The sequence below is a fragment of the Desmodus rotundus genome, chromosome 5, assembly GCF_022682495.2.
Source record: "Desmodus rotundus isolate HL8 chromosome 5, HLdesRot8A.1, whole genome shotgun sequence".
NCBI lineage: Eukaryota > Metazoa > Chordata > Mammalia > Chiroptera > Phyllostomidae > Desmodus > Desmodus rotundus.
This window is the reverse complement of record NC_071391.1, coordinates 15,074,789-15,216,137: the sequence shown is the minus strand read 5'-3', so window position 1 is coordinate 15,216,137 and position 141,349 is coordinate 15,074,789. Positions and strand designations below refer to the sequence as shown.

Here is a 141,349-nt window from a genome sequence, read left to right as displayed (position 1 = left end):
GGGGAGTGTGGGCTGGGACCTCCACTTGTACTTGTGCCAGGCCCCACAAATACCAGGGGTGTTCCTGGCTTTTCATCACATTAGTCTGGTTTATTTATTCCTAGTGTTTTGTGCTATCTGAAATTTGTCACCCTTTTTTTCTGACCCCACCCCCACCTGGAATACATATTCAGAAGGAGCAGGGCCGTGAGCTGCATGGGTGTTTCTCCACTGGGCTCCCTCTGCCTCCTTGGCAAGGGGTGCGGGTCATCCCTCTCCCAGCAGGAATGAGCCTTAAAAAGTCTTGATTTCAAACCACCCACTTTACAGATGTGTCCACTGAGGCCCAAAGGGGAGGAGGGATTTGTCCAAGGTCCCCCAGGTGGCAGGTGACAGGACAGGGCGTGTTTCAAATTCTGATGCCCACTCCTAAAACCGTGATGTTTATTTTTTGGCGAGTTGGCCGAGCAGCTGTGCCCCAGCTCCAGCAAGTGACAGGGACGCCTCTAGGCAGGCAGAGTGCAGAAGCCAGGCCCCATTTGTCCTGCCACAGGATGGCCGCAGTGGTCATTGCTCAAGGCGTGGGTCAGAGCAGGCCTGACCCCCCCCAGGAGGGAAGGGAGGGACATGGTGAGGCGGGAATGCCTCTCCCACGCCACCTGCTCACTGCTCACCGGGAAAGCCCTCACCCCTCCCAGCTGCGGCTCCTTCAGCGCAAGAGCACAGTGCAGGACAGGGCACGGCGCGGCACCGCGCCTTCATCTGTCCCTGGTCCGAGATCCTATGGCTGTCATTGCACGTGGGCCAGCAAGGGTGCAGCCTGGGGTCCGGAGACCTGGGTTCCAGGCCTCCCTTTGCTATAAGCAAGTCACCGAAGTGTCTGTGACCTTAGGAAGAGCAGCATCTTTCCTGACAAGGAGGAAGTGGAAGACAGATGAGGTCGTGAAGGCCAGGTGCCTTGAGAATGACCAAGTAGTGCCCATCCCGGGGGCACCTTGGCAGCGACCCCGCTGACGGAACAGCACCTGACTCAGCTTCCTGCTCTAAATGGGCACTTCTTATGCATGGAAAAAAAAAGTCAATAGTGTATTTTTAGCTCAGACTCGGAGGAACAGTAGGGACAGGAAGAGGTGAAAGAGTGCAGAAGAGGATGCAACAAGATCAAAACCGAAAACAGCTCAGATTTAGGGGGGACTTCCTGTGTGCCAGCATGGTGGGAAGTGCTCTGCAATCTCACGAAGCGGGTACTGTTCAATACCCGCCTCACAGCTAAGGAAGCTTAGGCACCAAGAGGCCACAGAACTAGTAGGTGGCAGAGCCAGGACTGGCATCCAGGACAAGCCCTGGTGGGCAGGAGCAGCTTCGCAGAAGAGGACAGGCCAGGGGGGCCCCTCTCTCCCTGAGCGGGGCACAAAGAGGCCTCTGGGGACTTTTGCTAAATGAATGGGAAAGGGCAGGCCTTGTTCTGGCCCCTAAGCCAAGTGAAGATTTAATCAGACAGACAAGATCTTCCAGGACTAAATGCTACTGCAAAGCAGGAATGAGCAAGCGGCTGGGTCCAACTTTTCATGCTCAGGTGCTTTACTCTGGGCCCAGTGTTCGCGTGGGTTTCTGAGATTCTCCGGCTCACTAAGCCTTGACGGGGTTGGAGGCTGTGGTTGGCCTTCTGTGTCTGGCCTCCACCCCCCTCCCCACACTGTTCTGCCTGACTTGACGCATAGTCAGTGCTCACAGAATCCTCACTGCCCTTGGTGGGATTGGCACCTGCCCTCAGAACAGGTTCTCCAGGGCAAGAAGTGCCTGGATGCCCAGCACAGGGGCTCACTGGAATCTCAGGTCCTCCCGCCCTGGCCTCCTGCTTGCTGCCGGCCCCGGCCTTCCAGCGTGGCCCTCCCATTCCCCCAAACAGGATGGCCACAAACACACTCCCTCCTTCCAGCACAGTGGGGGTCGGGGGTAGGCAGGGTGGGAATGGGGAGTCCATCTGAGGGAGTGTGTCTTGGGCAGTTAAGATGTTTCTCGTCCCGGCCTCTGAGCTTCCCCACCAGAGGTGGCCTTAGCAAAACCTCGTCCCAACACCAGCTCCGCTCAGACCGACCGACCCTCCCAGCAGAAGCCACCACCTTCTCTGTTCAACACCCACATCACCCAGCACACCCTTTATTGGGGCTCTGAGGACTTGGATTTTTTAAAGTTATGGTAAAATAAGCATAATGCAAAATTGACATTTTTTACCATTTTTAAATGTGTAGTGCAAAGTATATTCATGCTGCTGAGAAATAGGTCTCCAGGACGTTTTCATCTTGCAAATCTGAAACTCTATACTCATTAAATAGCAACTCTCCATTTCTCCCACCCCCAGCCCCTGGCAGCCACCGTTCTATGAACTTGGCTGCTCTGGGCACCTCATCTAAGTGGAACTGTACAGTATTCGTCCTTTTGGGACTGACATTTCACTGAGCATGTTTTCAAAGTTTACCCATCTAGCATGTGTCAGAATGTTCTTCCTTTTTAAAGCTGAATAATATTCCACTGTATGGACATGCTACATTGTGTTCACCCGCTCATCCATTGATGGACTTCCACCTGGCAACTAGCGTGAACAACGCTGCAAGGACTTTGCTTTCCAGATAAACAAGACTGTGCCACACGTTCATTCAGCATCGGGGGCTTTGTGTACTTTTCTGAAACACTGCTGTTGTCTCCATTCTGCCCTGGAGGAAACAGGGGCTCAAAAGGTTATGTCACCTGCTCTAAATGCCACAGCCAGTAAGCAACAGAGCCCGACTTTGGATTCATGCCCGCACCAAATCCTGCTTTCTGGTACCACCTGCCCTGCAGGGTATTTGTTCTCATCTCTCACTCTGCTGGGGAGCTTTACAGGCTCCAGGGGCCCGGCCTAGGGGCGAGAGCTCGTATGGGTTGGGATAACATAGTCATGAAGATAAAGAACTGAGTCCAGACTGCCCAAGTTTAAAAGTTGGCTCCTCTCATTTCTCAGGTGTGTGACCTTTACCAAATTACTTAACCTCTCTGTGCCACGATGGGTGAGGTCTGCCGTGGGCTCAGGATAGGGTACAAATGCCTCCTATCTGCTTCGCTGGACAAAAGGACTTCTCCCAGATTCTTGGTCTTGGAAGCAGTGATGTGCCCTGCGGCACTGTAGGAGCAGAGAGGCCCTGAGGAGGGGGCATGACTGGCCCCACGGGCATTCGGTTTCCACGCCAGTGGGAGTGCCTTCCCTGGCTCACAGTCTATTTGCTCAGCAGTGGGGTTTGCTGACTGTGGGTTGGACGTGGCACAGGGCAAGTGTGGGAGGGGTCAGGCCGGCCCTAGCACTGCCCAGGGTAACAGGGAAGAGCAGTTAAAACGGCATCTGTGAGTGCGGTCACCGTGGGGGACTGGGTGGTTGTGGGTGGTGAGGTGACCTTAGTGCAGCCCTTGAGTGGGTGGTGGTTCGAGGGGATGGAATTACGTGGTTTCGAGGCAGGAGGGGTGACAGCGTAGGTGACCCTATAAGTATCACGGTGAGGGACTGACAGGCTGGACTGGTGAGAATTTAAGTGGATGACCTTGTGAGTGGGGGTGATAATGTCAGTGACACCTTGATGGGTGACAAGGGAGAAGCTGAGACTTGAGGCTGGCGGCGGTGGGGAGAGTCAGAGAGTGTGTGAGAGCGAGATGGGGTGGCAGGCGCCGAGACTCCGGGCTGGTCGGAGCCACCGGTCGGGCCCCTGGGCTTGTCTCTTGGGGACATTGTACATGCCGGAAAGAAAAGAACGAATGTGTTTTCTCTGCCTGTTGAAAATGATTCTGAGCGAAGGGCCTTGCCTCCTGGCCGACGCAGGCCTGACTCCGCTGTGTCAGAAGATGATCTTTCACAGATGCTGAAAAGTTAGGAAGTGTAATTACGGGGAAATTGCACTCCGGCAAACGAGTACAAGCCAAGGGCTGCCAGGCCCCATTCCTCACCTGAGCCCCCTGATTGTGGCAGACAGCCCCACATCTGCATGTGCTTTGCAGCCAACAGAGGAAAGAAAGGGGGAAGCAGAAATGGTTCAGGGAGTTGAGGGGGAGGTGAGGGGACCTTTAGCTACCCTGCCAACTGCTCCCCCAGCTTCCTCGGGGAGGAGCTGAGGGTAGGCCGAGGCCTGGGGCACATTCCTGGGCTCTGAGGACCTTCTGGGGTTCCCTCACTGTCAGGGTGTTGGGGAGGAGCTGGGGCCAGCTCTGGGGGAAGATAAGGAGGCTGGGGCTGCTTCCATCCCAACTTCCTCGTTTCACTGGCCAGAGAACTGAGGCTGGCGATGCCGCCCAGGTCACACGGTGAGTTAATGGTTTGGGTAGGATGCCTCCCGCTACCTTCTAACCAGCTAGGGCTCTTCTCATCCCAATGGGAGGTGGGGGGGGGGGCAGACAGGGGCTGACTGGGTGAGCGGCAGGGCGCCCCAGCCCTCTGCCCAGCCTCTCCTACAGCAGCCTGTGCATTCCTCAGATTCCTCTCTCTCCTCTTCACACTTTAGTTTCTATCCCTTGGCACCAACCCGTGGGGGACAGGGGCCTCTTGCCCCTCCTTTGCTGTGAAGACCACTGCACTGTCTCTCCACATCAGGCCCCTTCTCATGTCCCCCCCTCCAGCTCCCAGGTCCCCAGGGAGTGGGGCAGCCTTTCCTTGTTTGAACCCTCCTGGGCTAACTCAGGGGTACCCCGATGCCTGGTACTCCCTACTCCTTACTTCCTCCCCTGGTATATGGACACTCTTCTCTCTGCTGGGCACAGAGTTTGCTGCCCATCTCCGTTCTTCTGGTAACAGGAGCCCTGCCCCCAGCCTCGGAGGTGAGCATGGGCTGGACCGATTGTCCCACTATCCACTTGGACTCAGCAACTGGGTGAACGTGTCACCCTCACAGGGCCTCTCAGCACTCTTCCTTGGCGAGGGCACTGGGAGCAGGAAGCTGGATTCCCTCGGGACTGGGTAGACTGGGATGCGGCAGGCTCAAGAATCCTGGGAGGCCTTTTCTTTATCGTGTGGAGAAGTCCATGCACCAGGGCAAGAATGACGCACATGGAGAGAGTGGGGGGAGGGGCAGGGAGAAACAAGCATTGTTACCATTTTTGAACTCTGAATTCAGTCCTGTTGCCCTCCCCACAGTTCCCCATTTTATTGGGCAATTATTCTATCCCATCCCCACTCCACTCCACTCCATTCCATTCCATCCCATCCAACTCCACTCCACTCCATCCCATCCCATCCCCACTCCACTCCACTCCACTCCATCCCATCCCACTCCAATCCACTCCATCCCATCCCATCCCCACTCCATTCCATCCCATCCAACTCCACTCCACTCCATCCCATCCCATCCCCACTCCACTCCACTCCACTCCATCCCATCCCACTCCAATCCATTCCATTCCATCCCATCCCACTCCACTCCATTCCATCCCATCCCACTCCACTCCATCCCATCCCCACTCCACTCCACTCCATTCCATCCCATCCCCACTCCACTCCATTCCATCCCATCCCCACTCCACTCTATTCCACTCCATTCCATCCCATCCCACTCCACTCCATTCCATCCCATCCCCACTCCACTCCACTCCACTCCACTCCATCCCATCCCACTCCAATCCATTCCATTCCATCCCATCCCACTCCACTCCATTCCATCCCATCCCACTCCACTCCATCCCATCCCCACTCCACTCCACTCCATTCCATCCCATCCCCACTCCACTCCATTCCATCCCATCCCCACTCCACTCCACTCCATTCCATCCCATCCCACTCCACTCCACCCCATCCCCACTCCACTCCACTCCATTCCATCCCATCCCCACTCCACTCCATTCCATCCCATCCCCACTCCACTCCACTCCATTCCATCCCATCCCACTCCACTCCATTCCATCCCATCCCACTCCATTCCATCCCATCCCCACTCCACTCCATTCCATCCCATCCCCACTCCATTCCATCCCATCCCACTCCACTCCATTCCATCCCATCCCCACTCCACTCCACTCCATCCCATCCCACTCCAATCCATTCCATTCCATCCCATCCCACTCCACTCCATTCCATCCCATCCCCACTCCACTCCATTCCATCCCATCCCCACTCCACTCCACTCCATTCCATCCCATCCCACTCCACTCCATTCCATCCCATCCCACTCCACTCCATCCCATCCCCACTCCACTCCATTCCATCCCATCCCCACTCCACTCCACTCCATTCCATCCCATCCCCACTCCACTCCACTCCATTCCATCCCATCCCACTCCATTCCATCCCATCCCACTCCATTCCATCCCATCCCACTCCACTCCATTCCATTCCATCCCACTCCACTCCACTCCATTCCATCCCATCCCACTCCACTCCATTCCATCCCATCCCACTCCACTCCATCCCATCCCACCCCATTCCACTCCACTCCATCCCATCCCACCCCACTCCATTTTGCTTTCAGTGCATTCAACTGGGTTCCTGTCACTTGCAATAAAAGAGCCCCGATTAATGTTGCTGCCAAGCATCTGGAGCTTGGGTGCTGTGGGAGGTGGTGTTGATGGGTGAGTTGGCAGGACGGAGGTGGGACCAGTGCTGGAGAGAATGGTGGTCACTTCCTGGCTGGAAGGGGCTTGGCGGGGGTGGTATGGTGGGGGAGGAATTTTCCAAAGAGTAAGTAGGCAGAAAGGAATTAAACAGTAAAACCCCAACACAGAAGGAAATGGACAGCTTTTATGTCCAGCTGCAGCCGCTAAGGGAAGGCTTGCCTGAGGAGGAGAGAAACCCCCTGGAGGAAAGGGCATCTGTAGCATGGGGCCTTCTGGGTAGTACTCAGCCTCGAAGGGGCACTTTGACTGCTCATCTGGGAGGGGTCCTTGGGATGATCCTCTGCAGCTGCAGAGCATGCTTCTGATACCACTAATGGAGGAAGTGTCTTGGGGCAGATCCCTCGAGGGCCTGAATTCTAAGAAACTGCCTCAGTGACCTCCTGGCAGGTGGGGCTCTAGCTCTCAAGGACGACGAGCAATGTGACGTAGAAGAAACGGGCCAGCAGGATCTGACCAGGACCACATTGGTTTCTGGATGCCACGGCTAACAATTCTCAAACTCCTAGTGAGGACGGATTGGCACTAACCTCACCTGTGCAGTTCCTTATGAGGAAGCTGGGGACGCTCCTTCATGTCACTTTGTAGGGCAGGTTTGCTTTGACTGAGGAAGCGTGATAATATGGGGGGAGGGGTCAGAGTTTAGAGACACACAGATTTGAATTGGGGACCTAGATCTGCCGCTTTCTAGTGCAGAGACCTTGAGCAAGTCACTTGATCCCTGTGGGCCTTGGTTTTCTCATCTATGAAATGGAAATAACATCTCCCCCATGAAGCTGCTGTGGGATTCAATGAGATCGCACATGTAATGTGAATTAAGTGAAGCAAAGCCATGTACATTTGCTGGGGGGAATTCTAGGCACTCCCCACATGCTCTCCTTTCCCCTCACTGGCTGTGGTCTGAGACAACCCCTTGAGTAATGAGAGCCACTGCGGGTGTCATTAGGGCAAGTTACCATCACTTCTCAGCTTTCACCTGGAACTAGCCAAGCAGGTAGCTCCCCACACCCCACCACCAGCACTCCAGGCAGAACTCTTCTTGAGAAAGCCAGACTTGCTGAAAGGGCATAAGTCTTGGCACCTCGAATAAAGTAAAATGGGCTTGCTGAGGCTGGGCTATTACACGTCCATCGTTTCTCACGTCAGCTGATGCACACTGGTGAATCTTGCTGGTGGTGAGAGCCTGCACTCCTTGGCCACCTGGCCCTGTTGCTCCCTGCTCCAATTCCTCCACACACCTGAGCCCAGGCATGCCACACCCCGCTCAGACCTTCAACGGCTCCCTCTTCACCTGGAACTGGGGACAGTTTCTTTGACATGGCATTTCATGCTCCCCACCATCTGATCGCAGCCCCCTTTCTAGCCTCATCTCCTACTACTACTCTGCTTCTTGCTCCTAATTCTTCAGTCAAGTCGAACTACTCTTTTCCAAGCACACCCTGTGCTTTCCCATCTTTATGCCTTTGCTCAGGCTCTGACCACTGCCAGGTTTGCCCTTCTACCCTCTGCTGTCTGTGGAAATCCTATTCCTCCTTCACAGCACCAGGCAAATCCCATCTCCTTCTTAAAGTCCTGCTTTCTTCTTTAACCACATGTGATTCTTTGCCCTGAATCTCATCTTGGGAACTTCTTGGAGCTGGGCCTCAATACCAGCTCCTGTGAAAACTTCCATCCCCCAAGAAGAGTTCTTCTCTCCCACTCCAGGCCTGCAAATGCCATTCTCACTATGTGCCCAGGACCAGTCGTTTAACGGTGCATGTTCTCTACCGGAGCCCAAGGACTGGGACCGCTGGCCCTTACCCATACATCTCTGTGTGTAGGATGCTCTGACACCGGCTAGTCCTCTTCTCTACACTTATCTAATGTGCCTGGGGTTAGAGTCATGGGGTCAAGTCCACCCCTCTGCCCCAGGCAGCCAGGGCACTTCTTGTGTCTCTCCCCTCTTTGCTGTCACAACTCCTCTGCCACCAAGTAGTTAACCTTGGGCAAGTTACCCCCCACCCCCAATGTCTGAGACTTGATTTCCTCAGCAGTCAGATGGGGAAGTTGGCCAAAGTCATCTCTAAAACCTCCGCCACCCTAAAAATTCCTCCAGCAGGCTCCTGTGGACATGCGCCAATAAAAATGGTGGCTACGTAGTTGACGACATTGTATTATGTACTTGAAAGTTGCTAAAAGAGTAGCTCTTAAAAGTTTTCACCACAAAAAAAACCATAATTACATGACACGATAGTGTTAGTGTTAGCTAGCCCTATGGAGGTCCTCATTTTGCAATATATAAGTGTATCCACAGGTGTACGCCTTGAACTTACACAGTGCTATGTGTCGATTTTCTCTTGAGACAGCTAGAAAAAAAATAACGGTGGAGAAACACTTGGTGTATTCTAAGCACCTCAACAGGCAGCTGAAGCAGATGAGTATAACCAGGTTGACGAGGGTGTTGACGATGTTGTTAAGATTTATCGTGTTCACTGATTAGGTCTCGTCGCGCGCTAGGTGCTTTGTACGCACCAGGTTGAGTTCTTCCAATATACCTTTGAGGGACTATTAAAACCCATTTTATAGATGAAGAAACTGAGGTTCAGAGAGGTGACATGACTTTCTCATTATCCTACCAGCAAGTGGCCCAGGAAGAAGTTGGAGCCAGGCCCACTGGGCTTCCTCCCATGCGCCTCTGGCACATTCCAGGCAGGCCCAAGTGGCCAGGGCAGGCCCCGCCTGGCTCCCCTCCTGCCGCCCCTCCTGCCCTCTGCGGCTGTTTCGCATCCTGCTGGATTCCTGAGGTGTCAGGCCTCATTAGAGCCCGCGCCCCAGCGAGCGCCGAGAGGCAGTTGACAGGTATACAATCTGACCGCGGCTCCCTTCACATCATCAAGCTGTCTTCGGGCAGAAACGTGCCGGGAAGCTGGGCAGAGGCCCCTGGCTTGGCTGCATAATCTGATGCACATTAAAAACATCTTTCAGACGCTTTTGCCTGGCTGAACGTTCATGCTCACTCTCCTTGTTTCTCTTTTTCTCCATCCAACAAAAGCTGACTAAGTTAGCCAGATACGCGGGCTCTCCAGCCCAAGCAGGGTCCCGCTGACTGGTGGGCCACCCAGGAATGGCTGACATTCTCATTTGGCTGGTATCTGGGCAAGAGCGCCTGTGACATTGAGCCATGTCCAGGCATGTTTCAGCAGGGACCGGGAGCTCTACCGCCCCCTCCAGCTCTGGGGAATGGGTACAATTTTACCACGTCCATCAGTAGGAAGCCTGGACCACTAATAATCATGACTGGTATTGAGAGAGTGCTCAATTTGCGTGTTGAATCCCTTTCTGTGTTTGGAGAGTTCCCCACGCCATGAGTCAGGAGGGGAAGGAGAGCCAGCCTTCCACCAAGAAGCTGAGAAAGCCAGATCCCAGCTTTCCCAAAGGCCCTTGCAACCAGGAAGGGGTCATGTGACCAGATCCGGCCAATCCAATGCTCCCACCCAGCTTAATTCAGCCCAGGATCAAGGGAGGGTCTGGCCCCATGGCTGCCAGATCCTGGGGTGGTGGAGCCTCAAGTGGCAGCAGCAGGCATTGGGTGCACAGGGCTCAGGTACTTGGAAAGCATCACTGAGCAGGTTATGGAGCGTGGCTTGGGCAGTGGGTCTGGCTGCCAGTTCTCCCTTGTTCTGACGTTTTCTGACCTTACATTTCCAGCCCCCCGATGACTTTATGAGCTGCTACTTTTCTGCTTAAAGCAACACAAAGACAACTTCTGTTGTTTACAGCTAAGGCTCTCTGGCTAGAACTCAGAGGAAAGCTTGTTTAATTTTCATAAGAACCCCTGAGATAGCTTTATGCGGATGAGGAGACCGAGGCACAGAGCAACCACTAATACGAGGTCACACAGTGAGAAATGGCAGGGCGCGGATTCAAACCCAGGCCTGTGGGCACCAGAGCCCGGGTCCTCAGCCGCTTTCAGAAAGAGCTTGTAGTAGACTGAGTAATGACCCCTGCCCCCATGATGTCCATGGCCTAATCCCCAGAACCTGTGCATATGTGACCTTACATGGCAAAAGGGAATGTGCAGATATAACTAAGTTAAGGATTTTGAGAAGGGGAGCTTATTCGGGATCATCCGGATGGGCCTTATTGTAATTGCAAGTCTTTCTAAGAGAGAGAGATGTACTCACAGAAGCAGAGGTCAGAGAGGAGAAAAGACGCTGGCCTTGAGGATGGCAGAAGGAAGCAGCCTCTGGACGCAGGGAAGGCAAGGAAGCAGAGTCTCCCCAAACGGAAGCAGCCTCCCCGACACCTTGATGTTAGCCCAGTGAACCTGACTTTGGATTTCCGATCTCCAGAACTGTAGGAAAATACACAGGTTTATGTTGTTTTAAGACACTAAGTGTGTGGTGATTTGTTATGGTAGCAGAAGGAAACTCTATGGAATCATGAAAAGGATTACCACAGCCCCTCCTTAATCAAGGGGGGCACTTTCCAGTGGATGCCTGAAACCTTGGATAATACTGAACCCTGTATATACTGTTTTTTCCTATACACACATACCTATCATAAAGTTTAATTTACCAGTTAGGCACCAGAGGAGATTAACAGCAACAACTAATAATCAAACAGAACAATTACAACAATATCCTGTAACAAAAGTTACGTGTCGTCTCTTTCTCTCAAGATATCCTACTGTACTGTACTCACCTTTTCACTTAAAGGAAGCACTTTATGGCTTCTCTCCGGCACATCTGAACCATTACCATGACTACGCGGGCACGTCAGGGCCGTTACTGAGGGAAATAAGGGCTACTTGAACACGAGCACGGAGAGATTGGACAGTCGACTCGATACCTGAGATGCCTACTACGGGACTAATGGGCAGGTAGGGATTATAGAGCGAAATGCTGAATAAACAGATGATTCACGTCCTGGGGGTGGGGGTGGGGTGGCGATGGGACAGGACAGTTCGACATTTCATCGTGCTCCTCAGAACAATGGGCAATTTAAAACTCACGAGCTTTTTAATTTCTGGACTCTTCCATTTAGTATCTTTGGACCATAAATGACTGACTTTTCAGCGGGTGACTGAAACCACAGAAAGAAAAACTGTGGGTAAGGGGTGACTACTGTGTATCCCCTCTCATCATGGCTGAAGGAAGCCTATCGAGAGAATGGAGCTCCAGCCGAGCCCACCACTGCACCCAGGGCCTAGCTCAGGGCTGCTGTTTGATACACCCAGTCTGCCAGCCAGGCGGGATGAGGCCAGCAATACACTGTTGCAGCTGTGGCTTGGGCCCCAAACCCGTGGCCTCTGTGGCTTACCACCCCGTGGTGAGGAATGGCCAAGATAGAATAAGTGGATCACATACATGGAGATTGGGGGGTGGCTGGAGGAAGTGTGCCTGGGAACAGCTAAGGTGATGGACATCTCTTGTGATCCCATTTCCTTTGTCTTATATCTGGGAAAACAGTGCTAATAACACATTTAGGAATGTGTTAAAGCATCCAGGTGGCATCCCATCTACTTGGCCATGCCCAGGAGCACCAATGTCTGGCGAACTCCTATTCATCCTTCAAAACTGAGCTGGCTAAATGCAACAATGCTATCCAGAATTGCATGCTGGATTGAGAAAACTGGGGAAATCCAGACAAAGACTGTAGTTTAGTTAACAGGATCCTATCAACGTTAATGTCTTGGTTTCGACAAATGCAGCACCGTATGTAAGAGATTAACAGGGGACGCTGGAGGAAGAGGATACAGGAACTCTCTGTACCACCTTTGCAATTTTTCTATGAATGTAAAATTGATCCAAGATAAAATGTTTGTCTAAGATAAGACAATTAAGCTGGCCGAGGCACTGCTGTGAGTGGAAGCCCTGGGGCAGGCAGGTGTCCCCGTCATGTACCCCCATGTGCTGTGTTCCTCTCCCTGCATTGGTTCAGGTCATCCCACCATATGATGACCTTTCCTTTTAGACCAGAAGCTCATGAGGGAAGGGGCTGTGTCTGTGCCTGTCACAGAGCATTTACGTCGCGCCATCTACTTTATATACTAAACACTTGACACGCGGCTTCCCACATAGCAGCTCCTTTAGTCTTCACAGCAGCCCTGGGAGGTAGGTACTATGTTTACCCCCATGTCACAGAGGTGTGAACTGAAGCACGGAGAAGTCAGAAGTCGCAAAGGTAGAAAAGGGCAAGCCAAGACCAGGACGCAGGGAGCTCTGGCAGCTGGCTCCAGGATTGATGTCTGAAACCCTTTGTTGTGGGAAGCTGCATGGCCTGGGAGCTCGGCATACCTTTGGCATCAGGTTAACATCCCACATGCCAGCTGTGTGACCCTGCTCGGGTTACTCAGCCTCTCTGAGCTCACATCCTCATCTGTGAAATAAGGAGAAGAATTGAGACTACTTCACAAGAAGTAAACAAGACACTAAAGTGCCGTACACATAGCATCCACGGTGATGATGGTCAGTGGTGACCATGGGGATAAAGATAAAGATAAAGGCGGTAAACGGTAACTATAGGACGATACAATGAGTGTGATGCTGCTGATGATGGCGATGATGATGGTGTTCTTGCCGACTGAGCAAACAATGCGGAGGAAAAGAGGACTATTACCAGTTTCTGGAAGAATCCAGACATGACAGCCTGGGTGTTGGAGGAAGAGTAAGTGGCAGCATCAGGTAAGGGGCCATCAGTCCAGAGGCTGGAGAGGGAAGAGGGAGGGAGGAGCTCAGATGCAAGGTGACACGGCCAGTGGAGAGTAGGGGTAGAGACAATGACCCCACCCGCAGGCCAGAACCCGACTCTTCCACTTCTTCAAGAAGATGGACATTTCCACACAGTCTCTTGCACTGCTCCCAGCCTGGGAAAAAACGAGCAAATCAGGCAGAGGCCCTGAGCAGCCCTGCCTCTCCCCCTGCTACAAAGGGCTTGGTCTGCTGTTTGTTCCACAATTAGAAATGGGCTCTTGTCCCTGCCTGAGCAGGAAGCTTTTGTTTGGCAGGAGGAGGAAGAGCCAAGCGACTCCAGAGAGGAGCCCCCCACCCCAATGCCACATGCTCTGCATTTCTCCTACAGTGCCTGCCAGAGCCCAGGTGGGCGTGGGGGGACTTGGAAGCCCTTGCCACCCAGCGAGCAAGGCTCCAGAGGCCTGGCACCACCGGCAGAGGTGGCGGCTGTCAGCGCCGAGGAGGAGAGCATTCCGAGGCACAAGAATAGCCCGACCACAAGACAGGGAGGCGCTGTCTCTGAAGCATGGCCCTCCTCCCCAGAGCAGAAAAGACCACATGTTGGGAGGCCCCAAGGTTCCTGGGAACCGCTAAGAGCAGAGGCCGTTCCCCAGGTAGACCGATTTCCCTTGAAGAGTCCCAAAGCCCTATACATGGGTGGGCACCTTCCTGAAGGGGGCCCGTGTCTATGCTGGCTCATGTTTAGTTAGAGACCCTCTCCTCTGCAGCTGATGTAGGTGACAAGAAAGTGCCATTCGTGTGACTGCCCATCAGAAGATAGTCCACATTTGTATTGTTTATGTGAGACCCTGGGCCACAGAAAGAATGGCAGAGCCTGTATCCCACTGTGAACCGTAGAAAACATGGGGACTTCAGCCCTGTCCCTGGCCACACATCCTTGTGCATTTATTTAATTTTTCTTTGTTTAACAACAAGTGAGTGCCTCTGTGTCAGGAGCGAACGGAATGACGAACAGGACAGGCCCTTGCTCTCACAGAGTTTACAACTAGGAGGGTGAAAAGAGACAATGAACCAGGACATAAGGAAAGACAGTGGATGCTGTCAGGTAGTGGGAAGTGGTACAAAGGCTGTACGGGATGGAGATGTCCGGGCCTGAGAGCAGACGGCAGCTGCTTCTGTCTGGTGGTCTCGGAGGCTTCTCAGAGGAGGTGACATCAGAGCAGATGCCTCGGAGGTGAGAAGCAGCCAGCCCTGCAATGTCTGGGTGAAAAGCGTTTCGGGCGCAAACCCATCAAACTGTGAAGGCCTAAGGAAGGAGCGAGCAGGGAAGGGCAGTGTGACCAGACCAGAGTGTGCACAGGGGAAAGGCCCCAGACGGCCTGGAGGGATAGCAGTGGCTGGGTTGTGTAGATACGGAGCACCGTGAGTCAGGGAGGGCACCTGGACTGGACTGTAAATGGACTGGGAAGCCGCTAGAAAGCCGTAAAGAGGCATGGTGTGACCTGGCTTTTGTTCTCAAAAGCCCACTGTAGCAGTGGGAGGGAAGTGGATTGTGGAGGGGCAGTGGGAGGAAGCAGGGAGACCTAGCAGGTCTATTTCAGCTCCAGCCAGAGAAGATGATGGCTAGGCCGAGGGAGGGAGAGCAGGGAGCAGAGTCAGGCTGTATTCTGGAAGACTGAGCTGCAGCGAGCTGCAGATAGACCAGATATAAGATGTGATGGGAAGCAGAGGATTAAGATTTGAGGCTTTGAGCAGCTGGAAGAATGATAATGTCCTTTTGCTGCAGTGGGGCTGGGGGTCAGAGAGGGCCACCTTCAACAGGAAGCTGGATGGCACGGGGGGCGGGGGGGGGGGGTTGGGCCAGACTCACGTTCTCACAGAATGTTCGGGAAGGTGTTTCAGGTTTACGGAGCTGCTGCAGGGTGTGGGTAAAGATTGTGGGAAGAATCAAATCTCAATTCAAACACAATGACCCCTCCTTTACCTATTTTGTAGATAAAATGTTTTTCACTGAATCAGAAGAAAACACAACAATAGTTTTTAGCCCAGTGGTTAAGACTGCAGCTGCTGATGCCCGTGTTCAAAGCAACGTGATTCACAGCGGCCAAAGGTGGAAACAACCCAAATGTCCACCAGCAGATGAACGGATAAATGGAAGGTAGTATCTCCACTCAACGAACTGTTACTCACCCACGAAGCAGAATGAAATCCTGCTATATGCTACAACAGGGATGGGCCATGGAAACATCATGCTAAATGAATTAAGCCAAATATTTGCCCCCAGAAGGAGAAATATTCTATGATTCCACTTATATGTGGCACCTAAAATAGGCAAAGTTACAAGACATAAAGGAGAATAGGTGTTATTGGGGGGTGGGAGAAGTGAGAAGGGAATTATTTAATGGATCTAGAGTTTTTGTTTGGGATGATTAATAAAAAGTTTGAATATAGGTAGTGGTGAGGGTTACCTCTGATCCTCTGGGTACCTGGCCCCAGGCAGAGCTGCATCCCTAAAAGTGTCCCCAGGTGGCGTTTCCCCCAAATTCACTTCCACCTGGAGTGTCTCGTCTGAGTCAGCTCAAGCTGTCATAACAGACTAGCATAGACCGTGTGACTTAAACAATAGACATTTATTTCTCTTACAGTTCTGGAGACTGAAAGTACAAGATCAAGGTGTCAATCGACTCAGTTCCCACGGAGAGCTGTCTCCCTGGCTTGCAGACCTCGCTGTGTCCTAACGTAGCAGAGAGGGCTTGTGGCCTCTCCGGTGTCTCCCCTTACAGAAACACTAATCCTATCAAATCAGGGCTCCCACCCTTAGGACCTCATTTAACCTTAATTACTCCCTTACTTCAACACTGCGGGTGGGGCTTTAACATAGGAATTTGGGGGCTGGGAGACACACCGCAGTCCACGGCAGGCCTCAGCCACATGTCCTCCTGACCCCACATCAGCATCTCCTTCCTTCTCTCCTCCACTGGCAGCAGCTCTGGGCTCCCAGTCGTTCAGTGGTACATCCTCCCTGTCCCTCATCCCTATGCTCCACCTTGTAACCTGCAATCAGAGAGGCCTTCTGGAAACATCGATCAGACCATTCCTTTTCTGCCGCCATCCACCATGCCCGTCGGCTCCCATTGCCAACCAAATGATGTGTAAGCCTTTCACTTGGTATTCAAGGCCATCCCATGGGATAGCCCGAACCTGTTTTTCTGTCATTCTCCTGTCCTCTAGTCACCGTTAAACTACTTTTCCCACCCCCGGTCTTTGCTCAAGCCATCCCTTCTGCAGGTGATGCTCTAGCACCTTCTATCTAGAGGATTGACATGCTCCCAAGTCAAGTTCAATAGCCTCTGAGATACCTTCTCTGACTCTTCTGGCTGGAAGAGAGCTCCCCTCCCTTGACCTTTTCTGTTTCTTGCATTAGTTAATGACACCTCTGATAACACGTGGCGCAAGTCCAGCTGATGTTAGTGTAAGCGCCAAAGGGGGATTGATTAACTTGTGCATCTGCACAGTCCAGGCTTGGGGCAGGTCCCCACAATGGAGACACCAGGACTCTCTTGTCCTGCATCACTTGCCCTTCCACTTCCCAGGGGCCTGCTTCACTCATTGCTACTGCAGATGGAGCACCTCCGTGCTGTGGGGCACAAAAGAGCACGTGGTTGTGGTCAGCGGCAGGCTTCCGCCGTCCCAATCTAATGGCTTCACGTGAAAGAGAACATCTGCCTACAACCTTAGGGAATCATTCTGACTGCCCAGGTGTGGATCGTGTGCCATCCCAGATCAGTCACTGTGCCCAGGAGAACAGGGCACTGTGATGTCCAGGCAAGAGTCATACAACCACCTGGTGGGCCAGAAAAATGGGATATTGTGATTGACACCTTGCTGGTAATGCTGTCCGGAGAGGCAGCTTCCCAAAGAAAGGGGTGCGTGGCAAATGAGAAACGAGTGCCCATTATACCACTTGTCCTCATAAGTGCTGTATTTATAACTCCCATTCCACGTGTCTATATGCATCTCACATGACAGACTTGAACCCCTTGGGGACGAAGGAAACTTGAGGAAACTTTGTTCACTATAGCCCATTCTTGGAGGCAAATTATGTACGTTAACACAGCATGTGCTCTGAGAAGTCCTACATCTTGGATTTGTTTTCCTCGCTGACTCCCAAGATAATTTCCTCATAAAATCCTTTTGTTGAGTAGCACCAACCAACACCCTGGAGAGCTGGTGTCCCGTGGAGCCCAAGTCAGGAACTCCTGGGCTGGGCCCCTTACAGCTGCTTCTGGCCCTGTTATTCTTGGATCCATATGAGGAGTCGCTGAAGGACCTGGGGACATGGATCCTGCAAAAGGGGACCCACGGTCACGGTCTCCAAATCCTTGAAAAGCTGTCGTTGGCGGAGACGGCTGTTTGAACTTATTGGTGAAAGTGTGAGTTGGGTAAGCTTTCTTCTTTCCATCATTTTAGCAAAAGGGCCTAAATCTTTAAAAAGGTGTGCATCCTTTGCTTCAGCAATTCCATTTCTGAAAGTTTAGCTGAAGGAAATAATGGCACAAGCGCACACAGAGGGAGTGAACGAAGACGCTCGTCAGCTGTCGCTCATGACCTTGAAAACAGAAAACTGTCACCAGGGTGCAAGACTGGCCAACAAATTTGCAGCAATCCGTGTTGTGGAAGGGAGCAGCCACTGACAGCCGCTAAACATGTGACATGGCAAAGGAGACACGTAGGAAGACCGGATGGGGAGCAGGCTACAACACAGGGCACGAACCCACTTTTATGTTGGTGCTTCCCCAGCTAGCTAGGCTGAAGGGCCACTTGTGATTTCCAATCTGGTACAAGCTGATACTTCTGTAAAATACAATAAATAAAAATGTAGGGCCATGCCAAATCACTGTAGACGTTTCTAAGTGCTTACTCTCGTTTTCCATACGTATTTCTTCGTGCCCCAGGAACACATAGTTCCCAGACCACACTTTGAGTTGCCCTATTTTGTGTCTTATATAAAAGCCTGGGGAGAAATGCAATACAGTTCAAGAGTGTTTTTCTCTAAAACTGAGTGAGGGGTGATAACTCATTTTTTTTTCTTACTCGTATCTCAGCATTGCTACAAGGACTGCGTTCTTGAGTAATAAGATGAGCTGGAACTGGCAGAGGTGGGATGAATGAGCGTTCTGGCAGAGACAAAAGGCTTTGGTTGACTCCTGAGTCTAGAGCGTCGTCCCCGGCCCCTATCCCTGCTGTCCCCATCACTCCATCTCCATCCTTGGGCACTGAACTCTCTGGCCATCCATTCCCCGGCAAGGCCAGCCTCGTCCATGGAACACGGAACAGCACGTGTGAGTGCCACCTGCGCAGTGCAGCCCAGCCAGGCCGGGCCAGTCCACCAGACATCCTAACCAGAGGCTGAGCCGCGGAGGAGGCATCCTGAATCCAGGTCCCTGCCAAGGCCCCGGGGCACCGTCTGCCGGCTCCTCAGCTCCGGCTCCGACAAGTTTTCCCAGGGACCTCCACCCTGCTGGCCGCCAGCCGAAGGAGGAGGAGGAGGGAGGAACGGCAGGGGCTGCACAGTTGTGGTTAGTCTGTGGGGAGGGGCGAGGAAAGCTTTCTCTCCACCATCCTTGCAGGGTGGAGGCAGCACTGTCCCCTAGGACAGGAGTCTGGCTTTGCTGTTGTTGTTGTTTCCTAAAGAGAAGAAAGGGCAGAGATTTGTTTCCAGACGCCAAAAATTGAGAAGAATGTACACCCCTGCTGGGATGCCCAGGCCTTCCCCTCAGCGGTACCCAAGGCCCAAGGATGCCTGAGGGCCGAGGGCTTTGGCAAACAGAGCCGGCTGCCCAGAGCGCCACTCATTCTGGCCCCAAAAGAGGGCAGGGTGACCTTGGGTGACTGTTGGTCTCTCTGTGCCTCCCCAACGCCGGGCACACCCTGACAGGGCACAGATCTGAGGACTCAGATGTTTTCAGTGTTTTGCACCAACCCAGTAGGAACGGAGTCAGTGTTGTCTCTGTTTTACAAATGAGGAAACTGAGGCTGGACCCACTGCTTCAGCACACGGTGTCCCAGTCTGCTCCAACCTTCCCCATGCCACGACTCTGACCCCGGGGGCGTGTGCCATCCTGGGCTCTGCAGGGCTTGCCTCAGGCCTGGGTCACTCTCTGCTCACATTAACTCTGCCAAGCCAGCCCAGTCCCCCTTCAGAGGGGCTTCAGGGTGCTGGCAGGGACAAGGGTCCGGTGTGGGACTAGGAGCCAGGCAAGGGGGAGAGCCTGAGGCTGGGCCACCCCATTTGCTCCCAGCTTGGGAAAACAAGTAGAATCCTGGAGTTCTGGCTGGGTTACTGGAGGAACCTGGAATGGAGGTCAGCTTCTTGAAAAGACATCAACAAATCAAGTGAAGACAAGCATGTTGTAAAGTAGGATTTACAGAGTGAGCCCACGTTTTTAAATAAGTGCATTTCGATGTCTACGTGTGAATCTGTATCACCATATGGACCTGGAGTTGGGTCAAACTTTGCACTTAAGGGCATGACCCCCCCCCCACAAAGACAGCTTTAACTTTGGACACCAACCGTAAGTTTTGGGGTCTTCAGGGCTCCCCGCCCTTCAGACCAGCTGGCTTCAAACTCAGGGGTACCCATGGATTCCCTCAGGTTTGATTATTCACTAGAAAGACTCACAGAACTTAGGAAAGCTCTGTAATTACAACTACTGTTTTATTATGGCAAAAGGGTACAAATTAGAAGAGACACATGGGACTAAGTCTGGGGGAGTCCAGACACAAAGCCACCATCATCCCCAGGACCATGTCACCCTCCTGGCATCGACATATGACAAAGGGTGCTGCCAACCAGGAGCTTCACCAGAGCTTTGGTGTCCAAAGTTTTTAAATGAGGCTTCATTACGCAGATATGAGTAAGTGAACTACATGCCCCTCCCCTTCGCAGAGGTTGGGCTGATGGCAGGTGGCTCAAAGCCCCAACCTTCTAATCACATGGCTGGTCTTTCAGGTGTGGCCAGCCGCCACCCTGAGCCATCCTGTTAGCATAACTTGCCAGGTGTCATCCTAGGGGACACTAGGAATGTTAAGGACACTCCTATTACCCGGAAAATTCCAAGGGCTTAGAGGTTGTCTCCTAGGAACTGGTGACTCAGGCCAGCCAAATGCTTTATTACACAAAATGTATATGACGTAGAAAAAGGAACTGAAAGAGATCCCGCAGAGTGTGAATAGTGGTTCTCTCAGGATGCTGAAGTTCAGGTGTGGCAGACACCATATGATAGGTTCACCAGAACCCATCCCTCTCTTCCTGACACAGAGTTAGACTACATTTCCCAGCTTCCCTTATAGTCAGATGTGGCCATGTGACAGAATTCTGGCCAATGAAATGTGAGCAGAAATAATGCTTGCCATTTCCAAGCCTAACCCACAAAACCTGCTTCACAATCTTTACTCCTTTTTTTCCCCACCCTCTGGTTAGAGACAAAGTACCCAGAGCCCCAGGACGATGGAGACACAAGACACAAAGATCCTGAGTCCCTGAATCATCAACAGAAAGGCTACATAGCAAACATTGACACTGAACTTTTGCATGAGCAGAAATAATCTATTATGTTAAGCAGCTGAAATTTGGAGGCTGTTTATTAACAGCAGGTGGTCCATCCTAATGAGTGCATTGGAGATTTTCTTCTTTCCCCCTTGTGCTAATTTTCTTAACATTCTATAATAAATACTTATTACTTTTGTAAGAAGAAAAAGCAAACATCAAAGTTATATTTTTAATAACAACATACACAAAATTAAATTAGATGGTTAGAGAGGAGGGCGCCTGAATAATTTAAAAGTGTTTTTGAAGAAAATTTTAATAGGAACATGTGATAGCACAGGAAAAACAAACTTTGTTCTTCTGGATCCCTGGACCACGAGCGGCTCCTCCCCTCTCTCGCAAGCCTCGAAGTAGCTTTTCCCATGGAGGACCACCAGAGTCAAGGACACACTCCCCCAGTGGACTTATTCCCAGCCTGCTGTTTGGGTTGCAGCCCCTATAGCTGTGTCTGCTCCTACCGAGTCTCCTCCGCCTGGGTCACTGTCCCGCCCAGCACCCCTGAGCATTCATGCTGGCAGGTACCTTAGAGATCATAAAGCCTTGCCTTCATTATACCTACTGTATGGGTGGACCGAGGCCCAGGGACACAGGAGGGAACTCAGGCTGGGACCCCAGGCTTTGCTCCTTCCATGGTGTTTCTCCCAAGGAAGGTCCTTGGGTGTAGAGATCTGTGTGGGCTCCATCCGGATTCCTCGCCAACCTCATTACCCTGATGTTTTCACCAAGAAGGTTCTTTCTTGCTTTCTGCTGAATCTGCTGTGGTTTCAGAGTAGCCAGACCCAGGTTTGGGGCCAGTCTCCACCCTCCACCCCTAAGATGCTGCAGGACTTCCCCAGGGTCTGGGGCCCTCAGGGTCTATTTCCTGAGGATACACTTTCCGTTCAGTTCTAAAGACACCTTACTAAGGACTCCCCCTCTCCCATTTCTCATCCACAAGGTGGCTCATCCTGGACATACTTTTTGTTATCAGTAAACATAGGATCTATATTAGTTTGGGTTCTCCAGAGAAACAGAACCAATAGGGTGTTGGGAAGAGAGAGAGATTTTAAGCAATTGACTCATAGGATTATGGGGGCTGACACGTTCAAAATCCGCAAGGTAGGTCATTATGCTCCAGCCCTGGGGACTGGCCATGGTTTCCATTCAGGTGTGAAAGCCGTCTACTAGTTTCCTCTTGTTTGGGGAAAGTCAGTCTTTTGTTCATTCAAGCCTCCAACTGATTGGATAGGCCCACCCACATTACGGAGGGCAATCTGCTTTACTCAAAGTCCCCTGATTTAAGTGTTAGTCTCATTCAAAAAACCCTGTACAGAAACATCAGGAACAATATTTGACCAAATATCTGGGCACCGTGGCCAGTCAAGTTGACACATACAATTAACTCTCACAGGATCCTTGAAAGCCCAGCCTTTAGGTCCGTTTTTCTTGACAGGTAAGACCTCGCACCCCAGGAGCACTCAGGCCACGCTAGTTACCTATGACAACCACCTGCTGAGTGCTACAATTGACCCATCACAGTCTCAGCAGCATCAGTCCCGATTTACTGAGCTGGTGGCAGAAGGCTAGCAAAGCTTAACACCTCATCCAACATTATGTAGCTGGATGGAGAAGAACCTGGACCTGAACTCAGATGTGGGGCCCAAACCCACGCACTTTCCATCATGCACCCTGTCTCTCCAAGCGAACACAAGAGACACTTCCAATAAGGCACAGCACCGCTCTGGGAGCTGGCAGGTATTAACTCATTAAATCCCCACAACAGCCCTGTGACGGCACTCCCTCTAACACCCCCACTTCACAAAGGAGAAAGGTAAAGCGCAGTGGGAGGGGGTGCTAGCTGGCACCACAGCAGGACTGAGACTTGATCCGGGCACTCAGACCACGGAGCCCACAGCTAGCCTCCGCCTTGTCCCTCCTCTCTGTGCTGCCCCTCTGCCTCTCCATCCCACACAGACTTTTATTTCTTAAAAGAATTTTATAGAAAAAAAGAATGTAAAAAATATTGAGTTCCAGCTCTTGGCATCCCTCTAAGCTCTGAGCTTGAGCCTCTGAAACGCATACTCCTTTGGTAACCTCGGCCACCAGCTGCCAGCGTCTGCCTCTTGTACTTGAACCTGCAGGTGTGCTGTGTCCACAGAGTCTGCGTGCTGTCTGCCACCTCCACAGAGCTGTGTCTCCCATTCTGCCAGTTTGTCCCAGCTCTTGGCCGGCCCCCCAGATTATTAGGGGTTACTAAGAGTGAGCATTTTTGAGAGCCAGGGCTGGGCCAGGCGTGGGGTTAGGTTTAGGCACGCGGACTTCTTGAGCCCCCAGCAGCACAGCAAGGCAAGCACGCTATCATCCCCATTACACAGATGAGGCAACTGAGACACAGAGCTATTAGGTGACGTGGCCAAGGCTGTGCATCTACCCAGCGTGATTCGGGTCTGACTGACCCTACAGCGGGAGCCCGTCCAAGAACCAGCCAGTTGCAGCGTCCTGGTAGCTTACCGTGATTGTATAGTGGTTAGTACTCTGCGTTGTGGCCGCAGCAAGAACCAGCCAGTCAGCGCCTTAGGAGCCGTTGACTGAGGTCCCTCTCTGAACCTGGCCTCAGCATGTGCTGGGAACCCAGCCATGAGTGGGACATGGTCCCCGCCCTCCTCTGGCTCACTGTCTGGACAGGCAGCATAAAAGTATCTTATCTAACAAGCTACCAGCCTTCCAGGACCCCATGGTGCCATCCCTGGCCAGCCGTCACCTCACCACTCTGCATCTGGCCTCCCAGCCTCGAGGCTGCTGCCCAGTGCCAAGGCTGGGCCTCACCCAGAGGGTGGTGGCATCTGGTTCTGCTTTGCTTGGGAAAACAGCTCTGTCTACAAATATTTGGACTGTGGAGCTTCCCTCCCCACTCTGCCTCACTTGGGCCTCAAAATGAAGCCTTCCTCTAAGGGACCCGAGCTGGGGCTACAGGCCAGGAAAGGAGGCGGCCTCTAAGTCATCATTTCCTCGAATGGAAACTGCATGCCCAGCCCCCCAGCTGCACAGGGCCACGGGGGCTCTGGAGCCCTGAGGCAGGCAGTGTTTCCAGGTAACAGGGCTAACCTGGTAGGGGACTCAGTGACTGCCCTCCACGCTGAGACCCTCGGACCCCTCCCATGCCACCTCAACAAAAGCCTTCGACTTCTCTTTCCCATAACTCCCCTCCCGGGTTCCCCGTCCCCTCATCTGGCAGCCATCTTGGCCCTTCCCGGAGCACTGTGGAAAACAAGTAACTTGGGAACAAGGCTGTGTCTGTCCAGAGACCAGGATGGTTCTTCCAGAGGGAAGTGCCAGGTACTGCAAGGGCAGGAGGCTCAGCCAGGAGTCTCCTCTGAGGACCCACAGGCAAGAGGCAGAGCATTTCAAAGTTGCCAAGAAACATGATTCATTCACTTGCCAATTACTGAGTTTCTGCTCAGTGCCAGCTCTGAGCTAAGACCTGGGGTACCTCAGTTCCTCCCTCCTAGCCCCTCCCTTCCTATTGGGAAGGTAGAGAGAAATCACGACGGTGGGTGGGAATTAAAAATTAAGAAAGGGCTTTGGAGAAGACGAGCTTGATTCTATGAGGCCTGAAACAAAAACTTAATGGGAGTTCTGGGAAGACTTCCTGGAGGAGGTGATTCTTGACTGTGTTCTGTCATGTGAGTAGGAGTTTACCAAGGGAAGGGGGCAGAAGAGTGAGGGTTGCTGGTTTGGATGAGCAAGGAGTTTGGGAGCAAAGGAAAAAATCCCAGTCAGTGAGAGGACAGAGATGAAGGGGAAGGTCATAGGGGATGGGCTGGAGGAGGGACTGGGGAGGCAGGCAAGGCAGGGCCTGAAAGGTGTGTTACGGATCTGGGTCCCAGCCACCGAGGGGCAATGCATGTCTTCACCTGAGTCTGTGCCTATTGGGCCACTTGCTGACTGACCGGAGTGTCTCACGTCCACCCCTCACTGGAGGATTTTGGCATCCATATAGATTTTTATTTACTTTATCTCTTTGTCCACTTTTTTTTGTATTTTAAAGAAATGTTAAGTAACTTACCAAGTGACGAAAAGTTACTGAAATACAGTAAAATGTTTCCATAACAGTTTTTCAATCCTATTATTTATAAATGTTTAATTATAAAGTTACTATTGGGTCTAACACTTACGAGCAGGCAGAACAGAGTTCGAATCCCAGGTTTGTCCTTCATAAACTGAGTGTCACTTGCCCTCTCCAAACCTCTTTTCTCATCTGCAAAATGGGAAAGTATCTACTGCTCAGTCTCACTGAGACATTAATGGAGCTAGGAGTATAAGCAGACGGTGAGCACACTGTGTTCCATTACCTGTAGTTACCGTTGCTGTCATTGGTACTGGAGAGCGTTTCACCCCTACCACCAAAGGTCTGTTCTAGCCTCTGTATTCCTCATGCTGGACAAGAGCCTCACCATTCATCTCGTCTTGTTCGAGGCCAAAATCCAGGCGTCACTTTCGATACCTGATTTTTTGTACCCTCCGAGGGCTAACTCATTTAGGTACCGCTTCCTAAATCTGTCCCTTAAATCTGGTACCACTTCCTAAATCAGTCCCTTAAGGGCGACGTCTCTGCATTTTCCCCACCTCCTCTCCTTCCCTTCCTCCATCACCACCCTGGGCTCATGGCATTGCTTCCTCAGTGCTACCCCACCTGTCCCAGCCCCCACCGTTCATTCTCCACACGGTGGCCCGAGTGACCCTCACAGCCTCACAGTCTGTCTGGCTCTTTCTTAACCTTCGGGTATAGCGGCACTTCAGCTCCTCAGGGAAGACTCCTGACTGCCTGTCTTAAGTCCCTGCTCCCCACTCCTCACTTTTTGTCCCCTTATCTTATATAGCACTTCTAACTATATGAAGTTATTTTATTCATTTACTTGTTTACATGTTAGTGTCTAGAATGTGAGTGTTTTGAGGGCAAAGACCCGTCTACCTGATTTCTCGCTGTATCCCCAGCACATAGTATGGGCTTGGTAAATAGTTGTTTGGTGAAGGAATAAATATCAATACCGGTCATATAAGATTAATTTGGCAATGCCTCAAATGTCACCTCCTCTCTGAAGCCATCCCTGATTTCCCAGGGCATTTTGTGCCTGTAGACATATATATAGACCTATAGACACTGGCCAGCTGACCTGTGGTTTTAGGTGTGTTTGGTCCAGAGCTGCTTAGAGGAGCTGTGGAGGGGGAGGGGGAGCGGGGGAGGGGGCGCTGCACACGCCTTAGAGAATAGCTCCCTCCCATTGCCTAAGAGGCCTGGAAACCCTGCCCAGGAACAGGCTGATCCATGGATCAGAGAGCAAGAGGTCAGGATCAAAAACTAGAGACAGTTTTCAAAAGAGGGAGAACACTTCAATCATCGACCACAGAGTGATGAAATGAGAGAGCCACCCAGAGAAAATGTGCTTTTTAAAAACTGGGGTCTTCCAGAGTCTGGTCATAACTCATCACTGTCTGCTTGCTGCCCTGCCACTCCTCCCTCCCCTGTATTTGGAGCCTGCCCAATGGCACTGCTCAGCTGGTCCCACATCCTCAGGCTGCCTGGAAAGCTGGGAGTGCGTGACCTCCTAAGGTGGTGGCCGGGTCAAAGGAAACAGAAAAGATAAAGCAAACCCTGTGGTTAATCTGAACTTGGGACTCAGGGGTTACTCTGGAGCTGTAAATAGAGAGCAGATTTGTACTGTCGACCCTTATTGCTGTAGTCGCTATAGGCAATGGACTCTGGAGTCATTGGACTCAAATTCGGATTCCACCAGCTATCAGCCACATGACCGGGGGCAAGGCACTCGACCTTTCTGGACCTCAATTTCTTCATCTGTAAAATGGGTCTGATAATGGTACCCACCTCAAAGGGATGCCTTGCAGATTGAATGAGAGAATATGCAGTACGCAGGACTGTGTGCAGGACAGTGTCTAGCACACAGCTAGTGCTCAGTCAGTGTCCACTTTTATTATTACCTTTCATCATACAGATTGACTTCCCCTAATGCAACATCAGAGTGCATTGTGATCAAGGAACATCTCAAGGAACTGGAGGTTCACCTTTACCTCATTGCCAATTCAAAAGTCAGTACTGCTGGATTCTTGTCAACTAACCCTAAGTCCCCTGTCATGATGTAGGCTGTGAGAAAGAAACACACTTGACACAACAGACCAGCCAGCGCCAAGGCGTCACTCTGCCTCCTACCTCCCCTACCGCCCTTTTCCCCAGAGAGCAACCTTTCTGCAGCATGGATCTGGGAGGCTAGAAGATCATTTTTATTTATCTGGGAAGAGCAAGATAATTAATGGAAAAACAATTATAAACGAGCAGACAGCTTGGTATGGTGTCTCGCTACAAAATAAATATACAAAACTCACTAGCTTCCTTATACAGAAACAGTAACCAGTATAATGGAAATAAAGAATCTGCTCACAAAGGCAACAATAATAACAATGACAACACATAAAATACTGGGAAGAAACTTGATAAGAAATGTGCAGATCACCTAAAATATATATATATATTCCCCAAAAGCATAGAGAGAAGGGCCTACTCTACTTGAATAAATAGGTATGTATCTTGTTCTTGTCTAGAATGACTCAAAGTTATTCAATTCTCATAAAATGTACTGAAAAGTTCAACCCAATCCCAACCAAAATTCCAGTGTGATTATTTTTGGAGCTTGTCAGCATTGTTCTAAGTTTTATATGGGTAAATTATAGGACAGAATAAAAATCTGGGGCAAAAAATGAGAAAAGAGGGAGAAGTCATATTAAGAGATACTGAAATACAAAAGTAGAATAATATCGATGCTTTGATATGGGGTCGAAAATAGTCAGGGCCATACGACAGAGTAGAAAGTGCAATTTAATATGGGACCTTAGTGCACTAGAAGAGACACTTCCAGTCAGAGGAGAGGAATATATTATTTAATAGGTGACGTGAGCAACTGGCTGGCCATTTGGAAAACAAAAAAGATGGATTCATACTTCTCTTACCAGAATAGATTCCAGATGGAATAAAATTTAAATGTAAAAACCCAAACCATAAAAATATTAGAAAAAATTATGTAAAATATTTCATATGGATAAAGTCTTTCTAAGTGGCAAACGAGATCCAGAAGCCATAATGGAAATGATGGGCAGTCTGAGGTTTTACAGATTTTATAGTAAAATACACGGCCAATGAAGTTGAAAGGCAAGGTTCACTTGGGGAAACACGTGACAGAAATCAGTTCACCATCCATAAGAGAGAAAGAGCTGCTACAAATCAGTGAGGGGAAAAAGCGAGAAACATGAACAACATTCAGAACGATGATCAACCTCGCTAATACCAGAAGAATTGAAAACTAAAACAATGAAATGTATTTTCCCCCATCACACTGACAGTTTTCAAAGATCAGCTACTCGAAGTTGGCTAAGAGGTTGGGAAATAGGCGTTTTCATACATTGCTGATAGAAGTATAAATAGTTCAAGCTTTTCGGAGAGAAATTTGGCACTATCAATCAACATTTTAAATGTGCAAAATGTGTAGAATACATTTCTATTTTGGGGGAGGAGGGGCTTTTACACATCTTTTCATGTGAGCAAAACTGGTGTAGTAGATGCTGTGGTGTATTTCCAGGCCCCCCTCCCCCACAGTGACTAAGAGGGCTGACAGCTGAGAGCTGGGGACTGAGTATCACACCCATGTCATGGATTGCACCCCAGGGATTGCTCTTGGCTGAAAAGAAACAGCTGGCCCAAGGGGCAGCCTGAATCCAATGAATGGTTAATGGAGGTCTATAAAGACCTCGCCCTGTTGCCCCAATTGGGGTAGCTGCAGGTTCCAGCGCTCCCTGTGGGATTGGCTGAGGCTCTTGTTGTGTCTGCAGTGAAGCCCAACTTCTTTCTGTGCCCAAACATGCTTCCTTCACTCCTTGCAGATGTTGATGCTGAGAGCATCTCCAATGAACCTCCCACAAGTGAATGTCTGTCTCAGAGTCTGAGTCCCAGAGACGCTAACTTGTGACATTTGGTGCCATGAGTGATCCAAGAAGGCGGACCTCAAAATGGGCTTTGGGCGCTGGATTATCTGCTGCCAGACTGGCCATGAGCGCCCCATCACTGTTGGTAGGTGGGGCACTGGTAATCACTAGAGCGGTACGGCGATGACGTCATTGGCGTTTGATGAGCGGTGAACTGGCACAGCTTGTGAGTACAAGGGAACAGTGGTTTGGCCAACGTGACAAGAGTGGCAAGTCTGGGGGAAGTAATTCTAATGACAGCGGAATCGAATGACTGGTGCTAGGGACAATAGAGGTTTTGGAGATAGACAAGGGAAGGGTAAGGATGTTCATCAGCCATTCAAGGCTAATTTGAAAGCCAGAGGTTCTCATTGGCAGTTTAAAAAGAGACTCTAGTCTCTAAAGGTCAGAAGGCAAGAATAACTGAAGATCAGGTCTAGGACTTTTTCTTTAAGAAAATTTTTTTTCTTTAAGATAATAAAATATAATTTTTTTCTTTAAGAATGGAAGAGCTCCAGGAAAGGGGTTTCTATGAAAGGTCAGAGTTTTGTAAAGGAGTAGGACCCTGAGATAGGAAATGGGATATCTGGATTGAAACACTTGAAAATGTTCTGTCCCCAGACAACCTGGGATCTTCTGGCATCGCTTGAAGGCAACACAGAGGCCTCTGACTTACAAGGCAGTATGTACCTCCCTTAGGATGTGCCCCTGCCTTCTCTCCTGCCCATCCAGCCAATAACTGGGATTAATTCACAACAGAACTCAAGCAGGTACATACAGGCTAGGGAAGGGAGGAAAGAGACTCTGCGCTAAAGAAGCAGAGCCAACCTGGGTTGGTTAAGAGAAAATGGCATCTCTGGGGCCAGGGGGCAACCAACAAGAGTATTTCTTAAATTCAGGAATGAACGATCGGGAGTCTGAGAGGAGCCACCCTAATAAAAAGCCATAATTCTTTGACCAGTTTCTGATCCTGAGTCGGTTTTCAGTCTAGACCCCACTGGCTGGAGAAGAGGCTTGGTCTTCCTTGGAAAGGCGCCGGCAACACCATGGCAGGTGTGTTTGGTAAGGATTTCTCCAGCCCTGTTTAGCTGGGTGACTGGACACTGGGGAAGGGGATATTCCTAAACATTCTGAGGACTATTAGACACAGGGTGTGAGTTGACATCGATACTCAAAGCACCATCATGGCCTTCTTTCAGAATGGGAGCACATGGGAGCCAGGCCAGCCCAGAAGGTCCGTTTGGTCTATTATGGTCTTGCTCAGATCGTTTGCCCAAAACCCCAAATGTATCACTGGAATGAGTGTCTTTACTTAGAAGTTGGCAAAACACATTGTTTCCTTAGCAATCCAAGTATAAACTTTTGAAAGTGCTTCCCTCACCCTAATAAAGATAGTAGCTAAAGAAAACAATATTGTGTCCCAGAGTTGGGATGAGGGATGGAGAATGGCAGCAACTAGTGCCACTCTTCAAGTTCTAAAGGGTGCGTGGATGGTGGTCTCCATCACATTTCCATTTAACTCATTAGTCTGGCTCCTACAAAAGCCACACAGAATCCGGAGGAGGACAATGGACTCCGGCAAACTTAAGCAAGTAGTGCCCTCTCTTGTAACTACTGTTCCAGATGTGGTCTCTTGTTAGGACAGACTAATATGGCCTCCGGGAAATTCTATATGACCAGCCCTTTCACCAGAGGGAGCTACACTACAGCCGTTTACTCGGGCAACTGGACACTGGTGAATGTGTGTGTGTGTGTGTGCGTGTTTTTCCCCCTTCCGTCAGACAGCAGGATCAGAAACAGTTTGCATTCACTTGGAAGGAACAACAGCATACACTTACTATCTTGCCCCAAGGCTATGCCCACTCTTCCACCCCCTGTCGTAATATACTCTGAAGGTAGTGGGCCATCCAGACATTCTGCAGAACGTTGCATTAGTCTACTATGTTGGTGACATCATGTTAGTTAGACTAGATGAACAAGAAGCAGCAAATAACATTGGAAGCCTTGGTGTGACATGTGCTCCAGGGGGTGGGAGGTAGTTGTAGACGATTCAGTAGCCACATTAGTGAAGTTTTGGTTCCTAGTCTAGGGCATTCCAAGAAATTCCCCCTAAAGTAAAGGAAAAATTATCGCATCTCACACTTGTCACCTCTAAGACCGAGAAGTACAATGACTGGTTTGCCTCCTCAGGTTCTGGAGGCCCATACAGCAAATAACATGCAAAGCTGCTAACTTTGAGTGGAGACCAGGGCAGGATCTGTCTGCAGCAGATCCAGGCTGTAATCCAAGAAGCCCAGCGGCTTGGGCCATACAACTCAGCAGACCCTATGGTGCTGGAGCTCTCCACAGCGGAAAAATGCTGTGTTGATTTGTGGCCAGCCCCTGTAGGGGAACCTCAGGGTAGACCTCTGAAGTTCTGGAGCAAGGTCATCCCATCTGCCATGGAAAATCACACACCTTTCAGCCCCTTTCCTCCATCCTCAAAGTACATCATTCCAATCTCTGCTTCCGTCATCACATCTCCTCTCTGGCTCTGACCCTCCAGTGTTCCTCTCATAAGGGTCCTTGAAAAAATCCAGGATCATCTTCCCATCTTAAAATCCTGAAGTCAACCACATCTTCGGATTTACCTTTGCCAAGTAAGGTGACATATTCACAGGTCCTGAAGGATTAAGACGTGGACAACTTTGGGAGGACGACATCAATCTCTCTCCCACGAGTGGTAACCCTGGCAGCCACAGTGATCCAGAGAGCCCAGCAAGAACTGTGAGGTCCTATAGTTCTCTAACACGCTATTTGAGATTTGGCAGGCTGGTCTGCCTGATCTTGGTTAGCACAGAAAGCAGGGCAAAGCCATGTGAATTCAGAGCCATAGAAAGGCTGATAGCTTGGGGAGAGCTGAGGGTTGGCGACGACGGTGATGCGGGGCAGGGAGATCAGCCCTGGGTCGCTGGGTGGTGGGTTGTGTGCAAGGCAGAACCTGACAGGATAACATCGTTGTATTGGTAAGACAGCACCAATGGTCAGCCTTCAAGCCAGAGTCCACAGTGGACCCTAGACACCTTGCCAGCACAGCGAGAATGCAGGAGAAACTGCTGCTTCTGAGAGCCAGCGCCGCAGCAAGAGGGCATCTCTCAGGGCCTCCCTCCTAGGCTGGAAGAGCAGGTGATAATAAGGATCCTCCCTCATGGAGCCGCCATGAGCATCCATGAATGATAGGCATAAAGGGCATCACATGGTGCAGCACATAGTAGGTGCTCAGGGAGTGCTAGCCACTGAGGCAGTGACAGCCATCTGTCCACGAGATTCATGCTCCCCTTCCAGAATATAGCCATTTCTGACAAACAGCAGTCCATCCAGGGACTACATTTCCCAGACCCCCTTTATATGTGTGTGGTCATGTGACTAGTCAGTGGAATGTGGGCAGAAGTGATGAATGAGTTCGTTTCAGGCTGGGCCCATGCAATCCCTCCTGACTGGCCTCCACACCCTCCTTCCCTTGTTCCCCAGTTGAATGTTGATGCCCAGGGTGACCTTTGATCACAGAGGGTGAAGCCGGCAGAGTCTCTGAGCACACAGAGCGAGCATCTCCCTGGTATCCTGCCGCTGTATAGACTTTACGTGAATGAGAATTTAACTTCTATATGTTAAACCACCAAGATCTGTAACATCGACTAACTTGACCTTAATCGATCCAGTTGTCAATGGTTACTTAACCACCTGGTTATCCTGAAAATGCAACCCCAGAAATCCAATTGTCATGAAGTTCAGAGAGGAGAAGCAACAAATCTGAAAATAGAAGGATGAGACAATGCCTCTGTGATAACCCTCCGGTGCCAGGACGGGCCCTGGTGGGACAGTGTGGGGACGTGCAAGCTAAGTGCTGTGCCTAGGGCAAATGGACTTATTCGTCACGGCAGCTCCAAATCATTAAGCACTTCCTACACGCGGACACCTTCCTTGCTTTATGTCCCTTATCCCTATGAGGCAGTTACCAAGTTTATGTCCATCTTTACAGGGGCACCTCTGTAGAGACCTCACAGAGATGTTCTGTGATTTGCTTAAGGGTGCAGAGCTGGAGAGCAGGGGGTGGAGGCTGGACTTCAAGTCCAGGGCACTTGACACCAGCCATGCTTTCACCCCCTGCGCTAGCCTCCCTCTGCGATAAGGCTGGTGGGAGCTAAGTGCATTGCCAGACTCATGGGGAGATTTTTTTAGTTTCAACAATGAACAATTGCCTGTGACGTGGCTAAAGCCATCATATTAAGATGCTTATAATCAGATCTGTATAATCAGCAAAGAAGGTCCTAAGCAGAGGGCCCTAATTTATCTGGGGCCAGGAAGTCTACAAAATTTGGGTCAGAAGACAGAAAGAGAGAGTGACCTGGCCTGCTTTCCACTCTCACTCCTTCTGTCTGGCCAACATCATACTGTTTCCGGTACTTTGATTCTTGGCTCTTTACCTCAAACAAAACAAAACAAAACAACGAGGCTTGTTTACTATGTTTCAGATTTAGAGATTTACGGGTTCACTGTTAGATAATCTTATGGGGATTAGGAGAAGGGTGAACTCTCGTTACAGATGTCAACATCTTTGGGTCCCAGAGGCCCTGAGATCCATCTAGAAGAGTCTGTGTTTCGTAAGCAAACATCAATGATACGGCACATTAATATCTGTAACCATTATCTATAGCCACAATAATGCTGAGTTACAGCCCAAAGACTTGATGCATATGATAAAAAATGTGTATTTGGCTCAAAGCTGACCCAGGCTGGGCTTGGCTGTGCTGGGCCGGACTCGCCCTGCGCCTACGTCCAGCCACGGGGTGTCTGGGCAGCTCTGTCTTGGCCGGATCTGTGCACGCCTCTGGAGCAGGCCGGCTCTCCGCTGATCCAGGGTGGCTCTGTCTGAGATGACTGGGCTGACCTGGCTTGGTGGCACAGATCGCATCATCCCACAGGATATCCTGGATGTGGTGCTCTGGCAGGTGCAGATGAGCAAGAGGGAGGAGGAGGAAACACGCAAGTGATTTGGAAGCACGTGCTGGTGTCACGTCTGCTAACACACCATTGGTCGAGGCAAGCCACGGTCAGAGAGGAAGGATGCTAAATGGGTACAGGGTGAGCATGCAGGGAGGGGTAAGGAACTTGGCAGGGAGGGGAGGGAGAGGAAACATTAAGGCCATCAATCTACCACAAGACCTATCATTTATTGTGTGTTTACCATGAGCCACGTCTTGGGCCAGGTTCTTCATGTACATGCTCTTCAGTGCTCATGAGTACCTGTATCCTGCCCCTGACGTAGAGCCCCGGAGAGGGGCAGCCCTTGCCCAGAGTCCCTTCGCTAGCAAACAGCAGAGATGAGATTAGGATTCCAGGCTTGCCGACGGCAGTAGGTGACCTTTCCACACCCACATGTGGTTTGGATATGAATATTTTAATGCTGATTTGGAGGATGTATCATACCATAACTGCTTAAATTCTAACTGAAGCAGGTCAGTGTAAAAGCTTGAGCCTTTGTTGTTGGTTTGTTAGTCTGAACATTTTAAATATAAGATTTCAATATGACATGTTACCCTCAAATAACAAGAATAACAGTAATAGTCACTTATTACTGTTTAATAAAATGTAATTACTGTTTAATAAATTACTATTCCTGTTACCTTTGCAAGAACTTACTACAGGACAAGAACTTCCCATATGTCTTACCTCATTGCAGCCTCACAGTTACCTACTATGTAGGTATTATTTCTCCCTACGTTTTACAGGTGAGCAAGGAGAGGCAGATAGGGGCTCTAACACAGGTAGGCTAGAGCAGAGCTTATGCCTCTAACCCTCTAGCTCGCTAAGTGGCTCCCTTCTGTAATTAAGTAGAATTTCACGTGTTTAGGGCCCACTTTGGGGACAGTCAGCCTCGTCCCCATGAGCCTCTTCCTCTTTGCTTCCGCAGCACCCCTCTTCCTCTCAGGTGGTCGATCCCCCTGGGCAGGGATGAGGGCCTGGCAGGAGGGGAAGTTTCCAAAGCTGCAGCGCTGAAAGTGTGCTGGGAAGGGGGCCATTCTGCACGCCGAGTGAACAGACGCTGGCCACAGGGACCTGGCTTCCTGGCAGCGTAGCCTCCAAGATGGATGGTCATGGCCTTCAGGGCTGGACAACCTCTTCTTGGGCCTTTGATGCTGAAAGCAGAACAAATGGGAGCCGGCCGCCCGGCCACAGCTGCCTCTCATTACAGCCTGCTTCCTCCAGCCCAGGACAAGGTGGACCCTCGAGGTAAGCGGGGCAAACGCCAGATGTGTCTGCCACAGCTGGCTGCAAAACTTTGCTCTTGACTTCTCGCCCCCAGACCTACTTCCCAGCCCCCACCCAACCTCCCCTTGGCTCTTCAAGCCAGTATCTGAAGTCTTAATGGGTCTCCTCTCCCTGCTACCACCACTTTCCATCACATACCCAATCCATCAGCAAAACCCAGCAGCTCTGCCTTTAAGGTATGTCTCCTGTCAAACCGCTCACTCCATCTCCACTGTCGTCTGCAGCCGCACGCCGTCTCCCCTGGACAACTGCAGTAGCCTCCTGCTATGGGCTGAAATTTTCAAACATTCTGAATTCACATGCCGAAGCCCAGAATGGGGGACCGAATGCGGAAATAGGGTCATCGCAGATGTAATCAGTTACGATGAGGTCATACTGGAGTAGGATGGGCTCCCATCCAATGGGACTGGCGTCCTTATAGACGGGGGAAATTTCGGCACAGACATGCACACAGGGAGAAGGCCATGTGAAGGTCAGGGGGAAGCTTCCATAAGCCAGGAACGCCAAAGATCGCCAGTGAAGCCCCAGAAGCTGGGGGAGGGGCGTGGAAGGGATTCTCCCTCGTAGCCCTCAGAAGGAACCAACCCCGCCGATACCTTGATCTCAGTTTTCCGGCCTCCAGAATGGCGGACCAATACATTTCTGTCGTCTAAGTCACCCAGCCTGTGGTTCTTTGTTCCCGCCTAGCAAACAAACACACCTATGAACTGGGCTCTCTGCTTTCTCGCTGGCCTCTCTCCCCTCCCCGTGTGCACACGACACTCCACAGTGAGTGGATATTTTAAAAGTCCACCTGGGCTGTGAAATTCTGCTTTGAATTCCGCAATAGCTTGCTGTGGCCTGCAAGGCCCTGGAAGACCTGGCGCTGTTGAGCTCTCCGACTTCTTTCCTCTCTCCCCTTCTCTCCCCAGCCTACCACATGCCACTCACACCAGCTTCGCTTGTCCATCTTGAACACGCCAAGCCCTTCCAGCTGAAGGACTTTGCTCATGCTCTGCCCCCTTGCACAGTCACGTTGCCCAAAGAGCTAGGGAGACGTGGACACCAATGACGTCACGATGATGGGGAGGAAGACACCACTGGAGAAAGGGGAGGGGCAAGGAAGGAGACTGGTGGAAGGCTGAGAGGCCCGTGCCCAGCTCTGAGGGTGGAAGTTGGTTCTCCAGGGATTCGGTTTGTTCTCTGGGGATTTTCAAGTTTTCATGTGAAGACCCAGACTCTTAGCCCAGTTCTTCTCTAGGGACTTATCATAGCCTTAGCTGAGTCTCTGGTATCATGATGCAGGCCTCTGTTTACCCATCTGTAAAATGGACCTGTACACGACCTCATTTATTTCTCCCGACAACAGCATAAGGGAGGCGTTATCTCCACGATAGGTGTTTTTAGTGTCCTCACGTGTGGGAAGGGCGGTCTGAGACCAAGGCTGATGAAGTCACTTGCCTAAGACCACCCAGCACGAGGAACGGCTGAGCTGGGGTTTAAACCTGAGTGTCCCTGGCTCCAGAACTCACACCTTAGGCTGTGGTGCTACAGTGCCTCCAAGAAGCCCCCAGTGGGGCGTGGCCGTCCACATCTGTAAAATGGGCAGGTGCTGGTGGGGGTGGCGTTCTCAGGTGTCACATGCATCCATCCAGTGTAATTCCGTGAGCCTTTCCGAAAGGTGAAGTCCTTCTAGATTCAAGCCAGCGGTTGCCACTTTGGGGGAGAGGGACAAGCACCTAGGGAACCTGGTCCAGCATGGACTCCATGCTTCTAACTTTATAGCAGCTCTGGGTTTTTAAAAAGGCATCTAAGCAAGATCACAAAATCAACGTGCCTGGAGTAAAGTTTTAATCTGCTGTGAGTAAACTGCTTGTGAACTTGGCACATTGTTAACGGGAAGTCCCCCAGCACCGCTGACCTGTCACCTGAGCCTCGCAGCTGTGACCAGCGGCCAGCCTGCGAAGGCTGCCAGGCCTAGGCTGCCACGTTCACACGCGTGCTCCTGTTTAACCTTCAGACAACCTTCTGAGGTAGTTGCAACATTCCTGTACCCACGCTATAGGGAGGGAAACTGAGCTCCGGCAATGGGACTGGGGGCCCACACTCCGTCACGCCAGGATCATGGCAGGCTGCTAAGTGACATCTTCACAGATGTTTCTGTAACTTTCCCAACCCTTTGACACTCCCCGCCTCTCACCTCTGAGTGCTGGGCCACTGGCGTTAAATAGAAATAATCTTCAGCCACTGTCCCCAGGGGTGTGGCACAATCACCTGCAAAAGAACACAAATTCTGAATTTTATCACTTGCTGTGATTTCCTCGATTAGTTGGGCACTGTGGGAAGAGGGTTTGTTTCAGGAAAGGCACCATTGGTGAGGTAGCAGGGGCTTCTCTCAGGATAGGGGCTCTGCCAGCCCTGGGGCAGACTCTGGGGGTAGGCGGGGACAACAGTCCCCTTTACGTTGGGAGATGAGCAAGCAGAAGGAAGCGGTGCCTCACCTGCCCAGGGGAAGCCCAGCAGGCGGGGAGCTCAGCCTTCTGTCCCAAAGAGTGACAATGGCCTCATGAAGACCTGTGCCAATGTCCCCTGAGCTAGCTGTGTGGGGTCTCCTGCAGCTCCAGAATGTGGCAGAGAGCCTCTGGGTGGATGTCTAGAGACACCTCCCCACTGCCTCTGTGGGGGTCAAGGTGGCCAAATGACAGAGAGATGGTAGCCCAAGCGGGCCCAGTTGGGAGGTGTTGTGAACCCCAGGCTGTGAAGAGCCGGCAAGGAGAGGCCCTCGGGCACCAGCCTGAGGCGCTGACGGCTGAGAGCAACATCAAAAGGGTGGAAGAGCAGGGCAGTGGCCCAGACTGAGTCACCCCTGCCTCTCACTTTGGCCCAGGAAAACCCCAGGAACTCATTGCTGGCAGGGTCTGCCTGGATGGGCCGACGTTTTATAGCGTGAGCCAGAATGAGGACTCTGGGTAGAAATCCAGGGTCACCGCAGAAAAGTAGAGATTACGTTTATCTATGGCCTGTCAGACTTGTACCTGCTTTATTGTTCCCGCACACTGTGATTGGGTCCTGCCAGAGTGTCCAGTTCTCTGCACGTAAACACACGCGCACTTGCCGGACTCTCTCTCTGACCCCGTGTGACGGGCAGAAAGGGGCTTTCCAAATGTGTCCCTGCCCTCCTGTCCAGCACCTGTGATGTGTTATGAGGTGGAAGAATTAAGATTCCCGGCCAATGGGTAGCTCCCAAATTGCAGTCCCCATGGGGCAGGGCAGGAGCAAGACGTCCCTTTCTGGGAGGGACCAGTTGCCCTGGCCCCTGGCCTGGCCCTGAGTGGGAGTGCTCCGCCTGTAAAGGCTCAAACGTGGGCTGGGAGCAGGAAAGGGGGCGGGAAGGGGTCCCGCTGAAGGTAGCAGAGTGTGTCACACCTCGTAAAACCACGCTCACTGGGGCACGGAGAGGGGCTGCCCCCGGCACTTTCATCTCCTGTCAATAAAGCGTTATCAGCACTGAGCTGGGCTTTCAGCTCTTAATTCCAGATGTGGCCCAAGGCCTGTCCCCAGCGGGGCCCCTTTTCCCTTTCCCTCTTCCCACGCAGACTGCTGGGGGTGATGCTGGGCCGGAAGGAGGACAAGGACAAAAGGCCTACGGATGGTGTCCTGGGGTCACAGGAGCCAGGCCAGCGCAGTCAGGCGGCTGCAAAGTCCTGGATGCAGAGACTCCTGCCCCATGAAGCAGAGGGGGCTGCTGGTGCCTCCAAGAGTCTCTGTCCCTGCTGAGATGGGGGGGCACACCCCAGACTGGGGGCTAGGAGGCCTGGGCGCCAGGGCTGTCCTTGGTCTGAGCAGTGACCTTGGGAAAGTCAATTTCCTTTTCTGGCCACAATAGTCTTGGTAAAGTGAAACTTGCTTTAGTTTCTTTTGTTACCTAATCAGTAACCATGTGGTAAGCCCCTAGTGCATGCTGATTTCTGTTTTGTCTCGGGAGTTGGGAAACTGCGCATTGATAGAAGGGCTCCATTTGTATGGGCTACTCATTGAGTGATAAACTCAAGTCTCCTTGAAGGGGTCATAATAGTTTCATGAAGTGGTAGAACCCATTTTTGAGCATCAGCCACAGGATTGAACCTCACTTGAGACCTCTAATAGGCAGAATTTCAGAAGGCAAGAGAGGGAGGGGTTGTCAAGGACCTGGGAGGGAAAGCAGGAGCCTCAGCAGGGTTTGTAAGAAGCCAAGATGGTCTACAGTGAGCTCCCCAAGGCAGGCAGCATCAGGGAGGCCAGAAGCCTGACCTGCAAATGAGATGCCTTTTTAGACCTCTTTTAAGGAGCAAGTCTCTTGAGCTCTTAGAGTATTTTTCACTGAAACTCATAGTTGATCAGAGTGGTCAGGATGGGCTTCGGATCAAGAGACCCAGCTGTGGACTCACCCATGCACCACCCAATTGCAACACTGGGCATGTTCCTCCCACTCTCTGGGCCTGCCTCAGTTGCTCCGTCTGTGAAAAGGAGGTGGCTGAATGAGAATCCTTGCAATTAGTTCTCATGTTGATAAAACTATGAGCTCTTGACTCTCCGAAAAATGCATGAGATGCATTTAGGTGTGAATCAGTCAGTCAGGCTAGGCTAGGCTGTGCTGCAATAACTGATAAACCCTGATGTCTCAGCAGCTTTGCAGTCACAATGTGTTTCTCACTCACATAAAGTCTGCTGTGTGTTAGCTGCATCATCTGTAACATGTGGCCGGCAAGATCCTGGGGCAGGGGAGAGAAGGATGAGGAAGGGACGCTCGCTCTAACCGCCTCTGTCCGGAAGGAACACCCAAAGTTTCCATTCACAGTCCACTGGCTGAAGGAGCCCTCTGGCCCCACCCCAGCTGCAAGGGACTCTGGGAGATGGAAGGAGCACTTGGAATACTTGGTGGGTCCAACTACCTCTCACACATTCCATGACATGATGTTGGGTTGGTGAGACTTCATTGCAATCCATAAGCATTGAGTACCTTCCCGGGTGTGTCCTGAAACTGGACTTCATCCCATGCACTCTCCTTTGCTCACATTTGCACGTCAGCTGACCTTCAGGGACCCTGACCTCTACCTCATACGTCATACCTACCACCGCTCAGCTGAGCATCCAGCTCCTCAGAAACATCTGGAATTCCCCTTTCCCAGTGGGAGACCTGGCGCTGGCCACAGAGGCTGTCTTGTCAATTCTGGGGCATCCTTGGTATGACTAAGGGGGTATCTGTCCACCCTTTGCCTGGTGAAAGTGAATAGAAAGGGAGAGTGGTCGTTCAAGCGAGGAGAAGCCTTGGAATGCTCTAACTCGCTATGTCTCTCACTCATTCTCCACCACACAGTCCGTCCATGCAGTTACTGAGGAATCGTCTCATAGCAGAGCCTGGAGGACTCTTTGGAGGGTGGTGCCCAGTATTGCTGAGGGCACCAGGGCACAGTAGAGGGGACTTTTCCTCAGGAACAATGCTACCTGGCTTTCGGAGACTAGAACAAGAAAGTGACCTTAGTGACGATGAGGACTTGAAGCCAACAGTGACAGCTGCCGTTTCCTGAGTGGTTGTGTGCCAGGCCCTGGGACACCGTGCTGAGTGCCTTGCAGGTATGATTGCTGTTGAGCCTCAGACAATCCCAGTGAAGTGAAAACTATTATCCTCACTTGCTTGGTAACTCGGAGTCCAGAGCCCACCATGGAATCTGAGTCTGCAAACTCCTCTCAGGGATGGTGTTGGCGTCTCCATGGACCAGTTATTTCATGCGGTTGAGGCATTGTTCCTCCTGGCACATCTTCCCCACCTGGTCTCAGCCCTTGTCTGCCTAATTAGCCACATTGGGTTTCTGTTGCTCGCCACCGGGAACTCTGTGCAGTTGATGCCAACCAGTGGGGAAATGTCCCAGCAAATACGGGGAGGAATTCAATAGTCTTCAAAGGTGCCATCTATTCCTTCACCCTGCCTCGGCCTGAGTCCAAAGCCACATCCTCTCTCCTGGGATTATTAAGACGGCCACCCACATGTCCCCCTTGGCTGCTCCTCACATCCTGCACACAGCCACCAGAAGGTGCTTTCTAATGGGGAAACTGACCTACCCTCACCTGCAAACTGGGGTGACCTGTGGGACAAAGGATCCTTCCTTCTCCAGGCCTCCTGGATCTGCCTGTGGCCTCAGCTCCAGTCCTGCTTCTCTTGGCCACCCCTGGACTGTGCCAGTGACTCCCAGCCTTCAAGCACTTATTTGCATTGTCCTACCCACACACAGTTGTGGAACGTTGAGCCCTGGGTCTGTCCTGACAACATCCACGGTGTCTAGCACGGTGCCTGGTACACATTGAGCTCCCGGTAAATGGTTGTTGAATTAACTAAATTAAAATCAGACAGGCCCCTGATGGTCATCTCATTCAGAGGCCTCAGACGGGTGGCCGAGAGGCTGGATTCAGCCAGCATAATTTAAAATTCCATTTGAACTAGCTGCCAGCATTTGAAAGGGGGGAGGGGGACAGGATTCCACATGGAAATGAACCCTGCTTTCTGAGTTCTCTTCAACCAGCAGAAGAGTGGCTCCGTCCTCTCCCTGAACCAGACTGTCAATCATCCTGTTGGTTGGAGCCGAATGGTGGCCACTTCTTACAAACAGTGAATGTTCTTTCTTTCTTTTTTTTTTTTTACAGCTGCTCCCCAGTCCACTTCTTTCATTTATGCAAAATCAGTCCTGGGCTCCTTTAAGCACCGACATTTTTTCAGCCCCTGATTGTTTGAAACCTTATTTTACTAGTGGACAGAGATGCCCTGCTAGGGACTTGTGCAAGGCTGCCTTTAGTGGCAAAGCTGGGGCAGGAACCGAGGTCCCTGGGTGCTCGCTGGGCTCCACCATCTGCCTCGCGTTCTCCACGCATCCCTCCCTGTACATGGAATGGGCCCTGCACACACCCCACACGTGCTTGGAATCTCCGTTTTGGATTTGCCTTAAGCTCCTTTTGCTACAAGGTTGGGATGTTTTAGAGCCTCCTAAGTCTACACAGGCTCCTCCCATTACCACCCCCAACAGGTCCCCCGTGCCCCCGAGCTGGGCGTCCAGAGCCACATCCATCACGGACACTGGGCTGTCAGCACGGCCACGCGCCCCCTCAAAGGCCTGCATCCAGAATGGATTTATCCCAGGGGGACCTTGTTATGCTTTTATGTCTTCAATTCATTAGATTTTCTGTCAGCAGCATAAATCAGGACTGGACCCTCTTCTCGCACACTCGAGAGTGGGGAAGACACACAGGGAAGAGAGGAACTGCGCAGAGGGCTAGAGGTGGCTGGAGGTGATTTTGCCGCCCCCATGTTAATCCCTTTGGTTTTAACCAAAAAGAGATCTCAGAGAGATCCTTTGGGGGGGTCGGAGAGAGGGGAAGTGTGGATGGGGAAACTGAGGCTGAAATTCTTGCTTTCCTTATAATCCTACCAGATTGCCCTTAATTTCCCCTAATTCCGTAGTCAAAAATTCTCCCCTTTTGTTCTGCCCAAGTACACGTAAGGAGGATTATCTTCAAAATTTAACAACCAAAAAAATCACGTTAAACATTCAATAGTAATTATTATGAAATCCAAATCCCCTACCAGGGTCTTGCAGACCCCCAGGTTCCAGTCCCTCCCTCCTCTCTCATCTTGTCTTGCACAGCTCCCCCTTTGCTGTATAAGCTGCAAAAATGCTTTTCATTCATTTACTTATTAATTCCTTCATTAGCCAAATGTTTAATGAGCACCTGCTAGGCGCCAGCTACTTTTATAAGCCTTTGGAGTGCAGTAGAAAACAGACAAATTTCCTGCCCTTACAGAGGTTACATTTAGTGCAAGAGAGGAAATATTACAAATAAACACATATATTGCAGGTCAGATTGTAGTAAGTGCTATTAGAAAGAACTCAGAATAAGGGATAGAGAGTGAACGGGGAGCTATTTCTGATGGGGCAGCCCGAGGAGACGTCTTTGAGGCAGTGTCATTTGGGTGAAGACCAGAGTGAAGTGAGGGATAAAAGGAGGGACAGTGCTCCAGGGACAGGTGACCGTGTGTGCAAGGCCCTGTAGTGAGAGTGTGCAAGGTGCATTCAAACATAGGCAAGACAGCCCATGTGCCAGGCAAATGATGGGATGGGAGTGGAGTTGGGAGAGGTGGCCAGAGGCCAGCTCAGGCAGGGCCTCTGTGCTATGGGAGGGACTTTGGATGTACTCAGGGTGTGGGAGAAGCTCGGAGGGTTTAAGGCAGGAAGTGACATGCTCATCTTTATGTTTCAAAAGGACCGTTCTGTGTGCTCTCTTCCCATGAGATAGACCACGGGAAGGCCTGGGTGGGTCCTGGGGGCTATCCAGGTGGGGCCTGAGCTGGGAGAGGGAGGAGTGGGTGGGAGGTTCTTGGCATTAGGAGACTCAGGACTTCAGCTTTATGCCTTAGGTGTTTGTCTGGGGCACACGCTGTAACGTTATACCTCTGCTGCATTTTTATATTATTATCGCCTCCACTGAGCCGTTCCATTGGCCAGAAACCCCACGGGCTTGGAACCTCATCTCTCTCTGACTCTACCTCCCACGCCGTTTTGTGCATCTGCAAGGGGGTTCGGTTCAGCCAGCATGACGTTGGACTAGATGGAAGAAATGCTTTTCTAAGAAGGGAAAATGAAAAGGGAGGAATTTTTGTTCCTAGTATCTCCAAACTCATCCTGTGTCAGAGCTTTTGAAGCAGCCACTGCTTTTAGAGTGTAAGCTCGCCCTAGGTCCCCTAGTACCTTCACCCAGAACCTCAGCCCCCATCTTTTAGAGCTGGGGTGTGCCCCTCAAATTCCTATATTGAAGTGCTAACCCCCAAGGTAATTGTATTTGAAGATAGGGCTTTTAGGAGGTAATTAGGGGCACATGAGGTCATAAGGTTGGGAGCCTAACCTGTTAGGGTTGTGAGGACCCCGGAAGATGGCGGCTGTCTGCAATCCAGGGAGAGCGCTCTCACCGGGAACCAAGGGGCTGGCACCTTGATCTTGGACTTCCGAGCCTCTAGAACTGTGAGAAATAAGTGTCTGTTGTTTAAACCACCCAGTCTGTGGTGTTTTGTTATGGCAGCTGAGCTAAGACAAAGTGTCTTCCAACCCCTGATGGCACACCTCTCCCCACCAATAGAAACACCGAGCGCACACACTGCATGTGTGGCTGTGAGTTTCCTGTGCACACCACACGCCTACCATCAACCTGCACACAACACATCTGAGAAAATACTAGTTTCCAGACTGAGAACTAAAAGTAAATAGAAGTTCTGCTGTTTTCTTTATGTTGCACACTGGACCCTCTTGCCCACTCTACCTTGAAGACATTGTTTTAGAACTCACCCTCTGTTCCTCCAGAAAGCCTCCTCTGATCTACAACTCATCCATTCATTCATTCATTCACTCACTGAACAAATACTCATAAAGGACCTACCAAGGACCGAGTGTAAGTAGGCATGGTTCTGCTCTTGAAGACAACAGCCCAGTCTTGGCAGGTCTTCCTGTAATGCACTTTCTTTCCTCTGGAACTAGCTATAATTGATTTAGTGTTCAATTACCTGTTTACAAGACATCTGCCTTTCCTACCGGAGGACAGAGAAGGACAGAGGCTGTGAGGACTGAGGCCCTGACTGTCCTCATTTACCGTTGCATCTTCAGTGCTTGGGGTATAGTAAGCACTCAGTAAATGGTGAGCGGATGAGTGATGAATGAATGAATGAGTGAATGGATGAACAAATGAGCAAAAAGTGAATGGCTGGGTTTACTCCCCCTTTTCTCCCTTTTCCTCAGGCCAGCCTTGCCATGCATGGGGAAATGCGGAAGTAGTTCAGGGGCAGGCGGACTGGCCACAGAGCAGGAGCAAGTGGGAGAGATTTGCGAGCAGGGCCAGGTTAGCAGCGGTTTTATTACATCCCATTAAGCATATGGTCATGATTATAATAAGCACATGAGTTATGGCGAGTGACATATGTTTCTTAAAAAAAGAGAGAGAGAGGAGGAGGAGGAGAAAAAGAAACCCAGCAAGCCCCCCGAAACTGCCGGGCTGGCTGGACAGGAAAGTGTGCCTGCTCTGCCCCTGCTTTTTAACCCCTTCCCATCCTGGGTGGGTCAGGCAGGGAGAGAAGGACTCCTGGAGGCCAGTCTGGGCCTGTGTGTCCCCAAGAGGATCTGTTCCCTTGTCTAAGAGCCACCAGAGGACAGGTATGTGTTCAGCTCAACTTTGTGGCTCCATTCGATGGAGGGGGAGGGTTACATAAAGGGAAAGAAGACCGAGGGAGGACAGGAGGAAGGAGAAAAGAAAGGAAAAACTAAAGGAAGGAATGAGGAAGAGAGTGAGGAAGGGAAGAAGGAGAGTAAAGGTTTCAATGTTCATTCATTCATTCATTCATTCACTCATTCAATGGCCAGGTTCTGTCCGGCACACAGCATGGTGTGGCAGGGAAGTCCCAGGCTGGGGTCAGGATGCCTGGGCTGCTCCCTCATCTTCACCATGCACATCCTGGGTGGCCTTATGTGAGTCACTTTCCTTCTCTGTGTCTCATTTGCAAATGGAGGTGGTCACTCAACCTCCCCTGGCTCTGAATTCATGGAGGCTGCAAGTCTCAGGGTGGCCCGTGGCGCAGCGACGCCTGCTTCCTGCCCCAGCCGCGGGAAGGTCTGCATCCAGCCCTCAGCTGGGCAGGTCCTCGGAGGCCATCTGACCACCTTGCTTCTCACCCATGTTACCTGTGTGGAAAGGGGGGCGTCTTCGCTGCCTAACGATGAACGGGCCTTTCCTTGCTCCTCCTCACCCCAACGTCAAAGGGGACTATAACCAGAGACTCAAAAACATAAGCCTGTTTATTTATTTATTATTTTTTAAAAGATTTTACTTATTTATTTTTAGAGAGGGAAAGGAAGGGAGAGAGAGGAGAGGAACATCAACGTGTGAGGGAAATAGCGATCAGTTGCCTCTCACACACGCCCCAACTGGGGACCCGGCCCACAACCCAGGCACGCACCCTGACCGAGACTAGAACCCGTGACCTTTCACTTTGCGGGATGATGCTCTGCTCACTGAGCCATATCAGTCAGGGCCACACAAGTATACTTAGTCCATCTTCTGTGACAGATAAAATCCCCGAATCTGGGCAGCAGCAGAAGATAAGAGCCGATGTCCTCACCCTGGAAGCTGCACCTCGCCCTGGCAGCCCGGCCCTGGTTCTCGGCTCCAGGAGCAGGCGTCGCGCCGCTGGTGGAGGAGGTGGGAACTGGTCGCCAGGGCCTCAGGTGCCAGGCCCCAGCTCTGAGAATGTGCCCGAGGGCCAGGTCACCTGGAGACTCGCTTTTTAACTAACCAAAGTGGTTTCTCGCCCTATTTCCAGATGAGGAGATGTGGTTTGCTCAAAATCTCCTAGCAGCACGTGGCAGAGCCAGACTGAGATCCAGGCCTGCCTGACCCCTCTACCTCCACAGCAGAGGCCTGGCCTGCCTCTGCCAGGGTGACTGTGGGCAAGTCATGTCACCTCCACAACTCTCTACTTCCTCACCTGCAGATGGGACCACACTGTGAGGGCCGACAGAAGGGTGATCGAAGCAGCCTCGAACCCAGAGCCTCGGACCCAGGCGCGTGGGGCTTGGGGCTGCACCAGGTTAGTGCTTCCCAGCCCTTCCCCAAGGAAGGAGGCTTTTATTAGCCTGTGCTCGGAAAGATCTTATCTCTTGAACAAACTTTGTTTTCAAGTAATATGTACATCCCTCTTCTCGTGCCTCAAGGATGCCTGCGCCATCCTCTGAGATGAGAGGCGTGCCCACACTAGGCTGTGGGAAGGCCAGCGCTCCCTTGGCAGCCGGGTTCCCCGAGAGGGGCTGTCAGGGCGTCGGAACTGTCCGGACTACGGGGTGACACCCACCAGGGAGAGAGTCCCTGGGAGGGTGGTTGTGAGGATAAAGGCGGTCACTGGCCTTCTGTGCCCCACAGGCCCCAGGGCGTTTCCATGGGTTACTTCGCAGGCTCTCTAGCTTGGCCTCATTGTGCATGGGCGGAACTGAGACTTGGCACACAACAGCTCCCCGAGGTCACGAGCTGGGGTGTGGAAAGACGGGGCTCAAGCCCTGTGGAATCCCAGAATGACCTCTCTGAGCTCAGCATTAAGCCCCCTTTCCATGCCTGAGGCTGGAATCCTGAGATTGGGCTGGGGGGTCCTGAGGCAGCCTGAGCCCCACCTGAAGGACTCCCCCGTCTAACAGAGGACATGGATGTGAACTGATCTGCCCAGACCTGCAAGGCAGTAACACAAAGCTCCACAAGGCCGCATGTGACTGGCCAAAGGTTGGCCACTGGTGCCCATAGCAGAGCTGGGCAGCCAGGGAAGCCCCCCTCTCTGTGCCTCAGTTTCTCCCAGTGTAGACTACAGATGCTAATGCTTCAAAGGGCTGTTGTAAGGCTGCCAAGAGATAGCAGAAGCACAATTGCCCAGCAAGCTCGGCCTGTGACTAAGATGCATCGCCCTCAGCTGCAGGCCTCTGTGCGCTGCCAGGTGGGGACGGGAAAGGAAGCCCGAGTAGGATCGCGTTCTGGGGGCCTGTCCGGAGGACTGGGGCCGCCCCCGCAGAGTGATGGCCACAGGGGGACGAACCTGAAGATAAATAAGAACAGTCCGCGTGAGCCGGGGCTCATCTTAACACTGAGCAGAGAGGCCTGGGGCCGGACTTGAAAGCCTCTGGCCGAGATGGATGGGCTGCTGCCGAGGTGGGGGCAGCTGGGCGTGGGGGATGAGTGATGGGGTGTCGGGGCGCTTAGTCACCGCCAGCCAGAGATGCCGGCCTCTGTCCAGCCGCCAGGACATATGCGGGGGCCTTCTCCTCCCACCACCCTGTCCGAGGATTTATGGCTTCGTTAAGGCCCGGAGAGGGGCCGAGGCCAGGCCTGCGGTGGGAGAGTTTGATGTCGGCCTGGCCGCCCCTGCTGGATTTCCGCTCTGCGCAGTGGAGGGGAAGCCAGGCCGGGCCCCACGGGGCTGTGGTGACTTGGGGTCACGCACAGAGGGGCATGAGGCCTGGCTTCCCTCCTTATGTTGTCTGGCCCCTGAGGACTTCTGGGTAGAGAGCCTCCAGGTGCCTCCCTGTCTTGCAGGTCCTCAGCCAACTCGGGTCTCAGGCTGCACCATTCCCTCGCCTTTACCATGCAGGTTCATCTGCCTGGAGTGCCCGGGGGTGAGAGGGACCCATAAAAGTGCCACCCACCCTCGCGGCCTTGGCGTCTGTACCACCTTCTGTGAGGGGCATCCTTTGTCACCCTGCTGCATCCAGGCAGTGCCGGGCTGTCTCCTCAAGGTCCCACACCCCTCCTCATCCTCACCAACCTCTTCCCATTTGGTTTGTATCTCCAAATAACCACGAGCTTGAGGGTAGAGAGCCCATTTTTCTTCATCTTGACACCCCAGAATTTACTCTAAGGCAGCTGAGCAACGTGTTTTAATATTTGACTATTGTTGACTGTTTTCATCTATTTTATAGGCATGGAAACTAAAGCTCAGAGAATCGTTACCCAGGATTCACAACGAATCTGCCTGACTCCCAAACACAAGTGTCTGGCTATTCTGCTAAGCACCCACCTGGAGGGCGAAATCAGCAAACATGGAAGCTGCGTTCTGTTTTGCCTCTGAGTCCACCACCCAATGCCCACCCCTTGCACTTGAACAGTAATGTGGCTTCACGTATGTCCCCGCATTTGACCCCCATAGCAATCCTATGATGTCGGTATTATTGGGACCATCTCATTTTACATGTTGAAAAAAGGGAGGTCCAGAGAGGGGATGTGCCTTGTCAGGGCCACAGCCCCTGGGTGGCTGAGCCAGGGCTGTCAGATGTCCCACCCTCTTCCCACGACCCCTCAGCTGTTCCCACACCTCCTCCCTCTCAGGCCAATCTCAGCTCAAGAGGGCCAGCCTGGGGGAGGCCAGGACTCTGCGCGTGGACTCTTGGCCTTTCTACGGGGGGACCAGAGGAGCTTCCCCAAAGGCCAGGCCCTCACCAACACCCCCAACTCTGGGAGGGAGCTTTCCCTTTGGTAGAATAAAGCTCCTGGCAGCCAGCCAGCCCCACCTCTCTTGAGCCCAGGATGGCCCCAAGTGGCCCTGACCTCTTGCCCACCAACAGTCGTCTGTGCTGGGGTTGGAGTGCCTGCCACAGTCCCCTTCCTGTCCAGGCCTGCAGCTCCAGAGTTGACACAGCTGTTAGGAAGCAGCCTACTCCCATCACCTCGGTCTCCCTGGTGGGGGCTCTGCTCCATGCACCGCACACAGGGGTGTGGGTGATGGCCCGTCAAGGCTGTTTGGGAGGAGCTGGAGCCGTGCAACCTCATCCCGCCTCCGGCTTTCCCCCATTGCCCTCCAGTCCCTGCAGCCTTGCTACTTGCTGGCTCTCTTAACTGTCTATTTGGGGTCCAGACATTTCATGAGTTGGGATTCTTAACACCTGTCCCAAAGAATCCGTCAAGCTCCCCCTTCACTCACTATTTAAGAGGGAAGGGAAGGAAATTGTCGTTTCTGCAACATCTTGGGGCCTGGAGTGAGGTTAGAACTTGAGTCTGCAAAGATTTCCTGCCTCTGTCATACACTCATTTATTCATCATTTATCCATTAATTCCATCATTCATTCATTCATTCATTCATTCACTCATTCACTCATCCATTCACTCACTGCATGCGAGACACAGTTTGCTGAGCACATACTGAGTGCAGGGCGGTGTTCTGAGCCTCGAGATACCACCGTGAACAAGACAGGCAAATGTTCTGTTTTCATGGAGCAACAGTCCAGCGGGAAAGACAGACATGAGACAGATCACGAGGGAATGGTTAGTTCACGCTGGGACACATCACTTCCCCCACAGCTCTGCTCAGGCGTCACCTTCCCAGAGAGACTTTCCTTGACCCCCAAGTCTAAGAAGCCACCCTTTTCACCTGCATCCCCTCGCTTGATATTTATCAGGGGGATGTGTATTTGGTATTGTATTACGACGTATTTCTTCACTTTCTGTCTTTCCGCTAGGATGTGAGCACCGTGAGAGTGGAGGTGATGCCCCCAGGGCTCAGTCTCCAGCTCCCGGCATGTAGTCGGTGCTCAGTGAATACCTGCTGAATGAAAAGTGAATGAAGGAGGGCAGAACCAGGGTGCCAGCAAGAACTGGTGAGGCCCGTGCAGTGGCCTCAAGGGCACACGACGGGGACCATTTTCCAGGGAGCCTTTGCTGGCACCGCAGGGGGCTCTCCATCTCTGGATGACATCCTGGACCTGCCACCTCCTATCTGAATGACCTTGGGCATACACTTAACCTCGCTTACCCTCAGTTTCTCCATCAGTAAAGTGGAAATGAGCATAACGTCTGCCTCGAGGGGTTACTGTGAGGACACATGGAACAACAGCCGTGAGTTTTTCTAGATGACGAGAGCTTAATAAATGCTGACTGTTGTAGCCGAGGGCTGCCTCTCGGCTCCCACGGAAATTAGGCTAAAGCGTTCAGGATTTTAAAGAAGTGGTTCCTAGTTGGCTTTGATGTAGGAGTGATGGGGTAGAAAGTTGAAAGGAAGGGTTAGTTCATTCTTGGTCTCTGCCTCAAGCAAATCATCCACCTCTCAGCCTCAGTGTCCCCATCTGCTCAAGGAGGCGTCAGCTAGCTTCTCTCAGTGGCTGAGGAAACCTCCCCCAGCCCATTCCTAGCCAAGCTCTCTGTCCTCCAAGGCCTTCCCTTCCCATCAGAGACCTCAGGGCCATGCACAGCCGGGCCTTCACCTCCCGCACAAATAGTTTGCGCCTTCCCCCGGCCCAGATGTCCTGGAGTCTTGCCTCTCTGGCTCTCTCTGGGCCGGCTCTTTGTCCCCACCGGCTTCTAGACAGGAAGCAGTGACCCCTTTTCTTGTCCCCAGTACCTGCTGCAGGGGCTGCTCTGTCCTGAACCGCCCCTAGGACCCCCATGACCCACTGTCCAAACTCCCACCGATCACCCATCCATGCCCTCTGCAGCAGGAGGTCACACCCTTACTTTCAGTAATTAATTGCAAGGGGGTTGCCTCCCAGTGCGGGTCTGAGGCTTCTCTAATCTTAGAAAAGATTCCTACCGCGCTGGGGTGGGGTGGGGTTGGGGGGGGGTCCTGCCCCAGGTAAGCATGCACACACACACACACACACACACACACACACGGCCTCAGGAGGGCTGCAAAGCTTTCCCCGGAGACAGAGAGTGAGTTTCAGAAACCCAGGACAGTGGGAAGGGGGCTGCGGAGGGGCAGGCCCTGGCAGGGGGCCCAGACTGTGGTTTCAGATGCTGTCTCAGCCTTGGGGTTGGAGGGGAGGAGGGGAGGAGAGGAAGCGCTGAGTCTGCAGCTGAGCGGTGATGGAACATTGCACAGGGCAGAGGCGGTCCTGGGACCCACACCAGGACAAGGTGACCTGGCTTCCCCTCCTGTGGCGACTCTGGGGAAGTCACTGTCCTTCTCTGGGCTTATTCCCTCCTCTGGGAAATGTCAGCTCCAGGCAGCAGGTAGTGTGGAGCCATGCACAGAGCAGGCTGAGCCGGGTCCTGGTCACCGCCCAGGCCCCTCGGGACCGCGTGGCTTGTGGTGGAAGTCAACCTCTTGCTGGGCCTTCATCTCCCCATCCACAAAATGGGACAATAACCTTACCTTGCAGAATTGCCACACGGTTGAGAAACAGTGTATAGAGAACATATCACGCAGTTCCTGGGAAATACATCCTTCCAGGGAAGCCTGCCTGACCCTGGGTGAGAGCCAGGCCCCTTGGTAGGACCCTTCCTCATGGACTCTGTCCCTCACAGCACTGAGCTGTCTGTAAGTACAATGCACATTCATGTATGGGATGGTTGGGTGAACGCCCTTCTTCCCCACTGGATTATAAGGCTCTCGAAGGCAGGGACCTGGACCTGGCACATACTAGGGGCTGCTATTAAATCCAGTCGGGAAACCAGAACTCATGCAGGTATTTCAACAGAGGGAATTGAATGCAGGGAACTCACTCTGGTGGGGTGGAAATTGCTGAACATCCTGCATGGTATGGTGAGGTGACTTAGGGACGTGTAGCAGCGGGAAGCTTCAACATCGCTGGGACTAGAGGGACCAAGGAGGAAGTGATGACACCAGAGCCCAGGAGCCGAGACCAGTGGGGGACACTGGAACCAGAGGCAGGCGGGCGATTTGGACAGAGGGCCCGGAACCAAGGAGGTGGCCCAGTCATTGCCCCAAATGCCACCAAAAGAGGAGGTGGGTAAAGTATCCTGGTTCCTGCCCTCTAATCTTCAACCAGCTCCTCCCATTGGCTAAGGCTGGCAGGAAACTGGTTGGCAAGGGAGCCTGGGAAATGTAGTTGGGCAAGTGTCAGCCCTGAGACACAGAGTAGAATGAAGGGAGAGCAGGGGACAGGTCTGAGTTGAACAGGCAAAGGGCAGGCCCGAGCCTCAACTTATCATTCATTCGCAAATGCGTGAATGGCTGGTATCCACTAGGCACTGGGCAAAGATTTTTACAAAGATGAACTTGTTGACTTGTTGAACTTGTTTAAAGAATAAACAGCAGGCACTAAATAAATGCTGTCCATCCTTGTGAATGGTGCTGCTGTTGTCAGACTTACTCTAAAAGGCTCAGTCCTGCTGGGATTCTGGAATTTTTTTGTAGAGACTCCAGGACCCCCACCCAGACCCTGGCCTCCTGGGACCCAGGCCCCCAGCGCTCCTGGGCAGGGAGGAAGGGCAGAAGATGCTGGCCCTGGAGCCTGAGCCCCTGTGGAGCCCCTCTGTCTCAGCCCCAGGCTCCACGGGGAGCCTGAGCTCCCTTTCCCCTCCTGTCAGTCAAACCCAGCGCTTGGAAGTTCAAGCGTGGCCAAAAGGAAGCAGATTTCAAAACACACCTCTGCCTGCCCCTGCTTTCCTCCCATCCCCTCGTGGCCTCTGCTCCAGGCTTGGGGCGGAGGGTGGGGGTGGTGTTCCATTGCCCCTGGCCTGTCCCAGGCAGAGCTGAAACCATAGGGCGTTAAGTTTCTGGGGCAGAGATGAGGGTGGTAGGGTGGGGGGTGGCTATGGGGCAGCAGTGAGAGACACCAGCAGACCTTCCTGGTGTGGACCTCCGTCCCATGTCTCACTAGGGACTGCTCCTGGTGGGTGGAGAAGAAATCTGAGTCAGATCAGGGCCACAGCTGCCCCTTCTCCAGGGAAGAGGGGTGGGGGAGGGGCCTGGGAGAGGCAGGGGAAAGGGGCCTGACCCCTGAAAATCAAAGAAGCTTGGGGATCTTACTGTTTTCATTACTTTATCCCCACACTAGCACAAGCCTCAGCTTCTAGAAGATTCTCCAAAATATCTGTTGAATAAATGAGAAGTGAATTCCCACTAAGGAGAGGTTGGCCTAACTTCGACACTGAAGGTGAAGGGGGTATAGGGCTGGAGGGGCCCCCAACTACCCGACTAGAACCAGAGCCTCAGGCACCTCTTTCCTCTGTTGGCCTCCTCCCACTTTGTCTCAGCAAGGGGTTTTGGGCCAGAGCTCTTGGGACACCATCCTGACTCTGTTGCCATCTAGCTGTGTGGCATTGGACAAGCCAGTGGCCTCTGCCAGCCTCCGCTGTCCCCACCTGTAGGGAGACCGGGCCCTCCACAGCATGCTGTGAGGCCTCCCCTGAAGGAGGCCCTGCAAATAACTCCTCACGCAGCCTCGCCTGCCTGCCTGCCGCAGAGGGCTTCGCAGACACCGGAGACCTTGGGAAGTCAGAGAACGAGCCAGCAGGTCTTCCTGGGCCGTTGTCAGTAGAGTTAAAAGTATGACCGAGGCTCTAACAAACAGCTATTGCTTCTTGTAAATTCTGTGCAACAGCCGATGGAAAGGAAGCAAGGCCTGTCCAGGAGGCCCATCCTGGAAGGAACGCCCGACGATGGTGGGAGTTTGCCTTCCCGGTAATCGGCTTGCTTTTCACTGTCTCTTCTCCCCCGGCGCTCCCTCCCTTCCCGAAGCCCAACCATAAAAGCGGTGACAGCCAGGACCACACTGTTCACTTTATTGCAGTGTTGTTTTTCATTTGGAAAATCTCTCTCCAGAATGTGCTTGAAATTTTGAAGAAGTGAGTTAATATATCGATGATGTCTTTATTGTCAGGACACTTCCTGAATTAGAAATAAAAGCCTCCACCGCATTCAATACAAGGACACGGGCAGGGTGGGGGGAGGGTGGGGGGGCCTGTCCCTTTCCCAGAATGAAGGCCCTCCTTTTGTGGCTCACGTGGAGGGGAGGGGCCAGACTTTCTGAAAACTCAGGAGCCCAGCTTCCTGGAAGCAAAGGAGAAATCCCTGCCCTTCTGGGAGCAAGATCTGCGCCCATGGAGGCCCAAGGTGTGGGCCCCTGTCTGGCTCCTGCCTACCCTGTTCTGTGAACTGGGAGGAGACAAACTCAGCCTTTGGTGCCCCCTCTCTGCAGAGTGCCACTTCCCTTCTCCAGACCCCACCAGCCTGCACCCTCAACCCCAAGGTCCCAGTGCCCCCCACCCCAGCCCCTACCCCCATGTTGTTGATCTTTTTGAGTCTGAAATTTGTCTGTGATTCATTAGAAGAGACAGGCGGCAGGGTGCACTGGACAGACAAGGCCTTGGACTTGCACAGATCTGGACTTGAGTCTCTTAGTTGCTGTGTGACCTTGAGAAAGTGACTTTACCTCTCTGTGCCTCGGTTTCCTCAGCAGTGGTGGAAACATGCAGCACAGGGCGCAGTAGCTACTGTTGCTACTTAGCCACTTCCCTAAGGTCTTGTTACCACTGGGGAAGATGCAGGCTGCGGGGAGAGGGGCCCATGGGACATTGGCAGCTGCTGGTCGGGACAGTAGATGTTTCCTCTCAAGAGGAAACAAATGAAGGGGGTGACACCTACTATGTGTACGGCATACAGCTACCCTTATTCTGCAGACTCAAAGAGGTCAAGTTACTTGTCCAAGATCACACGGCCAACAAAAGAGACTCAAATTCATACCTGGGCCCCTCGGGTTCCCAGTTCATGCTGGGTTTCCTCCACTCTTGAGAACACCTCCTCCAAAGCCACGCACAGAGTGAGTCTTGATGGGGGCGGGAGGGAGGGAGGGTTCCCAGCGTGGGTGGGGCAGAGGAAGCCCCTGGGTGAGAATCCTGCAGTGAAGGGGGTAGGGGAGGGGAGGGTGGGGCGGAGGGCCCCCCAGCAGTGGCCCCTGCGCCACCCCGTCACAGGCCAGGTCTGGCCAGGGCCCTTTCCCCCGAGGGAAACCCAAGCATCCTGGGAACCTCTTGTTGATTCACACACGGGAATGCGGTCAGAGTCAACCCCGTGTTTCTGACTCTGTTCTTATTTCCTTCTGATGGATTTGTCCTTACACCCCAAGCCCCTGCCACTTTGAATTTCGACGGTCCACTTCTCTGTGCCACCTTGGTCCCCATGAGGATGCCAAAGCAGGAAGCCAGGGACAGCCGAGTCCAGTAACCCATTTCCTCCACACTGTAGTCAGGGACACTGAGCGGGGCTCCCATGACTTGGGACTCCTGGGGGGGGATGGAGAGAGAAGGGGGATTGGCTGAACAGGGAGCAAAACACCAGTCACCCCTAATCTACATAATCCTCAAAATGGGTCTGTAGGTGCTGGGAGCCAGGAAGGGACACTGGCGTAAGCTGCACCCTCACCAAGGACAAGGGAGGCTCACAGGTCAGCACTCAGTGGCACCGCCTTTCACCCCAAGCAGCCTGGGAAGAAACCGAAGACATCAAGTCTGTTTACTTTGAGTCCACCCAACTGCTGTGTGTCTTGAATGAACACCCGCCCCTCTCCCTGCCTTGCCCTCCCTACACACAGGCTTTGCTCTCCACACCTTCTCCGGTTTCATCATCCTAACCTTGTCCCCAAAATAGGGCTCGGTCCTGATTCCTCTCCTCTCTTTCTGGCAGCCCATCTTCGTTTGCTATGAAACTTCAAGCTACTCGAAGGAGACACGCCACCCCTGTGTTCCTGTGTTGAGCTCCCGTCCTCACTGAGGCCACGCTCCCCAGCTCTGCCATGTGAGTGTCATGCGGTGGACATGGGCATCGCAGCAGTGACCACCCCAGTGCGCGGGGCTGTTTGGGACGTGACCTGAGCAGCCATGGTCTCAGTCATCCCTGCTCCTGCCCAGTGCCGGCCAGGAGCCAAGAGACCAGCCTTTGGTTTCGGACCCGGTTCCGAAGTCGCTGCGTGGCCTAGGTACAGAACTCTACGACTTTGTGCCTTGATTTCCCCATCTGAGCACTGAAAGGGTCCCTCCTCCCTACCTCACCCATCTCTCTCATTGCCCCAGACCCTCGAAGGGGCCAGCAGGAAGGTTTCAGCGGCTGCTGCCTGTGGGTGGAACAGTCAGCTGGCCTGGTTTGGAGGCCCGGGGGAGGTGGGGTGGGGGCCATGATGGGCAGCCTCCCCCCACCCCGACAGGCACATGTGCAGCCCCATCTGGAGCAGCCACCCCCCAACCCCCCCCACACACACACATGGTCCTGCAGCCAGACCTCCAGCATGCCCACCCCCCGCCTGGCTGCCTTCCCTGCCACCCCGGGATTTGTACCCATAATCTGCATATTTAGCAGTTCACCTCATTGCAGGCCAAACCATAAATCCTCCTCAGCCGGCGCCCTGGGAAAGAGCTCCCCACGCTTCAGCAGAGCCCCGAGGCCTGGCTTCTGAGACCCCACTCACCAAGCCTCCTGGGGGGAAGGGTGTCTGCTCTATCCTCAGGTGTCCCCCAGCCTCCAGACGGTGAGCCAGGCAGCTGAGAAATCGGAGTAATCAAAATAATTGGAAGGAGAATGAAAGGGAAGTGAGAACAATTCCACTGGACCTGTAGGAGATGAACTGGGGCCTTTCTCCCCGTGGAGCAGACGGGTAGCCTGAGGCTCATGGTCAGTCCTTGAGGGTCAACTCAGCAGCCATGCTGGGAGGAGCTGTCATGTCTTAAAGGCCTGGCCAGGCCAAGTGAACTTCTAATTCTCGAGCTTGGAAGTAGCTGGAGTCATGAGAGGATCACGGCGTGTGGGACCCACACACTTGGCCTCAATCCTCACTCTGCCCCAACAGCTGTGTGGTCACGGTGACGGGTCTCACCCTCTGAGATGTTTCCCTCACCCTTTCTTCCTGGGTCCTCTCCAGCCTCCCGAGTCTGCCTCCCAGCCTCCCCCATTCCTGTCCCAACCCCGAGCAGGCAGGGCTTTTCCTACCACTGATTCTCTTCAGTGAAGTGCAGATGGACAGCCTGAGAAAGCTATCACCAGGGAACGTGCAGAGCAGACATTCTGGTTGTCTGAAACCATCCTTGAACCTGACCCGGACCCTAACGTTTTTTCAGCATTTCTGAGCTCCGCCCACGGACCGAAGGTATAGTGAGCGCCCCACGGAGAGTTCATTGAGTCCTGACTCAGCCCTTTGGGGAGGGAGGGAGATGAAGACAATGGTGTCCGTGGGTGGTAGAGGCTGGACTGACTCCAAGCCAGAGCAGTTGGAGGCAGGGCCTGAGCCTTCACCCCCAGCCCTAGAGAACAAGGCCACGGGCATCCTCATAAAGAAGGAATCCTCCCACTTTCTGCTTCATCTGCTTTCCTGCATGTGACCCAGCCTCTCCCCAGTCTGAAGGGCATGCCCACCACCTCCACTGCTCCTCTGCCCTGGGGCTCCTACTCGCTGATAAGGTGGCGGCGGCCTCCTCCTCGGCCTGGCTCTGCTGCCGCGGGCCTGGTCTTGCTCCCCTGTCACACCGGGTGCCCATCGGGGCAGGACGTGAGGTTCCAGGTCTCCTGTCCTCTCTCCAATTCATACATCTAACAAGCGCCTCATGCCAGGCACTGTTCTGGTGATGGAGATAAAGTCATTTTAAAAATGTCTTCAGGCCTATTGTCTCCAGCCCCATTTGCCTGTGGCACCTCCTCTTTCCCCTTACATCTCCACTGATGGGTGAAATAGAAAATTTAGAAGGGAAATGCCCTGACTGGTGTGGCTCAGTGGATTGGGTGTTGTTCTGCAAACCAAAAGGTTACCGGTTCGATTCCCAGTCAGGGCACATGCCTGGGTTGTGGGCCAGGTCCCCCGTTGAGGGCATGTGAGAGGCAACTGATTGATGTTTCTTTTGCACTTTGAAATTTCTCTCCCTCTCTTTCTCCTTCCCTTCCCCTTTCTCTAAAAATAAATAAATCAAATCTTGAAAGAAAAAAAGAGAGGAAGGAGGGAAGGAAGGAAGGAAGGAAGGAAGGAAGGAAGGAAGGAAGGGAATTTGGAAGGAATATGGAAAAACCATGCCTGGAATCAGAAGACCAAGGTTTAAGTGCTCACCTTGTCATTAACTTGTCATGTGACCTTAAACAAGTCTCCGGCCTCTGGGCCTCAGCTGCCCCCTCTGTCACACAGGAGGCCTGAACTCCAGCCCTCACGCAGCCTCGGTCCCTCTGGTCCCAACTTCCTGACTTTCGCGATGTTCACCTACCCCCTGTAACTGTATTCACTGAATATTATTCTTTAAATAAATGTACTTTCCCCAGTTAAATAAATTTGTTTTAAAAGGAAATTTTAAATCACTTCCACAAACGAAAAAATCAGTATCATCTGCCATAAGAAATAAAAGGTAACCAGAAAAATAAATACAGTGAGGACGAAATAACATTATTAGCCTCACTGGAAACTATTCTTCGCTACAGGCCGCGGTCCCCGTGTCCTGCTCTCCTTCCATTCATTCCTCTAATTAGTGTCCCCGAGCTCCTTCCCCATGCCAGGCATTGTCCTGCTGCTGGAGATTTTTAAAAATTCGAAAGAAATAGGCCAGTCCCTGGTTGACGCAGCTCATGCCCTGGTGGAAAGGGACAGACAGTAACTAAAATAAACACAGCACAGTAGTCACGTGCTATGGAGGCAAAGCCAGGCAAATGGAGAAGGGGCCGCTACCTTACCCAGCGTGGCCAGGGACAGTGTTGATGTGCATTTGAGCAAAACTCTGAAGGGAGCAAAGGCACGAGCCACGTGAATACCTAAGCAAAGAGCCCTGGCTCAGAGACAGAAGCAAGTGCAAAGGCCGGAGGCAGGAGTGTGCTCGTGTGTCTGAGAAATCACGAGGAGCCCAGGGCAGGGTGAGCTGGGGGATTCTTGCTCAGCGGGGTCTCCAGGACTGGGGAAGTCAAAGAAATCAAAGCCTCAAGCTCCCCCTGGGACTGCCATCAAAGTAGGGAGGCAGCCCCCAAACTCCTCTCTCCAGAAGATTCTAGGCTGGGGGAGGGACTGAGGGAGAGGTCCAGAGCTGGGACCAGGGTGAGGCAAGCCAGGCGCCCAGGGCACAGATCAAAGGAGGCACTCCGGGTTGGGTGGGCACTCACACACACAGAGAGAGAAGCACCTCTTTACATTTTGCTCCCTGGTGCCTGGCTTGGTCCACCCCAGTCCCGGTCCTGATCTGGGGTCCCGCTGTCTAGCTTCACCCAGGACAGCAGGAACCTACCCGCCCCTCACCCTTTCCTGCAGCTCAACGCGGCTCATGAACAGGGTGACGCCACCTCCTCTGTGTATTCTCAGGCCAGCTGCTCCCTCTCTGAGCCTCAGTTTCCCCATCTGGGAAAGTGAGACTGGATTAAACTGCCACAGCATCAGAATCACCTGGACACATGCAGGGGTGGCATGGGGGAGCCCTTCGTATTCCAGGTCTCCACCTCAAACCTACCGAATCAGAATCTCCGGGTGGAGGGGCCCAGAAATCTATTTTAAGTTGATGGACCGTCTGGTCTGTGAGTTACTTAGAGCTTTCCTGCTCTGACTGCCTTTGGGTTTACGTACCCAAAATACCCCCAAAGGGAGAAAAATGCCCTTTCTGGATTCATTCATTCATTTATTCTTCCAATCAAGCAACACATTTCAGTGGTTATTGAAGGCCAGGAAGTGTTCTCACTCATAGCCAGTCCTGTACTCACAAAGAGCGCCCACTGGTGGGCAGGTGAGAGATAACAAACAGGGCAGGGTGATTTTCCACGGCAAGAGCTGTGAGGAAAAGACACTGTGGCATGAGACTGGGGGTGGGGTGGGGCAGGGCTACCTTAGGGCCCTTACAGATGCCTCCTTGAAAAGACATCTGAGCTGACATGTGGATAACATAACAGGCGGTGAGAACAGCCAGCACCAGGGTCCTGGGGCAGGAACAGATCTGGTGCATTTGAACAATAGAGAGAAGGCCAGTGCGGCTGGCACATGGTGAGTGGGAGGGAGGAGCAGGTGACAGGGCCTGAAGGGCGAACCGAGACAAGTGTGCAGCAGGTGGTAGCAGCACGGGCTCTTCTCCAACAGACGACCCCGGTGCTGGCTGAGAATGAACTGGGAGGCACACCAGAAGGAGCAGGAACACAGCCACAGCTGTCCTGGTGAGCCGGTCTGGCGGCTGCACTGGAGGCGGCTGAGGCATGCAGGGGGCTTGGCCAGGCTTCATTTGGAGGGATGGTTGGTAGAAGTTTCAGTGGAAGTTTCAGAAGTTTCAGAAGTTCCCTGTGCTCCTGTGCATGCATGTGTTGGGCGGTCTGAGCAACTCAGGGCAGGTCTGGGTCTTACTGGGTCTTGTGCCTTCCTCAGAGGCCAGGCCAGGTCGGTGTGAAATAAATAAATAAAGCATAGGTAATTCCTAATGTGTCCACAAGATGGCAGAATTCCAGCAAGTACAGGAGATGCTAACAGACACCCGGTTAGCGCAAGGGGACTGCTGGCTGGTCCAACGGGTGGTACAACTCCAGGGGGCACCCTAGTGCTGCATTCCATGTGAATGGTGCCTACTTGGGTGATTTCTTTCATGGGGCGCCCCTGGAAAAAAGGATACAATGATTTAACAATAGCATCTAAGGTGCCAGGTGCTTGTACATATTATCTTATTTAATACTCCAAAGAACCCTCTTGTTATCAACAACTGTTATTATCTCTGTTAGGGATGAAGAGACTGAAGCTCAGAGAGGGGAAGTGATTTTCTTGAGGTCACACAGCAGGGAAGCAGTAGAAGCAGGAGCAGAGCCTTGGCCCAGCCTCTGGGGTGCCCTTCTATAGAGAGAGAAAGAGCTGTTGGCATGCTGGGTGGGGAATTGGGACAGGCCTACTCTGGGCTCTGTGTCTTCCTCACTGTGATCCTGCTCCTTCTGTAGGAAATGAAGGGGTAGCTGAAGGAGCGCGATCAGGAGCAGAGAGATGGGTTTGGAGGAGAAGTAAGGGCTGGGTGGGTCTGGACCGTGACCCTGGCGGGAACTGGGAGGCTGGTTCACCCCTGCTCCAGGAGTGAGAGGCTGGCTGGGGTTAGGTCTCAGCTTGGGAGCATCCTGGGAGCTGTGGCAGGCCTGGCCTGGGGTTAATTAGCCCCTGGGAGGGGAGCTCGAGGGCAGTCTTTGGAGGCAAGCTGGTATCCCGCTGGGCCCAACACCAGGTGCAGCACCCACAGACATCCGGCCCACGCTCAGGTGGCCTGGTGCACGGCTCTGAAGGGAGGGGCAGAGGTGGGGTACAGGTTGGTGGAGATGACCCAGCTCAGGCCTGGGAGTCAGGGGACCTGGCTTCCAGCCCCAGTTCTGCTTCTAGGCCCTGGCGACCTTGGACTAGTCCTTACTCCCTTCTCAACCAGTTTCCCCATCTACAAAAAGTGATGGGTGAAGCTGGTGGCCCCTTCTGTGGGCTCCCTTCTAAGTCTCCCAGTCCCTGGGCAGGTGAGTGTGGGGAAAGGCCAGTGTTGATGTAAGAAATGTCCAACCCTGTAGAGGATTTTTATGAGTTTATTTCAGCCAAAATGATGTCAATTACTGGGAAAAAGAGTCTCAACGGATTGAGAAAATGCCCCGGAGAATGGCAGTACTGCAGCGTGTTCATGCACTAGAACCAACGGGGGAAACATAAAGAGAGTTACATGAAATTCATCGGTGGTAGATTAAGAGGAAGAGGAAAGCAAAATGGGGAAACCTCTGGGACTGGATAAAAAGTAAAACAGAAAGACACATGCTTTCACATTGGTGAGTGCAAGACAGTTAATAATTAACATTTACAGCACTTAGGGAAGGTATTTGGGGAACAAGGTAAGAGTGAGGGGTTCTGTGGTCTCATGCTCTGGGGTGGTGGGTATACCCTGAGGGGTCTGGAAAAGGGAATTATTCGGACATTCCAAAGGTCTGTTATCTCAGATGCAAAAAGTCAACAGACAGGTTCACTAAAGGTGAAGACTGACCTTTGTCACGGAAACTACAGGCCTAGGGTGTGGCTGCCCACCAGGGTCCGCTTTTAGTTAGGAATGTGTCTGTTCAGACTGTCCAGTGCGGTTGCTTTTGGTCTCTGAGTCTGCAAGACCTGCTGTGCTGGCCTCCCCTGAGCTGCTTCTCAGGTTTGGTACCTGGCCCCCTGGGGCAGGGGGAGGTCCGGGCTGAGGGAGGACAGAGGAGAGCCCAGACAGAACCTGCAGCGTCCTCAAGACTTGCACTTGGAGGGGGCCTTGGTTTGAGTCACTGCAGGGGACCAGCTGTCCAAAGGGCTGGCCCTGACAGTTTTGCTCATCTGCCTCCACTCCAAAGCTCAAGAACTGCTTGAAAACTGACCCGGGCCCATCCCATTTCACAGAGAGAATGGCCCGGAGAGGGGAAGGGACTCGCGTGAGTCACCAGCCAAGGAGGGTGAGGAGACAAGGGGAGGGGCGCCAACACCACCTACCTCACCCCCTTAACTTCAGCACGTTTGCCTCTAGGGAAAGGTCTTTAATCTGCCAGGGTGGCCCCATGCAGCCACAGAAGACTCACCCAGATGCGTGGTCCTCGGGGGACCCCTAGCACTCTGACTTTGGGAGCCCAGACTGTCTCATTCACTCCTCATTCTCTGTCCCTTCCTCCTCAGCATCCCAGGATCTAGTGAATTTTCATTTCAGTTCCGCTCAGAGACACAGAATCAGTGAGGTGGGGAGGTCTGGCCGCGCCCTGGCCTTCTCCAGCGAAGGCAAGGCAAAGGTCAACTTAGAAACAAGCAAAGAAACAAGCAAATCAAGTAGGATCTGGCAACTTACCTACCTCCTGTCATAGCGTTATTGCCCCCACTTGGCAGATGAGGAAACTGAGGCCCAGAATGGTGCACGGACTCTCTCAAGTGTTCCCAGTTGGCTCCAGAACCCATGCCTCAAGACTCCACCCCCATGCAGTCTGCTATGGTGAGGCTTTTCACACCTCTCCCCCTGCCTCTTCCTGGATGCAGTCCAGCCCCACCCCTGTCCCCTATCTGCTGGGTCAGCAGCATTCTCAGGTATCACCTGCCCCTCCAGAACCTTGCTGCTGTGTGCAGGGCCTGGAGGTGCCCATTTTGGGAGACAAGGGCGACCCCTGGTGGAAACTTATGAGCATGGCATCCTGCTAAATATTTCCCTGGAAAATGCCTGGGCCGGTAATAGACTCCCCTGCTTCCTTCCTCACTCAGTGCATATTTATTGAAGGCCTACTATGTGCCACGTACAATCTAACGTGTTAGAAACACAGAACTAAACGGGATTCTTTCCCTAAAGAGACTTCCCGAATAGGAGAGGTGTTTCCCTCAAGAACCTTTCAGCTTATGACATTGTTGTTTTACAACGATAATTATAATCGCCACCGTCACCATTACCAGCCGCCATCATCAAAGTCGCCATCAACACTGTCACCATTGTCACCATTACCGCCACCATCTACTGTCACTACCACACCCATCGCCTGTATCATCATCACGCTCACCGCCACCACCATCCGAGTCACTGTTCCCAACACCCACTCATTTCTCCTTCAGTTTCACTCATCCGGGTTTTGTAGTTTTCCTCAGATAGATCTCATACATATTTTTTAGATTCGTACCTCCGTATTTCATCTTTGGGTGTGCTAATGGGAATGGCATTGGTTTAAATTTCAAATCCCACTTGTTCATTGCTGGTATGTAGAAAAGCAATTGACTTTTATATATTAACCTTGAATCCCGCGACCTGTAATTACCTAATAGTTCGAGGAGGTTTTTTGATTCTTTCGGGTTTTCTACATAGATGACCGTGTCATTGCTGAACAAAAAGTTTTATTTTTTTCTTATCAATCTGTATACATTTTATTCCCTTTTCTTGTTTTATTGCACTAGCTAGGACTTACAATACCCTGTTGAAAAGGAGTGGTGAGAGGGGACAGCCTTGCCTTGCACCTGATCTTAGTAAGAAAGTTTCAAGTTTCCTACCATTAAGTAAAATGTTAACAGTGAGGGGGGGTTGTAGATATTCTTTATGAAGTCGAAGAAGTTCCCCTTTATTCCTGTTTTACTGAGAGATTTATCATGAATGGGTGTTGGTTCTTCTTCCTCCGAATTCCAGGCTGGTGAATGCTTTCTCTGGCAATCCCTTTTTCTGCATCTATTCATATATAATCATGTGATTTTTCTTTTTCTGCTTATTGATGTGGTGGAATACTTTAATTGACTTCTGCATGTCGAACCAGCCTCACAGACCTGAGATAAATCCCCCTTGGTCATGTCGTATAATTCTTTTCATACGTTATTGGATTGGATTTGCTGATACTTTACTCGGGACTTTTAGCTCTAGGTTCATGAGGGATATTGTTCTGCAGCTTTTTTTCTTTTTCTTTTTGTAATGTCTTTGTTTTTGGTATTAGGGTCATGCTGGCCTCCTGGAATGAGTGAGGAATGATCCCCTCTGCTTCTACCTTCTTTTACTTTCATTTATGGTGAAATTTAGAACATACACAAGTGCATATGAAAATGGCTTCATCCTCCAGGAGGATAACAGTGAAGAGGAATGTCTGTCACCCGAGCCAGGAACTGTGGCCTCGGGATAGTTCCTCAACCTCTCTTCTCTTTCCTCATTTTCAAAGTAGTGTTGACCATAACAAACACTTTCAACCTATAGGCCTGTTTCAAGTATCAAATATATTACAGCATGTTAAAATATACTACAACAGGTCCCAAGACATGGGGGGGACTCATCAATATTAGATGCCATTATGGCCAGGTCTTTAATTTTACATACTGAGGAACGCCTCGGCCTGAAAACCTCATCCATGCCTGCAGGGTGAGACAGTAAGCTTTGCATAATGAGAAGCCACATGCTTCTTTGTCTAAGTGGCAAAGATAATGCATTTCCAACCGACCCAACATTCCCAACCAAGTCCCTAAATATTGTATAAACACATAGAATAATCCTTGAAGGATTTCCACATGGCATAAAGCAGCTAAAATGCCAAATGCCTGATGGCTCAACCCCTAATGGGCTCATTAGTGCGTCTGGGCGCCCACTCGGCACACAGTCTGTGGACACGGTGATGAGGGAGTCCTTGGCGGGTGAAGGTTGTCAGTCCACCCCACAACAACCGCTTCTCTGGGTTTCTCAAAAACACGGGTCACGCTCCGGAACTGTGGTAATGCATTCCAGAACCAACAACACATCTATAATTGCTCTGTACTTTCTTACCCATAAATGTGTGTGTGTGTGTGTGTGTGCGTGCACACGCAATAGACGGAAGCACACGTGTGGACCAATGCACGGCTTTATACACACATTTCTTTCTCTCTCTCTCTCTCTCTCTCTCTTTTCTAGTTAAACAGTGATTGTGTTGCTTGAGTAATAGACATTCCATGCAACCAGAGCGGAGGCTATGGATGGATGACTTCTATTTCCAATTGGTGGGGGAGGACTTGTTTGGTCTTACGATACCAAGCCAGCTGGTGAATACAGCTGGCAAATGAGGCTCTTGGTCAGAATCAGACAGAATGTAGTGTCCTTATTCTTTCTACTCTTCCCAAGGTGCTATTGAACAGCAACTGCATTCTTAACTAAATGGTACAGATCCTCAGGGAGATTAGGCGCAAGTCCACGGACTGAAGGGTTCTCCAGATCTTACCGACTGCCACAGGGTGCTTGTTCAACACCATGTGAGTCCCTCGGAATCGCACCCATTTGTGAGGGGGTCAGGCCCTTCTCGGCCACCTTGTAGACCTGCTCCTTCTCATCATCAGATGTCAACCTCAGCCAGGTGGGGACGCTGCAGAGGTGGGGACTGGGACAGGCCCTTCCTGGGAACATGTGTGCAACCCCGGGTGGCAGGGGACAGGCAGCGAAAACGAGCCCCATCCATCTCTTTCATCACCAATTCTATTCTAGATTCAATTTTCTGGATCTCTCAACTCACAGGCTCATCCTCTTTTGTGGAAAACACTTACAATTGGGACAACGTGGGAAGACTACGGAGGCGGTACAGAGCCTGTGATGCAGTGTAGACGCTGGGCGTGGATCTCAGGGGAAACCCCAGAGGCATGACGACCGACTGCTCACACGAGTCTTCTCACCAGGCCCACCCACAGCACAGACGTCCTCATGCCACTTTTCTGCAGAATCATCAGTGCAGGCTCTTTGTTCATTAGGCAGAGTGGCAAAAGGCTGTGTCAACCTGTCTTCAGAAGACATCTAATTCTGACGTATAGGAAAGGGTTGAGAGCAGAGTCACTGGGAGAAGAGAGTAGTGGAGCCTGAAGCCCCTCCCCATTGAGCCACCACGCTGGACTCCAGGCCCGTCCACAAAGATGTAAAGATGTACATCACCATCAAGCTTTCTTTGAAGAGAACTGAACCAGGTTGTATCCATAATCCCAGCCTTGCCCTGGCTGCCAGAAAGCCCAGGGCGCAGCTCTGTGCTCACTTGTCAGAACTTTTCTCAGCTGGGCTTTTTATGGGTATGATTCCCCTTTCCCTTTAGGTCATGGTTTCCATCTCTTCGTTGGTTAGTGATGTCTTCCGGTCTCCTCTCATTAGCAATTGGGATTGTTAACGATAGTTACAATTGGTAAATGTGTTCTGAATGCTCATTGGACCAACTTGGTCGAGGTCAACTGTCCTGCCTGGATTAGTACAGTGGCCTCCTCACTGGTGTCCCCTCGTCTAGGCTTGCCTCTCTACAGTCTGTTCTCAAGCCAGCAGCCCGAGGGACCCGCTAAAACACAAGTCAGATCATGCCAATTCCCTGCTCAAATCCTGCCCTCTGAGTACAAGCTCAAGACCACAGACCCTCCATCACTGGGCCCCTGACACCTCTCTGGCCTCATTTCCTATCACTTTCCCTGCATGCAACCTATTCAACCTCACTTTGGCCTCAGGGCCTTTGCACATGCAACCCCTCTGCGTGAGATGCCCTTTGCCCAGGTATCCTCAAGGTCTCACTGCCTCGCTTCATTCAGAACTTTCCTCTTGTCACCTTCTCAGATGGGCTTCCCTGACCTGTTATACGAAACAGCTTCCCTCTTCCAGAAACTCCCTGCTGTTTACCCTGCTTCGCTATTCTCCAGTCCCCTTACTGCCACCCACCATATAATACATTATTGTCTATCCTTCACTGGAAGGTAAGAAGCTTCAAGGGGGCAGGGCCCTTGACTGTTTTGTTTACAGCTGTCTCCTCAGTGCTAGGATATTGCCCAGTACACAGCAGGCACTCAACAAATAGCCGCGGAATGAAGGGATGATTTATAGTCGAGTGAGAGAATGAAGCAGGATTTCCTGCATTATGCTGCTTTGTAACTGGTGTTCCCAAGTACCCACTCCCACCCCCTGTAATAAGATTAGATAGTCCTGCCCATTGTCCTGTGATTGGTTAACCTGAGAGAGGGCCTGTCTCTGTCCACTGATGTGGAGCTCAGCTCTGCGACTTGCTTGAACCAATAGAATGTGGGCAAAAGGGGCAGATGCCACATCTGAGCAGAGGCTCTGAGAGCCATCTTGGGGATTTGCCATCATTTTTCCTTCTCTAATAAGAACAGCATATCCCATGTAAGGGCCAGTTTTTCATCTTCAATCTGGGAATGACGAAGACACAAGGAAGGAGCAGCCCCTCACCTGACCCACAGCGATCTTCAGTGGCCACTTAACCTAAATGAGAAATAAACCTTTGTTGTCATAAGTCAATGAGATTGTTGGGGTTCTTTGTTACTGCAGCCTAACCTCACTGAATCTGACTAATACAGGGCCAAGTGGTAGCACTGGAGAAGCAGTTAAATAGATGACCTAGCCCTGACTAGTGTGGTTCAGTGGGTTGTACATCATCCCGCAAACCAAAAGGTCACTGGTTCAATTTCCATTCAGGGCATATACCTGAGTTGCGGGCCAGGTCCCTGGTTGGGGGCATGCCAGAAGCAACCAACTGATGTTTCTCTCCCTCTCTTTCTCCCTCCCTTCTCCTCTCTCTAAAAATAAATAAAGAAATAAAGTCTTTTTAGAAAATCAAATAAAACAGATGACCTCTGAAGTCCCTTCTAGGCCCTCAACCTGGACTTCATGGCCCATTTTCAGCAAATGGGACATGGATCCTGAAGAAGGAGGCATTTTAAGGAGGCTCTAGCATCCTCATTGGGTTTTGAGTCAGGCAGTCCTGGCTTGCCCCCAGCTGTGCCACTTACCAGCTGTGAGATCTTACTGAAATTATCTACAAACTCACCGACCCTTAGTTTCCTTTTCCATAAAGCAGGGGTGGTGAGTGTGCCCGCCGCGGGGGGTCAGTGTGAGGACGGGAGGAGGCAGCGCCCAGTGCCTGCTGTGTAGCGCGCCTCCAGCAGCAGGCGCTGTGGCGGGCCTCTGTCCTACTCGCAGCTGCCTCGCGTGCTTTGAATAGTCTCCCCAGACTTGATGAAATCCCCACATTACAGGTTCTAGCTCCCAAAGTGGACATCAGAAGTCTAGTTCCCAGCCTCCCCCACAGCCAGACTTGCAGGCAAGTGGCCTACAAGTCAGACACTCGCGTGCAAGGCTTGGATGTGGAGAGAACAGGCTCTGCCAGCAGCCTCTGTGCTTTGCTGGTGTGACAGAGGTGGCCTGCTGGGGGTGGTCTGCCAGGGGCTGCAGAGTTGGCTTCCTGGGACAACTGGTGTCAGATGGAGGATGGTGGCAACAGCTGTCTTGTTAGGTCAGTTCTGCAGTGTGGTTTGAGGCCTTATCCCTGGAAACTGAACTTGAACCTGGCTCTCCAGCCCACCCCAGTCCTTCCCCCACCTCAACAACTCAGAGGGCTTTGCAAGTGCCTTTTAGTACATTTTTGTGCATCAGCAACCAGATTATACTTCCTATGCTATAATGCCAACAGTTAATCTTATTTCATCCCCATTATTAAGTAAGAATCCTTGGTCCTTGTGGCCTCCAGACACCCAGGAGGACTGTAGGCTGGCTAGCAATAGCTCGTAAATCCCACACCCCAAGTTCCCTTGAGTGGGCAATCTGCCCCTGCAACCTGCTAAAGAGACCTGATTCTGTGTCTACCCTCACCTGGCCCTCCTGCCTGGGCTCTGCCCTGCTGCTGGGGCCGGAGGGGGTGGAGACCTTCCCTGTTCCTGCAGCACTTCCTCTCCTTGTCTCTAGATTTCTCTTGATTGGCTGCACTGCGTGCTCTGGACACCAGAGGGCGATAAATGCTCACTTGAGAGGAAAGAGTGAGGGGAGTCGGGTTTCTTTTTTTCCTCTGTCTATGCCTATGGGTGAAAGGAATGACTTGCAGACAACTAACTAGTCTGTCCTAGGGCCCTAAAATAGTGAATGTGGTGTGTGCATTGTCTGCAGCTTACAGGTGGGGAAGCAGGCCCAGAGAGGCGAAGAGGCATGCCTAAGGTCAGGTGGCTGGGAAGTTAGCCAAGAAGGGGCTGGAGCCAAACCAGCTCTCACAGCAGGGCCCTGCTAACACCGCAGCTTTAGCGCGGAGGGTGGTAGAGAGTAGGGAGCGAAAGAACGTGGTGTCCCTGTCTTCCTGCAAAGGTCTGTGTGGAGCTACAGCTGCTGCTTGGAGAGCTCGCCAGTTCAGCTGGTGTCCACTGAGACTGGGACTGCAAACTCAGCTGCCCACAGGGACCAGGCAGGTCACACTAATGAGAAAGGCCAGTTGGTGGGCCACAGGGAATGGTGGGGGCTGTGGCCAGCTGGAGGTCGTGTAGCATGGCTGAAGCTGCGCCCACCCTCCTGTCCAGCCAGCTGCTGCCCCGTGGGAATACACATCAGGCTATTTGGATTTTCCTATTTTTCAGCAGAAGCTAGAAATCTAAACGTTAATGTGAAACTTCCCAATTTGGAAAGACTGGTGACAAATTCAAAACTTCTTCAACTCAACTCTCTGAGTGTTGGTGTTCTCACCTGTAACAATGGGGAGAATGCTTCTTGGGCCACGGGAGCATCCTTTTCAACCTTGGCCTAATTAGGGAAGGGTTTCAGCCTGGCCCTGTGCGGCTCCAGCCAGCGGCAGGTGTGAGCGCTCCCCTGTCTGACCCCTACCTGCAGCATCTCCCCATCCATCCCAGGGACTTCGGAGCATCTAGAGATACCAGAAACAGGTTGTCCCAAGAAGGCTTCTCTGTTTTCTGCCCCAGGAGCGGTTCCCTGTGTGGATGGAGGCCATGGGAGGTGGTCTCCAGGGCGCTCTACTAAGGTTCAAGGAGAAAGTAATAGAATTTCTCCCATCCAAGTACTAAGCAAGCCCGACCCTGCTTAGCTTCCGAGATCAGACAAGATGGGCCGTGTTCAGGGTGGTATGGCCGTAGAATAAAACTTCTTTTATTTTTTTTAACATATTGAATATTTTAAGTCATTTTTAAACATTTCACTTTTTAAATGTTGTGTTTGTGTAAGGTTCAGAATATGCAAAATAGCTAGCAAATTAGTGCATTCATCTGAACTGTAAGTAAATAAGCTAACCTGTACTGGGGTGCGGGCTCGTGGCTGTGTGGGGTGCCCAGCCCCTGCCAGAGTTAAGCAGGTACCCAAAAGGGGAAAACAGCAGATGTAACTGGAAATTATGGTTGGGGAGGCATCATTTAATAGTTTCAAATAGTGCCCCAAGTGCCACAGTGTTTTTCTTTAAAAGCTTCATAATATGTAAAGTGCTACACAAATGCTAGTTATCCATCAGTTAAAAACACTCAAAGACATTTTTCGAGCCCGCCGCCAGGCGGCCGGAGCAGCGGCTGTGCTGGCATATTGCCTGCCGGTTTGGTTTGCTCGGGATGGAGGCCCCCAGTGGGGCCTACACTCGCTCTGCAGAGCTGTGGGCTCCGGGTGGCCTGGGCACCGGCAGCCCTGACAGGCCCCAACCTGCAGGGACCAGCTGTGGCGCCACTACACTGACAAGGGGTCAAGGCGGCCAAGTCAGCGGTGGAGATGGACACAATTAGTTGACACATATTATCTGGTGGTTCATCAGGGAGAAACTCATCCTGCCCCACACGCCTGTCCAGCTCACGTACTTCGACCTGGGGCTCCTGAACTGAGACAAGGTCAGGTTGCCATCGACTGCAGTGGCCACCAGAAGTAGAGTGTGGCTGTCAAATGTGCCTCCATCACCCCTAATGAGGTCCGTGTGGAAGAGTTTGAGCTGAAGACGATGTGGAAGAGTCCCAACAGAACCATCCGGAACATCCTCAGGGGGACTGTCTTCTGGGAGCCCCTTCTCTGCAAAACCATCCTCCGCCTCATCCCTGGCTGGACCAAGCCCATCCCTGTTGGCAGGCACGCCCATGGCGACGGTGCAAGGCCACAGACTATGTGGCACGTCAGGCTGGCACCCTCAAGATGGTGTTCACCCCAAAGGATGGCCACAGTGCCAAGGAGCAGAGGGCGCACAGCTCCCCTGCCGCCGGTGCAGGCATGGGCACATCCAACACCGACGAGTCTATCTGGGGATTTGCACACAGCTGCTTCCAGTACGCCACCCAGGAGAAGTGGCCGCTGTATGTGAGCACAGAGAACCCCATTCTGAAAGCCCACGACAGGCACTTCCCGGACATCATCCAGGACATCTTTGACGAGCAGCACTGTAAGACCGAGCGCGACAATAAGATCTGGAATGAGCACTGGCTCATTGATGACTTAGTGGCTCAGGTCCTCAAGGCTTCGGGTGGCTGTGTGTGTGGCTGCAAGGCCTACAATGGAGGGGTGCGGTCGGACATCCTGGGCCAGGGCTTCGGCTCCCTTGGCCTGATGACGCCCGTGCTGCTCTGCCCAGATGGAAAGACCACTGAGGCTGAGACTACTCATGGGACAGTCACCCGCCACTGTTGGGAAGGGCTAGCCCAGCAGCACCAACCCCATCGCTAGCATCTTGGCTCGGACGCATGGCCTGGACCAAGTCAGGGCCCATCATGTTTTCCAAGCCCCTGGAGAAGGGGTGCGTTCAGACTGTGGGGAGCAGAGCCATGACCAGAGCCCTGGGGGGCCTGCGGACCAAAGGGGGCCACATACTAAACCTGACAAGCTCCAGGGAGGCCTGGGTGGCAGCTTTATCAACTCAGAGGCCTAAAGTAACCACAAAGGATGGCCTGAAATTAAAACTGACTAACTGAAAGCAGTTTAGGCAAGCAGTCATGTCCTAGGCTGGAACCTTCCCTGACATTAAGTCAATCTTTACCTTAATTGAGCCTGTCTACTGTCTTTTTGCGTCAATATAACATACCTTTGGAATGTAAGATTTCCTTTTCCCTGGGACCCTTCAAAGCTCAGGCACCACACCAGAAGGAGGCCACACATCCTCTCATTGTTATTGTATCACATTAATTGTTGACTGTTAACTGTCCTGCACCCACCTGTGTAAACGAAGCGTGTGTCCATCGTTTTACTTTTTCTCCAATCCCAGAGGTTTCCCCACTTCGCTGTCTCCCGCCTCCCTAATCTATCATCAATGGATTTCATGTAACCCACTTACATCTTCTCTTTTGATTCAGTGTATAAAATAAGGTGCACACTGCCACTTCCTGGAGCATTTCCTCAGTCCGTTGAGGTTTTGTTTCCTGGCAATTGTCGTCAGTTTGGCTCAAATAAACTGATAAAAAGTCTTACAGGTTTGGAGGTTTGTTACGTCGACAGGATGCATCCATGGCCTCAGCAACATGAAGCTGAACAAACACCTCGCACTTCCTGAGCAACCTGGGCAAAGCCCTGGCGGTGGGCCCTGGTCCTCAGACTTGCGCCCGAGGGTGAACCTCCCACCCCTCTCAGGGGGCCTTTCTAGGGGCCATATTTTATAAGCAAAATGTTTTTAAGTGTCTGCGTTTCCCCTCATGGTGACAGGAGGCAGGAACAGTGTGTTTTACCTCAACCAGTCAGTATGTTTGGCATACTGTAATTTATATCGCCCTTGGAACACATGCTGCCATGTTTAGCTGCTAAACTCTCTTCAAAAACAGAAAGAAATAAAGAAGGAAAGAAGGAAAGAAAGAAAGAAAGAAAGAGAAAGAAAGAGCGAGCAAGCTAAGCTCCTTTAAGACATTTAAAAACATCTGGTGCATGGAAACAAACAGCTTACTTTAAAAATGATAACTTCTGTTATTGTTGTTGTCATCACTATTGTTATTATAACAATGTGGGCCCTTCTGCAAAGGATTTGTGTCCGCTTCCCTAGTGTGCCAAAAGCCCCCTGAGGCCAGGGTGGGTGGGATCAACTCCTGGACCTTCAGATTGGGGGAGGCAGGGGACAGGATCAAAGCAGGGCTCTAAAAGATCTTTGTTACATGCCCGAGACAGAAGAAACCAGTGGCTCAGTCTCTCCGGTGGAAACTTGGGTCAGCTCCCAGCTACCACCCAGTTATAATAGGTTTAGAGTTCAGATCCTCATTCCGCCCTTTGGAGAAGAAAGTAAAAGTGTGGTCCTGCTGAGCCCATTCAAATGCAGAAATTGGCTCGCTTAAAAATAGACCTGCTTGAGGAACTGCTATTAACCACTTCCTAGCCAGAGACTCAGCAAGAGGGCACAGTGTAGGACAGACTTTTGCAAAAGCGACTAGCACTCTTTCCGCTGCTCCCTGCAGGAGCAGGGTCCCTTCAAGGCCCTGCGGGATGGGGTGGGGGCGGCTCTTTGACCAATGTAAGCCTTTAGGGATGGACCATGTGGCTCACTGCTGGGTGCTCAGAATCTGGGTACCTGTGTCCTTTCCCCCTGGGGCTCAGTTTCCGCAACAGAAAACTGGAGTTACTACCCACTTTCATTTCTCTTTCCTCCATCACTTATTAGTTGTATGACGTTGGGCAAGTTGTATACCTTCTCAGTGCCTCCATTTCCACATCTGGAAGGTGGGCGTCATAATCATGTGTACCTCATCGGGTCGTTGTTACAAAGACCAAGTGAGTGCTATTTAAATTTGGAACTTTAAGGAAACAGTGCAGGTGGAGGGGAGGCAGGTGCTAACTCTATTCTGAGGACTCTGAAGAAGGAAGATCCTAACTAACCCAAGTACTGAAGACTACTTGTCCACAGTGGAGCTTATTAATTTGTGCGCAAATCATTATGTGAGAAACATTGTCTGCTTCTTTCTTTAAATCAGCTCAATTCAGATGTGCCACAGCTTTCTTATCCACTCGTCTACTTGGGTTGCTTTCATATCTTGGCTACTGCATGCTGCAATGGACATAGAGGTGTATATATTCTTTTGAAGTACTGTTTTGGGTTTCTCTGGATAAATCCCCAGATTTCACTGGGTCTAAATCAGCTGCATTCAGGCTCTCAGTTCCTGCAGAGGAATTTCTACTCCAGTCATTCTGACAACCTGCTTGGGACAGGGTGTATTTTCCAGATGGAGGCCCCCAGCCGCAAGAATATGTGCAACAATATCTTCTGTCCTGCAAGCTCTTCTTGAACTTTGCCACCCCCCCCCCCCCCCCCCCCCCCCCGCATCAAGAGAGGAAACTATGTTCCCTCCCCTTGAATGGGGTGGGCCTTTGTGATTGCCTCCACTAACAGAATACAAAAGAAGAGATACTATGTGATTAAAGTCTAGGTCAGAAAATGCCATGTACTTCTGCCCTGTCCTCTGTCTTGCAATAAGGAGGCCCATGCAACCTGCAGAGACACCTCATGGAGAGCAACTGAGGCCTTGGGCCACAGTTCTGGCTGAGCACCAACTTGCTAGCCATATGAGTGCGCCATCTTGGAAATGGATCCTCTGGACCAGCTGACATTGCGCTGAGCAGAGATATGCCTTCCCCACTGAACCCGCCCTAGACTGCAGATTTATGGGCTAAATGATGGAGTGGTTTGTTACAGAGCAATAGGAACAGATGCACCACTCTCCTTCCCTCCCTGCAGAGTCCTGTCAGTCTTGGGGCCTTACCTAGGCCTAGGCATCAAAGAGACCCTGACACCCATGTTCTCGCCCACAAGAACCATCAGGTTTCCTGCTCTGCAGCCTCTGGGCCATGTTTGGTGTAGGGGACCCTCTGAGAAGCTGGGGACCCCATGGCCATATCCTTCTGAGGTCTTGCTATCCCACCCTCTTTCCTGCCTGCAAGTTGGCTGGTGGATATTGGCTCTTTCTAGAGTGGTTCTTGCTCCTTTTCCTGCCTCCAGAACTCTCGGCTTCCCCTCTGGACGGACTGGAGAATTTCACAAAAGATGAAAGTAGTCTCTCCCTAGAGGCAGCTCTGCTGTTTGCCTGGCAAAATGCCCGGGTGAGCCATGACAAAGCCTGACTCTTGCTGGAAAGATAGGAAATGCTGGGAGAACCAACCTGACTTGACACATGACTACAGAACTCAGGCACACATCTTCTCAATGACTGTGCCTTCGGCTTCCAACGTGTGCAAGCATTGTGCCAGGTGCCAGAGAGACAAGGGCAAGTCACAGTGCCATCCATGGACTTGAGAAAGAGAGGTCACCTGTGTCACCTTGCTCATGCTTTAGGTGCCTAAAACCCTGGAAATCTCTGCCTAAAGGAACCAAGACCACATGTATGGCTTACTCAAGCACTTTCCCCAGGTCCATCCTTCTGAGGGTAAAATGTGGCCTTGTGTGCACCCCTAGAGGGGTGGCCGAGTGGTAACTATAGGCAAGACAGGTGTACAGTTTGGTCACGTGGGCTAGGGTGTTCATACGCCTAAGTCCTCGGCCACTTGTAACACAAGACAGATGTGGAACCAGGAAGAGAATCAGGGTGGGCGGGCTGAGGGCTGGGGTCAGGGCTGACCCACCCCACACTGTCAGGTTCCTGCATAGAATCCCAAAGAGTACGAGAACTCTAAATTTGCACGTGGCCTTCTTGGTCATCATAAAGGATATTTCTCAAGGCAGGAGAATAAACATGTTTTATTTTCCAATCTGTTAAAGGTTTATGTATAAGGGATGTGGGCCTTAATTTGCACTATTAACATGTTAGGGTGGTTCCGGGGGATAGTAACAGCGGGGGCAGGGGTGGTGGTGGTGGAGTACGGCAGAGATTCCAGAAGCTGCCTGCAGACTGCCCTCCATGTTGCCACAGCTGCCCCCATCTCTAATCTGGAATGACTGAGACAGGAAGGGGTAGCAGATGGGACTAGTGTGATGAGATGCCTGTCTGAGGGAGGAAGGGGGGCAATGGAATACAGCTGTTTTGCCAAGTTCCAGTTACCAGCATAAACACCCCAGCTTGAGGGGAGGGGACCTGAAGCACAGTCGAAGGGGAGGGCATTTTAGACCCATTTTGCATGGGCTGGCTGGGAACCCAGCCCAGGGCAGAATAGCACAGTACTTCTCAAAGTACAGTCCCTGAATCAGCAGCATCGACATCCACCTGGGAGCTAGTTAAGCTCTTGGCCTCTTGCAAGATAGACGGTGTCCCTCCACGGGAAGGACAATCTTTTTGGAGATTCTCTGAAGAAAACTTTTTACTGGAAAAAGAACACTTCTCAAACATAGGAAGTGTCCAAGAGTGGGCTAACGGTTCATTCACAATATCAGATTTGATCCCCAACAGACACTCAAGATTGGTATTGCTAGTACCTTTTTAAGGGCTTATGAAAGAAAAGTGAAGTACTGTGGATGAAAACGGGGCTCTACAGAAAGTAACCTCGCAGGGTGGTTGACCATAAATTCCTAACTGGGCAGGTTACGGTGGGTAGTCACCCCCAGGCATGCGATGTTTTCAGTGAAAGTTCACATTTGTCGGAAGCAAGCCCATGCGTTGTTCTTGTGCATCTAGGTTAACACATCTTGGAAATAATCATAATCACCCTCACAATCTTAACTATCCTGTAATCCAATCCCCACCTTGCTTTCATGCCACCTTCACGTAACCTTCCTTACTTCCCTCGTAATTTCAAAGGCAGAAAAGAAACGGCAACACTGTCCTTCTCCAAAGCCTTCAAGATCATGCTCCCCAGTAATAGTTGTCAGTTTGGCTCAGATAAACTCAGAAAAATTCTTTACAGGTTTGGACGATTCTTATCCTGCCTGCCTTGGGCCACAAGGCTCCCAGGAGGCTACCTGGTCTGTGTGATTGTCAGACCACCCAAACTTCTTCTCAGACTTGACGGGATTCAGAATCTCCTGGAAGCCTTGCTAAAACCAATTGCTAGGCTCCTTCCCCCGAGTTTCTCATTCAGTAGGTCTGGGATGCGGCCCCAAAATACACATTGCTAACAAGTTCCCAGGGGTTGCTGCTGCTGCATTTCCAAGGACCATGCTTTGGGAAGGACCGTGCTGGCCTGGGATCCAGTTCCAAACCTACTCCACCCTTGCAGAATGACGTCCTTGGGAGATGCCAATGAGATAATGGGAATGAAAGAGCTTTGTCAACTGCACAGGTAAGTGGCCCTGGTCAGTAACCTGCCCGAAGCTGGTCTCTGGGTCTGGGAATGCAGAGGGCTGGAATGCAGCAGGTGGGGGCCCCACTGCCATCTGGAGATCTTTTGCAGCCCATCTTAATTCTGGGCGGTTCCTTCTCTAGGGAGAAAGCCAGCTTCTGCGGGCTCAGGTCAGCAATCCCTCCTGCCACCCTCCTCATCAACCCACGTCTCCTCCCTCGCCTCAGGCAGCCTACTGGGCACCGCTCCAACGCTGGCTGGCCCAGGCCACTTCTCCAGGGGCCAGCCAGCCCAGGCAAGCTGGGGCAGCATCAAGCCTGTGATTCAGGGCTTGGGACTAGATCCTGCCCACACCTCCAGTGCGAGACTCAGAGGCCACGACTTCTCTTCTCTCAGCCTCAGGTTACTCTTGGGTCAATGGGCGCAACATCTGCATAGAGTTGTGCAAGTTCAGGAGCCAGTAGTTCTTTACAGTGCTTGGCATAGAGCCGGGCCTCTGGCAAGAGTTTAATCAGTGGCAACTGTTAGTATTTTCAAAAAGCGCTTGGGCCCAAGCCGCCTTCTGATAGAGGTTCGGACTTGGAACGCAAACCGCTCCCACGCCGTGCACCGGTTGGACCCGGATACACCCTCCCTGGAATGCCAGCGTGGGGGCCCTCTGCCCGCCGGCCCGCGCGGAGTTTGGGTTGGCAGGGCAGGACGGGATTAGGTAGACACTGTGGCGGAGAAGGGGCGTGCCTGGGGCGTGGCCTCATCCTAGGAGGGCCTGGGGCCAGGGTCCGCGGGGAGGAGAATGTGACGGAGGCGGGGACAAGGCCGAGGAGAGGCGGGACCGTTAGGTAGCATTGTGAGTGGGGCTTCCCACCCAGCAGGGCTCGAGCGCGGAACCCCGCCAGCCCGGGGGTCAGGCTTTATCCCGGCAGCGCCGGGAGCTGGAGGGACACAGAGAAGAGGACTGAGGAGGAGGGCCCAGGTACCTACCTCATCCAAGGTGGGCCTAGGGGCGGGGCTGGCAGGATAGATTGGAGGCCATAACGGGGCGGGGCAAGGGGCGTGGCTCCACCCCCAGCAGGGCCCGAGGCGGGGCGGGCAGGGTTACAGTAGGGAGGCCGTGGTGGGCGGAGTCTGGCCGGGCTTGTTGCCAGGCTACATTCCTGCAGCACCCGGGGGCGGGGCTGGCGGACTTGCGTCTGGAAGCCAGGGGGCGTGTTCAGGGCTGTTCTCCAGCGGGGCGGGGCTTGGCCGAGGCCGTTGCTTTCTCTGAGGACCGCCGGGAGGGGCCGAGTGGCTGAGCCCAGCGCTGCGCAGTTGGACGCTGACTGGGGCGCGAGCGGGCGACTCCAGTCTTGCAGCGCCGAGCAAAAACCAGAACCAGCAGGTGAGAAGGGAGCGGGGGGGAGGTCGGCCGGACAACCAGTATCAAAGTTAGTTTTCGCCACCACTTCCAGAGCGCGCTTGGGCAGCTTTCTCAGAACAAGTGACAGGTCGGGCCACGAAGACAGCTGGTGTGAGTGCGAAGGAGCTTAAGTTCCGGAGTTCTGAACCCCAGTTCTCCAGCTTCTCCATGTACCAGCTGTCTGACCCCGGGTTCATCCCTGCCCTGGGCTCTGGACCTGTCGAGTTCCAGTAAAAGGAGGTTGAACCAAGTGAACCTCACGGTCTCGTTGCTCTTTCTTGTTAAAACACCAGGAAGGTGAGGGCTGGCAGGTGAGAACCAATGCAGTTCAGCCACAGGTATTCAGAACATGCTGCCCAGACCGCAGTTTCTGTGCCTGCAGAGTGTCACTGAGCAAAGCCAGGTCTCTGTAAACATGAAGTGAATTGCTATACAGGTCACACTAGTTACCTGGATGGGGCTTGAACCCACAAGCCCAGGAAGAATGGGGCCCAAGTCAGGGAGATTTCAATCTCCCCTTCCCCCCAACTCTGAGAGTCCAGTATGACTTTGGGTCGGAAACTCAAGGGGGCTTTTGTACCTTTCCAAGGGCTTTTCCAGGTGAGTAGGCCTGAGAGACCCAGGGCAGAGAGCAGGGGACAAGTTCTCATCTGGTGAGCGTGGAAGAGAAGGGAAAACCCGGCCAGACGCTGGGCCCAGAGTCAAGCCCAGAGCCTGGGGCTCTTGCTGCATGCCCAGGGTTAGTTCTTGGGTCTGGAGGTTTCTGTCCTCAGTGGTTGTGGGTGCTCTGTGCCAAGGCCATGGTTGTTGGGCAGCCTAGACCAGTGGTCAAGGGCTTGGGCTTTGGGACCAGACTGACTTGGATTTCACTCCCCCGCTAAGCTTCGGTTTTCTCATCTGTAAAATGGGGATAATGACAGTGCCATTGTCAGTAGTGAGGACTTAATAGAATAATGGGCGTACAGTACTTAGCAAGGCTCCAGGCACGTAGTGAGGCCTCACAACATGCCAGCTGCTGTGATGTGGATGGGCAGGTGGTAGGCTGGCTTCCTGCCTGGGAATAAGCCTGTTTTTGGAGGGTCAGAGATGGGGTGCATCCCCTCCTGACCCCGAGAGAGCCAGAAATTGCCATCTGTCACCAGCATCAGTTTGTCCATCTCAAGGCTGAGGTATAGATTGTCATCTAGGCCAAGGAGTGGCTGAGTGTTCCGTAATATTGCTTGAGGTTGGTGCGTATCCAGTTAAATAAACACAAAAATGTGTCTTGAGCATCCATTATATGTTGGGTGTTGTTTGAGAGGTAAACTGGCCAGACCTGGTCTCTGCCCTCATTTTGAGTTGCTGCCAGTGAGGGCTCCCCATCCCCACCAAACCCCTGCTGGAGAGGATAACTCACACTTGGGCTCCGGACCAGATGAGATTCCATGGGTCTAAACTGCTCTGGTGGCTGCAGTCCAGCTCTTCTATTGCCCACTTGGCTTGGGCTGGAGGAGAGGAGCAGTGGGGCACCTGTTATCTGTGTGATCAGGGTTGGGCACTGGAGCAGACTGAGTATACTGCATGCCGGCTCCCTGCATCTCCTGGGGAAATGAGCCCTACACTTTGGAACCAGCTGGAAAGTACAATGGGACAAAGTCTGATTGAAGGCTGCACTAAGTAGAGTAGAGAGAGGGAGAGAGAGAGAGAGACAGGGAGAGAGAGAGAGACAGGGAGAGAGAGAATGGGGTGGAGGTGGTGCTTGTAAGAACTGAGACATTGGAGAAAGCAGGGTAGGGAATGAGGGAGCTTCTTAGAGTTGGTAAGACTTGAGTGGGACTTTCTGCCTGGGTTCCCAAGTCCTGGATGGTCTTGGATCAGCTTGGGGCCACAGATTCCCCTCTTCAGCATTTGGGTGACATAAAATTGGAGTGTGGTATGGTGGGGAGCGTCAATAGGTGGTGCGGGGGGGGGGGGAAGTGTTCATTTCAAACAGGGCTTAGTAAGCATCTACTGGAAAGTCCTCCCCACCACTTTCTCCCCCACATGATGAGTGACAAACGATGACGCATCGATCCCATCCTTAGTTGCTTGCTGTCTGGGAAGGAACTAAGACAAAGATACCCTTGACTCTGATAGGAGATGAATGAAGAAAGGATTAGAGGGATCTTCAGGAAAGCTTCTCGGAATGGTGGAGTTTGGGTGGGCCTGAAGGATTGGGAGGGTTTCAGCAGCCACAGGGAAGACAGTGTTCAGTGCAGATGAAATTGTATAGGCAAGGCAAGGAGGTCAGCGTGTTCAGGGAGATTTAAAGAAGTTTCTGGGTTGATCAGCCCAGCTGAAGTGTTGGGACTGTGCAAGGTTCGAAGGGGGAATGGTAGGTTGGATCAACCCATCAAGGGCCTTGAATGCCAAGGGGAGCTATTTGGATTGTTTTGTAGAAAGTAATAGCTACTGAAGGTTTTTGAGCAGGGCAGTGACACAGAGTGGCACTTTCTTTTTTTTAGGATTGTATTTATTTATTTTTAGAGAGAAGGGAAGGGAGAAAGAGAGGGAGAGAAACATTGATGTGCAAGAGATACATCAGTGGGTTGCCTCTGGCACGCCCCCAACTGGCAACCTGGCCCACAACCCAGGCATGTGCCCTGACTGGGAATCAAACTGGCAACCTTTTGGTTCACAGGCCCGTTCTCAATCCACTGAGCCACACCAGCCAGGGCCAGAGTGGCATTTCAGATATGCCGGAGTAGGTGACCCAGTGGTCAAGGGATAATGAATAGATGGCAGTGGTGATGGGGAAGAAGGGGCCTGTGGGGCTTTGGGGATATCTGCAGCTGGGGCATAGTAAAGGTACCGTGAAGTGGGTGGGAGGGACCCAGGGTGACATGGCAGAGAAGAGAGTGCCCCAGTGTATGCCCTACATCTCTTTCTGTTCCCTACCCTAGCTAGATCATGGTGCACAGCAGGGGCTGAGGAACATGCTAGATTGGGTGGGCGGGGGATGCTGGGGAGGGTGATGAGTGCTACAGAGTGATAGGGAGGGAGCCACCCAAGGAGGCCCCATGGTTGCCCATGGCAGGAAGCATCTGGGCCAAGTGGCAGAGCTGGGCCAGTCAGCAGTGAGTTTGGCAGCAGGGTGGATGGGGAGAAATACTCGTGGCTCTCCCCTTCTAGCCCCAGCCAAGGGAGGGCCCAGGTCAGAGGTTAGCCAGTGGGGCACAAATTTCCCATGCGTGGGGGTGGATTTTGGTTCCTCAGCTCCTGTGAAGTTTCTGCCATGTGGGACAGTCCCCTCTCTCTTGAGACCTCAGAGTTTTAAGCTACTGAATGGAAGCTTCTCCTCCCTGTTTCCCCTCCACCCTTGACCCTGAGACCCAACCCCCATTTTCCCCAGAGGACCAGGCAGTCCCTCCTGGCACAGAGCTGAGCAGACCCAAGCCTTGAGCATTCCTTTGGATTTGGAGCTTCTGGGGCCAGCTGGCACCTCCTGCTCTGGGCTTGGCCTTGACCCCTTGCTCCAAACTGTTATACCCACTTCCTCCACCCCATGGGAAGCTCGGGGGGCGGGGGGTGGTTTTGATTTAATAAAGAACATCAAACCATCAGGAATTGGCTCTGGGAGAGGCAGGAGGGAGGGAAGAGTCTGGGCCCCTGTGTGGGACAAGGCGGGGCCAGGGGTGCAGGGCTGGTTTAATCTCAGTAGGAACTTCCCTGCACACCACTTCCCCTCCTCTAAGCATGGATCCAAGGAGCCAAGAGGGAAGTCCAGAGGTAAACATAAGTGGTGTGGTACCTGTTGCTTCCCTCTTCCCTGTGAGGAGGAGCCAGACACAGAGCCAGTTGGTGTCTGGGGGCTGGCTGTTTCCTGACTCACCCCTGGGGTTCCCCCATACCATGGTTTTCCTGTCGCAGCTGATTCACTCTGTGCTGACATGGTGAAGCCACTGAGTGGAGGAAAGAGGCCTGTATTCTGGTTCTTGAAGTTCCTTCCAACTCCTGTGACGACAGGCTGTGTGACCTCCTATAAGTTTCTTCTCCTCTCTGGGCTTCCTTCCCCTGCTCTGCCAATGGCCCGTCCCCTTCTTGACTCTCAGGGGGTTCTATAACCAGATCTGTTGTTTGTAAAGTAGGGTACCTGGGAGCACACATGCGTGTGCGTGTGTGTATATGTACAGATGCACACATACACAACACAGGCTCTCAACACAGAACGGAAGCAGGTGACTCCTTTCAAACATGCCGTAAGGGGTCCCACCTCTTCACCCTTGCTTATCCTCCACCGGAAGCACGTGCACCTACCTGCCACCTGTCTGCAAGTAGGGACATGGGGTAGCATGGTGGTGGAGGTGGACCTGGAGCAGGAATCTTGGCCCTGCTCCTTCCTAGCTGTGCCCCTTTCTGAGCTGCAGTTTCTGACTCTGAAAATGGAGGATAATACTGTAACTATTGTACCTCACTGGGGGGATGGGAGAAAATGTGTGTGTGAAGCTTGGCAGTTTTATCCTAGCACACAGGGAGTGCTCCCTAAGTGAGAGCCGTTGTTCTTTTCTGCCTCTGGCCTGTCTCTCAAAGCTTAGACCAGGCTGCTTCGCCTGGTACAAGGAACATTCCCTAGTAAGTACTTCAGCATGGGCTCTCTGTGCCTCTCCAACAAAGGTGTATGGGTACCCCGAGACACTAGTCATTTCCGGCTGTATGGTGCTCCCCAGCTCTTCTTGGGGGTGGCTGGGTCTCCCCGGTGTGACTCTAAGCTTCTTGAGGGGAAGTAGGTCTGAACGTCAATGGCAGACTTTCTCCAACCCCCCTCTTCTGTGCTATGTACACCGAGTACTTTCCTCTTTGCAGCTGGTTTGCGGCACACTGAGTGTCTCTGTGAACTGTCCCCAGGCTGGGACTGCCCTGTCCGTCTCTGTATCCTGACTTCTGTCTCCAGGCCAGGCACACAGCAGGCACTCAGGAAATAATAGTTGAATGAATAAGTGATTCTCCTTGGGGCAGCTCAGCAGGACCCAGCTCGGTGCCAGATCCTTGGTGACTCCTTGGCAAAGGCAAAGCCTGGAAGCTGGGTCCAGTTGCCCCTGCCTTGCCCTTCAGGCCTGCCTACCCAGCTCCTGGATCCTGTCTCCAGGGAGGTAGGAATGGTCTGCTGGCCTGGGATTGCTTCAGCCAGGGCTTCAGCTTCCCTTGTTCTCTTCCTGAGAGGGGAACAACTGAACTTCCCCCAGCTGAGGGGCCACTCTGGTCCTCAGTGAACTCTGACTCAGCCAGAAAAGACACCTTCAAGTCAGCAGTTATTTGAGGAAGGTGCTACTGCCCTGTGAGGGCACAGGCTCCAAGCTAGGGGGATGGGAAGCCCATTCTTCCAGGAAGTCCACCTGGTATTATCCCCTCCAGACCACCGATTGGGAAACACTTCCACTCTCACCCATCTTCTTTCTCTGAAGTGGGAGCTTCTGCTCCTTCTTTGGGTTCCAGTTCTGACTTTTCCTGATATGTTAAAGGGTGATCTGGGATGGAAGTTGTTGGGAATTCTAGACCTAGGCTCACAGAGCCAATGCAGGGAAGTAGACAAAGTACCGGACGCTGAGCTTTGGGAAGCCTGGCTTCAGATCCTGGCTGGGCTGTGAAGTTGCAGACTGGCCTTTTTCAGGGAGGCGGCCTTCTAGGCTGGTTTTCTTGCTCTTCAGGCAGCAAGTGTTCCAGAAGCCTGCCTGGGGACCAGTTGAGCTTGGCCCAGAAGAGTGGGAAAGGAACCACGGGTGATGTCACGGACTCTGGAACCAAACTGCCTGTAAAAACTTCTCGCTTCTGCCCTTTACCTGCTGGATGTGACCTTCCGCGAGTGTTTTAAGCTCTCTGTGCATCCATTTCAGCATCTAAAATGGAGATGATAATACACTTACCACACAGAGTTTTTGAGAATGATGTGAATTAATGTATATGAAGCATTTGTGAAGTGTGCCTGGCACAGAGTATACATGTGCGAGCTGGTTTTGCTACTCTTAATAGGAAGCAGGATTTAAGTCTTTGGGAGCAGAAAAACTTGGCACTAGCTTGAGCCTGGGGATCAACAGACCTGGGTTTTGATCCCAGCTCATCCTTTACTTGCCAGGTGACCTCTGACAAGTTACAACCCTTCTTGGGCTGCAAAACTGTAAGTACGATCCTGCGTTTGCTGCACTTGGTGTTTGTGAGCGAGGCACATGCGTTGTCACAGCGGGCATCTGCAGGGTTGTGTTCATTGAAAGGACTTCTGGGTGCTTGGCCCATTCTGCACGGAGACAGCCACTGCAGGTGGGCAGGCCTTGCAGAGCTGCCCCTCCCCAGACTGTCCTCAACAAAGCGAGAGAGTAGATGAACCCATTTAAATCTACATATAACAGTGAGATTATTTAGATCAGATGACAAACCTTTGTTGTTTTTTTTTTTACTTTCCCCTATTTCCTGATTCTTCTCTAGTAGCCCATTTTATTTTTATGCTTAAGAAAGAGCACCCATACAGTAAAGCTATCAAAAACACTTACTGTACATATTTCAACAAAAATGTATTATATGAACTTGGGATCATACTGAGCTTTTTGTTGTTGTTAATAAAGCATATTTTTTTTTCAAAAGGGGGTGGGGTGTTGGTTTGAAATGAATATCCATTTGTCAAGGCTCAAGACTGAGGGAATGTCCATGGAAGGAGTGGCTTTGGCCACCAGCCTCAGATCCTGGGAGACAAGAGCCTGATAGAGATGGAAGTGTCACCGGCTTCCATTGTGGTGGACACACCCTGAGTGCTGCCTGGTGTTTAGGAAACTTTTCAACGAGCTTTTCAACAGTCGTTGATATCAACGGAGTCGATTCCCCTCATTTCAAAGTTAGGGCAAATAATAATAATTTAGAGGGGTGCTATGAGAGTTAAAGGAGCTTAAAACATGTTGAGGTTTTAGAGACAAGCCCCCTTTTTCCTCCTGAATTTGGAAGCAAGTGGAAAGAAAACAGTTGACAAAGATGGACTGTTGAACGTTAGCATTGTACTGAGAAGGCCAGCCAGAAAACGTGGCTTTAGATCCAGGGTCTTGAAGGCTTGCTAACCGTCTTCCCTGGCACTGACAGTTACCCGTCTGGTCACAGGAGACACTGGACAGGTGCCAGCCTCACTGTAGGAGCAGGTGGTAGCAACAGAGAGGAGCCCAGATGGAATGCTCCTGCTGGCAGCTTGGCTCTGCCAGAGTTGGGCCCCCACTGAGCATGCCCAGTGTGTGTTTCCCAGACGAGCCAATCAGATAAGCCACTGTTGGTTTGGGTGTGAAGGGGGCGGAGCAAGGCCAGAGGTGTTCTCCCAGTAGAGGTCCCTCGTCAAGGAAACAAGTGGAGAGGGGAATATGTGTTCCCCCTCATAAACATAAAGCACTTTGAAAGATGGGTATGCAATAGGTGTTCAATAAGTGTTAATTTGTCCTTGCTGATAATGATGACAATGAGTCATTCTACTACGGTTGGAAAATCACTCTCCCACTCACTGTCTTAGGAGATGGAATATTAGAACGTTGTGCAATGGGATCTGATGAGACATCGTCCTGTGTAGCGGAAATAGAAACTCATTGGGTGAGGAGTCTTGCTTTGTATGAGGTTCTGTGGCAAGTGAGTGGTAAGGCCTCGGGTTACTGTTGGTCATGTAGGCACTGACCTCCCTGACCTGTGGCCTGTCTGACTTTGCAGCAGAGATGTAACTGGGGCAGGAAGGATGTGTCGTCTACTTCTTTTCCAAAAGCCTCTCAGTTCCCTTTCTCTCTGCCCCACACTCTGTCCTGGCAGGATCCAGCAGAGGTGTTTTGTTCTGTCCAGGAGAGTGTATAGCACGGAAGAGTCATGCTTCTCAAACTTTGTGCATATCAGAAATCCACCCCTCACCCCAGGGCATGAGGGGGTTGTGGAGCAAGTGGCACATAGGGGACAACCAGGGTTGTACTTATAGCTTGGGCTTCTTCCAGCTTCTTGGGAGTTGATGTTGGCCAGACCTAGGTATGGGCCAGCTCTTCCTCCCAACGTTTTGCTCGCCCTTGGGCAAGTTTTGCTACCTCTCAAAGCCTTGGTTTCCTTACCAGTGAAATGGAGAGTGATAATGGTAGCTCTCTCTTGGGCTTGCATGAGGATTAAATGGGATCATTAGTGTAGGTAAAACGCTGAGTGGTGGGCTCACCTCAGAATGCATCCTCCATACAAGCCAGAGGCCAAGACGGCTGGTGAGAAGTGGTTGCTCCTGCTACTCCTTTGGGAAAATGACGAAGAGTGAGGTCCCTGATCTGGTGTGAAGGAGATTTCCAGGGTTGTTGGGAGCCCTGAGGGTCAGGAGGGCCTTAGGCTTCTGTGGGCTTGGTCCTTGGGCAGGTTGTGGGAGCCCAGCATCCACCTGAGTGTTCTCGGCTCAGAGTTGAGGGCCAAGTTGGGTGCTTGTGACTAGATTCACAGGCTCACGGTTTTGTGAGAGGCTCTGTAGTTCATTGAGGCAAGCTACCTACCCAGTCTGATCCCATGGAAAATATCCAGCGTTTGCTTACATATCTCAAGGCTTGGACAGCTCACTATCTTTCCTCTCTGGACAGATCTAACCCTTAAAAAATATGACACAGAATTTGAGCAAACCCACCCTCGTTTCGCACCCACTCGTCCTGATCACGCTTGCTGGGACCACGCGGAACGTGGATGCTCTCTGAGAGGGCCAAGTCTCTCTTGTTGCCGGGCCGCCCCAGGCCAGTGGCTTTAATGTAGGAAACAGATGTTTCTGTCAACTTTTTTTTTAAGAACTGCATCTCCACCTGAGCCAAATGAGCACTTAAAGAATAACTTTCTAATTATTGAGGAAGTAGTTTTTGTGGAAAAATTTGCTGGGTAAAGAGCAGATGAAAGAAGGAAATAACTGTTCAGAGATAAGTAGTGTGAACACACACACACACACACGATTGAGATCAGACCATATGAACCATTTCCTGTGCTGCTGCGTTTCAGCTAACGTTGTCAGGGAGGATTTTTCCACGTTATTCAGGGTTCTTACAGCATGTTTCTCTGTCCGTAGCATTGTGCCACATGGATCTACTGTGACCCAGTTAAGTGTCCCCTGCTGTTGCACAGTTAGGCTGGTTTGAATTTTTTATTAGTATCGACATTGCTACAGTGATCACCTTATCCAGACATATGCTTTGTGCTCAGTTCTCCATGGAGTGAATTCCTAGAATCGGCTTTCAAGTCAGGTGGTTTTTAAACTCAGAGTCTGAGGGCCAGGTTCTCAGAGACAAGCCCCTTCCCTGACACCCACCAGAATGTACCCCCACATTTAGTTCCAGCCCCCCTGGGGAGAGGGACAGACAGTGCCCCTCTGCTAGTTAGCAGACCCACAGAAGCAAGGGGGCAGGCTCTCGGTGTGTGTGTGTGAGAGAAAGAGACAGAAAGAGGAAGACAGATAGGGGAGAGCTTTCTCTTTTCAACTGGGGTCTGACTTTTGACCCTCCCTTCCAGGAGCCAGTGGTGTCATTAACTAATTATGGGATCGCTTTACTGTTTAATGACCTCTCTCCATAGTGACTCCTTCTTCCCCAGCTGCTTTCTGGGAGCCAGGGAATGGGGAGGTGAGTCCGTGGGAGGAGGTTTCTCTGGAGTAGGAGGCGGGTGATGGGGTGGTGCAGTGCTTCTCAAACTTTGATATATGTCAGTCTCCGGGAGGGTTTGTTGAAGCTACAAGCCCCAGAGTTCTGATTGTGCTGGCCTGGGCGGGCACAGCCCAAGAACGTGCATCGCTAACGTGCTCTCAGGAGACGCTGCTGCGGCTGGTCCAGGGACCACACTCTGAGAACCAATAGAGCTGTGGAACGGGGCCGGGTGAAGGCTGTGTGGTGAATTTCAGCTCCTGGTGCTGCTGACAGTTGGGCCCTTGCCCTGCTTGGTAAAGCCTCATGTGTGTGCTATGTATATATTGATGTGCAGAGGCTAAGATGATTATCTCCATCCTGATTTTACAGAAAGGAAAACTGAGGCTCTGGCAGGTGACCTGATATGTCCAAGGGTATGCCCCACAAGCCAGCAGGAACACTGATACCGGAACCCTGGCCTTGTCTCCTCTCCCTGCCTTCCCCTCACTCACTCTGGGCTTCCCCCATGCAGGTCCAGTGGGGGAGCAGAGGTACCTTGCTTGAATACTATGCTGCCCCAGAGGGCCCCAAGTGAGGGGGCTTGGAAGGCAGGAACCCCCACACCATCTCTGAGCCAGAGTCTTGCTCTACTTTTTACCTCCCCCTCCCCTCCCCGCTCCCACTAGTCATTCAGTAACACGATCTTCCAAGATCTAGCGTCCTCCAGCCAGTTTCTGTTCTCAGTTATTGTTCTGGGCAGGTTTTCCGGGAAAAAGGAAGCTTTCTCCTGCTGAGCCTGGGAGCTGCCTGGCAGGCCCAGCCGAGGGTGAGGAAAGAACCCTCATCTGTTGACCGTCTGAGGTGTGCCGGACCCTGCCCTGGGCACTTTGCAGCCATGATGTCAGGTCAGCCTCCCACCAGACCCCCGAGTAGAGGTTATTTTGAGCCCCCATTTACTGATGAGGAAACTAGAGGTCCTGGGACTGAAACAACTTGCCCAAGGTCACTAAAAGGGGCAGGGCTGGGCTTTCCATCCCAGAGTCCAAGGCTGGGTCCTCTGGTCCAGAGCGTAGTGAGTCTCGGCCTGAAGGAGCTGGGATGTAGGGGAGGGAGCCCGTGCTCCACCCACCACCCATGCACAGAGGGTCAGCCCCACAGGCAGGGCTTGTCTGGAATTGTGGATTCTTGCGGTAGGAGGGTCCTGGCGTAGCCATCAGGAGACCCAGTTCAAATCAAGCTCTGCTGCCACCTGGCTTTGTGACCTCGGGCAAGTCACTCCCGTGCTTGAGGCATCCAAGTCCTCATTTCTCCTAATGATACCTTGTGCTTTACAGCTTTTAGCAGTGGGCACTTTCTCACACACTTAGTCCTGCAAGCCTCCCAGCACCTTGTGAAATAGGCGGGGAGGGAATGATCATTAAGCCCATTTTACAGATGATGACAGAGGCTGTGAGTGAGTGAGATGCCCAGGGTCCTACAGCTAAGGAGGTACTGGAGCCAGGACTTAAATGCATGTTGTCTTTGCTCCCCATCCTGAGCTTGGTTCCGCACCCCACCCTGCCTCCTAAGTAAGGAGGGAGAATTCTGGGTTCCTCTCTATCCTCAGCCTGAGATTAGGGATCCCAAGGCTTTTAGTTGGGTTGGGGTTGTGGGTCTTGGGTGCAAGGAGCCCAGATCTCCAGGAAAGCGTGGCCTGAGATCCTTGCTCTGGGCCAGGAACATGGGGAGGCAAGATAGGGTGGTCCAGGCTGTCCCTGTTTCCAGCTCCTGCCCAGGCCTGGGCGTTTGGGACCCCTGGAGGTTGGGGGAAGAGGAATCCAGCCCTGCTCCCCCCTATCCCCACCTCAGCCCCTGGTTTCCCCTGGGAACTGTACCTGCTCTCCAAATGCACAGTACAGAATTTTCCAGGCTCTCAGACCTCGGTGCCCCAGCCCTGTGGTTCTGCCTGCATGCCCTCACCTCCTTCCTGTGTGCTGACCTGCCTGCGTCTTCCTCATTCTTCCAGGCCCAGCTCCAGCCACTTCTTCCCTCGGGACAGCCTTGGTGCTCTGGCCAAGTCAACTCAGCTGTCTTGAGTGTGTGCAGTGGGTGACCTAACTGGGTTAGTTAACTCCATAGTAAGGCCATGAGAGCAGGGGCTGGGGCTGCTGCTGCGGGTTCAAAACCCCTGAGGCGTCTCCCAGGCTGGCAGGGCTCAGGGTCCTGGGTCTGTCCTGTCTGGGGGCAGCTGACGACTTCAGATCTGACCCTGAGCAAGACACTTATATTCTTTGACTCCTGGCTTCCTTCTCCTGAAAATAAAAAAGCTATATTCCGCACTGACCTCTTGGGAGGCTTGCATGAGATAAAGCATGCAAAACACCTACCGCGGACATCTGGTGGATTCCAGACGCTCAGGAAATGCCGATCCCTCCCCTTCCCCGCAATCAGCTTGGGCTTCATTCCACCTCCACCCACCCAACCCCCTTGAGTGGCATGTCTGGTTGGCCCTTGGTCTAAGCCTGAACTCTATCTGCTCTAGCTAGGGGTGTTCAAGGCTGATAATGGGGGAAAGATTGGGCAGAATCATCTCCAAGCAGGCTCAGGCCAGTTTCAAGAGCTATGACCTTGGGCACAGTGCCTCCCTGAGCCTCAGTTTCCAGGTCTGTGGAAGAGGATCATATATCTCCTGCGTTCTTGGGGTCACACAGGACTTGCTAGTAGACCTGGATGAGGACAGGTGGGAAACCAGGTGACCTGAAGCTCTGAGCGCCGCCCTCCCGCCTCCCTCCCCCCGACCAGGAACCTGGAGTCCGGTCAGCAGTGGTTCATTGACACATTTATTTTCCTGTTGCAGAGCAGAGACTCCTTTCCCCCTGGTTACCCAGAGGCTCACCAGGTTGTTGTGCTCTTGGGCCTCGGCCTGTGGTGCTGGGTCCTCCCCAAGGGGAAGCCGCCCCTCTCTGAGGTTTCTCCTGTGCAGAGACGGCCCTGCCTGGCTCTTTGAGACCAAGGTCTGTCCCTGCAAGGACCCTGTGCTGAGAGCTCTTGAAATCCCATGCCTGGCCCCAAGAACCTCATGCCAGACCACTTCCTATAGCACCAAACACATTTCCTTTCCCTCTCTGTTTTCTCTCTGTCTCTACAGCCCCTCCTGCCAACTCTCTGCGGCCCAGAACCTCTCACAGCGATAATAATCACCCTGCTTCCCTTCGTTGCGCTAGAGGGCTTGTGCTCTTTGCTTGTGTTCCTCAAACCTCACACCTGCCAGTGCCCTAGGAGCCGACTGTTGTTCTCCCAGAGAAGGAGGGGCCTGGGGCTGAAACTCCTTGCCCAAGGTCACAGCTGAAGGAGGCAGAGCTGGGCTTTCCATCCCAAACTCCAAGGCTGAGTGCCCTGGTCCAGAGTGGCAGTGGGGGTCTTGGACCAATGGAGCTGGGACGTCATGGAGGCATCCAAGGCCCACAGCTGGGATTCCCGACCTCTACACTGTCCCACGTTCCCCAGCTCTCAGTGGGCGCTCACATTCTTTGCTAAGTGTTGTCTTCCAGGGGCATGGCCCTCAAATTCGGAGTGGGAAGTGGGTTGAGAGAGGGGGGAGGCGGGCAGAAACCTAGGTCTCCAGGGTGGGGCGGTCCTAGACGTTCACTCTGCTTTAGGGGCTGCGTAGGGACCATCCGCATTGCACGGGTAGGATAGCTGAAGCTTAGGGAAGGGGCTGATGACAGGGTAGAGCCTGCTGGTCATGGTCGCTTTCTTCTTTCCTCCCCAGGGCCCTGAGGCTCCAGTTGAGGGAGGGGGGGCAGGATTTCATGCAGCAGCTTGGGACCTCATGCCTGTGTTGGCCTGGCCCTGCTGGCTGAGGTCAAGCCCCTCTCCCTGCTCCAGCTCCCGCAGGACCTGCGAGTGCTAAAGACCCAGGCTCCTCAGGAATCTCAGTGAGGGGGGCCGTGGGGAGCTCCAGCCAGGCACCGCCCAGTGCTCACAGAATCTGGGGGAGGCCAAGGCTGGGAAGAATGGGCTGGGCCATTGTGGGTGGCTGGTGGGGGGAGGGTGGTGTGGGTAACAGTCAGAGGGTCCTGGTCCCTCCAGGAGACCACTTCTCTTGGCTACAGAAGAGGGTGAGGGTGGGCATTTGGGGTGGTCTATCTAGGCCGGCTCCCAGGGTAGGCTTTGGCCTGGGTCAGCAGGGCTGCATTGCTGAGCAGGTTTTGCCTCAGGCTTCCCTGGGGATGTTCCATGGAGACCAGAGAGAGCCTGCGGTTGGCAGGCCGCGGCCCTGGGTGTGCAGCAGGCTCCCTTCTCCTGGGGTCTGTCTCTCTGTCCCTCTCCCCATCCCACCATCCCCCATCTCCCTTTCCCTATCTCTTTGTCTCTGCCTCTGTTACTTGCTCCTCCCCATCCTCCCCGCTCTCTCTTTTTACTCCCCATCGGTTTCCCTTTGAAGCTAGAGCATCTCTGGAGGGTCTGGCAGGCACTGAGGCCCGAGGCCACCCGGCTGAGTCCAGGCTGAGGTGGGTGGATGGAGCTGCCCAGGCCCAGGTCCTCAGCAATCGCAGAGGGCCTGAGAGGCCCAGGTTCCCTCTCCCTGGGCAGGGAGCCCTCACAGGCTGTGCTGGGCTGTTATGCCTTTCCTGCCCAACCACCAGGTGTCTGGTGAAATGGCCATCGCCCTGCCTGGGCCTTGGGGTTCGGGCTCTACGCACCGTGTGGACAGTGCAGCCCTTCAGCCCGTCCTCAGAGGGCCTGGAGCCCTGCAGTTGACTGGACGTGGGGTCCTCTGGGCCACTCCTCGATGGAGCCAGGTGCCCACCATGGGGAGGGCTGGCTGGGCCGGAGCGAGGTCTGTGTGCTGGGTGAGGTTGCCCTGGACACTCTGGATGTTCAGAGGCTCTCAGGGTGTGAGAAGGAGACTTAACAGATGGTCTCAGAAACAGGGAGAGACAGGGCAGAGGGACAGGCTCAGAGGAAGCCACTGACAGAGACAGAGACAGGTGAGAGGGAAGAACTAAAGGACAGAAGGGTGTGCCCCCAGAGAGCCCTGCCCTGCCCTGCCCTGCCCTCTTCTTACATGGGTCTCAACCAGGAAGACTACCCTCCACCCACCTTCGAGCTCTCGGAGTTAGAGTCGCCCCGTCTTTCCTGTGTTTTTACCCAAGGACCCACAGGAGAAAGAGTTCCCATACCTGTATGTGCAGGCCTTGCCGTGTCTTTGCTGCATCTCGTTCACACTCTCCCTTTCCCTCCCTCCCGCTCCCTCCATCAAGTGCCTCTAAAACCAAAGCGGCTCTCAGGCCAGGGAGCTGCTGAGAACTAGTCTAGGGAAGTAGGAAGTATTAGCCCATTTTACAGATGAAGGGACTGAGGCTCTGAAAAGTTATGTGACAGGAGGAGATAGAGCCAGGGTTTGAACCCACATCCATCTGATGCTTACCCTCACTACTCCTGCCGAGGTGATTAGGGCTGTCGGATAGCACTCTGTGAGGGTCTGTGCAGGAGAATATTCTGGGAAGACTGTTTGGAAGAGGTGGCATCTCAGCAGCCCTCTCCCCTCCGAGCCCAGTGCCTGGGGAAGGTATGTGGTAATGAGTTGCCTACCTGCTGCCATATGGGGTCCCTAATTAGCATTCCTCTCCTTCTTCATAATCACCCTGCTGAGGGTCCACCCTCGCACCCAGCCTCAGTCTCTTAGGAACCCCAGCTGTGGCCCGGATGTTACCACTTTGTGGCCAGTTGGCCAGTCTCTTGGATGGATGGGTGTGCAAGCCGTCCCCTGAGGCCTAGTGCAGCCAGAGGACGTCTTCAGTTGATTGGTAAGCCTGGCCCGTGAAACCCAGTTAACGTATACTGGGCCTTGGTCAGGTTATCTTAGTTACCTATCATTTATAACTGTTTCTGCAGGCAGCATAGCATGACAGTAAAGCACGTGGCCTCTGGGATAGACTGTTGGGGCTCATCCTGCAGCTCCATTGGCTGTGACCTTGGGCGTTGGGCCTTGTGTCTCAGTGTCTTCCATTGTAAAAAGGGGAAAAGCAGTGTTTATCTCATAGGGGCATCACAAGGATACACTGAGCCATGCAAAGCACTCAGCACAACCTCTGGCAAATAGTAACTGCAAAAATGTTGTTATTAAATACTTTTGCTGTTAAATACTGGACACTCTGTTCTCGAGAGCCCATCTTGTCCCTTAAAGGGAGAGCTGGAGGCTGGGTGGAACCGCCGTGCTGCTTTGTGGTGGTGTTGGGGTACACTTGCTCGTTTTCACGTCTGTGCTCCTCCAGACTGGGCGCTTCCTGGGGGCAGAGATGGGTCTCATTCATCCACTTCCCACGTCCTGCTCGGGGCCCACCAGGAGTGGGGATTCAACGAACTGCAATGGCAGTGGCTCGGGATGGAAATGCTGGGCAGAGGATGGCCACTTGGGAGCCCCTTGGGAAGGCAGCCCCTCGGGCCTTCTGTGGTAGGAAATAGTATTGCAAAGTAGGGGGGACCTTAGGCTTCAGTATCAGAGGGTCTGGAGCACAAAGCTCAGCGGGGCCACTGTTCTCTGTGTGACCAGGACAAGTGCCACCGTCTCCCTGGGCCCCAGAGGTCCTGCCTCTGGGGTGGGGATAATGAAGCCATGCCCTCCACCTGGAAGGGGGGGTGTGGGTTAAATGAGAAAAAAATGAGGAGACGCGCTCCCATGGGGGGGCTTTCCTATGTGTTCATTGTATTCTTCAGTCCTCCCTCTCTGCTCAACTGGCATTTCAAGTTCTTGGCTGATGGTAACCTTTCTGGGGCAGTTCATAGGAACCCGAGGCCCTCAAGGGACAGCCTTTATGCATATGCTCCTCCTGACGTGTGAGGAGGGGACTCTCTCTCGCCTGACCTCCTCCCAGAGTCTTCTGTCTTTGTCACGCTCACATTCTGGCGGTTGACAAGCTGATTCTGCCATCTCCCTGGACAAGCCTTGATATCGCCCTTTTACAGATGATGCTCAGAGTGGGTGGGCAACTTGTCAAAGGTCACACAGCTCAACAGAATGGTATTGGAATTATGTCTCTCTCAATTCCAGGTCCACACTACGACCTGGTTCGTTGTCCCGCCTCCCTCCATGGGGCTGTGGAGGGGTCCTTGGAAGGCGGATGGCTCTTGGGAGGCCACCTGGGAATCTGGGTCCTCTTATTAGGGCCCCGGGAATCTGGGACTCCTGAACAGCCTCTTGTCTTCCTAAATTTCCCTCCGAATTAGGGCCTCCCAGCAGATATGCCCAAATGGGTTACAAGTGTGTTGAGATATCTCCTTAGCCCTTGGGGACAGAGCCCTGGGCCACTCAGCTGAGACCAGGCGCAATCCTGTTTGTCTGCCCGTGTGCTGAACAAATACGGACCCTTCTCTATGTGCGTCATGGTGTGAATCAGGTCGGGAAGCACTGAAGACTCTAACTAGTCCCCGCTCGACCCAACTGTGTGCACTGAATACACACTGTCCCCAGAAGGGTGGGGACTCACGGTCCTCTCTCTCGGCCACCGTCTCTTCATCTGAGAAATGGGCACTGCAGTAGGCGATGTCAAAGGCCTTCCTGGCACTGTGAATCTGAGTGTGTGAGCCTTAGAACTCAGTGTTGGGAGGGAGCAGGGTCTGCATGGGACCCAAACAGGCCAAACACAGTCACGAAAGGGAGCCATGGAGAAGGAGAAGTCAGAGGCTATGGCTTTGCCTCAGCTTGAGTCTTTGGCTGCATGGGGGCCAGGTGGGGAGGCTGGAAGGCTGCAGGTGTCTGCTGTTCCTCACGCTGCATCCTCCATCAGCGTGGCCCCCATCTTGACACTGAAGGCTCTCCAGGCTCGTTGCCACATCTATCGGACTCATCAGCCACAGTGAAGGAACACCCTGGCCAGGTTTGGTGGGGCTGACCTTTTCCTTCCTGACAGGAAGCCAAGAGTCATGCCTCAGGGCTGGGGGAGGAGAGAGGTCAGGCTGGCAAACAGAGGTGGGAAGGGTGGGGTAGGCAGGCTTCACCATCTACCTCATTCCCTTAGGCAGCAAGCAGGTGAGGAGGAAGAAATGCTGGTCTCAGATCAGACCTCAGTTTTAGTCAAGGCTCAGCCACTTCCTTGTGTGACCTTAGGCAAGCCACTGGGCCTCTGAGTCTGTTTTTTCCTTTGTTAAATGGGGATAGTATCTCAAGGGTGGGGTTTTAGAGAAATTAAGTGAGGGGCAGTGTGCACGGCATGATACAAACTATAAAGTGCTGTCCCTCCTCCGCCACAGTCTGGCCAGGGGTGGCCACTGCCTGTGTTCCCCTGGCCTCCTTCCCCCAAATGCCAGGGGTCAGTTCCAGCTCCAGAGGGTTAAGCCTTCTGCAGAATGGGGGCCTGTTACCCCAGCTGGTGGAATCAATCATGAGGCAGGAGCTATTCCTCATCAGCTTTGGGTTCTGCATCTGTGAGGGGGCCTTGGGGCTCTGAAACCCCATGATTCCTGGGAGGGTCTGACCTGGATGAGTTTCCTCCAAGCCATGATGGCATGGGTGGTGGCATTTGCTCCCTTGAATTGAGCAGCTGACAGTGCCCCTGAATACGCACCTTACCTAGGTCTTCCAGTAACCCTGGGAGACAGGGCCTGCTGAGGTTTCTGTGTTGAGAGGAGGTATTTGGCTCAGAGATGCTCAGTGGTACCTCCCTTGCTCGAGGCCACAACACAGCTGCTAGGAAGCAGGGCTGGGATTCAAACCCAGATCTTGCAGGAACCTTGAGATCCCAGTCATACCTCTGGCCTTGTGATTTTCCTGTCACCCAGAGTAACAGCTTTTCACTTTTGTTTTTCTTTTTTGTTTTAACAACAACAATAGAAAGGTAAGGCCAGGAACTGGAAAATAAGACAGAGAAAGAGTTCAAAAAGCCAGTCCCTGGACTCAACTGTGCTTGCAGGAAACACATCACCTGTCACACGTGGAAACAAACACAGCCACCTGTGACCAGCCTCTTCTCATAGGCGATCAGGACAAAGTCCAGAGGACTGGAGAGCTGGGTCACCAAGAACCAGCTTGCAGGTGGAGTGCCCGAGGACTGGTGGCTTCCAGAGCACGGTGGCCAGGCCAGGCTCTCACTCCACTTTGTACCCAGGCAAACAGACTGAACTCCCATGGGGTCAGCTGTCCCACTCACCAGACTGGCTGGGCCTCCGGGCCTCAGGTAGGCCCCTCGGCACAGCCCAGAGGCTGGGAGACAGAGGCCCCTCCCTTGTGGACAGGACACGGACCCTCCTTCCTTAGGCGGCTCAGCCCCGCCCTATTTAACTTAACCCTGGTCCCTTGCCTCGGATCAGTGGTGGCTGCCCTCTGGCAGCGAGCCCTCCAGCCTGGGCACGTATCTGCAGGCTGGATCAAGCCCCTCAGCGGGCTCTGGACTGTCAGTCAGGAAGCTAACAACTTCTGGATAGTAATCATCGTCATCGTAATTGGTAGCATTTATTTGACATTTGCCTGGTGCCATGTACTTTACAGATACTAACTCATGTAAGGCCCACCATTACCCATTATTAAGTCCTTTTTATAGGTGGGAAAGCTGAGGCACAGCGGCGAAGTGATTGCCCAAGGCCACACAGCTGGTAAGATGCGGCAGATTTGGCATTTCAGGCCCGGAGAGTAGGAGTGGGCTAGGGTGCCAGCTCAGACTAAGCCCTACTGGGTGCTAGCCTGATTGCAGGCCACCTTCACACACGCGTGGGGTGGGCGGGTCTAGTATCCCCATTCACTGATAAGGGGGTAGCTGTGCAGCGTTGCCCGAGCTGTTGTGGCTGATACGTGGCAGATCCAGGGGAGGAAACCAAGGGTCACCAAGTGACTCTGAGTTCAGTTCTAATACCTCCCTGTGCTGAAGGCCTGTTGACCTGGGACAGGGCAGTAGGTGGAGAGAGAAGAGCTCTGGACCTTGAATCTCCAAGTCTTCCACTTTGTGCTCAGCCCTGACTTTACTGTGTGACCTGCAGGCTCCTGCTCTCTCGGCCCCTCTGAAAAATGCACTGACCTCCAAGGGCTTCCCCTTCAGAGCAGATACTGCTCTGGGGTCATGACTCGGGGGTGTGCCTCCAGGAAGTCAAGTATAGAGCAGAGGTGCCAGAGCATCATGGAAACTCTCCCTGGCCAGGCCCTGCTGTACCAGGTACCTCAGGCCTGCCTGCACTCCACTCCCAGTGGAGGGATGGGGCCCCCTTAGAGTCCCCAGGAGAGCTTTAAAAAATTCTGATGTCCCTGGCCTGCAAACTGAAAGGCCGCCAGTTCAATTCCCAGTCAGGGCATATGCCTGGGTTGCAGGTCAGGTTCCTAGTTGGGGTCAGGTGAGAGGCAACTGATCAGTGTTTCTCTCTCACAGCAATGTCTCTCTCCCTCTCTTTCTCCCTCCCTTCCCCTCTCTCTAAAAATAAGTAAATAAAATCTTTTTTAAAAAGTCCTGGAACTCGGACTGTACCCTGAGCCAATTAAATCAGCATCCCTAGGAGGAGGGCCCAGGCACCAGCAGGTTTTAGAGCTCCCAGGGAAATTCCAGAGTGCAGCCAGGATCAGGGGCCACTACTCCAAACAAATGGGAGATGGGGACATAAGAACCCCCGGCTTTCCAGGCGTAGTGACCCCCTGACCAGGAGACAGCCTGTGCCTGCCGCTGCGTGCATCTTTCTTGGGAGACAGTTCACAGCTTCCATTGGCTTTTCTGACCCAAAGGAGATTAAAATCCAGCCTTGGGGGAAGCAACCTCTTCCCCAGTGGCACGATAAAAGTCGGTTTGTTCTCTCTAAGAAGCCTCTCCTCGCCTCTCCGGACTGCCCCCATTTTCCTTTCCTGCTTCCTGCAAACACGTATGAGTACTTGCTAAGGACGAGGCGCTGCTCTAGGCTCTGGGATGTGGGGCTAATGAGACGGACACCGCCCCTCCCCCGAATGAGCCTGCTGTAGCAGGGGCTGCAGACGCAGCAGTAAACCAGCTAGACACATGCAGTGGGCAGGGCGTGCGACAGGCCCAGGTGTCACAGCCGCTACTCCTTTGAGTCGGGGGTGAGTCCCCCCAAGATTCTGATCACTCGGTGGGTCAGGAATTGGGGGGCGCTGGGCATTGGCATATTTTGATTCTGATGTGCAGCTGGAGGAGAGGCCTGCCGAGTAGATCAGGTTTTCAGGGAAAAGCCTCTGGAGGAGGGAGCTCAGAGCGGGGAGCCAGCCTGGGGCCTTGGGGGAGGAGTGATCCTGAGGGAAGCAGTGCAGGTCAGAGGCCTGGTGGGCAAGGGCCTGCTCTACTGGAACTACAGGAAAGAGTGGCCTTTGTGTCCTGAGGAATGAATGTGTGCATGGGAGCGGGGAGGGGCAGGGCCCCGAGGGCCACGTAAGAGCATGAATCTTGTAGCAGACATCTCGGCTGTATCACCGTTGCAGGGTTGCAGGGTTGGGGAGTGGCAAGATCCAGTTTGCATTTTTCAAAGCCCATCCCGAGGTGTGGATAACAGTGAGGGCAGGAGGGGGACCTGTGACCAGCTGGTGACCTGTACTGGTGCAGGTGGGAGGTGAGGCCAGGGGCCGAAGGGGTGCTAGATTAGGCTGTGGGTGGGACAAGGGCGCTGAGGCACAGAGAGACCTGACTGGGGCTTGTACAAGATCAGGCGGAGCTGCTGGTGGGCTGCGGGCAGTCCCCTCCCCACCTCGGAACACTGCAGCTCTTGGAACCCTGGAGCCCTGGCCCTAAGGGAGCTCAAGAGCATTTCCTAAGATGTGCTCTGCGTGGTGTGAAGGGCTGTGAGGTGAAGGATGGTTTTAAGTCAGGTGCAGAGTCCTTAGTAGCCCAATGTATGGTGACTCTCGGGGAAACTGCTGCTTCACAAACTTGGTGACAGCAAAAGTTTTTGTTCTTTGCAGAGCACCTCCTAGGACTCGTATTCTGAGGGACCGCTCCAGAAAAGGCTGCTCCGGTGCTGTCATTTGACAGGTGAGGAGGCGGGGTTGGGGTGGGAGAGTAGGGGCAGTCACCTAGCTCCGTTTCCTCCTGAGTGACCTGTCAGAGTGGGCTCATGGCCTGCACCTCGGCCTCGGGGCCTTAGGTACACTGAATGCTGCAGGCACCACTCCCCAGGGCTGTATGGGGACATCCGGGTTCCAGGGTTGGGCTGGAAGGCTCCTCCCCCTTCCTCAGCTGAGGGACAAACCCAACCTCCTAGTCCACAGGTGCAAACCCACAGGAGGGTGCACAGGAGGGATTCTCTTGAAGACATCCCTTCCCTGTGCCCAGGGACTCTGGGGAAGGCAAGGGAGCCCTGGCATTGGGTCCTGTCCATCAGAGTTGGCTCTGGGTGCTGACCCTACACAACCCCCACCCCACCCCTTAGGTGAGGGCACGAGAGGCCTGAAAATAGAGTCTCAGCTGACCAAGGGGCAATGGACCTCAGACCCCCTTCAGGTGGCCGAGTTTGGAAAGTCCTAGTATTCTGTGGGGAAGTTCCCGCCCCTCCCATTCACCTCTCCACCCTTTCCCTCTCCCCTCCCCCCACCCCACCCTCCATGCCTCCCTCCATCCTTCCATCCTCCCATCCCTCTATCTACCCACGCTCCCAGTGGCAACATTTTCTGGGATCCTACTTTGTTCTCATAAATAATCCACAGTCTTTCCCCTCGAGGTCTCACGACCCATCGGGGAGATGGACAAGTGAGTAGAAAATTACTGGACAGCGTTAGGAGGTGGGATAGTAATCTCCGTTTATTGAAAGCCTGCCTCGTGCCAGGCACTTTACCCACATTATCTGATTCAATCTCAGAGCAAATCTGCCAAAGAGATTTCATTTTCTTCTTTTCACAGATGACTAAAGTGGGGCACAGAGAGGTTAATTTCTTTGTCCAAAGTCACACAGCTGGAAGGTGATAGAATCACATTTACAACCAGGCAGCCTGATGCCAGAGCCTGTTCTGGGAACTGCTCCAGCATGCAGTGCTATTGGAAGGAAGCAGATTGGGAGTGCCCCTCACCCACACGTGTATTCTCAGGGCGGGGGGTGGGGGGGTGGCGCAGGCAGTGATGACAAGCTCGGCTGGAGTAGGAGGTATCCTGGAGGAGGTGGATGTCTGAGGTGAATACTGAAGGATGAGTAGGAGTTAATGACATATTAGTGTAATAAAATTTCACTGTACAAACTGATTTGGCATAAAATTATATATTTGGTCAATTTAAATTATAGATGCTTAGAAATGGTCAATTTACCTGCTATGAAGCATAACAAAATCAGCACCTTCTTCCTACTGCTCACACAGCTGCCGGTGACTGTTCTGGAATTTTCCAAATGAAATGTGCTTGTTTTGTGGCTGTCAAGACCTCCTTGCAGGAAAGCAGGGCAGACACCCCGGTGTTTGTAGAGAGTGTGCACAAGGAAGCAGAACCCTGGGAGGCGGTCTCTGTTTCATTTCATCTGCAAATACAATGCCCTCCCTCACTTCTTCCCCAAGTCCTAATAAAGATGTTCATCCCAGCTCTGGCTGCCAGGTGCTGACCTCACTATGTCTTCATAACAGGGGGTGCAGCTGGGAGCCCCACTCTACGGGTGAGGAGAACAAGGCCCCAGAAGTCCCTTCCCTGTGGCCATGCATTGGCAGAGCCAGGATTTGAACCCTTGCCTGGGGATCCTGTGCACCACCATTCAATCCCCTACACCAGGAAATGACAAGCTTTTTCCGTAAGGGGCCAGGCAGTGAATGTTTAGGGCTTTGTGGGCCAACGGTCTGCCGCAACTGCCCCGCTCTGCGTGGCAATGCCACGGCAGCTGCAGGCAGGACACAAACCAGGGGCTGTGGCTGGGTGCCAACCCGAATTTATTTATGGACTTTGAAATTTGAATTTCATGTGTTACAAAATATTCTTTTTTTTTTTTTTTTTAATTCTTTTCCAACTTTAAAAATGTAAAGTTTGCCCTGGCTGGTGTGGTTCAATGGATTGAGTGCCAGCCTGTGAACCAAAAGGTTGGCAGTTCGATTCCCAGTCAGGGTACACGCCTGGGTTGTGGGCCAGCTCCCTGGTTGGGGGCGTGTGAGAGGCAACTGATCAATGTTTCTCTCACACAATTTGTTTCTCTCCCTCTTTCTCCATCCCTTCCCTTCTCTCTAAAAATAAATACATAAAAATCTCTAAAAACATAAAATTTTTTCCTAGCTCATAAGCCATGCAAAAAAATAGGTGGTGGGTTGGATTTGATCCCCTCAAGGCCTAGCTGGCCACCCCCCTGCTGCCCTGGCCCTTACTCCTGTCTAGTGGGTGAGCAGGCTGAGGCTCAGACCCTGCAGCATGGGCAGGCAGAGCTAGAATGTACCCCCACAGCCTCTGATTCCAACTTTGGGGTCTCCTCAGGACCTGGTGGGGATGGAGGGCTCCCTAAATTTGATGCCACACCCCATCGGAGGCTGACTGGAGCGTGTTCCCAGCCTTTGCTGACCCCCCTACCCGCCCTTCGTGGAACCGCCCATCTTCTGCCAGGTGTGGAGACTGTCACTCATCCCCTGCTCCCTGTGGCTGTGAGGGGGAAATGTCTGCACTCGCAGGGCAGAAAGACTTTGTGTCCAGGGTCCTGGCCCACAAGCCTGGGAGCCACCCACCCCAGGCTCTGGTTCTTAGTACCTTTTCCTCCCTCGGGCAATTCCCAAGTAGTCTCTGGACCTGCCCCTATTGGCTAAACTGCCTGCCAGTCATGGGGCTGCCTGACTCCTGTTCTAGCATCTGAACCCACCCAGCTTCCTCCTGGAGAGAAGGGGGCAGCCCAAGGGGTCAGTGGCCTGGCTCTGACCTGATTCTGGCCCTGGCCTGTCTGCATACTGGTGGCTGAACAAGATCTTTTAGCCCTCCGGGCCTCAGTTTGCACTTAGGATGTTGAAGGCTTTGCCCAATGCCTGGTATGAATTGTGTGAGTGGCCAAGAGACTGGCGCAGTGGCCCCGGGGGTGGGAGCATCGGGGACGCCCACCCAGCCCACTAAACCAGAGCTCCTCTGAGCTGTCTCCTGGGCCCTCACCACCTGCTTGGCCAACGGAACCCCAGCCATCCCCAGATACAGCCCGCGGCCAGTGCCTGGCACACAGCATTTCACAGTGCCAGGGTCTTGCGCCCTGGACCTTGGGCTGCTTAAGGAGCTGTGTGACTTGGGCAAGTTAACTGCACCTGCCTGAGCCTGCCCTCCACTCCACAGGGCACGAATACCCTCCTCACCTTCTGGGCAGGTTGTGACGATGAAAGGGCCCGATTGGCCTGGCGCCAATGGCGGTTCACAGGCAGACCCTCCCCCTTGCTCGGCAGGCCCAGTTCTCACTCTGGTCTAAAAGCTGCCGGGTTCTGAACACCCCCAGCCCTGTGAGGCTGCGCTGCAGACCTGGCCCAAGAGCAGGCTGTGGGAGCCGGAAGTGTACAAACTCCTCAGACTCTCTGGGCCCGCTGCTGTTGCCAAACGCTCTTTCTACACTTCTCCAGTTTCACAAGAACCAACTGGCATGACCACTGGCTCGTTGGAGCCTCTGCGCCCCTGGGCTGCGACGTGGTTAATGAGAAGTGCTTCTGGTGAAGTGGTGACTTATCTGTAGGCTGCTTGGGCTGAGCCTGTGTCAGGCCCTGGGCCTGGCAATCCACACCCCACACCCCTTCCCCACCATGTCCTTTATTGGGAGGAACCCCAGATGGGCGAGCAGATCCCTGGTAGGAAAGCAAAGCGCACCTTCCTGCATGGCGGGATCTTCCCTCTCTGGCTGTTTGCCCCCTGCAAGTGTATGAAGTGCCCCTGGCGCTGTGTGGGGAGGGGAGAGGGGTAAACAGTAGTCTCCTGTACGTGGACCAACCCCCCGCAAGCCTTCCTCTCAGACCTCTGGGTCTCCTGACTTGGGGGTGAGGGTAGCCTCTAGGTCTGGGGGAGGTCCCGGGCAGAGTTGCTGAGGCTAGTCTTTCAGGGTTCCTGAGTCACCACTGTCCCTGCATTTCTCAGACCTAGATCTTGGACCCTGGTGGCTTGGAAGAGCGTCATTTCCCTGTGTAGCACTTGAACCAACTTCCTCCATAAGTCTTTATTCAGACTTTGCTTCCATGCCACTTGTGATGAGGTGCTCACTACCAACCAGGCAGCTTTTTTTTTTTATTTCTTCTTTGGATGCCTTTGCTTCATGTGCCCAAATCTGACCCATACAAAGGCAGCTAAAGAAAACTTTCTCTAACAGAGATACTGGAAAACTGAACTGGATCCCTTGGGAGGCGGTGAGCCCTCCTGCTAGACCCCCTTCCCCTGTCACTGGAGGTGCATTAAGTCAAAGCTGAGCTTCCACTGGCGAGGATGTGGGAAGATTGTTATTATGTCCAGAGAAGGGTGAGAGGCCTCTGTGTGGACAGGGGAGATTCCCATGACTTAGGACTGCCTTCTACCCTGCAAGGAGTGGGTAAGAGGGCCTCCATCCTCTCTGCTCTGTGCCCTCCCCAACCCTTCCCCCTCCACAGAGCAGTGGGAACAAGACCGGGTCTGGTGCCTGCTTCCCCATCCCCACCCCCGCCCTCAGGGCCTGGCTCTACCCTTGCAGCTGTCCCTGGCCAGCTGTCCTGGCCCAAGCTGCCTGGCGCTGGTTGCCTTCACCCCACAGGGCCTGAGAGCTGGCTGTTGTCACTCCTGGGTTGTCTGGCCTCGGGGAGGGTGCACAGGCAGCCAGCTTCCAGCTTCTAGCTTCCTTCTTCTGCCCTGAGTCCTGCCCTCGCCTGGGGTCCTCTGAGTAAAGGGACACAGCATGGATTATGTCACCCAGGGTGACTGAAAAGTTGTAAACAACCTGTGTGTTCAATCTTCAGTGTTGATTAAATGCTTTGCGGTATATCTACATCTGGGAGTTTAACCTGGAGTCCCTGGGGGGCTCCCAAATGGGCTTCATGGGGTCTGTGAACCCCCAGAAGTTATTTTCAAAACATTACCTATACCTGAGTCTCCTGGGAGAGTCTCTGAGCCCCCACCCCCATGTTAATAAGTATTGCTCAGTACCAGGAGCCCTCTGCGGCATGTGGGGTTGTGTTGTGGGAGGACACTTTACCCACAGGCAGAGATGCTGTGTCGGAGAATGGGGAAAGCAGTCGGCAGCTGAGCGTACAACCTGAGCACGGCCTTGTTGGACACCGTTTGTCACGCCCCTAAGTGCTGGAGGTGCGGCCACTCAAACGGTGGCAGTTCTTATCTCTGGGGCCAGATAAGAATTTCTGTTGAATTTGTGTTTTTCTGTATTTGTTGGATGTTTCACAACACATGTTCCTTCCCTTTGTACTAAGGTAGAGGGAGTCCATTTTCTGAGAGGCCGGAACTCTCCTTCTCCCCCGAGCAGCCCCCATTGCCCCAGATGTGCGGAACAAGCCACAGGACTCACCTCTGGGTCCCCAGACCAGAAACTTCCTGGTCTCCTGACTTCCGTGAGCCCACCTGGGCAGGTTTCAAACCCTGTGGCTCTCCTATATAATTTCCCCCCAAGGCCTGGCCCCAGTACAGTGGCTGGCCCAGACCCTAACTGCCAAGCATCGAGCGGCCCAGAGTACTCATAGGACCACGTCCTAGCTGTGTGGCTTTGGGCCAGTCATCTAACCTCTCTGGGCCTCAAGGTGCCATCGAATGGGACTTCATATTAGTACCTACCTTTGGGGTTGTTGTGAGGGTGAGCTAGGAGGATTTGGGGCCAACAGATAGCGGGTGCCCATCAGCCTTGGTTCTCTCTCCTCCCTTGCCCTGCCCAGTCCCACCCCACACTGACCTTGACCTACCTGCCTTCTCTCTGCACAGGGAGCTCCAGGGCCGGCAGGATGGGGTCAGCCTGCATCAAAGTCACCAAGTACTTTCTCTTCCTCTTCAACTTGCTCTTCTTTGTAAGTATGGCCAGCGCCGCTTGACTGCCTACAGCAGAGACTCTGGTCCCTGGTGCATCCCAGCCTGAGACCCTCCAGAGATGCTGGGCCTGGAGATGGAGGTGGGGTGTGGTTGGTGGGGGCCGAAGGCAGGCCATTCCAAGTGGAACCGGGTTGGGCTGGTGAAGAGACTGCTGGCATTCTCAGCTGGCTCCCTGGCCCAGCCTTCCCCTCTCCTGGGGCTCTGAGGCCACCGTCCAGGCAGGAGCTAGGTGTGGGGGAAGGAAAGCCCTCCAGGCATCGCCTCCATTCTTGTCACTGGGGAATTGCTGGGGGGCAGTCTCTGGGATCTTTCTTGTCCTGTCCTGCCCCCCACCTTCCTCTGCCCCTCTGAGAACTTGCCTGTTACAGTTCTGGTCTCCAATGCCACCCCCCACTCCCACTTCCATTGTGGAGAGTGTGTCCCGAGCTACCCACAGGGTGGGCATGAGGAGGCTGGGCTCTGGGCCAGAGTGGAGACAGTTTCCTTCCCCAGACGCACCCTGGCAGGCGTCACCAGGTCCCCAAGCCAGGGGACGCCCAGATGTAAGCTCCATCCACATCTGGAGCTGGTTTTCCTGGGGCCTTGATTCTCCTCTTTGGTCTGGCACCGAACGACTCCTACTGCTTTGGAGTTGCCAGGGTGATGGGGGGGGGGCGCTGTGTATGAGTAGTTGTGTGAGTGTGTGAGAGAATGTGTGCATGAGAACGTGTGTGAGTGTTCACGTGTGAGAGTGTGTGTGTGAAGGGGTGGGGATGAGAGCAGCCTGAAGGGGTCTTCACAGCCCCAAAGCAGCCCTGGGGCCATGGCCTCTCCCTGTTGCTTCACCCTGTGCTGTTAAAAAATCGGGTTCTACGGTAAGATGTTTATTATGGTCCAACTTTACTTTTAGAAATTGTACACATACATGAATATTTTTAAGAGAAAAACAATACCCCTAAACATTAGTGTTAGGCTTCCAGGAAACTCGGGGTTTGTTCTTTGTGCTTCTTCGTTTTTCAAATTTCCTACAATAGACATGAATTACTTGTGGGAAGAAATTGTTTCACAAGTTACATAAGATTGTGGAAAGTTTAGAAAATAAAGAATCATTCTAAATACCTTCTCATAACCATAACCCAACATACGGATACTTACAAGTGAGTTCCTGGCACATGAAAGCACACACGTGTACATGCACTCACACACGTGGACAACCCTGCCCTGCTCTTTGTCCACCCTGCCTCCAGCCCCACCTCTCTCCTTGAGGACCATGCTGAGGCTCTGGCCCTCCACTGATGGCAGCCAGGCCCGGACGCCACTCCGGGCAGGGCCTGGGCACCTGGGCTTCCCCAGCTTGGCACTTGGGTCCCTCCTGGCTGGCCCGGGTCACTGGAAAGCAGCTGCCCAAGCAGCCAGAGCCAAGCCCTTCCTGGCAGGCAGTCGGCTCCCAGGCTGAAGCCCCGCTACAAGGGCCAGTGGGGAACAGGGGTGGGGAATGCTGTGGCTCCATCCCTCAGGGCTCTATAGATGAGAGAGGGGTCTGGCCATAGCCTGATGGTGCCAGGGCTCGGGGCTCAGGGCTGTAGACACCCCCCTCTGCACCCACACAGTGGGAGGGAGGAGGGGTAGAGACTTCCTGGAGAGAGGGAGCAGGGTTGATGGTTTTGGCTGAGGTGTCCTTTCCTGTTCTATGAGGCTGCCCAGAGACTGGAAAAGCTTCTCTCAGGCCAGAGCTCTGGGGGCTGGTCTTGGGGACTTGGCTTCCTCCCAGCTGCTCCAGGGGGCTGGTGGGAGTCAGGTGTTAACTCCCTGTGTGCTGGGGCTCCGGATGGCCCCTCAGGATGGGGGGGGTGGGGGGGGTGGGAAGCTCTTACTACAGGAGGACCAGAGGGAAAGGAGAGTTAGGGGTGACAGTGTGTGTTTGCTGTTCACTCATCCACCAAACGTGTGTTTGACACCTCTGTGTGTTCAGACCCCTGGTGGTGCCAGGCACACACTAACCAGCAGAAGAGCGGTGGTTTCTGCACTCGTGGGACTCATGTCTAGGCAGTGGTGGCCTCTGATCAGCTACTCAAATGGGTGATAAAATCGCAGTAAGGGTAGGTGTTGGGAACGAAGGATGAGGCCCCTAGCACAGCAGATAATAAGGCACTTGAGCTTGTCAGGGCGGTCAGCAGAGGCTTCCTGGTGTTCCTCGTGTGGGGAGAAGGGGGTCTGAGCAGCAGGGACATCGGTCCCCTGGGGGAGGGGGCAGACTGAGCCTGTCCAGGGCGTGCCTGTCCAGGGCGCAGGCTTCCCAGAGCAACTCTGACCTTTGCTGCACAGTGGGAAGCGGCTATGTGGTCGGGCTCGTGGTTTGGAAAAATCACTCTGGCTGCCGAGTGTGCTCACACATGCACACGTGTACATGTACACGTTTTTGTCTGCACACCCTCCTGACCCCAGACTTCTCTCCAGATTGCCACATCAGCTTTTCTCACTCACAGAGGAGCCCTGAGGCCATTGGTGCTGGCTGTTCTGGGGCAAGAAGGATGGCCGTCAGGGTCCCAGCTCCTGGCTGAGCCCTGGCAGGGCCGGGGTGGTTCATGTGGGGTGTGTCCCAGGCCCCAGTCTTGTTCACAGAGAAAGGGGGTGCCAGGGTGTCTCCCCCATTCTGGTCAGCCACCGGGCCCAGCCTCCCACCTGGCTGTCCCATAACCTGGTGGCTGACCTAGCCACACCTGACCGCCAGGCTGTAGGCAGCAGACCGGCAGGGAAACTGAAAGGGCCGAACTGGGGACTTACCTCTGGATTTCTCCAGGCCAGCTGAGGAGCTTAGCCCAGCAGTCCAGGAATTTTATTCTATTTGGGATTATATTTGCCCAGAGGGGCTTTTCTGCCCTGCCTCTCATTCCCTCTCCCTGGAAGGGCAGTCCCCCCCGCCCCCACCTTGCCTGGCCCTGCCCCGTGAGGGCTGATAGGTGAGTGGGTCTGCGGTAACAGGCCCAGAGCATGGGCCTGACCGCTGGCCCTTGCCCCGCTGTGCTGTGATGTTTGGGGTGGGGTGGGCTAGGGTTCTGGGGTCTTTGGGAACCTAACTACTAGGTCCTATAAAGCCCCCCTTCTTCCCAGCAAGCTGTGCATGGGGGTACACCCTCCCCTTCCCCAGGGTCTCAGTAGCCTTCCTCTCCCCCGAGACTAGCTGTCTAAGGCTGAAACCCAGGATAGACCCCAAGTATCCCTGCAACTGAGGTGCTACCATCTGACCCAGCTTAATAGTCAGACCTGGCTTTGAGCCCCTGGTGGATGAATTAGGTGACCTTGAGCAAGGTCAGGGCCTCAGTGCCCCAGCTGTAAAAGGAGGACACTAACAGGGTCCACCCACTAAGGAGAGAGGGCAGGCGAGTGAGCTGCGGGAAGGCTGGGGATGAAGGAAGGTGGTCCTCGAGCCTTTGTGCCTTCATAGCCACGGTCACCACCTGCTGTTGTCTTTAAGGGGCTGGGCCAGGGTGAGGTGGGCAAGGTGCTCGCTGCAGGGCCACAAACAGCGTCATGCTGTGCCCCATGGGGCGTCTGCTGCTCGTCAAAAGGAAAAATCAGTAATACTGAGCCTGTTTTTATGTAGAAGTTTAAAATATTTTGTCCATCCTGGAATTTTTCCACTAATTTTTAAAAAACTAATTGCTATAAACTGTTATTTGTCTTGGTTACTGAGTCTTCGGTGCCCCCTTAATTTTACACCTGAAGCAAATGTGCCACTCCCCTCCCTTAGGGTCCCAGCTCTGGTCTTAACGATGCAGAGCCAGGCTGATCAAGACCCTGGGCTGCACCCCAGGCTGAGGGCATTCCTGGCCACCGTTGGTCTTGTGCTTGAGGCTACAGTGTGATGGCTGAGGAGGGAGCCCAAGGCTGGTGGTGAAGGTGGGTGGTGACACACTGGGACCCTCCCACCCAGTGGGGCCCAGGCCAGGCGCCAGGTGAAGGCCAGCCATATGGGGTGACACAGCGCCTCCCACCCAGGGGAACCTGTAGTTTTGTTTCCCCGCCTTAGCTGGTGTGGTGGGATGGTAGATCAAGGCTGGGGTTCCATCTGGGAAGGTGGACTCGGGCTGTGGGTCCGCCATGTGGGGGAGGGAAGAGGCAGGGAATGCCTGGGACTGGGCCTATGGCAGCCACCCCCCACTTCTTCGCCTTTCTACTCCTGCATTTACAGTTAGGTTCATGAACTCATTGATTTCCTGAGCCCTCAGCCCCTGGCACTGGATACAAGCTGTGTGCAACCTTGCCCTGCCCTCTGGGAGCCTAACCAGAGAGCCACACCTGGTAGTTAAACCCAGCAGAATGCCTGTTAAGAAGGGTCTCACAGTGGCTGCCACAGAGGAGAGGCCCCTCACTCTGCCTGAGGGAGTCAGGAATGCTCCTGCGGAAGGTGGCCTTGGAGCCAAGCTCTGAAGGACAAGTTGGGTTTTGATGTTCAAGTTCGCGGGGGTACTCCTCAGAGCCGGGCTGGGCTGGAGTGGAGGGGATGAGCCCTGAGCACAGGAAAGGGCCAGGAGATTAGTACAGGGTACCCCTGGCGGGAGGCTGTGCCCCACAGAGACGGTGGGCTCGGTCTGACCACACAGGGTCACGAGGTAGGGAGGCTGGAGGCAGAAGGGACTCTCCACAGTGGCCCTGCTGTCTGGATCGCTGGGGTACACTGGGACTTGGAGTTCGGGGCCCGAGGCCACTTTGACATCCCTGGATTGGACAAGGATGGAGGTGGCTCCGCTGTACCCCCTGGCCTGGGCTATAGGTAGAGCCGGGCAGGGCTCTCGCCCACCCCACCTGTTCTCAGTGCCCCCATTAACTGCCCCATTCTTATTCTAGATCCTGGGCGGAGTGATCCTGGGCTTCGGGGTATGGATCCTGGCTGACAAGAGCAGTTTCATCTTTGTCCTGCGTAAGGAGTCCTCTGCTTCCCCTGCCCCTGCTGGCTCTAGAGGGGAGAGCCAGGCCGCAGGCAGCACGGCCCCCACAAGTGCTGCGGCCCCAGCGCTGCCGGTCACTTTCCCAGCTGGCTCCAGGGCCCTGCCCAGGTCCCGTGGCTGACCTCTGCAGGGGGTTCTGGAAGGAATTTTCTCTCCCTCCTGAAACAAAGCTGCTGCTGTCTGGAGAACCCTGGGGGGTAGGGAGGCTTGTTCTCCCATCCTGGCCCCTTCCCTCAGCCTGACCTTGAGAAAGCCTCTTATTCCTCCATTAGCCTGTTCAGCAAAATGTGGGCAACCATCCCTCCCCTTCCCAGCTGAGAGAGATGTAGGAAAGAGTCAGGAATGACAGATTGCCGGGTGTTGATGAAGTGCCTACTGTGTGCCTGGCACTGCCTAGGGGGGTCGGGCATGTGCACTGAGGAGGAAGTCACCAGACACAACTTCTATTGTTCGAGCTCACAAGGCTAAGCATTTTGCATACATCAGTTGTCTTAATCCCACAACAGCTCTGCGAGGTAGGAACTGTTCTGTTCCTGCCTTACGAAGGAGAAATGAGGTCTGAAGGACTTCCACTCCTTGCTCAAGTTCACACAGCTTCTGAGTGATAGGTGTGGGACTTGAACCCTGAGAGCTTCGGCCTAAATGCTGCACGTGGTGAGAGAGCCGCAACATGGAAGCCCCTTCTCTCGCTATTTAGACGCAGGAGGAAAGAAGCCCAAGATGATAAGAGCCATTCTGAGTCTACTCACAGTCTCCTCCGGGAAGGCTACCAGGCTTGCTGCACTGACCTCTCATGGATGCCCTCTAGTGGGAGGAAGCCTAGCACATGGCCCCAAGTAGCATGATGATGCCACTCCCATCAGTGAGTCCTTGGCTCACTTCCCCTTCCAGCAGCTGCCGGAGGTAGCAGGTTTGGACTCAGGCCCATGACAGCTGCTTGATTTGAATAAAACAGAACTGGCTACAGTGGGGTCACACCTGTCACTGTGGTCTCAGGGGGCTGGGCCTTTTCCCCTCAGAGGGTAAGGGTAGCAAGGATGATTCACACCCCCACCTACATAAGACTTGGCCTGGGTCTGTCAGCCTTTCTTCTTCCTGGGGGGCAGCAGACACAGCCCCATTCTGGGGCCAGGGTCCCGGTTTCCTGTCTCTGCCGGGTTCCCACACTCTCCCCATCCTCCCTTGGCCCTGGCTAGGCCCAGGCTCCCTACCTCCTGGGCCATGGCCCACACCCAGTGGGCACTGTGCCACCAGGCAAAGTCTTGAGGCCCAGCCCGCCCACCGCATTTCTGCCCTCTGCACCCCGCCCCAGGCCTCCAGGGACCGCCTGCTACTCCTCCTGCCTCCTCCGGCCTCCCCCATGTTTAGGTCCGAGAATCTCAAGCTGGCCGGACTTCAGAGGCCCCCCGGATGCACCCGTGGTGTTTTTACAAACACAGAGCCCAGCCCCACCCCAGGGGATCTGACCCTTGCTTTGGGCGGGGGCCTGAAGCACCATGGTTTTTTACAAAGTTCCCCAGGTGGTTCCCAGGCAGCCATGGCTCAGAAACACCAAGCTGATCTCGTAGCCCAGTCGCTGTAGCACTGGGTAAACTGAGGCTTGGCAAGGGAAGAACTGTAGCACTGGGTAAACTGAGGCTTGGCAAGGGAAGAAAGACTTGCTGAGAGTCACGTAGCAAGTAAGGGTCAGGTCTGGGAGCCCAGGGCTGCTGACCTACTGTGTGCCAGGCTGCGTGACACAGCTCTGCTCTTAACCTAATTGAATCTTCGCTACATCACTATCCTTTGTTTAATCCTCACCCAAGGGCATGCTTACTGATTTCCGAGAGAAAGGGAGAGAAATATCAATGTGGGAGAGAAACACTGATCAGTTGCCTCTCTCAAGTGCCCTAACTGGGACTGAACCTGCAACCCCGGCACGTGCCCTAAGCAGGTGTCGAAACCAAGACCTGTCGGTTTCCAGGACAATGCTCCAACCAATAGAGCCACACCGGCCAGGGCTCCGTGTTTTACAGCGGAGGAAACTGAAGCACAGGAAGGGGAAGTAGCTCAGCTGAGGGCACAGGCCAGCAGGTGGAGAGCTGGGATGTGAACCAGGGGCCGGGCTCCTGAGCCCCCATTTCCTGAGCCCTTGCACTGCCGGGTTCTGTGGCGCACCACGGGCTCGCAGGACAAGCAGGCGCAAGCCCAGTGGTTCGGAGCACAGATTCTGGATACAGACTGTCGTGGTTCGGATCCTGGCTCTGGGACCTATGAGCTCCGTGACCCCGAGCCAGCGCCTTCACCTCTCTGTGCCTCTCTGTCTGTAAAACGGCAATGAGAGAAGGTGCCCCACAAGGTTATTGTGAGCAATTACATGAATTATTACCCAAAAAGAGTTTTGAACAACTAGTGAATAGTAAACCCTAGTTAGTGATTGTTAAATAATAATGTTTATAATAATTGTTATATTATGATAATTATTAAAAGTGTTAAATAATAACATTTAAAATATCATCTAATCCTATGACATCTTTAAGAAATAGGACACTGTTCCTTTTCACGGAGAAAGAAACAGAGGCCGGGGAAGGGCCTGCCCGGCTCGGAGGCTGCCAGCAGCAGAGCTGGGAGCAGCACTCACGCGTTGTGGTCCCCAGTCCCTTTCAGCTTGGGCCACTTCCTCCCCCCACTAGGGCCTGCTCGACCCAATAGGATCAAGATGTTTCTGCCACACATAGTAGATGGGTCACCCTGGAATGTTCTCAGGTCCCTTCCCAAGTTAGTTGCTCAGATCGGGGCTGACCTGAGACCCTGGCGGAGGACAGGGACTGGCGTCCACAAATGTTCTGAAAAACCGGCCCCCACAGCTCAGCTAGCCTCCCAGGGACGGGGTTGGGGCTTCAGCCCTGGGCCTCGCCTGCTGGCCACCTCGGTGGCCTCAGGGCCCCTAGAGACAAATCAGGGTGTGAATCCCCACCCTTGGGGCTGCTGTGGGAGCTCAGCAGGATGATTCGGGTCAAGGGCCTTGCCGGAGCTGGCACACAGCGGGTTTCCAGGCGGTGCCAGTCCCTTTGTTGCAGCCGTAGTCACTGGGAGGGCTGTCGGAACTCAAACCCAGGAAGTTCAGGGAAAAAAATTTGGTGGATCCTGCTGCCCACGCCAATTGCCAAGAGCCAGGGCAGTGAGGGCCTGGAATAAAAAGGAAGCCCCACCCTCACTCAGCGGGGCTCTGCCTGGATTCCTGGGGGCTGCTGTGAGGAGCAGGGCAGAAGCAGCCCTACCCTGGCACCCTGAGAGTGGGGTGGGCGGGCCAGGGCTCTTCCTGAGCTCCAGAACATTCTGTCTACCACCAGAAAGTGGAGCTGGGTTGGGCCCTGCTCCCACCCACACTCCAGCTTTGTAGTTAGACTTTAAGGGGCTAATGCCCCCTCGGTGGCCTCTCTCAGGCCCCCCCGGCAGCAGGCAGTCATTCTTCCTGCTGACAGTCATTTCTGCCGGCCCCGACTATGCCCGAGTCACTGCAGAAGCACACTGAAAATGCAGGTTCCAGGTGGTTTCCTCGTGATGGGCCCAGGAATCTGCATCCCCAGGAAGCTGGCCCCATCGCTGGTGTGCTCCAGCCTCTGAGGACCTGCCTCTCGGGAGTACCAGGGCTGTCACGACATGAGCCTGCAGCCCCCCCGCCCTGGCCCTCCTGGTGTGTCTCACAGCCTCAGTGTAGAGTGTACCCACACCAACAGGCTGGAGGTGGCCCTGAGCTCTGCGCTGTGTGATCTGTTGGGCTTCTGGGGAAATGCTGGCCAGGTGCTCTGACAGAGCTCCCAATCTGCCCCCACTTGGGGGGGGCTCTGTTTGCCACCAGCCCTGCAGAGGGTCTCCTGCCATCAGGCCCCTCCTCTGTGCCTCGAGCATATCACCTGTCACACTGGTCTGTTCTTTCTCACCTTCTTTCCATTCTTCACATACCTCAAGCTTACTTCTTCCTCAGGCCTTTGCACCTGCTGTTCCCACTGCCTGGAATGCTTGTCCCTCGGGTCTTCACTTGACTGACCTCTCCTTTCTCACCTCAGCTCAAATGTCACCTGCCCAGACCAGCCTTCCCAACACCCAACCCACTCCCTGCTTTAATAGTTCTCTGCATGAGCTGGCTTCAACACCTTCACGGCCCTTTGCACAACCAAGAGGTTGTACTGTTTACTTGTTGCCCCCACCCCACATGATGTCAACTCCTTGGTGTGGGCACCTCGTCAGTCTGACTTCCGTATTCCCCAACAGCCACCACAGTGTCTGGCACTTGGTAATCCCAGGCCAGGATATGGCCCCGTGCATTGGAGGAAAGAGTGTGGCACTGGAGTCTACATATGTCCCAGTCACAGCTCTGGCCTGTGCCGGTGCACCTCTCTGAGCCTCAGTTTCCTCATCTGTGCAGTGGCTGTGCTGAGTTACGTCAGAGTCGGAGATGTGTGTGGGAAGCCCCTGAGGCACAGTGTGTGGGCAGGAGAGGCTGGCGTTGATCGTGTGGCCCGGGCCGAAGGCAGGCCTGTGGCTCGTTAATTCAGCAGCTATTCTCGCATCATTTTGCTGCGCCAGACACCGCTCGGGGGTGGCAGGGGCAAACCCAAGTCCCTGCCCTCATGGAGCTCGCTTTCTGGTGGGGCTGCAGCCACAAGCCAGATGAACTAGTACAATGCAGTCTTTCCAATCCTGGTCAGTGCCAAGGAGATCAAGTAAAGCAGGGATGAGGTCTAGCATAGCTCGAGGGAGGCACATCCAGGCAGCTTCCAAAGAGTGTGAGAAGCAGTTCCCTGCAGGGGGAGTGGGGGGCGCTGACCCAGCACCCCAACTCCAAGGGGGACATTTGGGAGCAGTCCTGGGCCTTTGGGCCCTGCCCCTTGTTTTGTACTTCATGAATGGGAGCCAGCCAGGCTGAGTCGAACACCCATCTTTCTGTCCCCCCAGAGACCTCCTCTAGTTTGTTCAACGTGGGGGCCTATGTCTTCATCGGCGTGGGGGCCGTCACCATGCTCATGGGCTTCCTGGGCTGCATCGGTGCCGTGAACGAGGTCCGCTGCCTGCTGGGGCTGGTAAGTCAGCCCTTCCCTACCACGTGCCCAGCCCCCTGAGCCCCGCCCTGGCCCAGACTGTGGGGGGAGCACCTGAGAGGAGTGGGGCCTAGTGGGAGACTCCCAGCTGACTCTACCTGCTCTGTGTTCCCAGTACTTTGTCTTCCTCCTCCTGATCCTCATCGCCCAGGTGGCTGCTGGTGTCCTCTTCTATTTCAACATGGGCAAGGTAAGCACCCTCTCCCTCCCCGTCCCCAACCTGCATTGGACCGGCCACGTGGGGGATTGGCCTGGGGGTGGGGGATTGGCCTGGGGGTGGGGGATAGACAAGAGGCCTCAGTTGTCACTGTCAGATCCAGCAGGTGCAAGACAGCTCTCTGTGGTTAAATGGGGGCTGGTAGAAGGGAAGGCAGTATCTGTGGGCAGAGTCTCTCTGGGGCCTAGATCCCGCTCCACCCCACTTGCTAGCCGTGTGGCTGCTGTGCTCAAATTGCTTACCTCTCTCTGCCTATTTCACCCTCTGTAAACTGGGGACAATAATGACATTGAACCCTTTGGGTTGTCGCGAGGGTTCAGTGAGATGTTAGTAAAACACAGCACAGTGCTTGGCATGGTAAGAACTGAGTAAATCTTTGCTGTACTTGTTATTGTTAAGGTACCTCAGCAAGTATTCCACCCATGGCAGGCATCCACAGATAAGGCCCTGGGAAGAAACTGTCAGTAGAAACATTAGTGCTGCGTCACAGGGAAGGTGCAGCTTTGAGGAATAGAAGAACATTAGACTTACTGTGGCTTAAGATCTAAGGACACTTGAGGACACAATCAGAAGTCAAGTTTGGAAGCTCAGAGACTGTGGTTCTGCCTGTCTCTTCAACATCCTCATCATACTGGCTTCTCTACATCATACCTCTCACCTCATGGTCCCAAAGTGGCTGCCATAGCACCATCTTGTGCTGCTGTAGCCAGAAGAAGGGGAATTGGGCAGTGCCAGCCATGGACATTTCTTCTGTCAGAAGAGTAAGCCCCCTACAAATGTCCCCCAGGTTGGGTTACAAACCTGGCTTTATTGGTGGCTGAGAAAGTATCTAGCTTTTAGACAGAGGCACAAGGAGCCAGGAATGGCCACTGGGTGAGCCAGTCAATTGTGATGACCGCAGGTATTTATGGAACATCTACTATGAGCACAGAACTCTTCTAGAAACTTTATACACGTTGTCTCGCCCTCACAACAGCTCGGTACAGTAGGCGTTGTGTTGTCGGACAGGGAAGCAGATGCTCAGAGAGATTAACAGCAGTAGCAGCACCAATAATAACAACTATAACCTCCGCCATCCCTGCATCGGTTCAGCACACATCACAGGCTGGGTACAGTGCTGGCCGCTTTACATTCATTCTTTTGCCGACGCTCTCCCAAGATATATGAGAATCCCAGTCCTACAGGGGAAGGCAGGGAGGGCACCCAGCAGGTCAATGGCCAGGCCAGGTGAGAGCTCAGGCACCTGACTCCAGTCAGTGTTCACCCATGGCCCAGCTGTACCTGGGGGCTGGCCCTCCTCCAGTGCTACCGTTCCTGTCCGCTGAGCAGGTGGCAGAGCTGGCAGCGGGGGGCAGGGCTCCTGCATTTCACCGCGTGAAGGTCACGATGCCTCAGATCCCTCTGAGAAGGAAGCTGAGAAAACCTTACACCCTCAACAACTAGCACTTGGAACCACTCTGGAACCAAACGTTGTGTGCGTGCTGATTGAATATTTGGACTTCATAGGAATTCTCAGATCATGGGTGTGAGCACCCGCATTTGCAGATGTGGAAGCTGAGGCACAGAGAGGTTGAGCAACTTGGCCAGAAGTCACACAGCTAGGAAATGGCAGAGCTGAGATTTGAGTCCCAGCAGCCTGGCTTCTGAGCTCATGCTGGTGAAATTTTCACTGTGGGCCCTTCCTGAGTCTGCTGTACTTATTTACAATCCACACCCAGCCTGTTTCCCAGGAGAATTGGACCTGACTTCGGATGTCGGCACAGGGTGGCTAAAATCAAAACAAGAGAGATCAGAATGCACACCAAGAGAGGAAGACCATTGTTCCTGAAGCCACGGGACAAGATGCTCATGTAGCTGAGGGCTAACTCGAACCTGAACTTCCTGGCAGCCAAGGCAAAAGGGGAGATACGGTTTCAGTAGATGAAAGGAAGCTTACTTGGCTATCGCACAGGAAGAAGATGCTTCAGGCAGGGAAACTCCTTTTCCGGAGAAAGGGTTATGGGTTGAGCACCTGGGGCTTCTCTGGGACCCAGCCAGCTGTACGTTCTAATAGGGGTGGACGGGACCTGGGCTCCAGTGAGCCAGCTCCTGTGACTGAGCGCTGGCCAGCTCTGCAGGGGTGTCGGGCAGTCCACCTTGCCACCTCTGCGTGCTTCCCCATCTCAAAGCAACAGAGACAGTGCCCATCCGTGGACACTGACTGCATGCCAGCAGCTGACTTCGCGACTTGACACACGTTTCGCTTTTACGAGCATTTCCACTGTAAGAAACTGAGGCCCAGAAAAGCGACGTGGCTTTTGGCCACAGTCACACACAGGGCGGAGGTGTCAGAGTGGAGATGTCCGTCCTGCTCCCTCTGACTCCAGGCCCAGGCCTCCCTCTACACCATGCTGCCTCCCCCAGGAGGGTACAATCTCTGCTTGGCTGATAACCAGAGCCGCACCGAGGTGTCCCGCAGGTCCACAGTAGGGCTTGTATGGAGGGTCACCTCTCCTAACTCCAGTCTAGACTCTGTCCCTCGTACCCCTTGACCCCTTCTGTGCCTCACTCACTAGCCCCAGGCTCAGGCCCTCACTCTCCCCTGTCCCAGGCCCCCTCACCTTGGCCCACCTCCTCTTCTGGAAGGCAGAGGGAAGTTTTCTGGCTTTTCTGCGGAAATTCTGGCGCCACCCTATCACACAAGTTGGAACGAACGATTTATTTTTTCTTTCCCGGCACATTGTAAATCCCAGTGGAAGACTAAACATGCCCTTGATGGTGTTTATTCCTGCAGATGAGGCCCAGCTGGGGAGGTGGGGCTTGTGTGAGCCTGAAGGGAAAGAAAGGCCTGTTGCAAGGCAGTGGGCCCATCTCTCCGGCCTCTTCCAGGCCTCCTGGCCAGTGGGAGGGACGGAGCCCTGGGCTCCCTGTGAAATGGTCTCCAGGCTGCCACCTGTCTTCCCTGCCCCACACTTTCAGCAGCCGCTGTTTCCAAGGCAACAACAGGGGGAGGGGGAGCTGGGTCTTTGGGCCAGGCGTGTGGGCTCCTGGATTACAAATGGAAGAGAATAAACCTGCAAGACCCCCACGCCCACCCAGGAGCGCCGACTGCCAGACATTTATAAAATGCAGAGTGGTGGTCAGGGTCTGGGCTCCGGAATCAAAGTGCCGGTGTGGGAACCCCTACGCTGAGACCCTCGGCAGGTCACCACCCTCTCTGGGCCTTGTGTGCCCAATGCCATGATCACACAGGTCCACTGTTCCTTGTCTGCAATTCAGAAACCCAAAGCCACTTTGAAATGCCCCCCACCAAAAAAAAAACCCCAAAAAACATTTATAACTCATTTGGTGGCAAAATGGACCCGAACAGAAGTGAGGCTATTTGTGCCCTTGTGTCCTGCATTCAGGCATCCCCCGGGAATGCAAGTGGGAGAGACTCGGGGCTGTGACACAGGCCCTGATCCCTTTGTAAAACTGGGACATTTCTCGGTGCCGGAGCACGTGGGCCCCCGGGCGCTCCTGGCGCCATGGCGAGGGTGAAGGGCACCGACCCCTGGGAAGGGCACCGTGTGGTGCTGGCCCGGAGCAGGTGTTTGCTGGCATCTGTGCAAGGGTTGTTGTTATTGTCACCGACATTAACCTCGTTGGTGCCTAGCGAGGGCCCAGTACGTGGCAGCTGCTCCCGCTGTTGTCGGTATCAATACCAGTGTTAGCAAGGGCCGTGGGAACCAGGAAGTGTGAGGCTGAGATCCCCTGGCTGCTTCCTCACCTGTTTATCCAGCTTTCGTTAGGTGGGCAAAGGGCTGACCTGGGACTCAGGGGCCCCGTGTTCTAGGGTGGGCTCTGCCACTGATTGGTGTGTGCTCCTGGACAAGTTACCCAGCCTGTCTGAGCCTCAGGTGACCTTGTGGGCCGTTCTGAGTTCTGCCAGGCTGGGATTCTGACTTGCTCTCTGCAGGCAGTGGAGGGTAGGAGGGGCCAGTAGGAAGGAAGTGGACTGACCGTGCTTCCTATAATGTGCTGGGCCCGGGGCTTGCTGCACTTCTGCAGTCCACTCTGCTGCCCCCTCGCCCCCCCCAACAACCTGCACAGGTGGGGCTGCTGCGGCTCCGAGGGGTTACGTTAGGGGCTCAGCAGAAGGGGCTAAGAGCTTGCAGGGAAGTGGGCTTGTGTGGCCTGCGTGGGAGCTGGGGGTCGTGGGTGATGACAGTGTCTGTGTGCCCTGCAGAGAGGGGATCAGGGCAGCTGTGACTCCCTCCTCCCTCCTCCCTCCCTCTCCCACCTGAGAAACCCAAAATAGGCACTGCGCAGGCGTCCTAAGGTGCAGGTAGTAAAACAGGTTCCTTGAGGACAATGCAGGTCTGTGAGGTGTCCGCCCACCAGATTTCCTGAGGCCCCGGCTCCCAGGCAGCTGGAGTCAGGACAGGGAGAGGTGGCTTTTCTCTTCCCTTTTGGGAAGACAGAAGGCTGCGCCCAGCCTGTCCTTCCAGAAAGGGATCATGGGAAAAAATGGGACTTGTGAGCACCTGCTGGGGGCCAGGACAGCCCCACCCTCAGGAGCTTACCAGGGGTCTGGGGGGTGGGGGTGTTGGGGGGAGGACATAACATGGCCTTCTGCTGAGCTCTGGGGTGTCTGGTTGTCTGGGTTACAGCGGACTTTCAGGAAGGACTCAGGTGGTTACTGAGAGTAAGCCTGCCGCCCCTCCACATTCGCCATTGCTCAGTGTCCTCGTTTCCTATCGGGATGCCAGGGGAGGCCTCAGAGCGTTGGCAGCATGGCTGTGGGAACCCCGGGGAGAGGGCAGGAAGACATGGCCCACTCCATTTCATCTGGGGCGCCTCGTTCTAAGGGGGCTCCACACGTTAGAGCAAAGAGGATGGAGACAGGTCTGGACACCATCTCAGCAGGCAGCCGAAGGGGCCTAGAAACTTCCCCGGGAAAGGAGAGCGTAAAGGGAGACACGGTCGGGTCTCAGACACCCGAGCCATCTCTGTCCTGGGAGACAGAGACTTGGCCGGCGCTGTCTGGTCCCAGTGGGACTTGGGGTGGGGCGGTGAGGGCTCACACTAATGGCGGACATCATCAGGGCGCCACTGAAAACGAAGTGCTGGTGCCAACAGCCCCACCCTGTAGTGGGCTGGTTTGTGAAGTACTGAGCTCCCCCTCAAAGGGAGCATTTAAGCAGAGCCTGGAAAAATAGGATTCTTATATTTAACCTCTCTGTGAAAAGTCACACTTCAAGGTGAAATACAAGCGCAGATTGGCAGGGAAAGGCAGGGGGCAGTTGTCCTGGGGGACGGTGGGGTCTCCCGGCAGGTGGACACAGTGAGCAGCGTGTTGAGGTTAAGGTCGCGGGGTCCTGGGGCCGCACATGTCAGTTTACAGTCATCTCTGCTGCCTGCTAGCTGTGTGATCCTGGGAAGTTGTTCTGACTCTAGGCGGCCTCCGTTTTCTCCTCTGGGAAATGGGAGGATGGTGTTGGGCAGGCCCAGGGCTGGCTTCTAGGCATGTGGCCTAAGTGTAGGGGTCCCACACTTACAAGGGTCCTGTGCTTGGCGTGATGCTCTGCTGCTGCTGTTTTGAAATTCTTCATCATTTTTGAATAAGGGCCCCGCGCTTTCACCTCGCCCTGGGCTGTAAACTGTGCAGTTCGTCCCCAGCAGGGCCCTTGACTGCCTGCGGCAGCGATCCTGGGGCCCGAGGTGGCCACCAGCAGCTCAGGCCCTCCTCCCATCAGATTAGCGGAAAGAGAGAGCCCAGGACCCACGCGTGTGACCCCGGGACATGTACTCACCCCTAAACCCCTCACTGTTCCGAGGATGTGAAAGGCATTCAAGTGGCAGCGGGGGTCTTTGCCTGCCCGTGGCCACGAGGAAGGGAGACAGGGGCAGGAGTCCCAGCCCCATGGGTGGGTTGGGGGTGCTGACCCCTAAGGAAAGGAACTGTTATTTCAAGAAGAAGGGAGAACAGGTGCAGGTTGGTCAGAAACCACAGAGACAGCCCCTGCAGGGATGAAGCGAGATGGTGAGCATTGTCTCGATCCCTGCTCCTCCTCGTCTCAGAGACAGCCTGGTTGTCAGGGTGACGTCCGAGTGAGCATTGGGATCCCAAGACATCAGCTCCAAGCTGAACCAGCCCCTGCAGCCATGGTCCCTGGGCTCAGCTGTGGCCCTCAGACACATTCGGGGCTGGAGGATGAGCTGGCGTTCCCATGGAAACCACCCGGTCTCAGTGGAAAGCACAGTTTCCACCCCCTGCTCATTTCAGGAGGGCCTGAAACAGGGAAGCGGGGCTGCTGTGACAACCACACTGGGGTGTAAATAGAACCTTGTTGTGGGGGGAGAAGGCCGGTGAGGAGGATGTGGGAAGGGTGGTTTTCCAAGCAAATATTTCTGGGGAACCCCCTTCTTTTCTTGCCTCAAAAATCATCGGGGCAGAGGTGGGGACGGTCAGGACACAAAGCCAAGATCTTCAGGCAGGCAGCCCCCGCCATGTGACATGGGCAAACCACTTGGCTTCTCTGGGCCCCTCTTAAAAGTGCTCTGACCTACTTGGAGGTGTAGCCATGTGGTTAAAATGCCAGTAGAGATGAATGGGTAAAAAAGGGTTTTAGAATCAGATGGGCCTGAGTCCAAACCTCAGCTTTTCTACTTTTTGGCTGTGTGACCATGAGCAAGTTAATAAACCTCTCTGAGCCTCCCTTTCTTCATCTCTAAAGTGAGGGAGTGAGGTCAGTGCCTAGGCCACAGGTCTGCTCTGAGGACTAAAGTGAGATAACTTTAAAATACTTGGCACAGCACTGTGCAGAACAAGCACTTGATACATGTTAGCCACTCCTATTGCTGTGATTAGTTACTGACAGGAAAGCTTTGTAAATTGTAGAGAGCTCTGGTAAGTAAACAAAAACAACATGCAAAGAGTTTTATCAAGAGGAAAGGGCAGAGGGAGGTCCTGGGGGCTGGTTTCCCCAGGTTCGTGATGGGAGGGCCCGGAGCCGGGCCTCAGGTCCATCTGGAGGAAGTGGTTGCTCTGAACCCAGCACTCGGGCCTGCCTGTGGGGAGCTGGCGGAAGTCCCACACGCAGGCTCTGAACCAGGCTCTGAAAGCCCCTGCCTGGAAGCACCTGTCCGCTCTCCCTAATCCCCTTTTCTCAGGAACTGAGGGACAGGTGTGCTGCCCCTCTCAGGCCCCTCGCTGTGGGTTCCACGACCATCGGTGCATGCGTGTGTGCGGAGAAGAGCCTGGGGCAAGGTCCACGGGAGAGGCCAGGTGGGGCCAGGCTGGGGCTGGCTCTGGGTCCCCCCCGCCCCCCCCCCCCCCCGGGGGCCGGAGGCCGCGTCCTCAGCTCTCCAGGCTAGTTTCGCTTGGCCTCCCTTTGCAAGCTGACTAGTTCCTGAAAACCTGCTGCTGCAAGTTCCCCTGCTCAGGGCCCTGGGGAACGGCCTGTAAAGCTGAGTCCTTGTGATCCCCACACCCCTCATCCACCTTATTTGTAAATTTGTAAATCGGAGTTTTCTCTGTGGGGCTAGTGAAACGCAGGGGTGTGTCTGTCTTCCTGGGGCGGGCCCCTGAAAGCCTGAGCACAGTGGCCAGCAGCCCCGTCAGGGTGTGGATCCTATGGGGCCCAGGGGCAGGCGTGAGGGTTAACCTGGAGGCTGCGTGCGGACTGCCGGGAGCATGGTGAATGGTGGTGGTGATGCACCTTCCTGGTCGTGGACACTGCCCGCCGGCCCAGTCCTGGACACAAATGAGCATGCGATGACCATCCCGCGAAGAGAGCACATGCCCTGGCCGGTGTGGCTCCGTTGGTTGGAGCATCATCCCATAAACCAAAAGGTTGCAGGTTCAATTCCTGGGCAGAGCACATAGCTAGTCCTTGGTCAGGGCATGTGGGAGAGGTAACCAATCAACGTCTCTCTCACACGATGATTCTCTCCCTCTCTCTCCCTCCCTTCCCCTCTCTCTGAAGTCAATAAATATGTCCTGAGGTGAAGGGGGGAAAAAGAAAGAAAAGAATGCAGGATACCCTTTGTAGGATAAGGAGGGCCTGGGAGCGCTTGGTGAGGGGACAGGAGGGGGCAGGGGATAGGGAAGGGATGGTACTCTGAAGGGTGGTCCAGGGAGGCCTTTCTGAGGAGGTGACATTTGAGGGCCCTGAAGGAAGTAAAGGAGTGAGTTATGTTGATATTTGGGGAAGAGCTTCCAGGCAGAAGAAACAGAAGTGCAAAGGCCCTGAGGCAGGAGTGAGCCTAGCACAAGGACAGCAAGGAGACCTGTGTAACAGAAGCAGAGCAAGCAAGAACAGAAGAAGCGAGATCTGGGAAGAGTGCTGTGAGCCAGCGAGAGGGTGTTGGCATTTTTCCTGAGAGCGCAGGAAGCCACTGGAGCGCAGGAAGCCACTGGAAGGTTTTCAACCACGGCATGGAAGGGTTCACATTTGAAGGGTCATGCGGCTGCCGGGTGCCAGACAGACTGCGGGCCAGCAGTGGTTGGCCCTGGCGGCACTGGGCTCTGCATGGTGACTGGTAGGCAGTGTCAGGAGAGCAGCTGGGGTGGGCAATGAAATGCTCTCACACTGCGAGCATGTCCCCAGGCCGGGGCGTTAGGGTGGGGAGAGGCATTTTGAGTAGATGTGACCACGGGTGGGGCATGGGTTTGAAGAATCTGACCTTGACCCTTGCTCTCCTCTCTGCAGGTGAAGCAGGAGATGGGCAGCATCGTGACCAAGCTCATCCAGGACTACAGGGATGGCGAGGAGGACAGGCTGCAGCAGGGCTGGGACTACGTGCAGGCTCAGGTAGGGGGGTGGGGGCTGAGCAGCGTGAGATCTGGGCCTGTCTGCATCCGTGTGTCGGGGTCCGGCCCTCCATGTGCCTGTACGCGCCTGACAGGGTGTCTTAGCGAGCTTGTGTGTGAATGTGTACCTGAGAGGCACGGGGAGCCCTGAGGCGTCCCCCAATCCTGACACCTCAGCCACCACCACAGCTGCTTCTCGGGCCCTGGGGCTTTGAGGCTGTCCCCTGGCTCGCACTGCTTCCACCAGTGGCTGGGGGCTGGGGGGTTGCAGCTCTCAGCCCTCTCGTCTCAAGTCAGATGGGCGAGTGTTGGCAGCTCTGCCCTGGAGGTTAAGAAACTGGGTGCCAGGTCTGAGTGGAGACTACCTCTTGGGAGGAGCCCATGGAAACCTCCTGGGGGGAAAGGAATGTTCTATTCAAACCCGATCCAGGCACTGGTTCTGCCGGGATGGATGTACAGATTCAGCAAGCTGATCTGTGCTCTTTAGCATGTGTGTGTCCCACCTCAGTTAGAGTGGGGGAGCCAGAGACCGCCGACTGGCTGGCAGAGCGGACAGCCGAACGACAGGCAGGCTGCCATACTGACTGAATGACTGGGAGGACGAATGACTGGCAGAGTAACTGGATGACCGACTGGCTGAATGAATGAATGACTGCCTGCGGGATTCCCAGCCCGCACTGGTGGTGTCCAATCGCCACACACACAAATCGGCATCAGTGGTCCGGTCCCGGCTGCCCCCTCGTTCGTGGCCCCAGGTGCCATGCGCCCTTGGCCTGGACCTGCCTCCTCTGGGCTGCAGCCTCCTCCAATGCGGACACTGGGTACGAGTCACTTAGGACCTGCTGGCACTGACTGGCAGCAGGAGAGTTTGGAGACTGAAGGGGGACTTTGTCAAGGAGACACAGGCACATCTGTTTTCTGGGCCGGGAGAAGGGGAGGGTGATGTTTTCTGGTGTATGTGCCTCGCAGATTTTTCAGTGAGGACCAGGTGAGGCCAGGCGGGAGGGCCTGTGCCGGCCAGAGGGCTCGGCACTCATGGGAAGGTGTTCTCATCTCACCTTTAGTTTGGCCCACAGTTGCTGAGACACTTTGCTATGATTCGAGGGAGTCGATGCCCCAGAATGAGCAAGTGCCACCTTTCAAGGAGCCTGGGGGGATAAGCGGGTCCCTTGGGAGATGAACATCCCACCATGGGAGGTAGTTGGCTGGTTGGGAGGATTCCTGCAGCTGGCAAGGCCTCTAGGTGATTCTGATGTCCGTCAGATGCTGCTTGGGATGGTGGTTAAGAAAGCAGACTGTAGCCCTGGCTGGTGTGGCTCTGCCGTGCCAATCTCTCTGCCAGAGGGGAGGCAGCCAGGCAACTGCTACATAAAAAATGTGGCCTGAACCGGGAGCCTGAGAACGCCGAGCATGCTTGGCACGCCCCCTGCTGGCCACTGGGCAGCTTGTCCTGGACTCTTCACCAAGATGGATAGGAAGCAGGTGGGGAACTGAGCACGTGCTGGGCACCATGGCACGCAGCTTATTTAATCCTCCCAGGGATCCTGGCGTCGTGGTCATTGCCATCCCATTCTCCAGGTGAGGAAATGAGCTCAGAGAAAGGCAGCGGCTTGCCCACACACAGGGCAGGGCTAGGGTTTGAAAGGAGCCTTGCCCCCACTCTGCCTAGCCAGGCCGTTTCCAGCCCAGACCCAGCCCTTGAGATCCCAATCCTGTTGGGAACTCCATCCCAGATGTGATCCAAAGCCTCTGAGGGTCCCCTTCCTGAGCCCCACAGAGGCCCCCTTTAGCACACAGAGCCCAGAAGGGCTTTCTCCCCCTCTAGAATGAGAGCATTTCCTCCTCTACAAAGGCAGAAGGAACCATGTCTCCTTTTTCACTTGCGTAGCCAGTAAGCTCAGGGTCAAATCGCAGGCGCAGCACACTCCTAGCCCCCGGAAGTGGAACCAGCCTTTCCTGAGCGATTACTGCGCTCTCCAGACCCGCGCTGGGTGTTCCACCTGCCTCATCCGTCTGGTCCTTGTAACAGCCCTGGGAGATAGGAACCTTGTTACCCCATTTTGCAGATAAGGAAACTGAGGTCAGTACTTTGACCAAAGCTGAGCAGCTGGTAGGTGGTAGAGCTGAGATTCGAACCCAATATCCTGACTCCAGACCCCACACTCTTAACCAAAGGTTAGCTGCCCTCTTATTTGTCCCCCACACCTGTGTTCTGCCTTTCAACTTGAGTTTCCCTTCTGTTCTGCTTTATATTTTTGCTGGTCCTGATTTTTCCTTCCAACTGTTCAGTAGTTTGTGGTATGTATTTCCTGAAAGCCCCTTTAAGCCCTTTGTGGCTCACAGAAGCCACAGTGAGACCTAAACTCAGATCCTGGCAGTGTGGCTGGGACCAGGGAGGCCTGCAAGTGGCAGATCTGAGCCTCTTTCTGGGGAGGCCCCACCTCTGCCAGGAAGGGCAGCCTGCCTGCGTGGGCCCGGGGCCTGAGCAGCCTGTCCCTTCTTGGCGCAGGGCAAGTGCTGTGGCTGGGCCAGCCCCTACAACTGGACAGAAAACGCTGAGCTCATGAATCGCACCACCATCACCTACCCCTGCTCCTGCAAGGTCAAGGATGAAGACAACAGCAGCCACCTCGTGAGGAAGGGCTTCTGCGAGCATCCCAGCAGCAACGTGACCCAGAGTGGCAACGATCCCGACTACTGGCCTGTGTATAAGGAGGTATGTAGAGGGCTGTGGGGCCAGGGGCTGGGCTCGGGGACCCCCGAGGGTTCAGGTGCCCTGGCCACCTGGGCTCCCGCTCCATCCATCCTTCCTTTCTTCACCTGGTCTTCCTACTTTTGATCTACTTGTTCCCTAGCCATTTGGACCTCCGTTACATATTCATTAATTTATCTACTGATGAAACACACAGAGCCCTCTGGGCTGGGCGTGGCGCCTCCTGGTGGTTCGGCATGGGGGGGCAGAAAGAGGTGGCAGGACGTGGGCTGACATGGCTGTGTTCTCCCCTTGCAGGGCTGCATGCAGAAGGTGCAGGAGTGGCTGCAGGACAACCTGGGCATCATCTTGGGCGTGTGTGTGGGCATCGCTGTCATTGAGGTCTGGGTCCCCTCCCCACGGCCCTCTCGGTGCTCTGTCCTCCCAGACTGTCCCTGCTCTGTGGGTGTCCTGGCGGAGGCGGAGGCCCATCAGCTTATAGAGGCCCTGTTATTACCGAATGGAACCCATGGTGGGGTGCCCAGATACTGTCATCAAAACTAGTCCCCTGCCCCGGGGCCCTTCTGTCACTGTGGGTTCTTTGCCCGCCGCCCTTAGGAATTGTGGCTCTCAAGGTGAGAGTTTGGTAAAAAGGAGAGGAACTTTTTATTCAATCGTTATACAGGTTTAGGGTAATGGCAGAATGCCACTGTTAAAATCCCAAAGTCCCTTAAAACACTCACAAACACACACAGCCCTTATTTCCCCCCTTTGCCCAGTCAGGCCAGTCTCAGAACATGCCCATCAGAAGTACTGTCCTCCAGAAGGAAAAGAGCAGCAGTCCGCAGCTCACTCCTCCCGGTTCCTCTCAGTCATCCGCGCACGGCTGGGCAGGTCTCCCATGGCCCCCGCACCATCAGCTGTGTCGCCGCTGCAATCTCCAGTTCTTAATCCAGAACCACGTGGCACCCCCCTATAGCCCACCAGCGAGAGTCCTTTCATCCCTTTCCTTCCCTCGTGGTCTCGAATTGTTCCCCGTCCCTTCTGGCGGCCTGCCTTTAGTTTAAATCCCCGCCTGAAACCTCCTCTGCAGCCCCATTTCCTACTCCTCCCACAATCCACTACACCTGCCAGCACTCCCGCATTTCCCGCCTTTCCCAGCTGCCACAGCAAGTCCTGCAGGTGTGGCCCCGGGGCGTGGAGCGAACCATCTCCAAGCGCTCACACAGGCGCTGTAACCAGGGGGAGCTGCCTCCCAGTTACATCATGGGTCCAAATTGTGCCTGCTTTCTGGCTCTATTCTGGCTGGAAGACTAGTCTGCTGTTATCGATATACAAAATAACCATTTTTGCATATCAGGTACGAAGCTGGCCAGCAAAACTCTCAATGGCCCTGCTCCATGGGTCCCTTCCCCCAGCCAGGCCTGTTATCCTATATTCTGGAGCACCCAAGTTCTGGACCCTGTTACACTGTGGCAAGGCTGGCCTGAGTGTGGGCCCTCTCTGGCCCCCCACCGCCTGAATCACAGGCGGGTAGTGAGGCTGTGGCTGAGGCCCCTCTTAGTCCCTGTGTGCTGAGCTGGACAGCAGAGTGCGGCTCTGGGGCTTCGGGGGGCCTGGGCAGCCCTGCGCCCTCTGACTCTCACCCTCTCCCTCAACAGCTCCTGGGGATGCTCCTGTCCGTCTGCTTGTGCCGGCACATCCATTCTGAAGACTACAGCAAGGTCCCCAAGTACTGAGACAGCTGTGTCCCCACCTCCCTACCTGTCTCCCAACTTCAGGGCTCCTGGGAGTCTCCCTGGCTCCCTCCTCCAGGCCTGCCTTCCAACTCACTGCCAAGGCCCCTTGCCCATCCTGTGCTCGCTGGAAATGAGGGGCCTTCTGGGGCCTGGACCCTGCTCCCTACCTTTCTGCCTCTAGCCTTGAGCCCGGCTATTATGTGGCTCCTCCGCTCACTGCCCACCAGGGTTTTCTGAGCAGCTCAAAGAAAACACCCCCTGTAGCATTTCTGCACAGGGGGGCTGGGTCTCTACCTGCCTTTGGGGATGTATATATTGTATGGGGGAAAGTGTATTAAAAATGGGGGGGGTGTAGATAAGCATCCTGGGCTGTCAGGGGACTGCCCACTGCGTGGGTCAACTTTTTTTCCACTATGATGCTTAGACCTTTGGCTTTCACATTTTCAATGAAAGGTTGTGGGAGGGGGTGGGCGTTACCTGATGTTAGGGGCAGCACCCCTTCCCCAGGCCTGGCCCTGCCCCACCCAGGCAGCTCAGATCTGCCTGGGCCATGTCCTGGGAACAAGACTCGGATGAGCTCGGCAGAACGGGGTCTGGCCCGACCCTGGGCTGCTTAGGGAATCGGGTGCATCCTCGGGGTGTGGCACAGAGCTGGCCCTGCATTCGCCAGCCCCTCAGCTGTTCAGGGAAGCGGGAAGGATGCTTTCCCTTGTCCTCTGCCTCCCGGGGAGTGGGTGGGTGAGGCTGCGCTTTGTAGGGGAGTGGGAAGGGGCTGTTCCGTGCATAGTTCTCTAAAGCGTATTCAAGATTTGAAGACTGACTATTAAAGAGGATTTGTAACAACCTAGCCTGACTTGGGGATGCTGCTTCTCAAGCTGCAGGAGGACCAGAGGGGAGAGAGAGGGCGAGTGGAATGGCTGGGTCTGTGGGGAAGAGTGGTGGGCACTTCACAGCTGTTCCTCAGGGCACGGACTCTCTCTCGGCATCTCTGGCCCCCTTTCCAGCCTGGTGCCTAAGGAGTGTGTGACACCCCATTCTGGTCTGCCTGCTTGGCTGCTGACGTGGCTGGGGTTTGATTTGTATATTCAAACAAGTATAGATTGTGCCTCCAGGTTCCTGCCTGCGAGCCCCGGGTACAGGTACACAATGAAGCCTCGGGGTAAGACTGGATTCTTTCTAGAGCATCTGTTTTCAACAAAGGAAGGAATCACTTTCATATTAAAGAAATGTGATGGAGTAGGGTGTGCAGAAGTCAGGGACTTCAAAGATGCAGTGCGAGACTTTAAAGGAAGCTCTTACGGGTCACAGAGGGTGAGCCCCAGCACACCCCATGCACAGCCTCGGGAAGCCCAGAGGAAGTGCTCTGCCTTTGCAGCTGCTTTATGAGTGGAAGGTGGGGGAGAAGCCTGACCTAAGGAGGCACTTTTCCTCCCTCCCCTCAGTGTCCTCTTCTCTGACTTCTTGAGGCCCTGGAGGAGGAGGAAGGGGTGGGGGCGTAGGGACTTGCCTCCCTACAGCAGGACGTGGAGGGCTCTGGAAGGGGAGTGTTCCAGAAGAATCCACCAGGTGGCGCTGCAGCCTCAGCCTAGGAGCCCAGAGCGGTTCTGGTTTCTCTCCGGCCTCGCCAGCCCCAGGCTCTTGGTCTCATTCCAGTGGGAACACTGGTGAAAGAGGCAGATTCCAGGGCTCGGGAATTCTGATGCAGCAGTTTGAGCTGGGGACAAGGAATCTACGTTGGTAGCCGCCCTCTGAGGTGATTACTAAATCTCATTACTTTAGATTCTCAGTCCTCCCTGATTAGATGTAGCCACAGATGTACCCCAAAGAGATATGGGGGTGGGGGCAGCCTTGTCCTCAGCAAGGATGTAGAGGGCACACCTCAGTGACAGCCTGGATCTTGATCTGACTCTTGATTAATTTCTCACCAGAAGCTTTCTGTGGCTGAAAGCCAGGGCCAACTCACTTTCGGGCCTGTGGGAGGCGCCAGGCACAGCACTGGGGGCTGAAGGAGCCTTGGGCTCCGTGGTGTCCGTGGAGGTGCTCTGCCACTGTGAGGGACCCTCCCTGGAGCACTTATCATGCAAAGAGGGCTGAGGGCTCCCAGTGAAGCCCATCAGCTTATTTTATTCTTAACCCGCCTCATTTCACAAAGGAAGGACCTATCATAAAATATACGACGTAGCAGAGAAAATATAAATTTTATGAAGAAGTGTGGACTTGGATGAAACAAACACATAGCTGCACTGCCCAGCCTGGTGATGGCAAACGCTTGCCATGCGCATAGTGTGCTCTCCACTGCCACGCCCACAGCAGACATCGCCAATCGATCGTTCTCTTCTTCTTGGCCCCGCTGCCCTCAGGCCATTCCTAGGGCTGGTATCACTCACTGCAGCCTCGGAATCCTTCTCACCCCAGCACTCCCCATTGGTCAGGCTGGAATGCAAGAGGAAAGCAGCTGCCACCCTTGAGCTCTTATTGTTTAAACGAGACGGGGTGTGCAACAATACGATAATCAATTAATTAAGAATACAGGAATAAAATCTGTTCCGTGCACTCACAGCTGTACGCCTACTTTTGCTCACCCCGTCTATCATTTTACCTCGGAGCTCCCCGCTGGTCAAAGCAAAAAAGATACTCTTGTCAGTCACACAGCTCTCGCTCCCCAAGGTTTCCTCCCGCCCGGCTACCAGGACGCGTGTGGCTGGCAGCAGTCTAGCATGCAAGACCACCCTCAAACACACAAGCCTTGATAGCCGTTCATGGCCGAAGCAAAGACATGGAGCCTGCTGTGGGTCTGACCCTGTGCTGGTTATTGGCACGGAGGACAGAAGTTTCACCCCTGCCAAGGAGGAGCCAGAAAGACCAAGTGGATGCACGTGAAACGGGGGGGGGGGGGGGGGGGGGGGCAGTTTTCCGTGCAGCGGCGCTTAGGTAGCGCCTGCTCTGTGCTAGTCCCACTGACGTCTGTTAACCGGTCTGCTCACTGCAGTCCCGTAGGTGCATGTTCATCACTATCCCCATTGCAGAGACAGAAGTGAAGAACAGAGGCTAAATAATTTCCTCAACGTTGCTCCATTGGTGGGAGGAGCCAGGAGCCACACCCTAGCCGCCTGGTCGCGGACGAGGAGAATCTGGGGCTGCAGCTGGACTTGGAGCTGTGTGGGGTGGGGAGGGGGTCTGACTTCGCTCAGGGGTCCCTCCGTGCACATGCCGCAGTTCCGCATCGCTAGGTCGTGGGTGGGGCACGCTGCCCATCCCCTTTGCCCTGAGAAGGGCGTGGGTTGTGGGTTGGACAGACCTGACTTCTACCAAAGGCTCGGTGTTTTGTAGGGGTTTTGGGGCCCCTGACAAACCCCTTCACCACTTGGAGCCTCCCTTTCGTCATCTGAACACCGGGGTGTTGGCGTGGTTGTGTGAGGCTCAGGTGATGTGCAGGATGCAAGCCCTTGGCAAGGTGCCTGGCTGCCAAGACCTCTGAACCAGAGTGAGCCACAGCTGCCCGTGGCTCAGCCCACCTCATAGTGCCCCCAGCTGAGCAGACATCTTTCTGTCTCTGTCTGAGACCAGGGCAGTGGAGGGCGTGGCAGTCAAAGAGGGCAAGGGTCTGCAGGGGGCCCTAGAGGGCAGGGGGAGGAGAGTCTGGGCCGTCAGAGGGCGGGGCTTAATTGCCCTTCAGAGACACCTGTGGGTGGGAGCCCCAAGCATGACACCTGGGTAGAAGTAGCCATGAAGGAGGCTTGAGTGCACCAGATGGGGGTTCCGCCCGGGCCATCTCTCCAGGTTCCATCAGGCCCCTGGCGTTGGGGATGACACCCAGGGTGGGGTCAGCAATCAGATAAGCACAGAGAAACTGGGGGCTCCTTGTCCCCCATGTTTGTTTCTTCTCTCCACCCCCTAGGCCTGGGAAGTGGGAAGAATGGGGGTGCTGGGATGATCTGGGAAAACTGGGAGCCCCCTCCCCAAAGAGCGGCAGCAGATCTTATCTGGCCAAGAATGGAGCATGAAATCGGAGTGGGCCAGGTGCCAATGTCCAGAGCTCTGGGGCTTGGGCTGGGCGTCCTGAGAACGTAGGGGCAAGGGAGACCTGAGATAACCCTGTCCTGGCCACCTGCTGACCTCCAAGTTAAATGGGACCAGCTGAGAGGTATCAGCTGTAGGCCTTGGCCACCTCCCTCTCAGGGGGGCGGGGGGAGGAGAGAGGAGTGTCAAAGGCCCTATGTAGCCTGTCCTCACAGGCCGGGCTGTGTCATCATGGTGGGGTCCCCTCCCAGCTTCACCCTCATGAGGGTACAGGGAATGACTCAGGATGGCTTTTTATAAATGCTTTGTCATTTGGAGCAGGGGACCTGGGCTGGAATCCAGCTCCACCTCCGTCTTCCTGTGTGGCCCCAGGCCCCAAAGTGGGAGTGGGCTCAAAACTATGTTTGCAAAATACTTCCAAGACCAAAAATGCAAGTTACCAATGGGGGCGTGCTACATCCCCCAGCCTGCTTCCTCTGACAGGGCCACCTTGGCTGGCAGGGCCCAGGGCCTAACGGCTGCACAGTCCCACTGCGGGGACTGGCACCGCACAGACCCAACTCTGAAGATGTCCCCATGCCTCCCGCTGCCCAGACTTCCTGGACAGTCCCAAGGGTGTGCTGTGTGGTGACACTATTACGGTAGGTAGTTGGTCATTAGGAATCAAAGGGGAGCAAAGGGAATTAGACACCGGGTTTAATAAACAGGGGAGCAGGAGCCTGCTTGCTTCACCAGGAAGCTACAGCTTCACACCCCAGGGGAGCATAGCATGGCTCCGCCAAGGGGATTCACACTCCTCCCTTCCCCGCTCCAGTACCAGATTGTTGGGGGACGCAGGGGGAGTGCTCAATCATAGAGGCCTGTCAGTCTAACTAGGGGGTGGGCCCGTCAAAAACCCCACAAAAGCTGGGGAAGTTTTTGATGGTTCTTGCCACACACCCAAGCCAACAGCTGACAGCACAGTCCGCGCAGAGTGTTGCTGTGGGACCCCTGGGGCCCATCCAAGGCCTCTGGCATCCTGTGGAAGGAAGCGGAATAATGAACGTGGAGTGGAACAAACAGGATAGAGGGTGGAAGCGCTCATCGCTCAGCCCCCTTCCCCTCCAGCCACACTGCGCACAGTGAGCCGTTCTCCTGGCAAAGCTCTTCCCAGCTGAAATCCAATAAAATCAAAACAGCGATTAGCAGAGTGACTTCATCTCTCTTAGTCTCATCTGTGAAATGGGGCAACACTTGCTCCCTCCCAGTGTTATTGTGGGAATTAAATGAGGTGACGAGCTGCCTCCCACTGCCACCCGTCCCCAGGACGACTCCTCGGCTTCGGTGGGGAGTTCGGCTTCGGTGGGACTCCCCATCGCAGAACACTGCCTGCCCTGGACAGGAACAGACAGGCTGGGGAACTTTGGTGCCTCCAGGCTAGGTTCAGAGGCTGGGACTGGGGTAGGTGCAGCCAGATAGGAGGGGCTGCTCTCAGACCCCACCCCCAACCCCAGCTGACCCCTCTGAAGCCATTTCCCCAGCACCTGCCTCCTGGGCTGGGGCAACGTCAGGCCCAGAGCCAAGCCCCTTACCCTGCCCCCTACTGTTAACTCAGATGCTTCAAGCAGCACCCTCTGGGAACAGAGATGGGCTTCCTGCAGGATGCGGGGGTGGGGGGCTAGCAGGAACCACTGGAAGTGCAGAGGGGCCAGAGGGGCGGGAGCTGGACAGATCCTGGCAGCCTCCTGGGAAGCTGTGGGGGTGGGAAGGGGAGCAGGTGGCAGCTGACAGGAGCAAAGGGGTGCAGCCTTTGCCCCTGCATGGCACACCTGGGTGAGCCCAGCTTGGGGCTTCCAGGGTGACAGTGACCCTGGGATCCCAGCAGCCAATCCTCTCGGTCCTAGTGACGACTCAGGGCCTTAAGGGCCAAGAGGTGTGCTTGCCCTGGGACCTGGTAGGATAGAAGGAGAGAGGCCCCTCCCCAGGTGGCAAACCCCAGAGAACCCACAACAAGGAGGGAGGGAGGGAGAGAGAGAAAACAATGCTGCCCACAGGCCCCCAGCTACAGGAGGAGCTGGGCACCAGAGTTGGGCCAGCTCTGCAGGACAAGGCATGACTGGGCAGCAGGCCAAGGGGTAAAGGGGCGGGCAGCGGGAGGGGAGGGCGGGAGTCACCAGGCATGGGTGGGTGGGTGGGTGCCCTGCCTCCTTCCCAGTCACCATGCTCCTTACTATCACCATCTCTGCAGCCAATCACTCAGTGTTAACCTTTAACCTACACACACCGGCAAAGTAGAAACGCTGGCTTCCCCCATCCCGTCTGGTTGTGGAAACCAAGACTTGGAAAAGCTAAGTTGCTTGCAGCAGGCCTGGAGGAGCCATTCACAGTGTAGTCTAAATAAATGGTTCCCCTGGAGCTGGCTGGGAGTAACCGGTATGACCGCCCATGACCACCCTGTGTCCACGGTCACATAGAAAGTGGACAAGCTGGGAATGGCCCCAGAGCCTGTGGCTCTGTGTCCGGTGCCCTCTCCACTGGGCCTCAGGCCAATCAGAATGAAGACCGGTGGCTCTGAGAAGGGGCAGAAGCAGGGGGTCCCCTCTGAGGAGGTTCAACTCAATTCAGTCTGACATTCCACCCCCCCCCCCATCTGTGCCGTAACTGTAGGGCGCGAACTCTGTACCAGGCTCTGTGGAAGGAACGGGGGGCTCACTGGGGTGATTGAAGTCACTGATGTCGTGGAACTGACAGTCTAGAGGGGTGACACAGGGAACAAGCACAAACGTAACCCAGATAATACACCCTGTGTCTGGCCAGATGATAATGCCCTGTCTCCACCCACCAGCAAATGCATAGAAGGTGGAAGAAGCCTGTTCCGGACTGGCTTTTGTCACCTGATGTCCTCATTGCCTGGGACATCGTGGGGCTGCCACTCCACCAGGAGGCTTACTGGCCCAGAGAGGTGCACAGGAACCAACCAAAATGTGAATAGAAGTGAAAACCAGGCACCTCCTGCCCCCGGAGGGAACCCACACGGCCATCTGTCAATTCAGTGCAGGCAGGAAAACCTTTTCTTGGAGGCCAGGGAAAGTAAAATGCCTCGTTGGGATAGTTCGATGAGTTATTTAGTGGACAGCTGGGCTGCCCAGTGGGGGGGCCCTCGGGGGAGTGGGGGTCCTCCGGTTTCCCGTGACTCCACGTGTGGGGTGCCTGTGGCTGGCCCTGTGGGGAGTCTGGTCCCCATCTCCTAAGGGGAAAGGGATTTGAAGGTGGCAACCTGGCTCTGCTTGGGGGTGGAGAATGGAGCAGCGAGGCCCCTGGGACAGTAATGAGCTTTGCTGCTGGTGCCACAGGAAGCTGAGGTGGGGTCCCTGCTCTGGGAATTGATGAGACCTGGTTCCTGTCCCAGGTGTCCTCTAATGAGCTGCAATGTGGTCGGCTGTTTGCAGAAAGGGTCAAGCGACTCCCTTTCCCGTACCAGTGCCCTCTGCCTGGTGACGGTGCAGCCAGCTCCCCTGACTCTCGGTTGGCCTTGTGACTTGCTGTGGCCAAAAGGATGTGGGGGAGGGGACAGTGGGCCAGTTCTGAGTCTGAGCCTCAGGAGACTTTGTGCCCTTCCTCTCTCTCTCTCCCCGTCTCAAAACCCTGCCGCTGCTACATGAACAAGCCCGGGTTCGTCTGCTGGAGGATCAGGGGCAAGTGGTCCAGTCACCTCATCACCCCAGCCCGCAGCCGGCTCACCTCGAAAGCAGAGGCACCCAGCTCACCTGCAGCCAACCACATGCAAAAGGGAGGGGGACAAGAAGCACCCAGCCCAGCCCAACCTATGTTTTGGACACACAGAATTGTGAGCTGAATAAATGGTGGTTGTTTTAGGTCCCTAAAACTGGGAGTAGTTATTACACGGCAGTAGCTGATCCAATGATGACCTTAGATAGCAATACTGACAGCTGTCATCTGCAGAGGGCCTACTGTGCGCCAGGCCCAGGTCCACGCTCTTGACGGAGATCACCTCGTTTAACCCCCCTAGCAGCTCTGAGAGCTGGTATTCGGACCTTCACCTTCCGGACAACAGCTGAGGCTTGGAGAAGACATGGGCCTCGTCCAAGGCTGCCTGCCAGGAAGAGGCAGAGACGAGACTGGAACCTAGAGTCTGTCTTCATGGACTCAGTTCTAAATCTCCTTCCCAGACAAGCCTCAATGTCAGAGAAAGCTTGAGAGCATGTAATGTATTCTGCGCACAGGAGCTGACGTCATTAAGATGCTGTCAGCCTTCCCTGCCCCGAGAATTATGCCGTATCTCACCCCGCTCTTCTCTCACCCCAGCTCATGCCTCTCATCCCCAAGTGCTTTTAGAAAGAAAGACAAAGGCGCAGATGTTGAGATCACTTTTTAATGTTTTGTATCCACCTCCTAGTTAACCAGCGAGTATTTATTGGGAGCTTGTCCTGTGCCCATTTCCATAGTGGTTTTTCTTCTGTGACACTTCCTGGATCCCTCTTGCGTGCCAGCCCTCCACTCAGTGCACGTAATCCTGACAGAAACAGCAGGGTAGTTAGGGTCATCCCCTCTTTACAGTTGGGGAAACTGAGGCTCCAGAGGTGTGAAGTGACCACCCTGAGGCCACCTAATGAGTAAGCAGTCAGGACTGAATTCCGTTCCAGGTTTGGCTGAATTCAGGCAGGGCCTCTTCTTTCTCTGTTCCCACAACTGTGGCTTTTTAAAAAGAGAATTTGCAATCCCGCCCCCTCTCCAGGGTTCTGTGGATGATAGGTAAGGGGCTGGGGGGCTGAGGGAGAAAGAAAGGGGAGTGGGGGGGTTGGAAAGCATTCCCCAACTTCAAGAGCTGCTGAGCTCCCTGCCTCGGTGATGCTCAGGTGCTGGGCTGTGCTGGGAGCTGAGGCTGCAGGCAGAGGAGGGGCGGAGGTAACCACAGGCTCCATCCTGCACCCCAGTGCCCATGGCTGACAAGTCACAGCCACCCACCCTCCCCGCCCCTCCACTTAGCTGCTGGACCACGGCCATCTTCCACCGCCAGGCACCTGGCTGAACTGTTTACATACAAACGGGGAATTCAGGTCCATCTGCACTGTCTCTTCCTCCCAGGACAATCACACTCCTGGAGTGGGGGTCATAGCCACAGGGCTCCCCAAAGTTCCAGAGTCCAGCCCCTGCCGAGGCTGCCTCCTGCAGCCTGGCAGCGGGCCCCACCCTGGCCGATCAGAATCTAGCTACAAGGGGCCTTCCTATGGCCCAGGAGCTCCATCCAGCAGATGTATCTGTGAGAGCAGGAGAGGAACCCAGGCGAGGGGTGACGAGGCCTGAGGGTTGTCTAGGCAACGGGGGGAACTTGTGTCCCACAACCACGCCACACGTGGCCATCCTCCTCTGGGACACCTCCTCTGGGTGGTGCAAAATCCCTGCCCTGGGACTGAGGAGCCTTAGACAAGTCACTCCGCAGCTCTGGCACCCGTCTCCTCATCTTCAAATTGGAGACAGCGCTCAGAGCCACGTACCACAGACACTAGAAACTAACGTGTCGTGCCAGCCCTCTGTATCCATTATCTTAACTATTCCCTGAAACAACGCAAAGATCTAAGAATTCTTAGCATCGTCCTCAATAGCTTCCCCAGGGCCACACAGCTGGTGAGTGGGCGGCCACAGGGCATCTGAATCCCACCCTGGCTCAGCCACGTGGCTGCTGGCCTCCTGGGGGAAGGAGATATTTACAAACACCTGGATGACGCCCTGCTAGATGCAGCAGCTGCCAGTCAGGTCGCTCTCCCAGGCGTGCTTGCCTGGTGTCTTTAGTCGCCAGTCCTGAGCCCCCTTGGTGCCCAGAACTCCTCTGCTATGACATCCAGCTCAGAAATGAGTCCTGCTCCTCTGGCCCCTGGAAAAATCTCCCTCTGTTCTTCTCCTGCCTAACCTTGCTCCCCCTTCAGATCAGCCTTCAGGGAGCTTCGCTGACCACACCCCGTGACAATATCAGTGGCTTTGCTGTGTCCTCCCATGGCCCTTTCCTCCAGCACAACCTCCTGTCGCACCACACACGGCCCATGGGTTCAAGACTCTGCCCTCCTGAGCTCTGTGCCCATCAGCAAACGGGCTAACCTCTTAGTTCCTCCTCTCAAAAACGGGCACAAGGACAGTCCCAGCCTCACAGGGTTGCCGCAAGGACTAAACGGGTTAGCACGCAAACGGGCTTAGAGCCCTGCCCGATGTGGAGCGAGCTCTCAGTGCCTGACTGTGGGCACCGTTCTCCCCATCGGGGCTCTCCTGGCGGTAACTGAGATCCTGGTTAGGGTTTGTGTCTTCTCTGCTGAACTCTAAGTTCCTTGAGGGCAGGGAGGGCGTCTGCTGGTTCCTTGCCCTGCCCCCAGCTTGGAGCACAATGCCTGACGTGTTAAAGGCATTTAATGCATGTTTGATGACTGAATGAAAGAAAGAAAGAATATAAAGGAGTGCCAGAATGAAATAAGGGGATGCAGAAAAGAACCTAGGCTACGGTCCCCGTGGCAGCGCCCCGTGCTTGCTGTATATGGCAATCATTGGAGCCTCTTTGTAGAAATCTAGATTCCTGGGCCCACCCCGGGGGAATCCGGTTCCTTGGGGGTGAAGGGCTCTGGGAATCTGTGTTTTCAACAAGCACCTCTGTTGATTCTGATAAACGGGAAGCTTGGGAAATGATGGCTTAGAGGAGAGCTTGGAGAAGAAATTCACAGAAGAAGGGAGCAGATACACCACCAACGTGTCCCAGAGGGCTGGGGTTCAGGAGTGTCCTGCTGCCTGGGGGGAGAGGCAGGGTGAGGGGAGCCTGGAGGGCTGGGAATGCAGAGGGGAGGGTGGGGCTCCAGCTCCCTCCTCATAGTGGCCACACCTGGAAGACAGAGCAGGGTGGCTGCAGCCCCACGTGCGCTAAGTCCAGGGCCCTGAGAATCACCGCGCGGCTCCTCGGGAAACACCAGAGAATGAAGTCCTCCATCGCCCTGCCTGGGGGAATTGGAGGGAGGGTAGCACTTTCTAAAGGAAGCCCACTCAGAAAAGCCTCGGCCTGTGACTAGCTCAATGGGGCCTCACACGGAGGAGTCACCCCTGGCTCTGACAGGCTGGGAGGGGGAGAGGAGGTTGGTAATGGTCAACACTCCCCATTTCTATCATGGTCCAGAGGAGAGATGATGACCTGGAGAGAGTTATACGGTGGGCATTAGGACTAGAACTCGGTGAAGGCATGTGGATTGTACCTGGGAGCCCGGGGAAGGCGAGGAGACCAGAGTCAGTGGGAGGGAAATTTTACTGTT

At 53.8% G+C, this 141,349-nt stretch overlaps 1 protein-coding gene and 1 pseudogene across 5 annotated transcripts; both read left to right on the top strand.

Moving 5' to 3' along the window:
- The first annotated feature begins 71,599 nt into the window (after window positions 1-71,599).
- Window positions 71,600-79,393, top strand: LOC112303178 (isocitrate dehydrogenase [NADP], mitochondrial pseudogene; annotated as a pseudogene).
- On the top strand, window positions 78,606-130,896 carry CD82 (CD82 molecule). Of its 5 annotated transcripts, XM_024558690.3 has the most exons (11): window positions 79,040-79,141; window positions 85,248-85,289; window positions 100,613-100,682; window positions 106,512-106,594; window positions 111,444-111,516; window positions 116,483-116,607; window positions 116,741-116,815; window positions 125,518-125,619; window positions 128,128-128,334; window positions 128,629-128,712; window positions 129,972-130,896. In XM_024558690.3, the coding sequence occupies exons 4-11, from the start codon at window positions 106,532-106,534 to the stop codon at window positions 130,047-130,049; spliced, it is 807 nt and encodes a 268-aa protein (XP_024414458.1). In that variant the 5' UTR covers window positions 79,040-79,141; window positions 85,248-85,289; window positions 100,613-100,682; window positions 106,512-106,531; the 3' UTR covers window positions 130,050-130,896. The 5 variants fall into 5 exon arrangements, with proteins under 5 accessions (XP_045049944.1, XP_045049943.1, XP_024414457.1 ...); XM_045194009.3 differs by lacking the exons at window positions 79,040-79,141; window positions 85,248-85,289 and adding an exon at window positions 78,606-78,736; XM_045194008.3 differs by lacking the exons at window positions 79,040-79,141; window positions 85,248-85,289 and adding an exon at window positions 78,629-78,754.
- Window positions 130,897-141,349: the final 10,453 nt, after the last annotated feature.

Bases quoted from the DNA above. Each gene is read 5' to 3' on its own strand.
- CD82 (XM_045194009.3), top strand. From the start codon at position 106,532: ATGGGGTCAGCCTGCATCAAAGTCACCAAGTACTTTCTCTTCCTCTTC. The intron at 125,620-128,127 runs GTAGGGGGGTGG...TTCTTGGCGCAG, and splicing joins GGGACTACGTGCAGGCTCAG to GGCAAGTGCTGTGGCTGGGC. The intron at 128,713-129,971 runs GTCTGGGTCCCC...CTCCCTCAACAG, and splicing joins TGGGCATCGCTGTCATTGAG to CTCCTGGGGATGCTCCTGTC.